General features: G+C 40.6%; 1 protein-coding gene across 1 annotated transcript; it reads left to right on the top strand.

Annotated features, from left to right (window-relative positions):
- Positions 1-37483: 37483 nt before the first annotated feature.
- LOC140478647 (uncharacterized) lies at positions 37484-143788 on the top strand. Its single transcript, XM_072571863.1, has 68 exons — positions 37484-37490; positions 40328-40474; positions 41276-41395; positions 41725-41844; positions 42559-42708; positions 56281-56430; positions 57259-57378; positions 58074-58223; positions 59039-59158; positions 59854-60003; positions 60820-60939; positions 61635-61784; positions 62601-62720; positions 63416-63565; positions 64386-64505; positions 65201-65350; positions 66167-66286; positions 66982-67131; positions 67946-68065; positions 68761-68910; positions 69727-69846; positions 70542-70691; positions 71508-71627; positions 72323-72472; positions 73293-73412; positions 74108-74257; positions 75078-75197; positions 75893-76042; positions 76863-76982; positions 77678-77827; positions 78644-78763; positions 79459-79608; positions 80429-80548; positions 81244-81393; positions 82214-82333; positions 83029-83178; positions 83999-84118; positions 84814-84963; positions 85780-85899; positions 86597-86746; positions 87765-87884; positions 88579-88728; positions 92442-92561; positions 93255-93404; positions 101936-102055; positions 102759-102908; positions 103729-103848; positions 104177-104296; positions 104984-105118; positions 105933-106052; positions 106381-106500; positions 107193-107342; positions 108174-108290; positions 108620-108739; positions 109203-109352; positions 109654-109773; positions 110460-110609; positions 111871-111990; positions 112658-112807; positions 113636-113755; positions 117626-117739; positions 124016-124162; positions 124955-125104; positions 126044-126187; positions 127318-127467; positions 128764-128910; positions 136112-136228; positions 142216-143788. Exons 1-68 carry the CDS (start codon positions 37484-37486, stop codon positions 142239-142241), a joined length of 8901 nt encoding a protein of 2966 aa, XP_072427964.1. The 3' UTR covers positions 142242-143788.
- Positions 143789-144179: the final 391 nt, after the last annotated feature.

Below are 144179 nucleotides of genomic sequence, written 5' to 3'. Positions count from 1 at the left end.
TATGATAGACTGAATAGTGTTTTTGTTTCTAGTAATGTAAGACATAACAAACGCATGTAAGATTCTCACATCAGTTCCTAGTGCAATTCGTATTTATTTGTTTCCATTGTCACCCCAACACGTACCTTACTCTATAATTATCGTCCATCTGAAACAAGATGCAACAAGCTGGCAAAGCCTATTAAGAGTGTACATTTTTCTCTGCCAGTATAGCTTCCACAAGAAGATGCCATACAGTGGCATGATGATCGACATATGCCCAGCGATGGAGAACGGACTAGTGGTGAGATTGACTGTCAGAGACTCTGCAATTGACCAGTCAGTTGTGATCTATGTGTTGTAGACCATGGCCCTAACCTATTATTCTGTCGCTCCTCCCACACTCTGGCGCAAAATTCATGGATCTTACTGCTATATCAGCAATATCCTGATAACAAAGATATTTTTGCCACTGAGTTGTGAATTTCTTGAAGTGGACCTTTAGCTGGATCTTCAGGTGGGCCATACTTCCATTCTGTAGCAGACAGAAATGCACAGTGAGACCAAAATACCTTCTTAAAATCTAAGCTGAATAAGTTCCTCATTAAATTCTAATTAGAGTCCATTCAGCATCGCTCATCTTTCTTACTTAATAAGAACTCTCCAAAACTGTGGCATGAAGAAATATAGTTGTTATTTTATTACTTTACAATCCTTTCAACAAAAGTCTCTTGCTCATTGTACATTGCATCATTTTTGTTTCTTTGATTTCTTTTCTTTTTATCCTTAGTCCACACCCACGTGTGGGAACAGTGGTATGTGTAAAACCTGATAGACAATAATTATCAACAACAAAAGCACAACACTGTGGAGACTGGAACTCTGAACTAGAAAGTAGGAAATACTCAAAGGACCTTATATATGGTAGAGAAAGGAAATAATGTCTCAGAAATCATTGACTTTGTCATTTTTCATTTATATTCTCCTGAAATAGCAATATAATCTTATTAAAAATAAAAAAAAAACTTGAACTATTTGTTTTCTTACATTTAAATTCTTTGGCAAAGAGTGATATAATAAATGAGTCAGAAATAATTTGCTGTCTTTTCTCTTAAATAACAAAGTGTGATTATGTAGTGAGTCAGATATGATTCCAGGCTGTGTTTCACTGCATTAATAACATGGTTGAACAGGTTGATAATTAACACATTCTCCTGTACTGCTGCCGTTCCACTTTGGGATGGAGCCATCTACTCCCCTTCTCATCTCCATCACTCACAGTATTCAAGAGTAATGACAGACATTGCTTTCTGAATCATTTATGTTATTGCCCACTACCATTGAATCCAGCTGTGAGAACTTTTCAAACAATATTACAAAAATATTGTATTACAATAGAAACAACAATTATATTACTTCAGTTGTGAATTATTATCAGTTGAGAGCAAGGAAGGAGCTCAATGTTTGGGTAACTCACAATGATGCTTAAGGCAGTGCACGATTGGCTACCTGTAAAATCATTTGGAAACTTACTGCTGCCTAACATTGAAACAAGGGTATTTTTTGTGTTCATCCTTTTTAACAGTCGCACCGAAAAAATATTCTTGTGTGTGAAAATATGAGGTGAACTGACAATCGTTCTCGCCTAATTTTGCATTTCCTGCATCATGTTAATATAGTACTGTAGCCTGCATACCATAACGTAATTGGTGTTAGCTTTTTTTAATAATTGCTTTCTCAACAGCTTTATGTTTGACCAGTATTTACCCTTTGTTGAATAGTCCTTTAGGTACAAGTAGTTAATCTATAAAGTGATGGTTACGTTCTTGTGCAACTTTATGTTATAGAAAAATCACACTTTAGAGACAGCATTTAAAGTGTTGGTGATGTAATTGTATTATAGCTAACACACATTTTAAAAGTTTGTGCTGTAGAAACAGTGTACTCAATTTGACAATCGCATTAGAGCAAATTCACATGCATTAAAGCAGAACAACCTGCATGAAAAGATTCACAAAGCAGGAGGTAGTGACTTGTTTGATGATTCATTTTCTCAACAGTAGGTGAAGTAAATTAAGTACCCTAAAACATTTATGCTGAGTAAACACAAATTAACCATGTCCATAAATTACATTTGTGGATTTTAAGGCCCTGAGCACATGATGCACAACATAGCCCCTCCCAGTTACTTGATGTGTGCAACAAGATTTAAACAAGCAGCTCATTGAAACAAATCACTCACACTCCAAGAAACATTGCTTGGGTCCCAGACTATTTAGCTTTCAGATCAACCTGCCATGCGGGACAAAGTCGTAGGCCTTGTGAAGATCTATTTGGTTACATCAAATGTGCTATCTTCATTGAAGTGATAAAAAAGGAGCATCAAACAGCTCAATGAAGGTTGTCAGATATAAGATTTTCTTATTGATGTATTGATTGTCCTTGATTAATCCATGTCTTTCTAAATGAGAAACCTTCTTGTCTCTCAAAATTTTTGCAATAACTTGCTTAACCTGGAGATTAGGTTGGCTGGTATGGAAGCACTTGGACCATCCCTCTTCACTTTTTAAACAACAATACATCATGACTAGAAAATGATAGTTAAAGCCTCTGCTATTTCTTACCTTGTTTCAATTACTATTTGGGATACAGTTCATTTGGGTTTGGTTATTTATCCACTTGTGAGATTATTAAACACTTGATGTTTCAACATTCACAGTACATATTCCATCTAATCGCTCATACCTTTTCCTCAATTACTGAGCTCTAATCTTCAGATCTGGGTTAGAATCTCTATTTTTTTAGCCAAACTCACCAAGCGCAGAAATCCTGGGAGAATGTAGCACAGAGGTTCGTTGTGGAAGTTTACAGCACTGGCTGCTGTAATCCAGAAAAAAAAACAGTTTGAATACTCAAAACCACATTGAGATGGTGCAGAGAGAAGCAAAGTGTATGAAGTAAGTGGGTGAGGGGAAGGATGCCAGATTGGTGAGGGGTTAGGGTGGTATGTGGGTGAATAAATAGGGATCTAGTCAAGTGGTTTGTTAGGGTCAGACTGTCAGGTGCGAGTTGGGATTTGTGGCAGTCATCCAGAGTTTGATTTGATTTGATTTATTTCTTGTCACATGTATCTAAGTACAGTGAAAAGCTTTGTTTATGAGCAGGACAGGCAGATCATTGTAAGCAAGGATGTACAGATCACAGGTTGAATAAAATACTAACAGGCATACAGGTTATGTCACACAGGCGTGCGCTAGGCAAGATCAACATTAGCAAGATCAGTATTATTTGAAGTAAGACAGTCCAATCATCAGTCGAATAATGGCTGGGAAGAAGCTATTCCTGAACCTGCTGGTGCATGTATTCTGGCTTCTGTACCATCTGCCTGATGGAAGGGATTGTAAGAGATCATTACTGGGGAGCAATGGGTCTTTGATGATATGGGCAGCCTTTCTGCACAAATGGGCTGTGTAAATGGAGTCCATGGATGGAAGGTTGACTTCTGTGATGGTTTGGGCTATGCACACATCTTCTGTAGCTTCTTACTGTCCTGGGCAGTTGCCATACCAGGCTGTTATGCTGTCAATGGTGCATCTGTAAAAGGTGTTGAGGGTACTTCTGGACGTGCCAAATTTCCTGCACTCCCTGAGAAAGAAGAGGCATTGTTGTCCTTTCTTGACCATCGCGTCCACGTGGAAAGTCCAGGACAGGTTGTCAGTTATTGTTACTCCGAGGAACTCGATGCTCTCTACCCCTTCAACCTCAGCTCCATTGATGTAGATGGAGGCATGTTCTCCTTCTTTCTTTCTGAAGTCAATGATCAGTTCTTTAGTTTTGCCAACGTTGAAAGGGAGTACGTTCTCATCGCACCATGTCCCCAAACCATCTGCCTCCTTTCTGTATTCTGATGTCATTGCTTGATATCCATCTAACCATGGCTGTGTCATCAGCAAACTTGTAGATGATGTTAATTCAGAATTTGGCTACACAGTTGTGGGTATACAGGGAGTACAGAACGGGGCTGAGGACACATCCTTGGGGGGGGCTCCAGAGTTGAGTGTCATCATGGAGGAGGTGCAATTATCTATCTTCACTGATTGCGGTCTGTAGGTCAGAAGTTGAGGATCCAGTTATAGAGGGCAGAGCCGAGACCAAGGTTTTGGAGTTTTGAAATCAGTCTGAAGTGGATAATGGTGTTGAAGGCGGAGTTATAGTTGATGAGCAGGAGTATGACATAAGTGTCCTTGCTGTCAAGCTGTTCAAGGGATTAGTGCAGGGCTAGGGAAATGGTATCCACTGTGGACCTGGTACCTCGGTAGGCAAATTGCAGGAGATCGAGGCAGGCTGGGAGACTAGAGTTGATGTGGGCCATGACCAACTTGTCAAAGCAATTCAAGAATATGGAGGTCAGAACCACTGGGAGGTAATCATTAAGGCAGGTTGCATGTGCATTCTTAGGCACTGGGATAATGATAGTCTTCTTGAAGTAGGAACTTTGGCTTGTAGGAGGGAGAGGTTGAAGATGTTGGTGAATACCTCCTTTAGTTGGTCTGCACAGAAACTAAATGCTCATCTGCGACTCCATCTGGTCCGTTTGCTTTTTTTGGGTTGACTCCCAGGTTGGGAGGAATAAGGTGAAGGGTTGGGCTGTCCAATGGGATGTCATTGTCAGGGGTAGTTGTATAGTTACCTAGGACTAAACTGGATTTTGTCTGACTAACTTTGGCTTTCTAACAATCCAGGTTCATGAATGAGAGCTCTCAAAAGAGTCCAGCTGTACTCAGAGTTGGAACCTTTTGCAAAGAATCAGGATACAAATGAATTGCCCTTGGTAGTTTAAACTTTCTAGGCAATCCCTGCACAGTTATTGTATCAGGACTTCAAAGGTGTTCAGATTCATTTCTTGTGAGACAAATTCAATATTCTACTAGCCAGAGCCAATTTTACTCCTTTCAGTCCCCATTTTGTAAAAAAAAATCAGGACTTTTAAATACCATAATAAAGTGAATAGGGGATTAAAACTGAAAAAGGAAGAGAGGGACATGTCCAGACGGAGGCAGGCCTGGGGAAGTTGTGAGACAATTATCTATCCCCAAACCTTCTATTGTCTGGGGTCTGTCACTCAGGCATCAAGGTCACCTGACTCCTCAAGCCCCCCATCCAGTTCCTTAGGCTCAGTGATGTCAGAAATATTTGATTTGATTGACTTAATTGTCACGGGTACTCGTCAAGTACAAAAGTACAGGAGTACAGTGAAAAGTGCATAATGTGGCCCTACAAGGCACCATCTCAGGTACGAGTACCGAGGTACAGAATCTGAAGAGCAAGGTAAAAAGAAAGAACAAAGCTAAAAGTTAAATGTTGCAGTAATTATAGTACACTGACACCTTCTTAGTTTTAAGTAGAAAATAAAGGAATAAAGCTGAAAGTTCAAACATTACTAGGTGATAGGACAGTCTGTTTTCCAAAATAAACCCTCTCCCCTCCTCAAGAAACTGTTACAGAAACTCAGCAGGTCTGGGTGTGTCTGAAGAGAGAGAAACAAGAGTAAATATTTTAAGTCTGTTACGATAATTCTCCAGAAGAGTTCTTCATAGTGAAGTGCAGTGTTGAGAATATGCATTTGTTGGGCCTGAGGTGCTCAGCTATGCTTCAATTTGTTAAGCTAATCATTCACTTAACTGAAGTGAACTTAATACATAACTTGATTCAGGCCTATTTAAAAACTAGTGAGTTGTAAATTTCAACTTATAAATTCAGACTAACTGAATTCCATAGTTCAATCAAATTTCCAAACTTAGAGGGAGACATAAACAACAAGAACATACTCAGCCAATCAAGATGCTTGCAGTCCTGTGAAAGATTCCTCAATGTTGTTTTTTTTTGTTGAATACATACTACACTGCTCCTGCTGCGACTCAGCTTTGTGATTTTCCCTTTCCTGACTCTTGGGCTGGACTTTTGCTGGGAATAAGATTCAGAGAATTGTTTTCCTGGTCCAAACTGGCCTTTTAATTGTCCTTGGACTAAACAGGGTGAGCAAGCTGTCAAAGTTTGTCAGCGCCAATTCCTGCTGAAGTAGGGAGGAGACTGCCAGGGCATTTAAGAACGATGGGTTCCTCAGAGCCATCAGAATGAACGGAGTGCAGAAAGTGGTGGGGCTCTTGGACTGGAGGTGAACGCCTCCATTTGGATCACTGGAGTTGTGGGGATGGCTTTAGATGTCCATGACCTTTTCCTTTCGGACTGCAGTTCTGGCTCCAATGGATTGGTGCAAACAGTCTGCCTCCATAAAGCTGGCAGCTGTGCGTGGAGTGAGGCATCATTCAGCTACTGACAAGGTGCTGACAAGGAATGAAAATTGCTTCAATATGGGACATAAGAAGGTAAATTATACCATTGATAGAGATTTATTTTAATTTTAGCATTTAAACTTGAAAATATATTATCTTCCCATCTGCATACTGTCTGGAAGAAGTGTTGGAACTGAAGGTTGTGCACCACCTGGAAAGATATTAGTGAGATAAGGAAGGTTATATGTCCTCCTAATGCTCCAGTTATTTTGGTAAAGAATGATTAACACACACAAAGTCTAAGTGCTACGTGGTATTCATTAAGAGCAATCACAAAGGTGATGTTGCTTATGTAACTCCTGGTGATATTTCCAGGGTGATATGTCCGTTGAGAATCTCATGTCCCATCTGACCGGCAGCAGTAATTAATCCAAGCCACGTTTAGATATTCTGAGTGTTAAATAGCTATGATAAAATGAAAACATTGATTAAGGGAGAAAAGAGGGCAGGTCTTCAATATTTTAAAATCAGTTGTTGTCATCTGGTTTCACTCAGACAAATGGGAAAATAGCAAATTGCATATAAACGATGCAAGACCGGTTAATAATGAGGTGTTGATGCGCATAAATATGCTTCTATCCACTTACTGACTTTCCTTTCAGAGTTCAGGTGCAAAATCTGACTATTTTCTTGAAGTCAAGATTCTCACTTTTATAATATCACGGTATTTGCTCAACTGTCTACTGTGCACATTGTTGTGGGGCTGGGAGAGTTCAGTCCTATGTTCAGGGCCATTTCAGCTGATATATGCTGTCTGCCCAACTGTGCTCTCCAGCACTTTTTGTCATCAGTAGGTGAAATGAGAAAGTTGGCACTGTGATGTCGATGGATCACAAGATGTATCTTGCCAATATGTCCCTTCACTTGAGTTAATATTTAATGTTCCCTCTACCAGTGATTATTACAACAGGCCCAACAGTATATATAGTCCAAGAGTTGCAAATTTCTTTTTCCCATCTCTGAATAATAAACACTTAAAAATAAAATAAAGAATTGTAGATGCCAATCATCTGAAACAAAAACAGAAATTACTGCAGAAACTCAGCTGATCTGACAGCATCTGTGCAGAGTAAGTAGAGGTAATGTTTTGAGTCCAGTGATCCTTCTTCAGAACCCTAAATTTAGAGTTATAGAGTTATACAGAATGGAAACCGATCATTTGGTCCAACTCGTCTTTTTGAAGAGGTAGGGACTTTGGCTTGTAAGATAAGAGGTTGAAGATGTTGGTGAATACCTCCTTTAGTTGGTCTGCACAGAAACTAAATGCTCATCTGCGACTCCATTTGGTCCGTTTGCTTTTTTTGGGTTGACTCCCAGGTTGGGAGGAATAAGGTGAAGGGTTGGGCTGTCCAATGGGATGTCATTGTAGTTGTATAGTTACCTAGGATTAAACTGAATTTTGTCTGACTAACCTTGGCTTTCTAACAATCCAGGTTAATGAATGAGAGCTCTTAAAAGAGTCCAGCTATAACTCAGAGTTGGAACCTTTTGCAAACAATCAGGATACAAATGAATTGCCCTTGGTAGTTTAAACTTTCTAGGCAATCCCTATATCAGGACTTCAAAGGTGTTGAGATTCATTTCTTGTGAGACAAATTCAGTATTCTACTAGCCAGAGCCAATTTTACTCCCTTCAGTCCCCATTTTGTAAAAAAAAATTTGGACTTTTAAATACCATAATAAAGTGGATAGGGAATAAAAACTGAAAAAGAAAGAGAGGGACATGTCCAGAGGGAGGCAGGCCTGGGGAAGTTGTGAGACAATTATCTTTCCTGAAATCTTCTATTGTCTGGGGTCTGTCACTCAGGTATCAAGGTCACCTGACTCCTTAAGCCCGCAGCCAGTTCCTTAGGCTGGAAGAAGAAACGTGAGCACGTCTCGTCCTGCTCCACGGAGCAGACTCTGGACCGGAAGTTTATCCTGGAGGCCTCCGATGCAAAGAGCGAGGCTTGCTGGCCCTTCACCTCCTGGAAGTCCTCCGTGACATCAACCCCCAACGTCTGCAGCAGGAGCAGGTTCGGCATACTTTCCTGGAGTTGGGACAGTTTTCCCATCCTCTCTCTCGCCTCCTGAACACCTTTGAGGATGAAGAACCTCTTGATGTTCCCTTTTACCGTTTCCCACCAGTCTGCTGGAGACTCAAAGGGGGGCTTCACGGTTCTCCAACCTACGTAATCCTTCTTGAGCTCCAAGGCCTGCCTCCCAATGGACATGTCCCTCTCTTTCTTTTTCAGTTTTTATTCCCTATCCACTTTATTATGGTATTTAAAAGTCCAAATTTTTTTTTACAAAATGGGGACTGAAGGGAGTAAAATTGGCTCTGGCTAGTAGGTTCTCCAACCTACGTAATCCCTCTTGAGCTCCTTGGGGTCAACAGCTTAGTGTTCAGTTTCCACGTTCCCTTGCCCGCCCACTGCTCGTCCTGTAGGTGACAGTCGGCCAGCAGGAGGCAGTAGTCAGAGAAGAACACCGCTTGATGTTGGTGGTTCTGACCGAGAGCATTCGGGACAAAATGGGAAAATAGCAAATTACACATAAACAATGCAAGACCAGTTAATAATGAGATGTTGATGTTTCTGTCCACTCACTGACTTTCCTTTCAGAGTTCAGGTGCAAAATCTGACTATTTTCTTGAAGTCAAGAATCTAACTTTACTAATATCGCTGTATTTGCTCAACTAACTGTCTACTGTGCACATTGTTGTGGGGCTGGGAGAGTTCAGCCCTATGTTCAGGGCCATTTCAGCTGATATGTGCTGTCTGACCAATTGTGCTCCCCAGCACTTTTTGTTATCAGTAGGTGAAATGAGAAAGTTGGCACTGTGATGTCGATGGATCACAAGATGTATCTTGCCAATATGTCCCTTTACTTGAGTTAATATTTAATGTTCCCTCTACCAGTGATTATTATAACAGGCCCAACAGTATATATTGTCCAAAAGTTACAAATTTCTTTTTCTCACCTCAGAATAATAAACACATGAAGAACTGTAGATGTCAATGATCTGAAACAAAAACAGAAATTGCTGCAGAAACTCAGCTGATTTGGTAACATCTGTGCAGAGAAAGTAGAGGTAATGTTTTGAGTCCAGTGATCCTTCTTCAGAACCTTGAATTTAGAGTTATAGAGTTATACAGCATGGAAATAGATCATTTGGTGCAACTCATCCATTCCAACTATGATTTGGAGGTGCCGGTGTTGGACTGGGGTGTACAAAGTTAAAAATCACACAACACCAGGTTATAGTCCGACAGGTTTAATTGGAAGCACACGAGCTTTCGGAGCGACACTCTTTCATCAGGTGGCAGTCTACCTGATGAAGGAGTGTCGCTCCGAAAGCTAGTGCTTCCAATTAAACCTATCGGACTATAACCTGGTGTTGTGTGATTTTTAATGCCATTCCAATTAGATATCTTAAATAAATCTAATCCCATTTGCCAGCATTTGGCCCATATCCCTCTAAACCCTTTCTATTTGTGTACCCATGCAGATGTCCAGATGAACTTAACATAGGATTGAATAGTGGCTGACAGATCAGTAATGAGATTAATACTATTAAACTGCTAATTGTCTGAAACTTCTCTATCTTTTACCAGTTTTAACAATAAAATAAGGGATGCAAAGGTTCAGTCTTGCCTACCCAAAGAACGTGAGATTTACATGATTATAAGGTAAAATTTGTCTGGGTAGCGTGCAAAATAACCATTTTCACTTTATTTTGGTACATGTGACAATAACAAACCAAATCAAAGTAATGAATCTATGATTGTTCCTGGAGAAAGTGAGGACTGCAGGTGCTGGAGATCAGAGCTGAAAATGTGTTGCTGGAAAAGCGCAGCAGGTCAGGCAGCATCCAAGGAACAGAAGAATCGACGTTTCGGGCATAAGCCCTTCTTCAGGAATGAGGAAAATGTGTCCAGCAGGCTAAGATAAAAGGTAGGGAGGAGGGACTTGGGGGAGGGGCGTTGGAAGTGTGATAGGTGGAAGGAGGTTAAGGTGAGGGTGATAGGCCGGAGTGGGGTGGGCGCGGAGAGGTCAGGAAGAAGATTGCAAGTTAGGAAGTCGGTACTGAGTTTGAGGGATTTGACTGAGACAAGGAGACATAGCAACACGACGGTTGGAGGAAGAGCGCCTCATCTTCCACCTAGGAACCCTCCAACCACAAGGGATGAACTCAGATTTCTCCAGTTTCCTCATTTCCCCTCCCCCCCCACCTTGTCTCAGTCAAATCCCTCGAACTCAGCACCGCCTTCCTAACCTGCAATCTTCTTCCTGACCTCTCCGCCCCCACCCCCACTCCGGCCTATCACCCTCACCGTGACCTCCTTCCACCTATCGCATTTCCAAGGCCCCTCTGCCAAGTCCCTCCTCCCTACCTTTTATCTTAGCCTGCTGGACACACTTTCCTCATTCCTGAAGAAGGGCTTATGCCCGAAATGTCGATTCTCCTGTTCCTTGGATGCTGCCTGACCTGCTGCGCTTTTCCAGCAACACATTTTCAGCTCTGATTGTTCCTGTCATCTCTGACCATGCTCTCCTATGGTTCCTCTCTCTAAGCTCATCCACACTGCTAACCATGTTCTCTATCCTCCCTTGGATTCCTCCTCCAAACCCCTAATGCCATTCAAAAACTCACCAGTAACTCTTCTTTCCCAGTCCTGAGCCTCAATGTCAGCTGCCATTTTCTTGCTCCCCTCCTTTTTGCTGTAAAATTTAAGAAGGCGAACTGCTGAAACTCCAAAAAGCGATAGATGCAAGGCATCTTCAAATGACCCTGAAAAGCTGTCACAAGATGCCTCATACACTGCTGAGTTAATCTTGAAGGTAGGGCACAATCAAAAATTAAAAAGATTCCTGAAGAAGGGCTCATGCCCGAAACGTCGATTCTCCTGCTCCTTGGATGCTGCCTGACCTGCTGCGCTTTTCCAGCAACACATTTTCAGCTCTGATCTACAGCATCTGCAGTCCTCACTTTCTCCACAATTAAAAATAGCTTTGTTCTGATGAGTATTCATGGAACAGAAATCTATTACAAAAATGAATGCGCTATCGGCTGCTTATTGCTTGGTGTGCTGCAAACCTTTCTCTGGCTTCATCTCGACAGCTCAGCCTGTCATCAGGAACTTACAATTTCCCATTCCACCAAGGTAAGTCACCCCACAATCATACATGTCACAGATGCAGATTCCATAAAATCCTCCTACATCCCTACTCCCCCTGCCCCCTGGTGTTACTGTTTTACGAACATACTCCCCTGAACCCAATAACTTATGGTCAAAGTTCATTTATCTTTTTTTCAAATCTTTTTGAAAATGCTATTATTTGTTTCTATTACCACGTGTGTATTATTTTATATTCCCTGTAAGCTTTCAGTATATTTAACATCAGAATTCTACTGCAGTGGTTAGAAAGCCTGGTGTTGAAAGGATTGCCTCTGAAATACAAGAAGTTCACTTAACCCGGAAAAAAGTGTCAGAAAAAGAAATCACAACTGGAAAAATTCCAGAGGAGGGAGGAGGTTTCACAGAGACTGAAGGTTGTTAACAGACTGAAACTGAATCACTTGCTTTAAGAAAATTAATGAAGACTACAGTGGCATTCTGTCCAAAGCTGCAAGGGAGCCAGCGCTATGGGGAGAGCAGCAGTGTGGACATATCCCTTTCTTTTGTTGGTAATCAGTGACTTGATTCATGGACAGAATACAACAGGTAAACAAACCGGGCATCTTTGTTGTCAGTGATTCATGGCATGATAAGTTAATACGAAAAATAATTTCATATGAAACCATAAATATCAAGGGATGACTTTCCATGAGTATTAGATGTTGATAAATGTGTTCTGTATATTTTATTGCACTTTTCTGGCAAGATGCGTGATTTTAGCTGGTTAAACTTCTGTGAACATTTGCGAAGGTCTCGAAGTTTTGCTATTGCTAACCTGTGCCTGAAAGCTCCTAGACTTGGATTAAGTGTGTGTCTATGAGGGAGAACATGCACTCTCTGTAAGGTGAACAGAAACTAAGTGGATTGAAAAATTAAATTGTAAATGTGTACATGTGGCAGTCAGTTTCTCAGCAAAAACATAGCTTTGCTGCAAATATCACTTTGAAAAAAATCCCCTTATTGATGAGATAAAGTTGTTTTATTTTTTAGTTTCAATCTCACCTACACTATTTTTTATTCTTTTATGGGATTGTAATCTTTGTTGGTAAAGTCAGAATTTATTGCCCATCTCCAAGTGTACTGGAGAAGGTGATGGTCAGGTCCATCAGGAGTTGCTTCAGACAGTGGATTGACATGGATTTCTTTTGCCCACAATAGATTAAGATTAGATTCCCTGCAGTATGGAAACAGGCCATTTGGCCCACCAAGTCCACACTGACCCTCTGAAGGGTAACCCATCCAGACCCTTCCCCTACATTTACCCCTGACTCATGCACCTAATACTACAGGCAATTTAGCATGGTCAATTCACCTGACCCGCACATCTTTGGACTGTGCGAGGAAACCAGATTATCCAGAAAAAGCCCACACAGACATGGGGAGAATGTGCAAACACCACATACACAGTTGCCCGAGGCAAGAATTAAACCTGGGTCCCTAGCACTGTGAGGCAGTAGTGCTAACCACTGAGTCACTGTGTCACCCAGGTTTTAGTGGCAGAAAAAAATATGCTATGGCCCAAACAGGTAACATGCCAACAGTGGGATTGCTCAGTACATAGGTTGGTGCATGCAGGAGTGTGAGCTGCGTGAAGTTTGATTTGTATGGAAGCTACGAAAAATGTAGGCAACAATGAGACCTTGCTGGTTTGGGTCTGAAATATACGTCAAAGTTCCAACATCAAACACTTTCAGATTGGGCTTTTAGTGTACAACAAACAATATTTTTCTGGAGGAGCACAACAGAGCCAGTACTTTGACAATGTTTTATAGCTGTTTTCAAGTTTACACCAGTAGTCACATTCATAGCTGAATTTCACAGTGTTCACTGACTCCTGGACCCCAGTTGTGTAAAGCAGTCTTATACCTGCTTCAGGTACAGGGCTACTCAGAAATTTGACTTGTCCTGAATGTGTTCTCTGCGATTCTACAACTCACCACAAGGGGGGCATGAGAGGAGCCTCAGGGTCTTTTGACTGGAAATGAATGTGTGGGTGGATTGTTTGCAAATCAGCCACCTGTTTTCAAAAGGAAGCAAATCAGATGAGTTGCATTGTGTGTGAATCATTCACAAAATTATATGATTCATGAGACTCTATACTATTAGTCATCATGTGGTGAAGTTAGCCCAGCTACATTTTCGAGCTTGTTCCATCGTTCAATATGATATATAGCTGACCCTGTATGTCAATGCCATAGTTTTGTTCTTTCCCCATACCCCTCAACACCTTTAGATTCTAAAACTTTATCCATTTCTTTCTTAAATGTGCTTCGTGACTTGCCTCCCCAGCTTTCTGTAATAGAGATTTGCATGGGTTCACCACCATCTCAGTGAAGAAATGTCACATTCAAAATGGCCTAGAGGATATTCTGAGACTGACCTCTCCCTCTGAACCCCCACAACCAGGGGAATGCACATCACTGCATCCATTCTATCCAGCCCTGTCAGGATTTTGTGCTTCAAAGAAATCCACTCATTCTTCTAATGAATCCAAGCCTTTGTCTTTGTCTGACAACCTGTCATCAGTCTGGTGAACCTATTCTGCATTCATTCTATGACACATATATCTTTTCTTAGGTAAGGAGAGCAAACTGCACACAATACTTCAGGTATGGTCTCTCCTAGGCCCTGTACAGCTGCACCAGAATTTCATAGCTTTTGATTTCAAACCCTCTTACAATGATGGCCAATATGCCATTTCTCTTCTGAACTGCTTGTTTGCTTAAATTGAGCAGTGTACAGGGACACCCAAGTCTCTATACATGAATGGATACTGATTACTATTTTATAACACCAATGCACCCAGACTCTATAACTCTTTAACACTATGGTGGTACAGTGGTTAGATGGGCGGCACGGTGGCACGGTGGTTAGCACTGCTGCCTCACAGCGCCAGAGACCCGGGTTTAATTCCCGACTCAGGCTATTGACTGTGTGGAGATTGCACATTCTCCCCATGTCTGCGTGGGTTTCCTCCGGGTGCTCCGGTTTCCTCCCACAGTCCAAAGATGTGCAGGTCAGGTGAATTGGCCATGTTAAATTGCCCATAGTGTTGGGTGTAGGGGTACGGGGGGTTGTGCTTCGGCGGGTCGGTGTGGACTTGTTGGGCCGGAGGGCCTGTTTCCACACTGTAAGTAATCTAAACTTTAAGTTAGATTTAATTTTTACTGATTGTCTAAAATTGGACCACAATTTAATTAGTTCATTATGCATCCTGCCTGATTTTATCTTCATTTACTTCAAGTAAAAAGAAAAGCAGGCATGCTATAAACTGTGGCTCTCCCTGCAGCTTGTCAATGTGTTGTTTAACTAACAGGCCTGTAAGTGTCCAGTTTATTTTTCTCTCTCTCCTTGAAAACATTCATGTCCAATCCCACCTCTCTATTTACATTTTTTTTAAAGGAAGGATTCAACAATCATTGTCAGTGTTTCAACGTTCTGGTCTTTTCAATAATCTCAGCTATATAGAGAAACATTTTGACAGCTGTCACTTGCATTCAATAGAAATTAAAATGTGTTTGTAATCTCTCACCCTGATACTTCATTTTGATCATGAAGGTATACCAGTCGCTGGAATAGTAATAGAAACAACTCCTACATTAAATCTAAAACAAAGACAGATTAAATTATGTTAATTTTCTCAGACCCAATTCCGTTTCTATAGCTTTTTCTAACAATTGTTCCATATCTTCCTGTAGCACATCTACACTTTTTGTTCACTGATTCAGTCAGCTGTCCAAGCCTTAATGGAAAATATTCATTTTGCTACAAACAGGCGAGAAGGAGTGAATCGGTTCCCCTCTTTTCAACTGAGCTGGTTACTTGAAACAAAGATCTAAATTCTTTTTAGCTCACTGCAATATCATTTTCCAATTCAAAAAAAAGTTCTCTGTTTCATTGTAAACAATGAGCCAACTACAAGATTTTCTCGAGTGAAAGAAAGAAGTTTTATTTCCTGTTAACATAGAGAGAACTAATAAAGATGCAGAGTGAAATATACAGCCCCATGCAGTCACTTAGGCCCTCACATACACACAAGTACAACATCTCCATTAAGGATGGGCACCTCACTCTACTGCAAACCCATGGATAACCTCATGATGCTACACTTTTCCAGCTTCCACCCTAAACATATTAAAACAGCCACCCACTATGGATCAGCCCTACGCATACACAGGATCTGTTCAGATGAGGAGGAATGTGACGGACACCTGAAGGTACTCAAGGATGCCCTCAGAAGAACAGAGTACGATGCTCAACTCATCAATTGCCAATTCTGATGTACCATAATGAGAAACTGTAATGACCTCCTCAGGAGACAGACACGAGCTGCATCCAATAGGATACCCTTCATTGTCCAGTACTTTCCGGGAGCTGAGAAACTATGCCATGTTCTTTGCAGCCTGCAACACATTATCAATGAGGATGAACACCATGCCAAGATCTTCCCTACGCCTCCACCTCTCCCCTTTAAACAACCATCAAACCTTAAACAGACAATTGTTCACAGCAAACTGTCTAGACTTCAGGACAACATCGACCGCGACACTGTGCAACCCTGTCATGGCAACCACTGCATGATGTGTCAGAGTGTCAACCCAGATACCACCATTACCCATGGGGACACCACTCACCATGTAGGCGGCAGGTAGTCATGTGACTCAGACAACATTATCTATCTCATAGGCTGCAGGCAAGGATGCCCTGAGGCTTCGTACATTGGCGAGACCAAACAGAGGCTATAAAAACAAATGAATGGACACCACACAACAATCAACAGACAGGTGTGTTCCCTCCAAGATGGAGAAGACTTCAGCGGTCTGTGACATTTGACCTCGGACCTTTGGGGACCATCCTCCAAAGCAGACTTTGGGACAGGCAACAACGCAGAGTGGGTGAACAGAGGCTGATAGCCACGTTTGGTACCCATGGGCATGGCCTCAATTAGGATCTTGGGTTTATGTCACACTACAAGTGACCTCATTAAACTATACACTCTCTCACACATACACACACAAGCACACATACACACACTCTTACATACTCACACTTTCACGCAGACCCTCTCTCATACGCACGTTCTCTCATATACACACACACATACACCCCCCACGCTCACACCCACGCATGGACCCTCTCACAGGATTACACCCCATCACACTGACACACACACACTTTACCATGCTTGCTCACATGCAAACACACACTCGCTCACACACACTCACACTCACATGCACACACTCACTCTGGCTCTCTCTGTCTTGCATGCGCAAACACAGATAAGTTTATAGGGTGAATTTGTGTTTGCAGAAGCATTCTATTTTGTTTAAAAATGCAGAACCTACAGGCAGTCAATCCATGCAATATTTTGTAAATTTCAGTTTGGAAATAGAACAAGTCTGACTCAAGATTGGGATACAGACAGACTTTAACCTCACACCTTTAATGCATTATCAGAGCTGAGATTTCACCCTTTGCTGTAAAACCTTAAGTTATCTCGAGAATGTGACTTAAAAGAAACTCTGGGATTTACATATTAAAGAACCAAAACTTGCAGATTCTAAAAGATGAAAGACTTAACAATCTCAGTTTATTCAATATATCATTTCAGTTGCATGACACAGTAATCTTTTGCTATAAATTCTGTGTCTTATGGTCCTGCTTCACAACCACCTGATGAAGAAACAGCGTTTTGAAAGCTAGTGTTTCCAAATAAACCTGTTGGACTATAACCTGGGGTTGTGTGATTTTTAACATTTAAAAGGGCATAGTGGAATAACTCCACACAGGCCTGTATCCCATCACTGATTCACCCTTTATTTACATGTGGAAAGTTATTGATGCTGATCCAGCTCCCTCAGAACCAGCTGTCAGAATGTCAGGATGCCTGACTCTCCTGTTTTTATCTGTCAGCCAGGTCTCCCTGATTAGATCAGATTGACAGCTCCAATCAGTTCTGATAAGTGCACATATCCCCATGTGAGTTAGCAATCATTTATATATATTTGCTCCAGAATTATCATGGTTATCCAAGTAACATCAAAGGAAACATAACTAATTCAATAAGCCATTGGCAGTTTCACTGGACTGGCCATGCGTACTTAGACATGCATGGATTAATATTTGAGACAAGCATATTGCTCCTGGCAGGATCAACCAATTAAACAGCCCCAATCAGGGAACTGATATTCTATGAGGTCCACCTGGCTGACCTCATTGCAAACATTACAGATAGTCTCCATTGGAAATGAAGATAAAAGGAATACATTGTTTGCAGTTGTCCAACTGTGCTTAAAGTGTAAACTTTCATTCAAGCCCAAACTTGGTTAATTAGTTTCTTGGGCCATCAATAGTGGTGAAAGTTGTATTTATTCTTCACGCTCTCGACTTCTCTGTTGTTTCTATGGGATCTTGATACTTTCCTTCTTCAGGGACAGAGGAATACTTTCAGCCTGTGTTCAGCTTTGCATTCTTTAGTTTATATCCTCTGTTTTTGAGAGTGTGGTGCTAGAAAAGCACAGCCCAGTTGGGCAGCATCCGAGGAGCAGGAGCATTGATGTTTTGGGCTTATGCCCTTCAATGGCTTATGCCTGAAACATCAATTCGCCTGCCCCTCGGATGTTGCCTGACCTGCTGTGCTTTTCCAGCACCATGCTCTGGACTCTGATCTCCAGCATCTGCAGTCGACTTTCTCTGATATCCTCTGTTCTGCCAAGGACTGTTCTTCTTGAAATAGCTGCTTGTTTATATATTCCACTTTGAGTTCATTCTTGTCCATATCTTCTTTATCATATCAAGAAGCAACTGGATGAATACATGAGGAGGAAGGGAATAGAGGCATATGAATCCTGTAGATGAAAACAGTATTAATATGAAAGAGCACAGGCTTGGAGGGCTGAAGGGCCTGTTCCTGTGCTGTATTGTTCTTTGTCCTTTTTTTATTCTTTGGTCTTTAGAGTTGCAAACTGACAGCCCTGCATGAATTAAAGGATGCCCATGAAATGTAAAACCATACAAGGGATAACATTGGGCACAAAGCCCATATTGAAGCAGCTGGCTTGCATGGTGCCATGTACAGTCATAGCTCAGTACCATGCCATCCCAGGGGCAAGGAGCTGCACAGTTACAGTGCTTCAGAATGGCCAGCACAGATAGCCAACGAGACAGGAGTGAGACTGTGGATATCTGTTCTTAAAGGAGAGGCACACTCAGAATGCAAGGGAATGCTTTGAAGGCAGAGTGCCTTTCATTGACTTGACAACAATGATGGGGGAGGAGAAGGCTGTGGAGTTCAGATAGCTTTTGGCAGGATAGCCTATCAGTGGGGATGAGGCAAGTCTGGAAGTTTTGCAGAATGAGTACACCAATGGTTGTGTCCATTATTTTCTCCACTGTGTGCGACCTGTAACACCTTCATGGGTCTTTACCGTTGACAGTTTCAGATTAAGTGGGAAGTGCCAAGGATTGGTTGAAGGAGTCACTGTTTCATTGAAATCCCATCTCCCTAGCAGTTACAGCAGCAGATGAGTAAAAGGTCAGAGCTCTTGCGACAACTGAAAAGCCACAGGATGCATTGCCATCTCAAGACACTGTGCCTCTTTATTCTCGTCCACCCACTCCTAGCATAGATACAGGTTGTTCTGCTATTACACGTTTTTCATTAATGTGAGTTCACTGTAACATGATTGACAAATTGGGGACACTGTTTATAAGCACAAACTTTAAATGTGTGCTGGCTGTAAATTGATTACATCGCAAACACTATCAGCGCTGTTTCTAAAGGGTGATTTTTATATAATGCAGGATTGCACAAGAATGCAACCATCCCGTTATAGCAGACTAACTGTACACTCCCATTAGTGGCCTTTGTTGCAGATGTAGAACTGGTGGCACAGTCTGGTGAGCCCAGTAGAAAATGTAAATGGAGGTTTTGGAACCAATGACAGCTGTGACCACTTCTCCTTGGAAGAGGAAGTCCAGCAATAGTGCTCTCCATGCAAATGGTAAGCCTCAGGTGTTATTACGAAGCAGCAGATTTTTTTTATATTTCAAAAATATACTTTATTCATAAATACTTTGATGATCTATACAACTGGACATGCCATACATATGTAAACAATCCATTTCTTTGCATACCGAAACAGAGTAATCATTCCTACGATTACATTTTTAGCTGAGGCGCCAGCAGAGCCCAAAAGACTGCGTAGGTCCCCTGTTCTTCTTAGGCAGGCAGATGTTACACGGTGGTCTTTCCCCACCGCGCCTTGGCGGCAGCTGCCCCAAGCTTCAGCACGTCCCTCAACACCTAGTCCTGGACCTTGGAATGTGCCAGTCTGCAACACTCAGTCGGGGTCAACTCCTTCAGCTGGAAGATCAACAGGTTTCGGACCGCCCAGAGAGCGTCCTTCACCAAGTTGATGATCCTCCAGGCGCAGTTGATGTTTGTCTCCGTGTGCGTCCCGGGGAACAGGCCGTAGAGCACGGAGTCCCGCGTCACAGTGCTGCTCGGGATGAACCCCTAAGCAGCAGATGCTTTGAGCAGCAGCATCTGATGTGAATTTTGCCTGCAGCAGGGCCCAAAAGACTGCGTAGGTCCCCTGTTCTTCTTAGGCAAGCAGATGTTACACGGTGGTCTTTCCCCACCGCGCCTTGGCGGCATTGATGTGTCAATGCTAACATTACCTTTTTCACTATAAGAAACTAAGACCTGATAATGTGATATTGAACAAACAGACAGTTATTGCAGGTCACAAACATATACAAATATTACATTTAGAGCTTTATCTGGGCTAACATTAAGTTAATATTGCAATCTAGCTAAACATGTGGAAAACTTCCCTTCTCTGTACTGATCATATAAAATATGACAAAACCATCCCAGCCAATTACTGTCACATCAGTCTGCCCTGCCCTCAGTAATCAGAAAGTGATTGGAGGGATTGTTGACGGTGCTATAAAGCAGCCCTTGTTCAGTAAATAACCTGATCACTGAGTTCTGCCAGTACCACTCAGCTCCTAGTTTTATTATAGCCTTAGCTCAAACACAGACAAAGGGTTAAGCTCTAGATATGAATTAAGATTGGCTGCCCTTGACATTAAGGTAGCATTTCATCGAGTATGGTGCCAAGGACCCCTAGTAAAACTAATCAATTGTAAACAGCTAGAAAACTCACGAGTGGGTTTTGGAACAACATGAAGGAAGATGGTTCTGGTTGTTGGAGTTCAAATGTCTCAGTCTCACGATATTACAACTGGAATTCCTCAGTGTAGATATTTTCTAAACCAACCTGTTGTGAGATGTTACCGCCCAGTTCAGGAGCAGATGGGATTTGAACATGGAGCTTCTGGCTCAGAGGTAGGGACAAGTTCCTCAGTGTGGTGTCCCAGGCCAAATTATTTTCAGCTGCTTCACCAAAAAGCTTCCCTGCATCATAATGTGATAAATGGGGAGATTCACTGTTGAATGCACAATGTTTCGCACCATTTGCAAATCCTCAAATGCTGAAGCAATCCATGTCTCTTGGCCATAAGTCTTGGACAACATCCATGTTTAGATGGATAAATGGCAAGTAACATTTGCACCACACAAGTGCTGAGCCATAATGATAGTCAGGAGAGAATCTAACTCTTTCACTTGATGTTCAATTCCTCCACTATCAACTTCCTGGGGTTTAACATTGATTAAAAACCAAACCCAAATAGCCATATAAATACTGTGGTTACAGAAGCAGGTAGAAAGCTAAGAATTTTTGGGTAAAGGTCATTTTGCTATAATGTGACTGTAACCCCATGCTATAGAAAACTGCACTGTACAAGATCGTTATAGAAAATTGCTATACCCGTTCAGTAGAAAGTTGGCATTTTCCAAATAACGTCCACAATTCATAAATTGCATTCTAGCCAATTCATGTTAATGAAACGCGCATTATACCAGAATGACCTGTATATAACTCAGTTCCCATTTCCTCAGTTCCTGTCCACCATCTACAAGGTATAAGTCAGGAGTATGATGGAATACTCTCTACTTGCCTAAATGCGTTTAGCTGTAACAACACTCAAGAAATTCAACACCATCCAGGACAAAGCAGCCTGCTTGACAATAGACAATAGACAATAGATGCAGGAGTAGGCCATTCTGCCCTTCGAGCCTGCACCGCCATTCAATATGATCATGGCTGATCATTCCTAATCAGTATCCTGTTCCAGCCTTATCTCCATACCCCTTGACTCCACTATCTTTAAGAGCTCTATCCAATTCTTTCTTAAAAGAATCCAGAGACTGGGCCTCCATTGCCCTCTGGGGCAGAGCATTCCACACAGCCACCACTCTCTGGGTGAAGTAGTTTCTCCTCATCTCTGTCCTAAAAGGTCTACCCCGTATTTTTAAGTTGTGTCCTCTGGTTCGGCACTCCCCCATCAACGGAAATATGTTCCCTCCTGCCAGAGTGTCCTGTCCTTTCATAATCCTATACGTTTCAATCAGATCCCCTCTCAGTCTTCTAAACTCAAGGGTATACAAGCCCAGTCACTTCAGTCTTTCCGTGTAAGGCAATCCTGCCATTCCAGGAATTGACCTCGTGAACCTACGCTGCACTCCCTCAATAGCCAGAATGTCTTTCCTCAAATTTGGAGACCAGAACTGTACACAGTACTCCAGGTGTGGTCTCACCAGGGCCCTGTACAGCTGCAGAAGCACCTCTTTGCTTCTATACTCAATCCCTCTTGTTATGAAGGCCAGCATGCTATTAGCCTTCTTCACGACCTGCTGTACCTGCATGCTTGCCTTCATTGACTGGTGTACAAGAACACCCAGATCTCTCTGAACAGCCCCTTTACCTAATTTGATACCATTGAGGTAGTAATCTGCCTTCCTGTTCTTGCCACCAAAGTGGATAACCAGACATTTATCCACATTAAACTGCATCTGCCATGCATCTGCCCACTCACCTAACTTGTCCAGGTCACCCTGTAATCCCCTAACATCCTCATCACATTTCACCCTACCACCTAGCTTTGTGTCATCAGCAAATTTGCTAATGTTATTGCTGATACCATCTTCTATATCATTTACATATATTGTAAAAAGCTGCGGTCCCAGCACGGATCCCTGCGGTACCCCACTGGTCACTGCCTGCCATTTCGAAATGGAGCCGTTAATCACTACCCTTTGTTTCCTATTAGCCAACCAATTTTCTATCCAATCTAGTACTTTGCCCCCAATCCCGTGCGCCCTAATTTTACTCACTAACCTCTTGTGAGGGACTTTATCAAAAGCTTTCTGAAAGTCCAGGTACACTACATCCACTGGATCTCCCTCGTCCATCTTCCGAGTTACATCCTCAAAAAATTCAAGAAGATTAGTCAAGCATGATTTCCCCTTCATAAATCCATGCTGACTCTGTCCTATCCTGTTACTATTATCCAGATATGCCGTAACTTCATCCTTTATAATAGACTCCAGCATCTTTCCCACCACTGAGGTCAGACTAACTGGTCTATAATTTCCTGCTTTCTCCCGCCCACCCTTCTTAAAAAGTGGTACAACATTAGCAACTGAACCATTCATTCCCTCTGCCACCAATATAAAATCACTTGCCACTATAATCGCTCTTCCTTGCTTGTCATTGGGTCAAAATCCCAATCAGCACTATTGGTTTTCTTGTACCACATGGACTGCAGCGTCCCCAGAAGATAGCTCACCATCACCTGCTCAGGTACAATTACAGGTGTGGAATGAATGCTGGTCTGGTCAGTGATATACACATTCCGAGAATGCATTTGTAAAACAATGCCTGACTTAGTACTTAGGCATTCACTGCATCATAATTTATTAACTAAAGGAATTGGAATTATTATCTTATGGAAGATTAGTAAAGGAAAGAGTAAAGAACAGGAGGAGGCCTAAAATCCTGCTCTGCAACTTCATAAGGTCATGGCTTATCTGGTTTTGACCTCAACTCTACATTCCTGCACATTCACAATAATCTTTCATCCCCTTGGTAACCAAGAATCTAATTACCTCTGCGTTAAACATCTTTAAAGATTCTGCATTCAAAGCCTTTTCAGGAAAGGTAAACAAAGACTCTAAACCCTCAGAGAAAAAAAATCTCTCATCTGATTTAAGTGGGCACTCATTCATTTTTAAACTCTGATGCCTACTTATAGTTTCTTCAACAAGAAAACAACACCCTTTCAACTTCCAACCAATCAAGTCTGCTTAGCATTTTAGATATTTCAGTTAAGTCATTTGACTCATTTAAACTCCAGACAATACAAACCTAACCTTTCTTCATAAGGCCAACTGCTCATTCCATATATTATAGACAATAGACAATAGATAATAGGTGCAGGAGTAGGCCATTCTGCCCTTTGAGCCTGCATCACCATTCAGTATGATCATGGCTTAATTTGTAACCTGTTCCTGCCTTATTTCCATAGCTCCTTGATTCCACTATCCTTGAGAGCTCTATCTAACTCTTTCTTAAATGAATCCAGAGACTGCACCTCCACTGCTCTCTGAGGCAGAGCATTCCACACAGCCACCACTCTCTGGGTGAAGAAGTTTCTCCTCATCTCTGTCCTAAATTGTCTACCCGATATTTTTAAGCTGTGTCCTCTGGTTTGGCACTCACCCATCAGCGGAAACATGTTTCCTGCCTCCAGAGTGTCCAATCCTTTAATAATCTTAAATGTCTCAATCAGATTCCCTCTCAGTCTTCTAAACTCAAGGGTATACAAGCCCAGTCGCTCCAGACTTTCAACGTAAGGTAGTCCCGCCATTCCAGGAATTGACCTCGTGAACCTACGCTGCACTCCCTCAATAGCCAGAATGTCTTTCCTCAAATTTGGAGGCCAGAACTGCACACAGTACTTCAGGTGTGGTCTCACCAGGGCCCTGTACAGCTGCAGAAGAACCTCTTTGCTTCTATACTCAATCCCTCTTGTTATGAAGGCCAGCATGCTATTAGCCTTCTTCCCTACCTGCTGTACCTGCATGCTTACCTTCATTGACTGGTATACAAGAACACCCAGATCTCTTTGTACTGCCCCTTTACCTAAATTGATTCCATTTAGGTGGTAATCTGCCTTCTTGTTCTTGCCACCAAAGTGGATAACCATACATTTATCCACATTAAACTGCATCTGCCATGCATCTGACCACTCACCTAACCTGTCCAGGTCACCCTGTAATCTCCAAACATCCTCCTCACATTTCATCCTGCCACCCAGCTTAGTATCATCAGCAAATATGCTAATGTTATTACTAATACCATCTTCTATATCATTAATGTATATTGTAAAAAGCTGTGGTCTGAGCACTGATCCCTGTGGTACCCCCACTGGTCACTGCCTGCCATTCCTAAATGGAGCCGTTTATCACTACTCTTTGTTTCCTATCAGCCAAACAACTTTCAATCCAAGTTAGTACTTTGCCCCCAATACCATGCGTCCTAATTTTGCTCACTAACCTCCTATGTGGGACTTTATCAAAAGCTTTCTGAAAGTCCAGGTACACTACATCTTCTGGATCTCCCTCGTCCATCTTCAGAGTTACATCCTCAAAAAATTCCAGAAGATTAGTCAATCATAATTTCCCCTTCATAAATCCATGCTGACTCTGACCTATCCTGTTACTACTATCCAGATGTGCCGTAATTTCATCCTTTATAACTGACTCCAGCATCTTTCCCACCACTGAGGTCAGACTAACTGGTCTATAATTTCCTGCTTTCTCTCTCCCACCTTTCTTAAAAAGTGGTACAACATCAGCCAACCTCCAATCCGCAGGAACTGATCCTGAATCTATCGAACTCTGGAAAATAATCACTAACGCATCCACGATTTCTCGAGTCACCTTCTTCAGTACCCTGGGATGTAGACCATCAGGCTCCGGGGACTTATCAACCTTCAGACCTAACAGTCTCTCCAACACCAATTTTTGGCAAATATAAATTCCCTTAAGTTCAAGTCCTTCAGCCACTGTTACCTCAGGGAGATTGCTTGTGTCTTCCCCAGTGAACACAGATCTGAAGTACCAATTCAATTCTTCTGCCATTTCTTTGGTCCCCATAATATATTCCCTTGTTTCTGTCTTCAAGGGCCCAATTTTAGTCTTAACCATTTTTTTGCCTTTCAAATACCTAAAAAAGCTTTTACTATCCTCCTTTATATTTTTGGCCTGTTTACCTTCGGACCTCATTTTTTCTCTGCGTATTTCCTTCTTAGTAATATTAGGCTAGTAAACATTTCTGAACTCCTTCTAATATATTGCCACCCTTCCATAAGTACAGTGAATACTGTAAACAATACTCCAGATGCAATCTCAGCAATGTCCTGTATATTGTAAGCACATCCTCCCTACTCTTGCATTCAATCACCCTCTAAACCAAACCATAATATTCTATTAGCTTTCCTGATTACTTGCTGTTCTTGCATACTAACCTTTTTGTGATTCATGCACCAGGATACTCAAATCTTTCTGCATCTTATAGCTCTGCAATCTCTTACTATTAATCTACTTCTTTCCCTTTGTAGGCTTCATACTTTTTTTTTCATAACTGACTTTCCTCTCTACCTTTATGTCTTGAGCAAATTTAGCTGTCAGACCTTTAATCGCTTCATCCAAATTGTTTTTATAAATTGTAAAGAGTGGAGGCCCCAGCACCAACTGCAGTGGTACCCCACTTGTGGCACCCTGCCAGCCTGAAAAAGGTTCACTTATTCCTATTCTCTGCACCCTGCAAGCCTTCTGAGCTGCAAGATTTCTGCGATCTTGTAATTCTATCAATGCAACATGACATTTCAATTTATCTACCTCTAGATAAACTCTAACGGATCCACAGTGTAGCAACCATTTCTTTCTTAAATGATGTTTTACCTTCATAACTATGTCTGGAAATGTATTTCCCACTGGGGCCAGCTCTGGAGTGAAGATTAATTTCTGCATATTGTCTTGAAATGACTTATTTTGAACCAGCTTTCAAAAAACTTCTAATGAAACTTCCTAAACTGGCTTCATCTTTTATCACCGGATTTATCAAAAAGGTCATGGTGGTGAAGTGATGGATGTCACCAAATCACACCTCCTCAGGCATTTCTCCTCCTTTGAACCATTTTCTCATTTTAAAAAAAAAATCATTATCCTCCTAAGATGACATAATGTTCTGATTGAATAATGTTCATAATTTCCTCTGTGCTAACAGCTTCTCTCCTCAGTGATTTGGAGCTCCTGGACAACTCATCATGTTCTTACCCCTCTGAGTTCACTACCTTCTTATATTCTCTACATTCCTCCCTCTAAACTCTTAAACTCTCTTTACCCTCCCAATCTGTGCAGTATTGCTCATCCCATCACTTCAATTCTGGGTAAGGCCATCTTTAATTACTTTCTTGTATTATTCCATACTTACATACCAAGCCACACCCCAGACCATCTTATTCGATACTTGTCCTTGCAAAAAAACTACAATTCAGTTACAATTATACATCCAAGATTATAGCTGATTAGCCTTTGGATATTCATTTGCTTCAATATTGCTGCATTTTTTGATTTGTTCAACTGAACTTTCACCTCCAATGAATGTACAGTCCCCAGTAAAACCATTTTATCTCTCATTTCTCATCATTCCCCTTTGGGACTGGTGTGGTGTAATGGTAATGCCATTGGATTGACAATTCTGAACCCCAAGCTATTGTTCTAAAGAGATGGGTTCCTATCTGTCATGGATGATGGTGAATCTTGAAATCAATTACAAAACCTGGGATAAAAGAAAAACGCCAGTCTAAAGATGACCATGTGACCACTGTTGATTGTCATAAAAACCCATCTGATGTATTTACATCCTTTAGGGAAAGTGACTTCACTTCTTACTTGACCCGATCTACATATCATTCCAGACCAAAGCAATGCAATTGACTCTTATCTGCCCTGCGTGACATTGATTCATAGAATCCCTACACTGCGGAAACAGATCATTCAGCCCAACAAGTTCACACTGACTCACTGAAGATGCACCTATAGCATTCTAGTACGTTGATCCAATGACAATAAATGAATGATGGTATACTTCCCAGCCAGATATTAACTCACTTGTAAAGGAACTCACAGGTGATGATGTTTCCATGTGTCTGTTGCCCTGGTGATAGTGCAGCTTTTGAAATTCTGCTGTTTGCAAATGCAAGAAGTACTGTTGAATATGTGAGGAACCTATGGTTAATAAATATGTGAATTAATACTGTCATGAAAAGAATGTTACAAGTAATCCTTATGAAGATGTATTTCACTCAATGGTTGAAATCAAAATAACATCATTTGATATTCTAAAGATGTGTGGGTCTCTGATACCATGTTTGTCACCAATGTTAAATTCTATGGTTAGGAATGCTCCGCATGTTAGAGCTGGAAATCTGTTCAACATGATCTCTAGTTTTCCCTGATCCCACAAGTGCTTTATACCGTCTTCTGCAACTAAAAGAGGAGACCTATGAGTAACTGTAATGGCATGTGTTTTTTCAACTCCTTCTGCATTTGGTTAGAGTGTTCACCTGGAAGAGGCAGAACACTGCATAACAACAAGGTCATAATGCATCTCAAATAACTGGTGCAGTTTTATTCATATTATCAAGCAATAATACAATTTAAACATTTTTGTCTATTTGTACGTCATCCTCTGCCCCAGTCATAGAGTCATAGAGATGTACAGCATGGAAACAGACCCTTCGGTCCAACCTGTCCACGCTGATTAGATATCCCAACCCAATCCAGTCCCACCTGCCAGCACCCGGCCCATATCCCTCCAAACCCTTCCTATTCATATACCGATCCAAATGCCTCTTAAATGTTGCAATTGTACCAGCCTCCACCACATCCTCTGGCAGCTCATTCCATACATGTACCACCCTGTGCGTGAAAAGGTTGCCCCTTACGTCTCTTTTATATCTTTCCACTCTCACCCTAAACCAATGACCTCTAGTTCTGGACTCCCCGACCCCAGGGAAAAGACTTTGTCTATTGATCCTAGCCATGCCCCTCATAATTTTGTAAACATCTATAAGGTCACCCCTCAGCCTCCGACGCTCCAGGGAAAACAGCCCCATCCTATTCAACATCTCCCTATCGTTCAAATCCTCCAAACCTGGCAACATCCTTGTAAATCTTTTCTGAACCCTTTCAAGTTTCACAACATCTTTCCGATAGGAAGGAGACCAGAATTGCACGCAATATTCCAACAGTAGCCTAACCAATGTCCTGTACAGCCGCAACATGACCTCGCAATGCCTGTACTCAATACTCTGACCAATAAAGGAAAGCATACCAAACGCCTTCTTCACTATCCTATCTACCTGTGACTCCATTTTCAAGGAGCTATGAACCTGCACTCCAAGGTCTCTTTATTCAGCAACACTCCCTAGGACCTTACTATTAAGTGTACAAGTCCTGCTAAGATCTGCTTTCCCAAAATGCAGCACCTCGCATTTATCTGAATTAAACTCCATCTGCCACTTTTCAGCCCATTGGCCCATCTGGTCCAGATCCTGTTGTAATCTGTTGTAACCCTCTTCGCTGTCCACTACACCTCCAAGTTTGGTGTCATCTGCAAACTTACTAACTGTACCTGTTATGCTCGTATCCAAATCATTTATGTGAATGACAAAAAGTAGAGGGCCCAGCACCGATCCTTGTGGTACTCCACAGGTCACATGCTTCTAGTTTGGAAAACAACCCTCCACCACCACCCTCTGTCTTCTACCCTTGAACCAGTTTTGTATCCAAATGGCTGTATTCCATGAGATCTAACCTTGCTAATCAGTCTCCCATGGGGAACCTTGTCGAACGCCTTACTGAAGTCCATATAGATCACATCTACTGCTCTGCCCTCATCAATCTTCTTTGTTACTTCTTCAAAAGACTCAATCAAGTTTGTGAGACATGATTTCCCATGCACAAAGCCATGTTGACTATCCCAAATTAGTCCTTGCCTTTCCAAATACATGTACATCCTGTCCCTCAGGATTCCCTCCAACAACTTGCCCACCACTGAGGTCAGGCTCACCGGTCTATAGCTCCCTGGCTTGTCTTTACCACCCTTCTTATACAGTGGCACCACGTTTGCCAACCTCCAGTCTTCCAGCACCTCACCTGTGACTATCGATGATACAAATATTTCAGCAAGAGGTCCAGCAGTCACTTCTCTAGCTTACCATAGAGTTCTATGGTACACCTGATCAGGTTCTGGGGATTTATCCACCTTTAACCGTTTCAAGACATCCAGCAGTTCCTCCTCTGTAATCTGGACATTTTGCAAGATATCACCATCTATTTCCCTACAGTCTATATCTTCCATATCCTTTTCCACAGGAAATACTGATGGAAAGTATTCATTTAGTATCTCCTCTATTTTCTGTGGCTCCACACAAAGGCCGTCTTGCTGATCTTTGAGGGGCCCTATTCTCTCCCTAGTTACCCTTTTGTCCTTAATATATTTGTAAAAACCCTTTGGAGTCTCCTTAATCCTATTTGCCAAAGCTATCTCATGTCCCCGTTTTTCCCTCCTGATTTCCCTCTTAAGTACACTCCTACTTTCTTTATACTCTTCTAAGGATTCACTTGATCTATCCTGTCTATACCTGACATATGTTTCCTTCTTTTTCTTAACCAAACCCTCAATTTCTTTAGTCATCAGCATTCCCTATAGTTACCAGCCTTCCCCTTCACCCTGACAGGAATATACTTTCTCTGGATTCTTGTTATCTCATTTCTGAAGGCTTCCCACTTTCCAGCCGTCCCTTTACCTGCGAACATCTGCCTCCAATCAGCTTTCGAAAGTTCTTGTGTAATACCATCAAAGTTGGCCTTTCTCCAATTTAGAACTTCCACTTTTAGATCTGGTCTATCCTTTTCCATCACTATTTTAAAACAAATACAATTATGTTCGCTGGCCCCAAAGTGCTCCTCCACTGACACCTCAGTCACCTGCCCTGCCTTATTTCCCAAGAGTAGGTCAAGTTTTGCACCTTCTCTAGTAGGTACATCCACATACTGAATCGGAAAATTGTCTTGTACACACTTAAGAAATTCCTCTCCATCAAAACCTTTAACACTATGGCAGTCCCAGTCAATGTTTGGAAAGTTAAAATCCCCTACCATAAATACCCTATTATTCTTACAGATAGCTGAGATCTTCTTACAAGTTTGTTTCTCAATTTCCCTCTATTAGGGGGTCTATAATACAATCCCAATAAGGTGATCATCCCTTTCTTATTTCTCAGTTACATCCAAATAACTTCCCTGGATGTATTTCCGGGAATATCCTCCCTCAGCACAGCTGTAATACTATCCCTTATCAAAAATACCATTCCCCCTTCTCTCTTGCCTCCCTTTCTATCCTTCCTGTAGCATTTGTATCCTGGAACATTAAGCTGCCAGTCCTGCCCATACCTGAGCCATGTTTCTGTAAATACTATGATATCCCAGTCCCATGTTCCTAACTATACCCTGAGTTCATCTGTCTTCCCTGTTAGGCCCCTTGCATTGAAATAAATGCAGTTTAATTTATTAGTCCTACCTTGTCCCTGCCTGCCCTGACTGTACTCATTTTATAAAATCAACTGTTCCTTGGACTTGCAATCTTATTCTGCCTGAATAAAATAAAGATGAAGCAGAAAGGATTACATATTTCAGTTTAATTATTTTTAATGTTATCCCACAGAAGAATATTGTGATATAGGTTTGACATTTTACTACCTTTCGGAAGTGGTGGCCTAGTGGTCTTACAGTGATACTGTTAATCCAGAGAGCCAGGTTAATGTTCTGGGGACCATGACAGATAGTGGAATTTGGATTCAATAAAAATCTGCAATTAAGAATCGAATGATGACCTTGAATCATTGCTGATATCTGGTGCACTAATGTTATTTAGGGAAGAAAACTACCATCCTTACCTGCTCTGGTTTACATATGACTGCAAACCCACAGAAATCTGGTTGACTCAACTGCCCTTTGGGCAATTAGAGATATGCAATAAATACTATCTGGCAAATGTTACCCACACCCTGTGAATGAGATCATAAAAACTTCTCCCAATCAATTAAGGATTCCTTGACAGATGCCCTGAGAGCAGAATGCTTAACAGTAGTTTTGTAATGGTAATTACAATTACCATCACCCTAATATTACTGGTATGAGTTCACCGCATTTTTAAATGTAGCTCAGCATTGACATTAAACCTCCTGCTGGTGAATATTTCTCCAATTTAAAAAAATGCAATTGGATTGGGAAATGTGAAGGAGTTACATGGTGAATCAAGCAATTGCAGATGGCAAAGGGAAAATATTTGGGGGTTATTGACCATTTACTGAAAAAAACTTGTTTGAGTAAAATTGATTTATTAACTTCTGGATACTTGGAAAAACATCTATATCTTAATTAAACACCCACTTCCTTAGACATTACTTGTGACATCAAATTTTAAAAATTGAGTGCATGGTACCAGATAATAATTGAACAACAGACAAATGAACAATTGTGTAGTACACAGACAGTGTCAGGAAAAGCATATCCTCCTAAAAGTTAAATTATTTATTTTCATGTTTAAATGTTAAATGTTAAAATGTTCCCCCAGTGCCACATCAAACACTGGCACGACTTCCTTCCCCAGAACCAGATACAGCACTGTGCTGTCTCTTGATGGACCTTCTATATATTGATACAAAAAACTCCTCAGATACATTTCAAGAAATACACCCCCTCTAAGCCCTTAACATTAAGCCTATCCCAGTTTATGCTGGTAACGTTGAAATCCCCTAGTATAATTACCCGATTACTACTCTTACATGTGTTTGTGAACTGACTACGTATTTGTCCCTCTGTTTCCCACTGACTCTTTGGGGGCCTATAATACGCTCCCATTAAAGTCGCTACCCCTTAAACATTCTTAAGTTCTTCCCACAAAGTTTTGTTTGAGTACCCTTCCAAGATATCATCTCTCCTTATTGCATAATTGACTCCTTGACTCCAGCACGGTGGCACAGTGGTTAGCACGGCTGCCTCATAGCGCCAGAGACCAGGGTTCAGTTCCTGCCTCGGACAACTGTCTGTGTGGAGTTTGAATATTCTCCCCGTGTCTGGGTGGGTTTCCTCCAGGTGCTCCGCTTTCCTCCCACAGTTCAAAAAAATGTGCAGATTAGGTGAATTGGCCATGCTAAATTGCCCGGAGTGTTAGGTGAAGGGGTAAATGTAGGGGAATGGGTCTGGGTGGGTTGCTCTTCGGAGAGTCGGTGTGGACTTGTTGGGCCGAAGGGCCTGTTTCCACACTGTAAGTAAGTAATCTAATCAAGTTTCAAAGAATAAGAAAGAAGTCACACTGCACACAAATAGGCAATTTGGCCCAAGCTGTCTATCCTAACTGGATATCCTAAACTGAACTCGCTGTGTTTGGCATGTATCACTCTGAACCTTTAAAGGACAGCACGATGGCTCAGTGGTTCGCACTGCAGCCTCACAGCACCAGGGTCCTGGGTTCGATTCCCACCTGTCTGTGTGGAGTTTGCACATTCTCCCCGTGTCTATGTGGGTTTCCCCTGGGTGCTCTGGTTTCCTCCCAATCCAAAAAAGATTTGCAGGTCAGGTGAACTGGATGTGCTAAATTGCCCGGAGTGTTAAGTGCATTGGTCAGGGGTAAATGTTGGGGAATAGGTCTGGGTGGGTTGCTCTTCGGAGGGTTGGTGTGGACTTGTTGGGCCGAAGGGCCTGTTTCAACATTATAGGGAATCTAATCTAATCTCAACAATTGACTAAAAGTTAACTGATTCCAAATGATGTCTAGCACTGAAGGGCTCTTTGAACTGTGCAGCCGTTATCTATTGAGGAAATAACAAGTGTAATGCATTTGTTATACTTAAACAATTTCATTTTAATGTACTTATATTTTAACACAGAACACATAATAGTACAGCACAGCACAGGCCCTTCAGCCATCGATGTTGTGCCGGCTTTTTATCCTACTCTAAGATCAGACTAACCTACAAACCCTTCATTGTACTAACTTCGATGTGACTATCCAAGAGCCACTCAAATGTCCCTAATGTATCTGACTCTATTACCACTGCTGGCAGCATATTCCACACACCCACCACTCTCTGTGTAAAGAATGTATCTCTGTCATCTCCCCTAAACCTTCCTCCAGGCACCATAAAATTATTTACCCTCGTGACAACCATTTTCAACCTAGGAAAAGTCCCTGGTTATCCACTCTATCTATGCCTCTCATCATCTTGTACACCTCTATCAAGCCACCTCTTATCCTTCTTCACTCCAATGAGAAAAGCCCTAGCTCCCTCAACCTTTCTTCATAAGACATGCCCTCCAGTCCAGGCAGCATCCTGGTAAATCTCCTCTGCACCGCTCTAAAGCTTCCACATCTTTCCTATAAAGAGGCAACCAGAACTGAATACAATATTCTAAATGTGGTCAAACTAGCACTCTATAGCACTGCAGCGTAACCTCGTGGTTCTTCAACTGAATCCCCCTGCTAATGAAAGCCAACACTCTATGCACCTTCTTAACAACCCTATCAACGTGGGGAAAGTGAGGACTGCAGATACTGGAGATCAGAGCTCCTTGGATGCTGACTGACCTGCTGCGCTTTTCCAGCAACACATTTTCAGCTATCAATGTGGGGGACAACTTTGAGGGATCTATGGACATGGACCCCAAGATCCCGCTGTTTCTCCATACTGCCAATAATCCTGCCTTTAACCTTGTATTCTACATTCAAATTTGACCTTCCAAAGTGAATGACTTCAAACTTTTTCAGGTTGAACTCCATCTGCCGCTTATCAGCCCAGCTTTGCATCCTGTCAATGTCTCATTGCAACCCACAACAGCCCTCCACACTACCTACCACTCCACCAACCTTAGAGTCATTGGTAAACTTACTAACCCCCTTTCCACTTCATCATCCAAGTCATTTATAAAAATCACAAACAGCGGAGGTCTCAAACAGATTCCTGTGGAATACCACTGGTCACTGAACTCCAGGCTGAATACCTTTCAGGTACCACCACCCTCTGTCTTCTATGGGCCAGTTAATTCTGTATCCAAACCGCCAGATTTCCCTATATCCCCTGCCTCCTTACTTTCTGAATGAGCCTATCATGGGGTACCTTGCTAAAGTCCATGTACACCACACTGACTGCTCTACCTTCATCAATGTGTTTTATCACATCCTCAAATAATTCAATAAGGCTTGTGAGGTATGGCCTGATCCTCACAAACCTTGATAGTCATGTTGACTATCTCTAATCAAACTATGGTTTTCCAAGTAATCATAAATCCTGTCTCTCAGAATCATCTCCAATACTTTGCCCACTACCTAAGACCTAAGACTGACTGGTCTCTAATTCCTAGGATTATCTCTATTCCATTTCTTGAACAAGGGAATAACATTTGCCACCCACCAAACATCTGCCACTACTCCGGTAGACAGTGAGGACACAAAGGTGCAGCAATCTCTTTCCTCACCTCTTGTAATAACCTTGGCCCAGGGGATTTATCTAATGTTTTTCAAGATTTTCAGCACATCATCCTTCCTAACATCAGTCTAAGATAGGCATATCAGTCTGTTTCATGCTATTCTCAAGGTCCCCCTCAGTAATGAATACTGAAGCAAAGTATTCATTAAGGATCTCCCCTACTTCCTCTGACTCCAGGCGCAATCCCTCCACCATCCCTGACCAGCCTTACCCTCACCTTGGCCATCCTCTTGTTCCTCACGTAAGTGTAGAATGTCTTAGGGTTTTTCTTAATCCTACCCACTAAAGCTTTTTCATGTCCCCTTCTAGGTCTCCTGAGTCCATTCTTTAGTTATTTCCTGGCTACTTGTAACCCTCTAGAGCCCTGTCTATTCCTCACCTCCTCAATCTTAAGTAAGCTTCCTTCTTCCTCTTGACTAGATGTTCCACATCACTTGTCACTCAACGTTCTTTCAATCTACCATCCCTTCCCTGCCTTAGTGGGACAAACCTGTTCAGCACTATCCGATGTTTCCGAAACAACCTCCATATTTCTGTTGTGCATTTCCCTGAGAACATCTGTTCCCAATTTAGGCGCCCCAGTTCCTGCCTAAAAGTATTGTAATTTCCCCTCCCCCAGCTAAATACTTTATCATATCATCTACTCCTATCCCTCTCCATAAGTATAGTAAAGGTCATGGAGTTGTGGTCACTATCACCCAAATGCTTGCCCACCGAGTAATCTGACAACTGGTATGGTTTGTTGCCAAGCACCAAATCCAAATATGGCCTCCCCTCTAGTCGGCCTATCGACATATTGCATCAGGAACCCTTTCTGGACACACCTTTCAAAAACTGCTCCATCCAACTAATTTGAATTAAGTAGGCTCCAATCAATATTAGGGAAGTTGAAGTCACCAAATACAGCAAGCCTGTTACTTCTACACATTTCCAAAATCTGCCTCCCAATCTATTCCTCTGTGTCTCTATTGCTGTTGGAGGACCTGTAGAAAACTCCCAATAAAGTGACTGTTCCTTTCCTGTTTCTGACCCTAGCACCAGGAGGCAACACACCATCTGGGAATCTTGCTCGTGATCATAGAATCTCCTGTCTGTTCCTCTCACGAGCCTAACATGAAATGAACCTTGCCCTCCCTTTCCCAAGCTTCCCCACTTTACCTACAGCAGATGTGAGCTGATGGGTGGAAACAGAGCCCAGAGTGAGAGACTTGAAAGGGACAGATAACTAAAGAGAGATAATGAATAACAGGCCAAGTTGATGAGTCACTGGACTCGAAACATTAACTCTGCTTTCTCCCTACAGATCCTACCAGACCTGTTGGGTTTCTGTTTATGTTTCAGGTCTTCAGCATTTGCAGATCTTTGTTTTACTTTAAATCTGTACCCTTTAATTCTTAATTCTTTTACAAGCAAGACCTTTCCACAGCTTTTGTCAGACCTCTCAGTTCTATTGACTGAGGAACTAATTGGAGCCCATGTACTGCAGGTTCTGAAACTAAAATAGCAACTAGGGTCCAGCACATATCCTGGATAGCCATATCTTCTGAACAAAAGAGCCCATCACCTGAAATAGGTCGTGGCTTCAGATCCCCAGTGTAAGGCTCCTATCAATGTTGAGCAAGCTAAATCACCAATGTCACTGGACCAGTTGGGGCACAAAGTCAATTTGTGGCTTTTAATCATCTTTTTAAGGCCAGGCAAAGGCAGTGATTTCTGATAAAGGGTCCCTCAACCCAAAACGTTAACTCTGATTTCTCTCTGCAGACCCTGCCAGACCTGCTGAGCTTTTCCAGTTTTTCTGTTTTTGTTTCTGATTTCCAGCATCTGCAGTTCTTTCAGTTTTTTTCATTAGTAGTCAATCAATTTTTTCCCAAACAATCTACTCCATTTTATTGTGTCACAAATGTAAACCACTTAGACTGTTGCCATTGGTTCATGTTTTAAATTAAAATTTAAAGATTTAAATTTATTTGCCCTTTACAATTTAATTGAGTTTCCCTTTGTGTGCTAGAACTAACAAGCTGTATCAAGTAATTTTATCAATCTCAATTTCAGAAACAATTACATCCATGCTTGGTGGTTTTGAAATTGACAGTGTAGTGCTGGAAAAGCACAGCAGGTCAGGCAGCATCCGAGGAGCAGGAAATCGACGTTTGGGGCATAAGCTCCTCGAATGCTCCCTGACCTGCTGTGCTTTTCCAGCACCACACTCTCAACTCTGATCTCCAGCATTTGGAATCCTTACTTTCTTGTCCTTGGTGGTTTTAAACTTTTGTATTGGAGATTCCAATGATTGTAATCAATTCCAAGTTCTCCTGTTTTCAAAGAATTTGTCTTTGCAAGATTTCCAGCTCCCTCACTGTGTTTCTGAAACCTGTTCAAAAATAGGACAAAATCCACTGTAGTTCTGGAAGAAGCCCAGTGTAGTAATAACATCCAGACAATACATCTCAGCACATGGAAGGTGCGTGAGAAGATCGAAAACTGTCAGGAGAATGAGCTTACTCTGCTGATGTCAGAAAGGGCAGGGCCCAAGTCACCATGTGACCTCAGGTTGTAGTTTCACATAATCAGTTTTAAAAACACTGTCATAAATCTTCTGATAATTTCAAACCTGGAATTTTGAAAGTCTATTGTCTTAAAGAAAACCTTTCAAGTTCTTTATTTTAAGACAACCTTCAAAAAGAAATTTCTCATTCCAAATTTGGATTTCAAATTGGATGTCTTTCAAAAAGGCTTATCTATGTTTTGAGAGCAGGTTAAGCCATTATTTTTCTACAACACCTTTCAATAGCAGTTTAAAACTTGTTAAACTTTTCAAAGAAATAACATTTAAAAGTTTTGAACCTATAATGCTTTCGGCCTACTCCTTGTTTTAACACTGATTTTTTCATTGAACATAAGTAATGCTTTCATTGTAATTGTCATGAGAGCTCTCTGAGAATACAATTTTTCACAGAGAGATTCTTTAACATCACTTGGGGAAAATGACTTGTTAATCTTTCCTTTAAATGTGCCGAAGGGTCTTCAACCTTTATTCGTCATTTCTGGCTCCTGGCTGACATTACACACTTGCTTTGCCTCACTACACAGGATGTAACAGCTCAGCAAACACAGCCAGCTACATTCTTGAGGTTAGCTGCCTTGACTTGCATATTCCCAATCCTACCTGCTCTCTATAACAGACTTCTGTCTGGCACGTTTTGATTTTTTGCCGTTGGCTAATTTTGTTCAAAGAGAATTACTATTCCAAAAGTCCAATTTTTCACCTTTTTTAAATAGCATCAGTTCATATCAACAAACATTTAAGATGTTTCATTATCTAGAATTAAAGATTCACTCAGGCATTATAATGATATTTGCAAACTCATTTTGGCCAGAAAAGAAGACATTTCAAAGACAATAATTCAATTATAAAGATTTTGAAATTTACCATTTACCAAGGACTCCTGCCCTAAACAGAATACAACACAGACAGTTCAACATTCTAAGGAAAGAGGAAGTGAGTTTTGCCATATAATTTTGTTTCATCAATTGGTTCATATAATTACAGCCATTCTCTCTCTCCTACAACGTATGGACATTTTCTTCTATTCACAGTTTTAACTTTATGCTTATCCTTTACTTATAGTGATAATGAAATGTTATTATAGATAACAGATCTAGACTACAGATAGTTTGTAATGATTTACATTCCAGAACCAGCAGATGTAGGACAGAACTGACTGATTACCTTTTATTCAACAACAGTTATACTAGCTCGGCTTTCTCAGTCAAGTTCTGCATTGCACTGTTGAAGGTTCATGAACTCGATCTCACATACTCAGTCTGATGGGGAAATCCAAGTGAGACAAAGTCCCTGATATTAGTGCTATTCTGGTTACGAGCTGTATCGCCATCTTGTAGTACTTTTTCAGACATTATACTATGCATATCGTTGAAAACGATCTCCAGGTGACCATGTGTTAACCATATAAATGAATGGTTGCCACAGCCAATCAAGGTTATGCAACTTTACACCAGGGCTATACTTTGTGCATCTTCCACTTTGCTTCAATTGCTCATTTTCATGTTGAATTAACTCTTAGCTATCGACCATTAATAGTCTGGTTTGGAGGTATCATTTTTAAGCCGAACACTACAACTTCTGGTCTGGAAACTTTATCAAACCCTGTACATTGAGACAGCATATTTTTAAAAATTCTATTATTTTTACCCTTCTCTGGAAAACTGCTTTACACTTCCATTTTCAACTATGATTCTACACAACTTCATAAAAAAATTGCATGTTATTAATTCTCCCATGATCAAATGAACTAAAATATCCCTGACCTTCTAAATTAGACCCTAATATATTACAGTTCACTTTGTCCACTTGTAAAATTTTCATGAAGTCAACAGAAACCCACAGTTACAGGAAGTCTTTCTTTCACACTGCCTTTTATAAGAAACCATCATGGCAACTAAAATAATTACAAGATAATCATTGATCCCCTTTACACAAACAGAAACCCATAATTCAAATTCTAAACCCAAATCCAAAACTAAATGACACTAAAATACATATAAATGCCATATCACTGAATAATCTTTAAGCCCTGCTGAGATCAGGAATAAACTCAGATTAGCTCAAACACATTGACGGCCAGAGTGTCACATTATAAGCGATATACAATACAAAATAACACAGCACCAGGCCCTTTAGCCCAGCAAGCCCATGCTAATTCCTATTCCTTATTTAGCCCTGCTTATTGCTCACATGCAGTTTCGATCCCTCTGTTCGCACCCTGTTCAACTGGTTGCATTTTTTAATGCCTTGAATAGATTCAATGACATCAATCCATGTTCTGGCTAAGGTGGTTTTATAAGTTAGTGATTGAAAGTGGAAAACAATGGCCATGCAAAATGTTTAACCAAATACAGGCTCATCCTAATAAACAGAATCGCAGTCGATGTATTTTAATGTCAAATTGTCGTTTGTGTGTAGATGGGCTAAATTTAAGAGTTAGTGAACATGAATGTTGCAATTGAAGCAAGCAGGAAAAGTCTCTGAGAGAACTGAACCACTGATTAGTACCTCATAGGAACAGAACAAAACAACCTGCTGGATGGATATGATATTTTGTTGTTGGTGAAATCTTGGCTGGTAGTGTATCAGCTAACAATGCATCAACTCATTCATGGACTGATGGTCATAAATAAGAAATTCCACTCAGAATTAAACATAATTCCACTGCATGGGGCAGTTAAGATTCAGTGAATGTTGTAATTAAAAGCAAAATTTTGTTTTGTATTGTACAGGTACATCAAGTGTTTCAACAACTGCTCCTACTGAATCATCTTCAACACCTGTACCATCAACAACTACAACAACAACCTTGACATCCACAACTTCACCAGCAGATACATCAGAAACGAGCACGCGGACCTCCACTCCGCCAATAACAGGTGAGACTACGGCAAACTGAACAACGGGTTTCAGTTTGGTAGCAACAGGAACTAATGTGCATCAGACATTTCTCTGTTGCAGCTATTGTATACTGATGGTTTGGGAAACATTTGAAATCATTCAAACACGATCATTGATACTAAGGGTGACAGGACTTGTTGGCTCAGAATCACATCTGGAAAAGCAACTGTGACCAAACTCATTTCTTTAAAGAGACTTTAAAGAAGTCATGAGACATTCTTGACCTAAGTCAGTATGCAAAATTCTGCAGTCACTTCAACTGGATTCTATTTTTAATGAATTGAATAGATTCAAAGACATCAATCCATGTTCTGATTAATTTGGTTTTGGAAATTAGTGTATGAAAGTAGAGAATGATGGCCAAGCAACATATTTAATAAAACTTATGCTCAGCCCAAAATAAAGAATATAGACTTATCGATGGATTTTATCTCAAATACACGATAGTCATTGTTGTAAAAGTGGGCTGAATTTAAGAGTAAGTGCACATTACCTGTGCACATGAAGCAAGCTAGAAAAAGCTGAGAGAGAACTGAAGGATTAGTCAGCACATCCTGGGAAGAGAACAATCCAACCTGCTAGATGGACATTTTCATTTTAGTGAAAACTTTGCTGTAGTAACTGTCCGAATGTACCAGCTATGAATGCACTAATTCATTCACGATTGGCTGTCAGCCATAACAGGTTTGGCTCAGAATTTAACTTGCTGACATTCTGTGGCTCACTTAAGAGTCAGGTTATGTTGGGAATCAAGTCTAAATTTGATTTTTATTGCACAGTTGCTTCAAGTGTTTCTACATCTATTTCTACTGAATCATCTTCAGTGTCTGTACAATCAACAACTACAACACCAACCTCCACATCTACAAATCCACCAACAAGTACATCAGAACCAACAGGTATGCAGACTTCCAGTCCACCCAATAAGAAGTGAGTCCACTCCAAACTGATCCACTCTTTCCATGTCGATAAAAACAAGAACTAATAAGCATCAGACTTTGGTCTGTAGGAGCAACTGTGTTCTGAAAATTCAAAAATATTTCCAATCTTTCAAACATTAACATCAAAATTGTCTGAATGTGCCAGCTTTAAATGCACTAACTCTTTCACAGAGTGGCTGTCAGGCATAACAAATGTGACTCAGAATTTAAATTGCCAACGTGACATGGCTTAATTAAGAATCAGTGTATGTGTGAATCAAGAATAAATTTTGATTTTTATTGCATAGGTACACCAAGTGTTTCTGCATCTACTCCGACTGAATCATCTTCAACACCTGTACAATCAACAACTACAATACCAACCTCCACATCCACAAATCCCCCACCAAGTACATCAGAACCAACAGGTATGCAGACTTCCAGTAATGTGACTTGTTGCCTCAGAATCACAGCTGGAAAAGCAGTAGTTACCTACCTCTTTTTTAAAGAGAGGTTTTATTATAAGTCATGGCGTATTCTTGAAATACATGTCAAAACCCTGATCTGAATCAGTGGACAAAATTGTGTTGTCACAACAACTGGTCCCATCTTTAATGACTTGAATAGATTTAATGACATCAACTTATGTTCTGTTTTGTAAATTATTGATTGAAAGTAGAGAGCAATGACCATACAACATGTTGATAAAAGTTAACTGCAGTTCCAGTAAAGAGAGGAGCAACATTTTATAATGGATTGCTCGCAAGACAAAGCTTTTCACTGTGCCTTGATACACGTGACAATTCAATTTTATCTCAAATGCATGAGTCAATGCTGGGTCAAATTGAAATTCTGCACATGGAGAAATGTGGGAAAAACCCAGAGGGAACTGAGGGATTGGTTAGTACATCCCAGGAACTGACAAGACTCACCTGCTTCATGGACACAATCATTTATTTTTAAGTGAAAACATTACGTACAAACTCTCCGAATGCACCAGCTACAAATGAACTTCACTTTTCATGGACTGACTGTCATAAATGACAAATTCTGCTGAAAACATAACATGATCACATTGCATGGGCAGTTATGATTCAGTCAATGTTGCAATTAAAAACTAAATTGTGTTTTGTATTGCACAGGTACATCAAGTGTTTCAACAACTGCTCATATTGAATCATCTTCAACATCTGTACCATCAACAACTACAATACCAACCTCCACATCCACAACTCCACCAGCAGATACATCCGAACCAACAAGTACGCAGACCTCCGCTCCAGCAATAACAGGTGAGTCCACGCCACATTGAACAACTGGTTTCAGTTCGGTAGCACCAGGAGCTAATCAGCATCAGACATTTCTCTAATGCAGGTTTATATACTGATGGTTTGGGAAACATCTGAAATCATTCAAATATTATCATTGACAGTAAGGGTCACAGGACATGTCGCTCAGAATTAGATCTGAAAAAGGAATAGCGGCTAACTACATTTACGAAATGAGATTTTGTTATAAGTCATGACACATTTTTGAAATACATGTTGAAACCCTAATCTAAGTCAGGACGCAAAATTCTGTAGTCACTTCAACTGGTCCCATCTTTAATGAATTGAATGGATTCAACGACATCAAACCATGTTCTGGTGGAGTTGATTTTGTAAATTAGTGATTGAAAATGGAGAACAATGGCCGTGCAACATGTGTGACAAAAAGTTAGGCTCAGCCCCAATAAACAGAGTGGTGTATAAACTTATTGATGCATTTTATCTCAAATGCACGATTGTCCTTGTTGTAAAGGTTGGCGAAAGTTAAGAGTTAGTGCACATTAACTGTACATATGAAGGAGGCTGTAAAAAACTGAGAGAGAACTGGAAGACTGGTTTGCACATCCGGGGAGCAGAAGAATCTAATCTGCTAGATGGACAGAATACTTTGTTTTTTCGAAAGCTTTAGTATACTAACTAACCGCATGTACCAGCTACAAATGCAAAAAACTCTTTCACAAATGGCTTCATTTGTAATGAAAAGAGTTAAAGCCTAACAAAACTACCTGACAGCACCAAGTGTTCTGACTATGATACAGTGTAACATGTGGTCCAGCTGCTGGGGTAGCTAGGGTAGCTGGTTGCCTGGAGACAAAAACAGATTCAAATTTGGCCAATCAGTTTCAATTATACCCCCAAAAATCCTAAACTCCAAACAAGTTGAATTTAGTATATTGACAATCTTAAAAACCAATGACACAATCCAATGCTGTACTGGTATAAGACCAGGGATAATTAAAGTTAGGAGGAGAACTGCCATGCTACCAATATGAAGAGACTGCTGGAAAAATAGCTCTCTTAAAGTTACCTTTATCAATTCGTGACCTGTGAAGCATAATCGCACAGAACAAGAAAGGAAGACACAGGAAGATCCAAATAGAAGATTCGACAGCTGGCTGGTTTTGAAAACTTGAATTTTTGGTAAATATTAATCAGGTGGTTTTATCAGACCGTATTATAGAAGGGAAGATAAAAGATAGGTTAAAGGAAGGAGTTGTAAATAGTTGTTAGTTAATTATTCTGTTCTATTTTAAGAAATAAAGTTGTTAATTTTTACTTTAAGTAGTTTATGGCATCTCAAAACATCACAAATTACTGCACAGAATAAATCTTTTCTGTGTTGCCAATGTAAATTAAGTAGGAAGGTTTAACCCATGTTGTAACAGTTTGGTGACTTGTCATCAGGATTTGAACTGGTTTCGACAGATTTGAATAGATTTGCCAGCATAAAAAATTCCAGCAGACTTAAACACTTGCATGTTCATAGCATAGATCTTTAAATAAAACGTAGGTGAGGCAATTTGTTCAATTTCAGTGACTTGTGGTTGATTAAATTAAAAATGAGATATTAGGCTCCTAAAACTCCTAAGGAGGTTCTTGGATTTGAAGATGATCCTCACATTTGCCAACAAAGTTCAGAAGGAAAGAAAAAGTCTATACTGTTAGAATTTGCAAATAGGTTAGACTTGGTTTTAGTCATAGTCATAGAGATGGACAGCATGGAAACAGATCCTTTGGTCCAACCCGTCCATGCCAACCAGATATCCCAAACCAATCTTCTCCCACCTGCTAGCACCCGGCCCATATCCCTCCAAATCCTTCCTATTCATATACCCATCCAAATGCCTCTTAAATGTTGAAATTGTACCAGCCTCCACCACATCCTCTGGCAGCTCATTCCATACACATACCACCCTCTGCGTGAAAATGTTGCCCCTTAGGTCTCTTTTATATCTTTCCACTCTCATCCTAAACCTATGCCCTCTAGTTCTGGACTCCCTGACCCCAGGGAAAAGACTTTGCCTATTTATCCTATCCATGCTCCTCATAATTTTGTAAACCTCTATAAGGTCACCCCTCAGCCTCTGATGCTCCAGGGAAAACAGCCCAGGACTGTTCAGCCTCTCCCTGTAGCTCAGATCCTCCAACCCTGGCAACATCCTTGTAAATCTTTTCTGAACCCTTTCAAGTTTCACAACATCTTTTCGATAGGAAGGAGACCAGAATTGCACGCAATATTCCAACAGTGGTCTAACCAATGTCCTGTACAGCCGCAACATGACCTCCCAACTCCTGCACTCCATACTCTGACCAATAAAGGAAAGCATACCAAACGCCTTCTTCACTATCCTATCTACCTGCGACTCCACTTTCAAGGAGCTATGAACCTGCACTCCAAGGTCTCTTTGTTCAAGCAACACTCCCTAGGACCTTACCATTAAGTGTATAAGTTCTGCTAAGATTTGCTTTCCCAAAATGCAGCACCTCGCATTTATCTGAATTAAACTCCATCTGCCACTTCTTAGCCCATTGGCCCATCTGGTCCAGATCCTGTTGTAATCTGAGGTAACCCTCTTCGCTGTCCATTACACCTCCAAGTTTGGTGTCATCTGCAAACTTACTAACTGTACCTCTTATGCTCGCATCCAAATCATTTATGTAAATGACAAAAAGTAGAGGGCCCAGCACCGATCCTTCTGGCACTCCACTGGTCACAGGCCACCAGTCTGAAAAACAACCCTCCACCACCACCCTCTGTCTTCTACCCTTGAGCCAGTTCTGTATCCAAATGGCTAGTTCTCCCTGTATTCCATGAGATCTAACCTTGCTAATCAGTCTCCCATGGGGAACCTTGTCGAACGCCTTACTGAAGTCCATATAGATCACATCTACTGCTCTGCCCTCATCAATCTTCTTTGTTACTTCTTCAAAAAACTAAATCAAGTTTGTGAGACATGATTTCCCACGCACAAAGCCATGTTGACTATCCCTAATCAGTCCTTTCCCTTCCAAATGCATGTACATCCTGTCCCTCAGGATTTCCTCCAACAACTTGCCCACCACCGAGGTCGGGCTCACTAGTCTATAGTTCCCTGGCTTGTCTTTAACACCCTTCTTAAACAGTGGCACCACGTTTGCCAACCTCCAGTTTTCCGGCACCTCACCTGTGACTATCAATGATACAAATATCTCAGCAAGAGGCCCAGCAAATACTTCTCAAGCTTCCCACAGAGTTCTCGGGTACACCTGCTCAGGTCCTGGGGATTTATCTACTTTTAACTGTTTCAAGACATCCAGCACTTCCTTGTCTGTAATCTGGACATTTTGCTAGATGTCACCACCTATTTCCCTACAGTTTATGTCTTTCATCTCCTTTTCCACAATAAGTACTGATGCAAAATATTCATTTAGCATCTCCCCCATTTTCTGTGGCTCCACACAAAGGCCGCCTTGCTGATCTTTGAGGGGTTGAAAAATGTGGTGCTGGATAAACACAGCAGGCCAGGCAGCGTCCGAGGAGCAGTAGAATCAACATTTCCGGCATAAGCCCTTCTTCAGGAATGAGGCTGGTGTGCCAAGCGGGCTGAGATAAAGTTTAGGGGGGAGGGAATTTGGGGGAGGGGTGCTGGGAATACGATAGGTGGAAGGAGGTGAGGGTGAGGGTGATAGGCCGGAGAGGGGGTGGGGCAGAGAGGTCGGGAAGAAGTTTTCAGGTCAAGAGAGCGGTGCTGAATCCGGGGGTTGGGACTGAGATAAGGTGGGGGGGAGGAGAAATGAGGAAGCTGGAGAAATCTGCATTCATCCCTTGTGGTTGGAGGGTTCCTAGGCGGAAGATGAGGCGCTCTTCCTCCAGGCGTCGTGTGGTCAGGGTCTGGCGATGGAGGAGACCAAGGACCTGCATGTCCTTGGCGGAGTGGGAGGGGGAGTGAAAGTGTTCAACCACAGGGCGGTTGGGTTGGTTGGTGCGGGTGTCCCAGAGGTGTTCCCTGAAACATTCCGCAAGAAGGCGGCCTGTCTCCCCAGTGTAGAGGAGGCCACATCGGGTGCAAAGGATACAGTAAATGATGTGTGTGGAGGTGCAGGTGAATTTGCAACGGATGTGGAAGGATCCATTGGGGCCTTGGAGGGGGGTGAGGGGGGAGGTGTGGGCGCAAGTTTTGCACTTCTTGTGGTTGCAGGGGAAGGTGCAGGGAGTGGAGGTTGGGTTGGTGGGGGGTGTGGACCTGACGAGAGAGTCGCGGAGGGAGTGGTCTCTCCAGAACGCTGATAGGGGAGGGGAGGGAAATATATCCTTGGTGGTGGGGTCTGTTTGGAGGTGGCGGAAATGATGGAGGATGATACGATGTATCCGGAGGTTGGTGGGTTGGAAGGTGAGGACCAGTGAGGTTCTGTCCTGGTGGCGATTGGAGGGGCGGGGTTCAAGGGCAGAGGTGAGGGGAATGGAGGAGATGCTGTGGAGAGCATCATATCATCCTCCGTCATTTCCGCCACCTCCAAACAGACTCCACCACCAGGGATATATTTCCCTCCCCACCCCTATCGGTGTTCCGGAGAGACAACTCCCTCCGTGACTCCCTCGTCAGGTCCACACACCCCACCAACCCAACCTCCACTCCTGGCACCTTCCCCTGCAACCGCAAGAAATGCAAAACTTGTGCCTACACCTCTACCTCACCTCCCTCCAAGGCCCCAAAGGATCCTTCCATATCTGTCACAAATTCACCTGCACCTCCACACACATCATTTACTGTATCCTTTGCACCCGATGTGGTCTCCTCTACATTGGGGAGACAGGCCACCTACTTGTGGAGCATTCAGGGAACACCTCTGGGACACCCTCACCAACCAACTCAACCGCCCCATGGTTGAACACTTTAACTCCCCTCCCACTCCACCAAGGATATGCAGGTCCTTGGCCTCCTCCATTGCCAAACCCTGACCACACGATGCCTGGAGGAAGAGTACCTCATCTTCAGCCTAGGAACCCTCCAATCACATGGGATGAATGTAGATTTCTCCAGCTTCCTCATTTTGCCTCCCTCCACCTTATCTCAGTCCCAACCCCTGGATTCAACACCGCCCTCTTGACCTGCAATCTTCTTCCTGACCTCTCCGCCCCATCCCCCCTCTCCCCTCCCCCCCCAGCCTATCACCCTCACCTCCTTCCACCTATTGTATTCCCAGTGCCCATCCCCCAAATTCCTTCCCCCCTACCCTTTGTCTCAGCCCGCTTGGCACACCAGCCTCATTCCTGAAGAAGGGCTAATGCCCGAAACATCGCTTCTCCTGCTCCTCGGATGCTGCCTGGCCTGCTGTGTTTTTCCAGCACCACATTTTTCAACTCTGGTCTCCAGCATCTGCAGTCCTCACTTTCTTCAGTCGATCTTTGAGGGGCCCTATTCTCTCCCTAGTTACCCTTTTGTCCTTAATATATTTGTAAAAACCCTTTGGAGTCTCCTTAATTCTATTTGCCAAAGCTATCTCTTGTCCCCGTTTTGCCCTCCTGATTTCCCTCTTAAGTATACTCCTACTTTCTTTATACTCTTCTAAGGATTCACTCGATCAATCCTGTCTATACCTGACATATGCTTCCTTCTTTTTCTGAACCAAACCCTCAATTTCTTTTGTCATCCAGCATTCCCTTTACCTACCAGCCTTCCCTTTCACCGTGAGAGGAATATACTTTCTCTGGATTCTTGTTATCTCATTTCTGAAGGCTTCCCACTTTCCAGCCGTCCCTTTACCTGCGAACATCTGCCTCCAATCAGCTTTCGAAAGTTCTTGCCTAATACCATCAAAGTTGGCCTTTCTCCAATTTAGAACTTCCACTTTTAGATCTGGTCTATCCTTTTCCATCACTATTTTAAAACAAATAGAATTATGGTCGCTGGCCCCAAAGTGCTCCCCTACTGATACCTCAGTCACCTGCCCTGCCTTAGTTCCCAAGAGTAGGTCAGGTTTTGCACCTTCTTTAGTAGGTACATCCACATACTGAATCAGAAAATTGTCTTGCACTCACTTAAGAAATTCCTCTCCACCTAAACCTTTAACACTATGGCAGTCCCAGTTGATGTTTGGAAAGTTAAAATCCCCTACCATAACTACCCTATTATTCTTACAGATAGCTGAGATCTCCTTACAAGTTTGTTTCTCAATTTCCCTCTGATTATTCGGGGGTCAATAATACAATCCCAATAAGGTGATCATCCCTTTCTTGTTTCTCAGTTCCACCCAAATAACGTCCCTGGATGTATTTCTGGGAATATCCTCCCTCAGCACAGCTGTAATGCTTTCCCTTATCAAAAATGCCACTCCCCCCTCCTCTCTTGCCTCCCTTTCTATCCTTCCTGTAGCATTTGTATCCTGGAACATTAAGCTGCCAGTTCTGCCCATCCCTGAGCCATGTTTCTGTAATTGCTATGATATCCCAGTCCCATGTTCCTAACCATGCTCTCAGTTCATCTGCCTTCCCTGTTAGGCCCCTTGCATTGAAATAAATGCAGTTTAATTTATTAGTCCTCCCTTGTCCCTGCCTGCCCTGACTGTTTGACTCACTTCTGTTCTCAGCTGTACCCATCTCAGATCGATCTCTTTCCTCACTATCTCCCTGGGTCCCACCCCCCCACCTTACTAGTTTAAATCCTCCCAAGCAGTTCTAGCAAATTTCCCTGCCAGTATATTAGTCCCCTTCCAATTTAGGTGCAATCTGTCCTTCTTGTACAGTCACTTATACCCCAAAAGAGATTCCAATGATCCAAAAAGGTGAATCCTTCTCCCATACACCAGCTCCTCAGCCATGCATTCATCTGCTCTATCCTCCTATTCCTGTCCTCACTAGCTCATAGCACTGGGAATAATCCAGATATTACTGCTCTTGAGGACCTCCTTTTTAAATTTCTGCCTAACTCTCTGTAATCTCCCTTCAGAGTCTCAACCTTTTCCCTTCCAATGTCGTTGGTTCCAATGTGGACAATGACCTCCTGCTGGCCCCTCTCCCCCCCGTGAGAACATTCTGCACTCTCTCTGAGACATCCTTGATCCTGGCACCAGGGAAACAACACACCATTCTGCTTTTTCTCTGCTGGCCACAGAAATGTCTGTCTGTACCTCTGACTACAGAATCTCCTAACACAATTGATCTCTTGGAAGCTGACGTACCCCTCGTTGCATTAGAGCCAGTCTCAATACCAGAAACTTGGCTGTTTGTGCTATGTTCCTATAGAATCCATCACCCCCTACATTTTCCAAAACAGCATACCTGTTTGAAATGGGTATATCCACAAAAGACTCCTGCCCTAGGTGCCGATCTCTCTCACCCTTCCTAGAGTTAACCCATCAATGTGACTGTATCTGAGACTTTCCCCCCTTCCTATAACTGCCATCCATCACATACCGTTGCTGTTGCAAATTCCTCATCGCTTCTATCTGTCTCTCCAACTGATCCACGCGATCTGATAAGATTCGCATCCAACAGCATTTATGGCAGATATAATCCACAGCAACCCTTAAACTCTCTTTAAACTCCCACACCTGACAAGAAGTATATATCACTGCAAAGGCCATTTTTGCTCCTTCACAGACCCAGAAAATAACATTGTCTTATTCCTCTACAAACACTGCCCCAGGTTAAATTAATAGCTATAGCTTATATTTTAAGTTTAATCATGAGACTTATCTCCAAAAACATATAATCAAGAAAGAATCCACTATACTCACTTCTGCAGCCTTTCTCTTGGACAGACTTAAAACAACAGTTAAATTATCTGATTCTGTGCTGTGAACTTCACCCAACAGTTCCTCCAAGAGTAGTTGTGAATTTCATTGTTTGTTACTTTTCCCAGATGCACTCCGATGTCCAGCGATACACGATTTCAAACAGCAAAGGCAGTAACTGTGCAGGCTGTCTCTCTCTCTCTCTCTCACTCTTTCTCTCTCTCTCTCTCCTGCACTGTCCTCACCATGTGCTTCCTTTGACTGCTCCTCTCCCTTTCAAATTGCTGTTGTTTTGACTTTTTTTTTTCCCAAAGTTCCAAAACAATGCAACAGCATATAAAACAGTAATTGATGCTCCTGGAATTTGAGGAAATCACCTTCAACACCTAAAATACCTTAAAAAAAGGAGCAGCTCTTACAGCCAGAAATCTTTCCTGTCCTCCGTCTTGAATTACATTCAAGAAAAAGACAAAAGTAAAGCTGAAATTGTCAGGGAATTACTCAAACCCTTCGGTGTGTCCGAGAAACAGCCAAGTGCAGTAAAGGTAGAAAAACTAAAGTTGCAATTGAAAAAAATGGAGTTAGAAGATAAAAAGAGAGAGAGAGAGAAGAGAGAGCGTGGAAAATGAGAGGGAGAGAGGAAAGAGAGCGAGAGAGGAGGTTCTTAGCTGAGCAAACAGAGAGAGAGAAGAAAGAGAGAGACAAAAAGAGAGAGAATTTGAACTTGAGAAGTTGTGACTTAGTTACCAAAGTCAGGTTAACAGGATGGAGATTAAAAGAGAAGGTAGTGATATATATATAAATGTCAAAGCTCTGCCACATTTTAATGAGAAAAATGTTGAAGCCTTCTTTATTTGATTTGAAAAATTGGATAGGCAGATGGAGCAGTCCAAGGATTTACGGGTATTGCTAGTTCAGACTAAACTGGTAGGCAGAGATGGTGGGGTATTTGCCACACTGTCAGATGAAGGGTCAAACAGGCTATTTTAAGCATTAATGAATTGGTACCAGAAGCATATAGACACCAGTTCAGAAACACAAAGAAGAAACCAGGTCAGACTTATGTTGAGTTTGAAAGAATTAAACAGAGTCATTTTGATTGAAGGGTGCATGCTTTGAAAATAGATAGGACCTAGAGAGATTATTCTGCTGGAGGAGTTTAAATACTCACTTCCAGAGATGGTAAGAATTCACGTGGAGGAACAGAAAGTTAGGGAAGTGAGAAGGGCAGCAGAATTAGGAGATGAGGACATGTTGGTGCATAAGACACGCTTCCGGCCAGAATTTCATCCTGTGAGGGATAGAAGATGGGAGAAGGGAAGAAACCAAGAGTAGGGAGCACTGGTAAGAATTTACCACAGGATAAAAAAGAAGCCCAAGAGAGTGGACAGGAGGTGAAAGGCCTCAGGTGTTTCCACTGTGGTAAGTGAGATATGTAAAGTCACAGTGCTGTTCATTAAAGAAAGATGCTGTGGGAATAGATGTGGTAAAGAAGCATTTGTGAAGGTAGTAAAGGACACCCTGAGAAGAGCCGAGGAGCTGCAGGAGAGTGCACAGCCTAGGCCAGGGCTGGATATGGAGTTAGTACCTGATCTCTACAAAGAATTCACCTCTGTGGATAAAGTTTACTCAGAAAGAACAGGGGGAGAATGACTGGCAGTTATAATTTTGAGGGATACAGGATCTAATCAGTCATTGATAGTAAGAGATGAGCGAATATGCACTCTTTCTGATCTGTTATCTGAGAATGTCATAATTTGTGGGATAGAAGGACAGAAATTTAGCATTCCCTAATGTAAGATCAGGTTGGAGTGCCAACTCAAGACTGGGCAAGTTACAGTGAGAGTGATTGACAGAGTATCAGTTCCAGGAATTCAGTTTGTTCTTGGGAATGATTTGGCAGAATCCAAGGTGGGAGTGAGACTCCTTGTTGTGGAGAAGCCCAAGGAAGACCAAGAAACTGAGGAGTTAAAACAGAAATATCCTGGTATTTTCCCAGACTGTCTGGTAACCAGATCCCACAATCACAAATCATAGCACAAAGCGAAAAGTAAAGAGAGATGAAGGAGTTGAAATTCAGTTAGCGGATACCACGTTTGACGTAATGGTGCAGGAAAAACCTGAACAGACAGAGGGTCAGATAGAAGTGTTTAATTCTGAAAGACTAAGAGATTTGCAACAGCACAAGATGAAAAAAAACTATATGTGAATGTGTGCTCCGAAAAGGAGGCAGAGAATTCGGAGAGTTATTATTTGAAAGATAGAATCCTAAGATGGAAATGGAGACCACGGCAGGTTCATGCAGAGGAGAAATAGGCCAAAGTGCAACAGATTGTGTTGCTGGTAGCTTGCAGACAGGAGGTGTTACAGTTACCACATGAACTACCTGTAGGAGGTCACCTAGGGGTACAAAGCTCACATCCCACATCAAACCCCAGCCCCACTCCAGGTCCGAGCTCCTATCCCACATCAAACCCCAGCCCCACTCCAGGTCCTAACCCCCTTCCCACATCAAACCCCAGCCCCACTCCAGGTCCTATCTCCTATCCCACATCAAACTCCAGCCCCACTCCAGGTCCGAGCTCCTATTCCACATCAAACTCCAGCCCCACTCCAGGTCCTAACCCCCTTCCCACATCAAACTCCAGCCCCACTCCAGGTCCTAACCCCCTTCCCACATCAAACTCCAGCCCCACTCCAGGTCCTAGCCTCCTTCCCACCTAAACTCCAGCCCCACTCCAGGTTCTAGCCTCCTTCCCACCTAAACTCCAGCCCCACTCCAGGTTCTAGCCTCCTTCCCACCTCGAACTCCAGCCCCACTCCAGCTCCTAGCACCTATTCCACCTCAAACCCCAGCTCCCTCCAGGTCCCAGCACCTGTCCCACCTCAAACCCCAGCTCCCTCCAGGTCCCAGCACCTGTCCCACCTCAAACTCCAGCCCAACTCCAGGTCCTAGCTCCTATTCCAAATCAAACTCCAGCTCTGCTCCAGGTCCTAGCTCCATCCCACATCAAACCCCATCCCCACTCCAGGTCCTAGCCCCCTTCCCACCTCGAACTCCAACCTCACTCCAGGTCCTAGCTCTCAAGCCTGCCGTGTCTTCACCATTCCCCCAGACCTCTCCCTCACTGAGGACAAATGGTTAGTCCTCAGTAAAGGCCTCACCTTTATCCCTCTACAGTCCCAGATTAATGAGTTTGACACACACTGCGACTTGAGCATTTCTTCCGCTGCCTCTGCATCTGTGCCCACTTTTACAACCAAGACACCTGCCCTCCCACCGAAGTCCCCTTCTCCTGCCTACAACACATCCCATACACCTAGACACCCCATGCTGGCCTGCTACTTGCCCTTGACCTCTTCATTTCAAACTGATGCCATGACATCAACCACCTTCGCCTGTCCAACGACCTCACCCACTCCAACCTCTCACCCTCACAATGCACAGCCCTCCACTCCCTTTATTCCAACTCCAACTCCAACTTCATTATCAAACCAGCGGAAAAATGGAATGCAGTGGTAGTTTGGCGCACTGACCTCTATATCGCTGAAGCCCGACGCCAACTCAAAGACACCTCCTCCTACCGCCCCCTCGACCATGACCAAATCATCATCTCTCAGACCATACAAAACCTCATTACCTCAGGGGATCTCTCACCCACAGCTTCCTAATTCATAGTCTGGGAACCCCACACCACCCAATTCTACTGCCCACCCAAGATCCACAAGCTTGACTACCCCGGCTGACCCATCATCTCAGCCCTGCTCCTGCCCCACCAAACTCATCTCCACCTACATCGATACTGTCCTATTCCGTGTTCCAGGAACTTCCCACGTACGTTCAGGACACCACCCACATTCTCCACCTCCTCCAAGACTTCCATTTTCTGACCCCCAATGCCTCATCATCACCATGGACATCCAGTCCCTCTACACCTCCATCCTCTTGGCCTGGTCCTGCCTCTGTTTCTTTCTCTCCGACATCCCCACCAGTAGCCTTCCACTGACACTCTTATTCTTTTGGCTGAACTGGTCCTTGCCCTCAACAATTTCTCCATCTAATACTCCCACTTCCTCCAGACCAAAGGGGTTACCATGGGCACCCGTATGGGCACCAGCTATGCTTGTCTCTTTGTTGGCTACGTGGAGCAGTCCATCTTCCGGAGTCACACCAGCACCCCTCCCAACCTCTTCCTCCGCTACATCGATGACTGCATCGGTGCCAACTCGTGCTCCCACGCGGAGGTTGAGCAGTTCATCAACTTCACCAACACATTCCACCCCAACCTTAAATTCACCTGGACCACATCGGACACCTCTCTCCCATTCCTAGACTTCTCCATCTCCATCCATGAGGATCGTCTCAACACTGACATTTTTTACAAACCCACCAACTCCCACAGCTACCTCCTGCAAAATTTTTATCCTGTGTACCCAATTCCTCTGCCTCTGCTGCATCTGCTCCAAGAAGGACCAATTTACCACAGAACACACCAGATGGCCTCTTTCTTTGAAGATTGAAATCTCCCCTCCCACACGGTTGAAGATGCCCTCCAACACATCTCATCCATGTCCCTCACCTCTGCCCTCAAACCACACCACACCAACCTCCGTATACATCACATCATTCGCCAACATTTCTGCCACCTACAAACGGACTCCATCACCAGAGATATATTTCCCTCCTCATTCCATCTGCTTTATGCAAAGACCATTGCCTCCACGACTACCTGGTCAGGACCTCGCCCCCTAACAACCCACCCTCCCCTCCTAGCACCTAGTCCTGCCACCGTAGGATTTGCAAAACATGCGCCACATTCCCTCCACCTCACCTAAATCCAAGGCCCCAAAGGAGCCTTCCACATCCATCAATGTTTTATCTGCATATCCACCAATGTCATTTATTGTATCCGTTGCCCGATGCTGTTTCCTTAACACTGGGGAGACTGGACGCCTTCTCGCAGTGCGCTTGAGAGAACATCTCCAGGCCACCACCCCGTGGCTAAACACTTCAACTCCCCCTCCCACTCTGCCAAGGACATGCAGGTCCTGGGCCTCCTCTACTACCACTCCCTCACCAACCGATGCCTGGAGGAAGAACGCTTTATATTCCGCCTTGGGATCTTTCAATCCCAGGACATCAATGTGGACTTCACCAGTTTCCTCATTTCCCCTTCCCCCACCTTATCCCAGTTCCAACCTTCCAGCTCAGCACCACCCTTATGACCTTCCCACCGATCAATCTTCCTTCCCACCTATCCAGTCCACACTCTTCTCCGACCTATCACCTTTACCCCACCTCCATCCACCTGTTGAACTCTCAATGATCTTCTCCCCAGCCCCACCTCCATCCCACTTACCTCTCCATCCCCAAGGCTCCAGCCTCATTCCTGATGAAGGGCTCCAGGTGGACAAATTGATTTTCCTGCTCCTCGGATGCTGCCTGACCTGCTGAGCTTTTCCAGCAACGCACTCTCAACAGTAGAGAACAAAGGCCATGCAAAATGTTTGACAAAATTTAACCACAGACCAAATAAAGAGAAGACCAATGTGAGATAATGGATGCATTTTAACTCAATTTTATGGGAGTTATTGCTGGCCCAAATTGAAGTGTTAAAGCACATTAATTCTGCACATGGAGGAAGGTGGGAAAGACGTCTGAATTCTCCAAATGCACCAGCTAAAAATGAACTTCACTTTTCACAGACTGACTTTGAGAAACAACAAATTCAGCTGAAAATGTAACAATGTCACATTGTGTGGGGCACTTATGGTTCAATCAATATTGTAATTAAAAGCAAAATTTTGTTTTGTATTGCACAGGTGCATCAAGTGTTGCAACAACTGCTCCTACTGAATCATCTTCAACATTGATACCATCAACGAATACAACAACAACCTCGATATCCACGACTCCACCAGCAGATACATCAGAACCAACAAGTACACAGACCTCCACTCCACCAATAACAGGTGAGTCCACACCGAGCTGAACAACGGGTTTCTGTTTGGACTAAGAAGCATCAGAAATTTCTCTCTTGAAGCTATTGCAAACTGATGGCTTTGAAAACATTTGAAAGCCTTCAAACATTACCATTGATAATACGTTTCACAGCACTGTTCAGCTCAGATTCACAGCTGCAAAAGGAGCAGTGATATCCACATTTGTGAAAAGAGATTTTGTTATACGTACTGATAACATATGTTGAAACCCTGATTTAAGTTAGTACGCAAAATTGTACAGTCATTTCAATTGGATTCCATCTTTAATGAATTGAATACATTCAAAACATTCAAAAAATTCAAAGGCATGAATCCATGTTCTGGTTAAGGTGGTTTTGGAAATTAGTGATTGAAAGTGGAGAACGATGGCCAACCAACATGTTTGTGCTAATTTAGACTCAGACCCAGTAAGCAGAGTAGAGTACGAACTTACAGATGCATTTTATCACAAATGTACGATAGTCATTGTTGTAAATGTGGGCTAAAATAAAGAGTTAGTGCATGTTAACTGTGTACATGAAGCAAGCCAGACAAAACTGTGAGAGAAATGAAAGATTGGTTTGCACGTCCAGGGAACAGATGAATCTAACCTGTAGATTTACAGAATATTTTATTTTACTGAAAGTTTTAATTTAGTGACTTTCCCAATGTACCAGCTACAAATGGATTAACCCATTTACAGATGGTTCGCAGGCATTCCAAATTTGGCTTAGAATTTAACTTTCTGACATTAGATGGCTATGTTAAGAGTCATGTTGTGTTGGAAATCATGTCTAAAGTTTGATTTTTATTGCACAGGTACATCAAGTGTTTCTACATCGACAACCACTGAATCATCTTCAACACCTGTACAATCAACAACTACAATACCGACCTCCACATCCACAAATCCACCACCAAGTACATCAGAACCAACAGGTATGCAGACTTCCAGTAAAATGAATTTTTGCCTCAGAATCACAGCTGGAAACACCGTAATTACCTACCTCTTCTTTTAAAGGAGATTTTATAATATGTCATGACATATTCTTGAAATACATGTCGAAACCCTGATCTGAATCAGTGGACAATGTAGTCTTGTCACAACAACTGGTCCAATCATTAATGAATTGATTAGATTCAATGCCATCAACCCATGTTCTAGTAAAGTTAGTTTTGGAAATTATTGATTGAAAGTGGAGAGCAATGGCCATGCAACATGTTGACAAACGTTAACCGCAGTTCCAATAAAGAGAGGAGCAACATTATACAATGGGTGCATTTTAGTTCAAATGCATGATAATCATTGCTGGGCCAATTTGAAGTGTTAATGCACATTAGTTCTGCCTCTGGACAAATGTGTGTAATATTCAGAGCAAACGGAAGGATTGGTTACTACATTCTAGGATCTGACAAAACTAACCTGCTTCATGGACACAATCATTTGTTTTTAAGTGAAAACGTTACGTCTGAACTCTCCGAATGCAACAGCTCAAATGAACATGCATTTTTCACAGATTAACTGTTTTACAGAACAAATTCAGCTGAAAATGTAACAATGTCACATTGCGTGGGGCAGTTATGGTTCAATCAAGATTGTAATTAAAAGCAAATTTTTGTTTTTTATTGCACAGGTACATCAAGTGTTTCAACAACTGCTCCTACTGAATCATCTTCAACATTTATACCATCAACGACTACAAGACCAACCTCCACATCCACGACTCCTCCAGCAGCTACATCCGAACGCACAAGTACACAGACCTCCACTCCGCCAATAACAGGTAAGTTCACACCGACCTGAACAACGGGTTTCAGTTTGGTATCGACAGGAACTAAGAAGCATCAGAAATTTCTCTCTTGCATCTATTGCAAACTGATGGTTTGGAAAACATTTCAAATCCTTCAAACATTATCATTAATAGTAAGTTTCACAGCACTGCTCGCTCAGATTCACAGCTGCAAAAGGAACAGTGATATCCACATTTCTGAAAAGAGATTTTGTTACACGTTCTGATAATACATGTTGAAACCCTGATCAAAGTCAGTACGCAAAATTGTACAGTCACTTCAATTGGATTCCATCTTTAATGAATTGAATACATTCAAAACATCAATCCATGTTCTGATTAAGGTGGTTTTGGAAATTAGTGATTGAAAGTGGAGAACGATGGCCAACCAACATGTTTGTGCTAATTTAGACTCAGACCCAGTAAGCAGAGTAGAGTACGAACTTACAGATGCATTTTATCACAAATGTACGATAGTCATTGTTGTAAATGTGGGCTAAAATAGTTAGTGCATGTTAACTGTGTACATGAAGCAAGCCAGACAAAACTGTGAGAGAAATGAAAGATTGGTTTGCACGTCCAGGGAACAGATGAATCTAACCTGTAGATTTACAGAATATTTTATTTTACTGAAAGTTTTAATTTAGTGACTTTCCCAATGTACCAGCTACAAATGCATTAACCCATTTACAGATGGTTCGCAGGCATTCCAAATTTGACTTAGAATTTAACTTTCTGACATTAGATGGCTATGTTAAGAGTCATGTTGTGTTGGAAATCATGTCTAAAGTTTGATTTTTATTGCACAGGTACATCAAGTGTTTCTACATCGACAACCACTGAATCATCTTCAACACCTGTACAATCAACAACTACAATACCGACCTCCACATCCACAAATCCACCACCAAGTACATCAGAACCAACAGGTATGCAGACTTCCAGTAAAATGAATTTTTGCCTCAGAATCACAGCTGGAAACACCGTAATTACCTACCTCTTCTTTTAAAGGAGATTTTATAATATGTCATGACATATTCTTGAAATACATGTCGAAACCCTGATCTGAATCAGTGGACAATGTAGTCTTGTCACAACAACTGGTCCAATCATTAATGAATTGATTAGATTCAATGCCATCAACCCATGTTCTAGTAAAGTTAGTTTTGGAAATTATTGATTGAAAGTGGAGAGCAATGGCCATGCAACATGTTGACAAACGTTAACCGCAGTTCCAATAAAGAGAGGAGCAACATTATACAATGGGTGCATTTTAGTTCAAATGCATGATAATCATTGCTGGGCCAATTTGAAGTGTTAATGCACATTAGTTCTGCCTCTGGACAAATGTGTGTAAGATTCAGAGCAAACGGAAGGATTGGTTACTACATTCTAGGATCTGACAAAACTAACCTGCTTCATGGACACAATCATTTGTTTTTAAGTGAAAACGTTACGTCTGAACTCTCCGAATGCAACAGCTCAAATGAACATGCATTTTTCACAGATTAACTGTTTTACAGAACAAATTCAGCTGAAAATGTAACAATGTCACATTGCGTGGGGCAGTTATGGTTCAATCAAGATTGTAATTAAAAGCAAATTTTTGTTTTTTATTGCACAGGTACATCAAGTGTTTCAACAACTGCTCCTACTGAATCATCTTCAACATTTATACCATCAACGACTACAATACCAACCTCCACATCCACGACTCCTCCAGCAGCTACATCCGAACGCACAAGTACACAGACCTCCACTCCGCCAAGAACAGGTAAGTTCACACCGACCTGAACAACGGGTTTCAGTTTGGTATCGACAGGAACTAAGAAGCATCAGAAATTTCTCTCTTGCATCTATTGCAAACTGATGGTTTGGAAAACATTTCAAATCCTTCAAACATTATCATTAATAGTAAGTTTCACAGCACTGCTCGGCTCAGATTCACAGCTGCAAAAGGAACAGTGATATCCACATTTCTGAAAAGAGATTTTGTTACACGTTCTGATAATACATGTTGAAACCCTGATCAAAGTCAGTACGCAAAATTGTACAGTCACTTCAATTGGATTCCATCTTTAATGAATTGAATACATTCAAAACATCAATCCATGTTCTGATTAATGTGGTTTTGGAAATTAGTGATTGAAAGTGGAGAACGATGGCCAACCAACATGTTTGTGCTAATTTAGACTCAGACCCAGTAAGCAGAGTAGAGTACGAACTTACAGATGCATTTTATCACAAATGTACGATAGTCATTGTTGTAAATGTGGGCTAAAATAGTTAGTGCATGTTAACTGTGTACATGAAGCAAGCCAGACAAAACTGTGAGAGAAATGAAAGATTGGTTTGCACGTCCAGGGAACAGATGAATCTAACCTGTAGATTTACAGAATATTTTATTTTACTGAAAGTTTTAATTTAGTGACTTTCCCAATGTACCAGCTACAAATGCATTAACCCATTTACAGATGGTTCGCAGGCATTCCAAATTTGACTTAGAATTTAACTTTCTGACATTAGATGGCTATGTTAAGAGTCATGTTGTGTTGGAAATCATGTCTAAAGTTTGATTTTTATTGCACAGGTACATCAAGTGTTTCTACATCGACAACCACTGAATCATCTTCAACACCTGTACAATCAACAACTACAATACCGACCTCCACATCCACAAATCCACCACCAAGTACATCAGAACCAACAGGTATGCAGACTTCCAGTAAAATGAATTTTTGCCTCAGAATCACAGCTGGAAACACCGTAATTACCTACCTCTTCTTTTAAAGGAGATTTTATAATATGTCATGACATATTCTTGAAATACATGTCGAAACCCTGATCTGAATCAGTGGACAATGTAGTCTTGTCACAACAACTGGTCCAATCATTAATGAATTGATTAGATTCAATGCCATCAACCCATGTTCTAGTAAAGTTAGTTTTGGAAATTATTGATTGAAAGTGGAGAGCAATGGCCATGCAACATGTTGACAAACGTTAACCGCAGTTCCAATAAAGAGAGGAGCAACATTATACAATGGGTGCATTTTAGTTCAAATGCATGATAATCATTGCTGGGCCAATTTGAAGTGTTAATGCACATTAGTTCTGCCTCTGGACAAATGTGTGTAATATTCAGAGCAAACGGAAGGATTGGTTACTACATTCTAGGATCTGACAAAACTAACCTGCTTCATGGACACAATCATTTGTTTTTAAGTGAAAACGTTACGTCTGAACTCTCCGAATGCAACAGCTCAAATGAACATGCATTTTTCACAGATTAACTGTTTTACAGAACAAATTCAGCTGAAAATGTAACAATGTCACAAAGCGTGGGGCAGTTATGGTTCAATCAAGATTGTAATTAAAAGCAAATTTTTGTTTTTTATTGCACAGGTACATCAAGTGTTTCAACAACTGCTCCTACTGAATCATCTTCAACATTTATACCATCAACGACTACAATACCAACCTCCACATCCACGACTCCTCCAGCAGCTACATCCGAACGCACAAGTACACAGACCTCCACTCCGCCAATAACAGGTAAGTTCACACCGACCTGAACAACGGGTTTCACTTTGGTATCGACAGGAACTAACAAGCATCAGAAATTTCTCTCTTGCATCTATTGCAAACTGATGGTTTGGAAAACATTTCAAATCCTTCAAACATTATCATTAATAGTAAGTTTCACAGCACTGCTCGGCTCAGATTCACAGCTGCAAAAGGAACAGTGATATCCACATTTCTGAAAAGAGATTTTGTTACACGTTCTGATAATACATGTTGAAACCCTGATCAAAGTCAGTACGCAAAATTGTACAGTCACTTCAATTGGATTCCATCTTTAATGAATTGAATACATTCAAAACATCAATCCATGTTCTGGTTAAGGTGGTTTTGGAAATTAGTGATTGAAAGTGGAGAACGATGGCCAACCAACATGTTTGTGCTAATTTAGACTCAGACCCAGTAAGCAGAGTAGAGTACGAACTTACAGATGCATTTTATCACAAATGTACGATAGTCATTGTTGTAAATGTGGGCTAAAATAGTTAGTGCATGTTAACTGTGTACATGAAGCAAGCCAGACAAAACTGTGAGAGAAATGAAAGATTGGTTTGCACGTCCAGGGAACAGATGAATCTAACCTGTAGATTTACAGAATATTTTATTTTACTGAAAGTTTTAATTTAGTGACTTTCCCAATGTACCAGCTACAAATGCATTAACCCATTTACAGATGGTTCGCAGGCATTCCAAATTTGACTTAGAATTTAACTTTCTGACATTAGATGGCTATGTTAAGAGTCATGTTGTGTTGGAAATCATGTCTAAAGTTTGATTTTTATTGCACAGGTACATCAAGTGTTTCTACATCGACAACCACTGAATCATCTTCAACACCTGTACAATCAACAACTACAATACCGACCTCCACATCCACAAATCCACCACCAAGTACATCAGAACCAACAGGTATGCAGACTTCCAGTAAAATGAATTTTTGCCTCAGAATCACAGCTGGAAACACCGTAATTACCTACCTCTTCTTTTAAAGGAGATTTTATAATATGTCATGACATATTCTTGAAATACATGTCGAAACCCTGATCTGAATCAGTGGACAATGTAGTCTTGTCACAACAACTGGTCCAATCATTAATGAATTGATTAGATTCAATGCCATCAACCCATGTTCTAGTAAAGTTAGTTTTGGAAATTATTGATTGAAAGTGGAGAGCAATGGCCATGCAACATGTTGACAAACGTTAACCGCAGTTCCAATAAAGAGAGGAGCAACATTATACAATGGGTGCATTTTAGTTCAAATGCATGATAATCATTGCTGGGCCAATTTGAAGTGTTAATGCACATTAGTTCTGCCTCTGGACAAATGTGTGTAATATTCAGAGCAAACGGAAGGATTGGTTACTACATTCTAGGATCTGACAAAACTAACCTGCTTCATGGACACAATCATTTGTTTTTAAGTGAAAACGTTACGTCTGAACTCTCCGAATGCAACAGCTCAAATGAACATGCATTTTTCACAGATTAACTGTTTTACAGAACAAATTCAGCTGAAAATGTAACAATGTCACATTGCGTGGGGCAGTTATGGTTCAATCAAGATTGTAATTAAAAGCAAATTTTTGTTTTTTATTGCACAGGTACATCAAGTGTTCCAACAACTGCTCCTACTGAATCATCTTCAACATTTATACCATCAACGACTACAAGACCAACCTCCACATCCACGACTCCTCCAGCAGCTACATCCGAACGCACAAGTACACAGACCTCCACTCCGCCAATAACAGGTAAGTTCACACCGACCTGAACAACGGGTTTCAGTTTGGTATCGACAGGAACTAAGAAGCATCAGAAATTTCTCTCTTGCATCTATTGCAAACTGATGGTTTGGAAAACATTTCAAATCCTTCAAACATTATCATTAATAGTAAGTTTCACAGCACTGCTCGGCTCAGATTCACAGCTGCAAAAGGAACAGTGATATCCACATTTCTGAAAAGAGATTTTGTTACACGTTCTGATAATACATGTTGAAACCCTGATCAAAGTCAGTACGCAAAATTGTACAGTCACTTCAATTGGATTCCATCTTTAATGAATTGAATACATTCAAAACATCAATCCATGTTCTGGTTAAGGTGGTTTTGGAAATTAGTGATTGAAAGTGGAGAACGATGGCCAACCAACATGTTTGTGCTAATTTAGACTCAGACCCAGTAAGCAGAGTAGAGTACGAACTTACAGATGCATTTTATTACAAATGTACGATAGTCATTGTTGTAAATGTGGGCTAAAATAAAGAGTTAGTGCATGTTAACTGTGTACATGAAGCAAGCCAGACAAAACTGTGAGAGAAATGAAAGATTGGTTTGCACGTCCAGGGAACAGATGAATCTAACCTGTAGATTTACAGAATATTTTATTTTACTGAAAGTTTTAATTTAGTGACTTTCCCAATGTACCAGCTACAAATGCATTAACCCATTTACAGATGGTTCGCAGGCATTCCAAATTTGACTTAGAATTTAACTTTCTGACATTAGATGGCTATGTTAAGAGTCATGTTGTGTTGGAAATCATGTCTAAAGTTTGATTTTTATTGCACAGGTACATCAAGTGTTTCTACATCGACAACCACTGAATCATCTTCAACACCTGTACAATCAACAACTACAATACCGACCTCCACATCCACAAATCCACCACCAAGTACATCAGAACCAACAGGTATGCAGACTTCCAGTAAAATGAATTTTTGCCTCAGAATCACAGCTGGAAACACCGTAATTACCTACCTCTTCTTTTAAAGGAGATTTTATAATATGTCATGACATATTCTTGAAATACATGTCGAAACCCTGATCTGAATCAGTGGACAATGTAGTCTTGTCACAACAACTGGTCCAATCATTAATGAATTGATTAGATTCAATGCCATCAACCCATGTTCTAGTAAAGTTAGTTTTGGAAATTATTGATTGAAAGTGGAGAGCAATGGCCATGCAACATGTTGACAAACGTTAACCGCAGTTCCAATACAGAGAGGAGCAACATTATACAATGGGTGCATTTTAGTTCAAATGCATGATAATCATTGCTGGGCCAATTTGAAGTGTTAATGCACATTAGTTCTGCCTCTGGAGAAATGTGGGTAATATTCAGAGCAAACGGAAGGATTGGTTACTACATTCTAGGATCTGACAAAACTAACCTGCTTCATGGACACAATCATTTGTTTTTAAGTGAAAACGTTACGTCTGAACTCTCCGAATGCAACAGCTCAAATGAACATGCATTTTTCACAGATTAACTGTTTTACAGAACAAATTCAGCTGAAAATGTAACAATGTCACATTGCGTGGGGCAGTTATGGTTCAATCAAGATTGTAATTAAAAGCAAATTTTTGTTTTTTATTGCACAGGTACATCAAGTGTTTCAACAACTGCTCCTACTGAATCATCTTCAACATTTATACCATCAACGACTACAATACCAACCTCCACATCCACGACTCCTCCAGCAGCTACATCCGAACGCACAAGTACACAGACCTCCACTCCGCCAATAACAGGTAGGTTCACACCGACCTGAACAACGGGTTTCAGTTTGGTATCGACAGGAACTAAGAAGCATCAGAAATTTCTCTCTTGCATCTATTGCAAACTGATGGTTTGGAAAACATTTCAAATCCTTCAAACATTATCATTAATAGTAAGTTTCACAGCACTGCTCGGCTCAGATTCACAGCTGCAAAAGGAACAGTGATATCCACATTTCTGAAAAGAGATTTTGTTACACGTTCTGATAATACATGTTGAAACCCTGATCAAAGTCAGTACGCAAAATTGTACAGTCACTTCAATTGGATTCCATCTTTAATGAATTGAATACATTCAAAACATCAATCCATGTTCTGGTTAAGGTGGTTTTGGAAATTAGTGATTGAAAGTGGAGAACGATGGCCAACCAACATGTTTGTGCTAATTTAGACTCAGACCCAGTAAGCAGAGTAGAGTACGAACTTACAGATGCATTTTATCACAAATGTACGATAGTCATTGTTGTAAATGTGGGCTAAAATAGTTAGTGCATGTTAACTGTGTACATGAAGCAAGCCAGACAAAACTGTGAGAGAAATGAAAGATTGGTTTGCACGTCCAGGGAACAGATGAATCTAACCTGTAGATTTACAGAATATTTTATTTTACTGAAAGTTTTAATTTAGTGACTTTCCCAATGTACCAGCTATAAATGCATTAACCCATTTACAGATGGTTCGCAGGCATTCCAAATTTGACTTAGAATTTAACTTTCTGACATTAGATGGCTATGTTAAGAGTCATGTTGTGTTGGAAATCATGTCTAAAGTTTGATTTTTATTGCACAGGTACATCAAGTGTTTCTACATCGACAACCACTGAATCATCTTCAACACCTGTACAATCAACAACTACAATACCGACCTCCACATCCACAAATCCACCACCAAGTACATCAGAACCAACAGGTATGCAGACTTCCAGTAAAATGAATTTTTGCCTCAGAATCACAGCTGGAAACACCGTAATTACCTACCTCTTCTTTTAAAGGAGATTTTATAATATGTCATGACATATTCTTGAAATACATGTCGAAACCCTGATCTGAATCAGTGGACAATGTAGTCTTGTCACAACAACTGGTCCAATCATTAATGAATTGATTAGATTCAATGCCATCAACCCATGTTCCAGTAAAGTTAGTTTTGGAAATTATTGATTGAAAGTGGAGAGCAATGGCCATGCAACATGTTGACAAACGTTAACCGCAGTTCCAATACAGAGAGGAGCAACATTATACAATGGGTGCATTTTAGTTCAAATGCATGATAATCATTGCTGGGCCAATTTGAAGTGTTAATGCACATTAGTTCTGCCTCTGGACAAATGTGGGTAATATTCAGAGCAAACGGAAGGATTGGTTACTACATTCTAGGATCTGACAAAACTAACCTGCTTCATGGACACAATCATTTGTTTTTAAGTGAAAACGTTACGTCTGAACTCTCCGAATGCAACAGCTCAAATGAACATGCATTTTTCACAGATTAACTGTTTTACAGAACAAATTCAGCTGAAAATGTAACAATGTCACATTGCGTGGGGCAGTTATGGTTCAATCAAGATTGTAATTAAAAGCAAATTTTTGTTTTTTATTGCACAGGTACATCAAGTGTTTCAACAACTGCTCCTACTGAATCATCTTCAACATTTATACCATCAACGACTACAATACCAACCTCCACATCCACGACTCCTCCAGCAGCTACATCCGAACGCACAAGTACACAGACCTCCACTCCGCCAATAACAGGTAGGTTCACACCGACCTGAACAACGGGTTTCAGTTTGGTATCGACAGGAACTAAGAAGCATCAGAAATTTCTCTCTTGCATCTATTGCAAACTGATGGTTTGGAAAACATTTCAAATCCTTCAAACATTATCATTAATAGTAAGTTTCACAGCACTGCTCGGCTCAGATTCACAGCTGCAAAAGGAACAGTGATATCCACATTTCTGAAAAGAGATTTTGTTACACGTTCTGATAATACATGTTGAAACCCTGATCAAAGTCAGTACGCAAAATTGTACAGTCACTTCAATTGGATTCCATCTTTAATGAATTGAATACATTCAAAACATCAATCCATGTTCTGGTTAAGGTGGTTTTGGAAATTAGTGATTGAAAGTGGAGAACGATGGCCAACCAACATGTTTGTGCTAATTTAGACTCAGACCCAGTAAGCAGAGTAGAGTACGAACTTACAGATGCATTTTATCACAAATGTACGATAGTCATTGTTGTAAATGTGGGCTAAAATAGTTAGTGCATGTTAACTGTGTACATGAAGCAAGCCAGACAAAACTGAGAGAAATGAAAGATTGGTTTGCACGTCCAGGGAACAGATGAATCTAACCTGTAGATTTACAGAATATTTTATTTTACTGAAAGTTTTAATTTAGTGACTTTCCCAATGTACCAGCTACAAATGCATTAACCCATTAACAGATGGCTCGCAGGCATTCCAAATTTGACTTAGAATTTAACTTTCTGACATTAGATGGCTATGTTAAGAGTCATGTTGTGTTGGAAATCATGTCTAAAGTTTGATTTTTATTGCACAGGTACATCAAGTGTTTCTACATCGACAACCACTGAATCATCTTCAACACCTGTACAATCAACAACTACAATACCGACCTCCACATCCACAAATCCACCACCAAGTACATCAGAACCAACAGGTATGCAGACTTCCAGTAAAATGAATTTTTGCCTCAGAATCACAGCTGGAAACACCGTAATTACCTACCTCTTCTTTTAAAGGAGATTTTATAATATGTCATGACATATTCTTGAAATACATGTCGAAACCCTGATCTGAATCAGTGGACAATGTAGTCTTGTCACAACAACTGGTCCAATCATTAATGAATTGATTAGATTCAATGCCATCAACCCATGTTCTAGTAAAGTTAGTTTTGGAAATTATTGATTGAAAGTGGAGAGCAATGGCCATGCAACATGTTGACAAACGTTAACCGCAGTTCCAATACAGAGAGGAGCAACATTATACAATGGGTGCATTTTAGTTCAAATGCATGATAATCATTGCTGGGCCAATTTGAAGTGTTAATGCACATTAGTTCTGCCTCTGGAGAAATGTGGGTAATATTCAGAGCAAACGGAAGGATTGGTTACTACATTCTAGGATCTGACAAAACTAACCTGCTTCATGGACACAATCATTTGTTTTTAAGTGAAAACGTTACGTCTGAACTCTCCGAATGCAACAGCTCAAATGAACATGCATTTTTCACAGATTAACTGTTTTACAGAACAAATTCAGCTGAAAATGTAACAATGTCACATTGCGTGGGGCAGTTATGGTTCAATCAAGATTGTAATTAAAAGCAAATTTTTGTTTTTTATTGCACAGGTACATCAAGTGTTTCAACAACTGCTCCTACTGAATCATCTTCAACATTTATACCATCAACGACTACAATACCAACCTCCACATCCACGACTCCTCCAGCAGCTACATCCGAACGCACAAGTACACAGACCTCCACTCCGCCAATAACAGGTAGGTTCACACCGACCTGAACAACGGGTTTCAGTTTGGTATCGACAGGAACTAAGAAGCATCAGAAATTTCTCTCTTGCATCTATTGCAAACTGATGGTATGGAAAACATTTCAAATCCTTCAAACATTATCATTAATAGTAAGTTTCACAGCACTGCTCGGCTCAGATTCACAGCTGCAAAAGGAACAGTGATATCCACATTTCTGAAAAGAGATTTTGTTACACGTTCTGATAATACATGTTGAAACCCTGATCAAAGTCAGTACGCAAAATTGTACAGTCACTTCAATTGGATTCCATCTTTAATGAATTGAATACATTCAAAACATCAATCCATGTTCTGGTTAAGGTGGTTTTGGAAATTAGTGATTGAAAGTGGAGAACGATGGCCAACCAACATGTTTGTGCTAATTTAGACTCAGACCCAGTAAGCAGAGTAGAGTACGAACTTACAGATGCATTTTATCACAAATGTACGATAGTCATTGTTGTAAATGTGGGCTAAAATAGTTAGTGCATGTTAACTGTGTACATGAAGCAAGCCAGACAAAACTGTGAGAGAAATGAAAGATTGGTTTGCACGTCCAGGGAACAGATGAATCTAACCTGTAGATTTACAGAATATTTTATTTTACTGAAAGTTTTAATTTAGTGACTTTCCCAATGTACCAGCTACAAATGCATTAACCCATTTACAGATGGTTCGCAGGCATTCCAAATTTGACTTAGAATTTAACTTTCTGACATTAGATGGCTATGTTAAGAGTCATGTTGTGTTGGAAATCATGTCTAAAGTTTGATTTTTATTGCACAGGTACATCAAGTGTTTCTACATCGACAACCACTGAATCATCTTCAACACCTGTACAATCAACAACTACAATACCGACCTCCACATCCACAAATCCACCACCAAGTACATCAGAACCAACAGGTATGCAGACTTCCAGTAAAATGAATTTTTGCCTCAGAATCACAGCTGGAAACACCGTAATTACCTACCTCTTCTTTTAAAGGAGATTTTATAATATGTCATGACATATTCTTGAAATACATGTCGAAACCCTGATCTGAATCAGTGGACAATGTAGTCTTGTCACAACAACTGGTCCAATCATCAATGAATTGATTAGATTCAATGCCATCAACCCATGTTCTAGTAAAGTTAGTTTTGGAAATTATTGATTGAAAGTGGAGAGCAATGGCCATGCAACATGTTGACAAACGTTAACCGCAGTTCCAATACAGAGAGGAGCAACATTATACAATGGGTGCATTTTAGTTCAAATGCATGATAATCATTGCTGGGCCAATTTGAAGTGTTAATGCACATTAGTTCTGCCTCTGGAGAAATGTGGGTAATATTCAGAGCAAACGGAAGGATTGGTTACTACATTCTAGGATCTGACAAAACTAACCTGCTTCATGGACACAATCATTTGTTTTTAAGTGAAAACGTTACGTCTGAACTCTCCGAATGCAACAGCTCAAATGAACATGCATTTTTCACAGATTAACTGTTTTACAGAACAAATTCAGCTGAAAATGTAACAATGTCACATTGCGTGGGGCAGTTATGGTTCAATCAAGATTGTAATTAAAAGCAAATTTTTGTTTTTTATTGCACAGGTACATCAAGTGTTTCAACAACTGCTCCTACTGAATCATCTTCAACATTTATACCATCAACGACTACAATACCAACCTCCACATCCACGACTCCTCCAGCAGCTACATCCGAACGCACAAGTACACAGACCTCCACTCCGCCAATAACAGGTAGGTTCACACCGACCTGAACAACGGGTTTCAGTTTGGTATCGACAGGAACTAAGAAGCATCAGAAATTTCTCTCTTGCATCTATTGCAAACTGATGGTTTGGAAAACATTTCAAATCCTTCAAACATTATCATTAATAGTAAGTTTCACAGCACTGCTCGGCTCAGATTCACAGCTGCAAAAGGAACAGTGATATCCACATTTCTGAAAAGAGATTTTGTTACACGTTCTGATAATACATGTTGAAACCCTGATCAAAGTCAGTACGCAAAATTGTACAGTCACTTCAATTGGATTCCATCTTTAATGAATTGAATACATTCAAAACATCAATCCATGTTCTGGTTAAGGTGGTTTTGGAAATTAGTGATTGAAAGTGGAGAACGATGGCCAACCAACATGTTTGTGCTAATTTAGACTCAGACCCAGTAAGCAGAGTAGAGTACGAACTTACAGATGCATTTTATCACAAATGTACGATAGTCATTGTTGTAAATGTGGGCTAAAATAGTTAGTGCATGTTAACTGTGTACATGAAGCAAGCCAGACAAAACTGTGAGAGAAATGAAAGATTGGTTTGCACGTCCAGGGAACAGATGAATCTAACCTGTAGATTTACAGAATATTTTATTTTACTGAAAGTTTTAATTTAGTGACTTTCCCAATGTACCAGCTACAAATGCATTAACCCATTTACAGATGGTTCGCAGGCATTCCAAATTTGGCTTAGAATTTAACTTTCTGACATTAGATGGCTATGTTAAGAGTCATGTTGTGTTGGAAATCATGTCTAAAGTTTGATTTTTATTGCACAGGTACATCAAGTGTTTCTACATCGACAACCACTGAATCATCTTCAACACCTGTACAATCAACAACTACAATACCGACCTCCACATCCACAAATCCACCACCAAGTACATCAGAACCAACAGGTATGCAGACTTCCAGTAAAATGAATTTTTGCCTCAGAATCACAGCTGGAAACACCGTAATTACCTACCTCTTCTTTTAAAGGACATTTTATAATATGTCATGACATATTCTTGAAATACATGTCGAAACCCTGATCTGAATCAGTGGACAATGTAGTCTTGTCACAACAACTGGTCCAATCATTAATGAATTGATTAGATTCAATGCCATCAACCCATGTTCTAGTAAAGTTAGTTTTGGAAATTATTGATTGAAAGTGGAGAGCAATGGCCATGCAACATGTTGACAAACGTTAACCGCAGTTCCAATACAGAGAGGAGCAACATTATACAATGGGTGCATTTTAGTTCAAATGCATGATAATCATTGCTGGGCCAACTTGAAGTGTTAATGCACATTAGTTCTGCCTCTGGACAAATGTGTGTAATATTCAGAGCAAACGGAAGGATTGGTTACTACATTCTAGGATCTGACAAAACTAACCTGCTTCATGGACACAATCATTTGTTTTTAAGTGAAAACGTTACGTCTGAACTCTCCGAATGCAACAGCTCAAATGAACATGCATTTTTCACAGATTAACTGTTTTACAGAACAAATTCAGCTGAAAATGTAACAATGTCACATTGCGTGGGGCAGTTATGGTTCAATCAAGATTGTAATTAAAAGCAAATTTTTGTTTTTTATTGCACAGGTACATCAAGTGTTTCAACAACTGCTCCTACTGAATCATCTTCAACATTTATACCATCAACGACTACAATACCAACCTCCACATCCACGACTCCTCCAGCAGCTACATCCGAACGCACAAGTACACAGACCTCCACTCCGCCAATAACAGGTAAGTTCACACCGACCTGAACAACGGGTTTCAGTTTGGTATCGACAGGAACTAAGAAGCATCAGAAATTTCTCTCTTGCATCTATTGCAAATTGATGGTTTGGAAAACATTTCAAATCCTTCAAACATTATCATTAATAGTAAGTTTCACAGCACTGCTCGGCTCAGATTCACAGCTGCAAAAGGAACAGTGATATCCACATTTCTGAAAAGAGATTTTGTTACACGTTCTGATAATACATGTTGAAACCCTGATCAAAGTCAGTACGCAAAATTGTACAGTCACTTCAATTGGATTCCATCTTTAATGAATTGAATACATTCAAAACATCAATCCATGTTCTGGTTAAGGTGGTTTTGGAAATTAGTGATTGAAAGTGGAGAACGATGGCCAACCAACATGTTTGTGCTAATTTAGACTCAGACCCAGTAAGCAGAGTAGAGTACGAACTTACAGATGCATTTTATCACAAATGTACGTTAGTCATTGTTGTAAATGTGGGCTAAAATAAAGAGTTAGTGCATTTTAACTGTGTACATGAAGCAAGCCAGACAAAACTGTGAGAGAAATGAAAGATTGGTTTGCACGTCCAGGGAACAGATGAATCTAACCTGTAGATTTACAGAATATTTTATTTTACTGAAAGTTTTAATTTAGTGACTTTCCCAATGTACCAGCTACAAATGCATTAACCCATTTACAGATGGTTCGCAGGCATTCCAAATTTGACTTAGAATTTAACTTTCTGACATTAGATGGCTATGTTAAGAGTCATGTTGTGTTGGAAATCATGTCTAAAGTTTGATTTTTATTGCACAGGTACATCAAGTGTTTCTACATCGACAACCACTGAATCATCTTCAACACCTGTACAATCAACAACTACAATACCGACCTCCACATCCACAAATCCACCACCAAGTACATCAGAACCAACAGGTATGCAGACTTCCAGTAAAATGAATTTTTGCCTCAGAATCACAGCTGGAAACACCGTAATTACCTACCTCTTCTTTTAAAGGACATTTTATAATATGTCATGACATATTCTTGAAATACATGTCGAAACCCTGATCTGAATCAGTGGACAATGTAGTCTTGTCACAACAACTGGTCCAATCATCAATGAATTGATTAGATTCAATGCCATCAACCCATGTTCTAGTAAAGTTAGTTTTGGAAATTATTGATTGAAAGTGGAGAGCAATGGCCATGCAACATGTTGACAAACGTTAACCGCAGTTCCAATACAGAGAGGAGCAACATTATACAATGGGTGCATTTTAGTTCAAATGCATGATAATCATTGCTGGGCCAATTTGAAGTGTTAATGCACATTAGTTCTGCCTCTGGAGAAATGTGGGTAATATTCAGAGCAAACGGAAGGATTGGTTACTACATTCTAGGATCTGACAAAACTAACCTGCTTCATGGACACAATCATTTGTTTTTAAGTGAAAACGTTACGTCTGAACTCTCCGAATGCAACAGCTCAAATGAACATGCATTTTTCACAGATTAACTGTTTTACAGAACAAATTCAGCTGAAAATGTAACAATGTCACATTGCGTGGGGCAGTTATGGTTCAATCAAGATTGTAATTAAAAGCAAATTTTTGTTTTTTATTGCACAGGTACATCAAGTGTTTCAACAACTGCTCCTACTGAATCATCTTCAACATTTATACCATCAACGACTACAATACCAACCTCCACATCCACGACTCCTCCAGCAGCTACATCCGAACGCACAAGTACACAGACCTCCACTCCGCCAATAACAGGTAAGTTCACACCGACCTGAACAACGGGTTTCAGTTTGGTATCGACAGGAACTAAGAAGCATCAGAAATTTCTCTCTTGCATCTATTGCAAACTGATGGTTTGGAAAACATTTCAAATCCTTCAAACATTATCATTAATAGTAAGTTTCACAGCACTGCTCGGCTCAGATTCACAGCTGCAAAAGGAACAGTGATATCCACATTTCTGAAAAGAGATTTTGTTACACGTTCTGATAATACATGTTGAAACCCTGATCAAAGTCAGTACGCAAAATTGTACAGTCACTTCAATTGGATTCCATCTTTAATGAATTGAATACATTCAAAACATCAATCCATGTTCTGGTTAAGGTGGTTTTGGAAATTAGTGATTGAAAGTGGAGAACGATGGCCAACCAACATGTTTGTGCTAATTTAGACTCAGACCCAGTAAGCAGAGTAGAGTACGAACTTACAGATGCATTTTATCACAAATGTACGATAGTCATTGTTGTAAATGTGGGCTAAAATAAAGAGTTAGTGCATGTTAACTGTGTACATGAAGCAAGCCAGACAAAACTGTGAGAGAAATGAAAGATTGGTTTGCACGTCCAGGGAACAGATGAATCTAACCTGTAGATTTACAGAATATTTTTTTTTACTGAAAGTTTTAATTTAGTGGCTTTCCCAATGTACCAGCTACAAATGCATTAACCCATTTACAGATGGTTCGCAGGCATTCCAAATTTGGCTTAGAATTTAACTTTCTGACATTAGATGGCTATGTTAAGAGTCATGTTGTGTTGGAAATCATGTCTAAAGTTTGATTTTTATTGCACAGGTACATCAAGTGTTTCTACATCGACAATCACTGAATCATCTTCAACACCTGTACAATCAACAACTACAATACCGACCTCCACATCCACAAATCCACCACCAAGTACATCAGAACCAACAGGTATGCGGACTTCCAGTAAAATGAATTTTTGCCTCAGAATCACAGCTGGAAACACCGTAATTACCTACCTCTTCTTTTAAAGGAGATTTTATAATATGTCATGACATATTCTTGAAATACATGTTGAAACCCTGATCTGAATCAGTGGACAATGTAGTCTTGTCACAACAACTGGTCCAATCATTAATGAATTGATTAGATTCAATGCCATCAACCCATGTTCTAGTAAAGTTAGTTTTGGAAATTATTGATTGAAAGTGGAGAGCAATGGCCATGCAACATGTTGACAAACGTTAACCGCAGTTCCAATACAGAGAGGAGCAACATTATACAATGGGTGCATTTTAGTTCAAATGCATGATAATCATTGCTGGGCCAATTTGAAGTGTTAATGCACATTAGTTCTGCCTCTGGACAAATGTGTGTAATATTCAGAGCAAACGGAAGGATTGGTTACTACATTCTAGGATCTGACAAAACTAACCTGCTTCATGGACACAATCATTTGTTTTTAAGTGAAAACGTTACGTCTGAACTCTCCGAATGCAACAGCTCAAATGAACATGCATTTTTCACAGATTAACTGTTTTACAGAACAAATTCAGCTGAAAATGTAACAATGTCACATTGCGTGGGGCAGTTATGGTTCAATCAAGATTGTAATTAAAAGCAAATTTTTGTTTTTTATTGCACAGGTACATCAAGTGTTTCAACAACTGCTCCTACTGAATCATCTTCAACATTTATACCATCAACGACTACAATACCAACCTCCACATCCACGACTCCTCCAGCAGCTACATCCGAACGCACAAGTACACAGACCTCCACTCCGCCAATAACAGGTAAGTTCACACCGACCTGAACAACGGGTTTCAGTTTGGTATCGACAGGAACTAAGAAGCATCAGAAATTTCTCTCTTGCATCTATTGCAAATTGATGGTTTGGAAAACATTTCAAATCCTTCAAACATTATCATTAATAGTAAGTTTCACAGCACTGCTCGGCTCAGATTCACAGCTGCAAAAGGAACAGTGATATCCACATTTCTGAAAAGAGATTTTGTTACACGTTCTGATAATACATGTTGAAACCCTGATCAAAGTCAGTACGCAAAATTGTACAGTCACTTCAATTGGATTCCATCTTTAATGAATTGAATACATTCAAAACATCAATCCATGTTCTGGTTAAGGTGGTTTTGGAAATTAGTGATTGAAAGTGGAGAACGATGGCCAACCAACATGTTTGTGCTAATTTAGACTCAGACCCAGTAAGCAGAGTAGAGTACGAACTTACAGATGCATTTTATCACAAATGTACGATAGTCATTGTTGTAAATGTGGGCTAAAATAAAGAGTTAGTGCATGTTAACTGTGTACATGAAGCAAGCCAGACAAAACTGTGAGAGAAATGAAAGATTGGTTTGCACGTCCAGGGAACAGATGAATCTAACCTGTAGATTTACAGAATATTTTATTTTACTGAAAGTTTTAATTTAGTGACTTTCCCAATGTACCAGCTACAAATGCATTAACCCATTTACAGATGGTTCGCAGGCATTCCAAATTTGACTTAGAATTTAACTTTCTGACATTAGATGGCTATGTTAAGAGTCATGTTGTGTTGGAAATCATGTCTAAAGTTTGATTTTTATTGCACAGGTACATCAAGTGTTTCTACATCGACAACCACTGAATCATCTTCAACACCTGTACAATCAACAACTACAATACCGACCTCCACATCCACAAATCCACCACCAAGTACATCAGAACCAACAGGTATGCAGACTTCCAGTAAAATGAATTTTTGCCTCAGAATCACAGCTGGAAACACCGTAATTACCTACCTCTTCTTTTAAAGGAGATTTTATAATATGTCATGACATATTCTTGAAATACATGTCGAAACCCTGATCTGAATCAGTGGACAATGTAGTCTTGTCACAACAACTGGTCCAATCATCAATGAATTGATTAGATTCAATGCCATCAACCCATGTTCTAGTAAAGTTAGTTTTGGAAATTATTGATTGAAAGTGGAGAGCAATGGCCATGCAACATGTTGACAAACGTTAACCGCAGTTCCAATACAGAGAGGAGCAACATTATACAATGGGTGCATTTTAGTTCAAATGCATGATAATCATTGCTGGGCCAATTTGAAGTGTTAATGCACATTAGTTCTGCCTCTGGAGAAATGTGGGTAATATTCAGAGCAAACGGAAGGATTGGTTACTACATTCTAGGATCTGACAAAACTAACCTGCTTCATGGACACAATCATTTGTTTTTAAGTGAAAACGTTACGTCTGAACTCTCCGAATGCAACAGCTCAAATGAACATGCATTTTTCACAGATTAACTGTTTTACAGAACAAATTCAGCTGAAAATGTAACAATGTCACATTGCGTGGGGCAGTTATGGTTCAATCAAGATTGTAATTAAAAGCAAATTTTTGTTTTTTATTGCACAGGTACATCAAGTGTTTCAACAACTGCTCCTACTGAATCATCTTCAACATTTATACCATCAACGACTACAATACCAACCTCCACATCCACGACTCCTCCAGCAGCTACATCCGAACGCACAAGTACACAGACCTCCACTCCGCCAATAACAGGTAGGTTCACACCGACCTGAACAACGGGTTTCAGTTTGGTATCGACAGGAACTAAGAAGCATCAGAAATTTCTCTCTTGCATCTATTGCAAACTGATGGTTTGGAAAACATTTCAAATCCTTCAAACATTATCATTAATAGTAAGTTTCACAGCACTGCTCGGCTCAGATTCACAGCTGCAAAAGGAACAGTGATATCCACATTTCTGAAAAGAGATTTTGTTACACGTTCTGATAATACATGTTGAAACCCTGATCAAAGTCAGTACGCAAAATTGTACAGTCACTTCAATTGGATTCCATCTTTAATGAATTGAATACATTCAAAACATCAATCCATGTTCTGGTTAAGGTGGTTTTGGAAATTAGTGATTGAAAGTGGAGAACGATGGCCAACCAACATGTTTGTGCTAATTTAGACTCAGACCCAGTAAGCAGAGTAGAGTACGAACTTACAGATGCATTTTATCACAAATGTACGATAGTCATTGTTGTAAATGTGGGCTAAAATAGTTAGTGCATGTTAACTGTGTACATGAAGCAAGCCAGACAAAACTGTGAGAGAAATGAAAGATTGGTTTGCACGTCCAGGGAACAGATGAATCTAACCTGTAGATTTACAGAATATTTTATTTTACTGAAAGTTTTAATTTAGTGACTTTCCCAATGTACCAGCTATAAATGCATTAACCCATTTACAGATGGTTCGCAGGCATTCCAAATTTGGCTTAGAATTTAACTTTCTGACATTAGATGGCTATGTTAAGAGTCATGTTGTGTTGGAAATCATGTCTAAAGTTTGATTTTTATTGCACAGGTACATCAAGTGTTTCTACATCGACAACCACTGAATCATCTTCAACACCTGTACAATCAACAACTACAATACCGACCTCCACATCCACAAATCCACCACCAAGTACATCAGACCCAACAGGTATGCAGACTTCCAGTAAAATGAATTTTTGCCTCAGAATCACAGCTGGAAACACCGTAATTACCTACCTCTTCTTTTAAAGGACATTTTATAATATGTCATGACATATTCTTGAAATACATGTCGAAACCCTGATCTGAATCAGTGGACAATGTAGTCTTGTCACAACAACTGGTCCAATCATTAATGAATTGATTAGATTCAATGCCATCAACCCATGTTCTAGTAAAGTTAGTTTTGGAAATTATTGATTGAAAGTGGAGAGCAATGGCCATGCAACATGTTGACAAACGTTAACCGCAGTTCCAATAAAGAGAGGAGCAACATTATACAATGGGTGCATTTTAGTTCAAATGCATGATAATCATTGCTGGGCCAATTTGAAGTGTTAATGCACATTAGTTCTGCCTCTGGACAAATGTGTGTAATATTCAGAGCAAACGGAAGGATTGGTTACTACATTCTAGGATCTGACAAAACTAACCTGCTTCATGGACACAATCATTTGTTTTTAAGTGAAAACATTACGTCTGAACTCTCCGAATGCAACAGCTCAAATGAACATGCATTTTTCACAGATTAACTGTTTTACAGAACAAATTCAGCTGAAAATGTAACAATGTCACATTGCGTGGGGCAGTTATGGTTCAATCAAGATTGTAATTAAAAGCAAATTTTTGTTTTTTATTGCACAGGTACATCAAGTGTTTCAACAACTGCTCCTACTGAATCATCTTCAACATTTATACTATCAACGACTACAATACCAACCTCCACATCCACGACTCCTCCAGCAGCTACATCCGAACGCACAAGTACACAGACCTCCACTCCGCCAATAACAGGTAAGTTCACACCGACCTGAACAACGGGTTTCAGTTTGGTATCGACAGGAACTAAGAAGCATCAGAAATTTCTCTCTTGCATCTATTGCAAACTGATGGTTTGGAAAACATTTCAAATCCTTCAAACATTATCATTAATAGTAAGTTTCACAGCACTGCTTGGCTCAGATTCACAGCTGCAAAAGGAACAGTGATATCCACATTTCTGAAAAGAGATTTTGTTACACGTTCTGATAATACATGTTGAAACCCTGATCAAAGTCAGTACGCAAAATTGTACAGTCACTTCAATTGGATTCCATCTTTAATGAATTGAATACATTCAAAACATCAATCCATGTTCTGGTTAAGGTGGTTTTGGAAATTAGTGATTGAAAGTGGAGAACGATGGCCAACCAACATGTTTGTGCTAATTTAGACTCAGACCCAGTAAGCAGAGTAGAGTACGAACTTACAGATGCATTTTATCACAAATGTACGATAGTCATTGTTGTAAATGTGGGCTAAAATAAAGAGTTAGTGCATGTTAACTGTGTACATGAAGCAAGCCAGACAAAACTGTGAGAGAAATGAAAGATTGGTTTGCACGTCCAGGGAACAGATGAATCTAACCTGTAGATTTACAGAATATTTTATTTTACTGAAAGTTTTAATTTAGTGACTTTCCCAATGTACCAGCTACAAATGCATTAACCCATTTACAGATGGTTCGCAGGCATTCCAAATTTGACTTAGAATTTAACTTTCTGACATTAGATGGCTATGTTAAGAGTCATGTTGTGTTGGAAATCATGTCTAAAGTTTGATTTTTATTGCACAGGTACATCAAGTGTTTCTACATCGACAACCACTGAATCATCTTCAACACCTGTACAATCAACAACTACAATACCGACCTCCACATCCACAAATCCACCACCAAGTACATCAGAACCAACAGGTATGCAGACTTCCAGTAAAATGAATTTTTGCCTCAGAATCACAGCTGGAAACACCGTAATTACCTACCTCTTCTTTTAAAGGAGATTTTATAATATGTCATGACATATTCTTGAAATACATGTCGAAACCCTGATCTGAATCAGTGGACAATGTAGTCTTGTCACAACAACTGGTCCAATCATCAATGAATTGATTAGATTCAATGCCATCAACCCATGTTCTAGTAAAGTTAGTTTTGGAAATTATTGATTGAAAGTGGAGAGCAATGGCCATGCAACATGTTGACAAACGTTAACCGCAGTTCCAATACAGAGAGGAGCAACATTATACAATGGGTGCATTTTAGTTCAAATGCATGATAATCATTGCTGGGCCAATTTGAAGTGTTAATGCACATTAGTTCTGCCTCTGGAGAAATGTGGGTAATATTCAGAGCAAACGGAAGGATTGGTTACTACATTCTAGGATCTGACAAAACTAACCTGCTTCATGGACACAATCATTTGTTTTTAAGTGAAAACGTTACGTCTGAACTCTCCGAATGCAACAGCTCAAATGAACATGCATTTTTCACAGATTAACTGTTTTACAGAACAAATTCAGCTGAAAATGTAACAATGTCACATTGCGTGGGGCAGTTATGGTTCAATCAAGATTGTAATTAAAAGCAAATTTTTGTTTTTTATTGCACAGGTACATCAAGTGTTTCAACATCTGCTCCTACTGAATCATCTTCAACATTTATACCATCAACGACTACAATACCAACCTCCACATCCACGACTTCTCCAGCAGCTACATCCGAACCCACAAGTACACAGACCTCCACTCCGCCAATAACAGGTAAGTTCACACCGACCTGAACAACGGGTTTCAGTTTGGTATCGACAGGAACTAAGAAGCATCAGAAATTTCTCTCTTGCATCTATTGCAAACTGATGGTTTGGAAAACATTTCAAATCCTTCAAACATTATCATTAATAGTAAGTTTCACAGCACTGCTCGGCTCAGATTCACAGCTGCAAAAGGAACAGTGATATCCACATTTCTGAAAAGAGATTTTGTTACACGTTCTGATAATACATGTTGAAACCCTGATCAAAGTCAGTACGCAAAATTGTACAGTCACTTCAATTGGATTCCATCTTTAATGAATTGAATACATTCAAAACATCAATCCATGCTCTGCTTAAGGTGGTTTTGGAAATTAGTGATTGAAAGTGGAGAACGATGGCCAACCAACATGTTTGTGCTAATTTAGACTCAGACCCAGTAAGCAGAGTAGAGTACGAACTTACAGATGCATTTTATCACAAATGTACGATAGTCATTGTTGTAAATGTGGGCTAAAATAAAGAGTTAGTGCATGTTAACTGTGTACATGAAGCAAGCCAGACAAAACTGTGAGAGAAATGAAAGATTGGTTTGCACGTCCAGGGAACAGATGAATCTAACCTGTAGATTTACAGAATATTTTATTTTACTGAAAGTTTTAATTTAGTGACTTTCCCAATGTACCAGCTACAAATGCATTAACCCATTTACAGATGGTTCGCAGGCATTCCAAATTTGACTTAGAATTTAACTTTCTGACGTTAGATGGCTATGTTAAGAGTCATGTTGTGTTGGAAATCATGTCTAAAGTTTGATTTTTATTGCACAGGTACATCAAGTGTTTCTACATCGACAACCACTGAATCATCTTCAACACCTGTACAATCAACAACTACAATACCGACCTCCACATCCACAAATCCACCACCAAGTACATCAGAACCAACAGGTATGCAGACTTCCAGTAAAATGAATTTTTGCCTCAGAATCACAGCTGGAAACACCGTAATTACCTACCTCTTCTTTTAAAGGAGATTTTATAATATGTCATGACATATTCTTGAAATACATGTCGAAACCCTGATCTGAATCAGTGGACAATGTAGTCTTGTCACAACAACTGGTCCAATCATTAATGAATTGATTAGATTCAATGCCATCAACCCATGTTCTAGTAAAGTTAGTTTTGGAAATTATTGATTGAAAGTGGAGAGCAATGGCCATGCAACATGTTGACAAACGTTAACCGCAGTTCCAATACAGAGAGGAGCAACATTATACAATGGGTGCATTTTAGTTCAAATGCATGATAATCATTGCTGGGCCAATTTGAAGTGTTAATGCACATTAGTTCTGCCTCTGGACAAATGTGTGTAATATTCAGAGCAAACGGAAGGATTGGTTACTACATTCTAGGATCTGACAAAACTAACCTGCTTCATGGACACAATCATTTGTTTTTAAGTGAAAACGTTACGTCTGAACTCTCCGAATGCAACAGCTCAAATGAACATGCATTTTTCACAGATTAACTGTTTTACAGAACAAATTCAGCTGAAAATGTAACAATGTCACATTGCGTGGGGCAGTTATGGTTCAATCAAGATTGTAATTAAAAGCAAATTTTTGTTTTTTATTGCACAGGTACATCAAGTGTTTCAACAACTGCTCCTACTGAATCATCTTCAACATTTATACCATCAACGACTACAATACCAACCTCCACATCCACGACTCCTCCAGCAGCTACATCCGAACGCACAAGTACACAGACCTCCACTCCGCCAATAACAGGTAAGTTCACACCGACCTGAACAACGGGTTTCAGTTTGGTATCGACAGGAACTAAGAAGCATCAGAAATTTCTCTCTTGCATCTATTGCAAATTGATGGTTTGGAAAACATTTCAAATCCTTCAAACATTATCATTAATAGTAAGTTTCACAGCACTGCTCGGCTCAGATTCACAGCTGCAAAAGGAACAGTGATATCCACATTTCTGAAAAGAGATTTTGTTACACGTTCTGATAATACATGTTGAAACCCTGATCAAAGTCAGTACGCAAAATTGTACAGTCACTTCAATTGGATTCCATCTTTAATGAATTGAATACATTCAAAACATCAATCCATGTTCTGGTTAAGGTGGTTTTGGAAATTAGTGATTGAAAGTGGAGAACGATGGCCAACCAACATGTTTGTGCTAATTTAGACTCAGACCCAGTAAGCAGAGTAGAGTACGAACTTACAGATGCATTTTATCACAAATGTACGATAGTCATTGTTGTAAATGTGGGCTAAAATAAAGAGTTAGTGCATGTTAACTGTGTACATGAAGCAAGCCAGACAAAACTGTGAGAGAAATGAAAGATTGGTTTGCACGTCCAGGGAACAGATGAATCTAACCTGTAGATTTACAGAATATTTTATTTTACTGAAAGTTTTAATTTAGTGACTTTCCCAATGTACCAGCTACAAATGCATTAACCCATTTACAGATGGTTCGCAGGCATTCCAAATTTGACTTAGAATTTAACTTTCTGACATTAGATGGCTATGTTAAGAGTCATGTTGTGTTGGAAATCATGTCTAAAGTTTGATTTTTATTGCACAGGTACATCAAGTGTTTCTACATCGACAACCACTGAATCATCTTCAACACCTGTACAATCAACAACTACAATACCGACCTCCACATCCACAAATCCACCACCAAGTACATCAGAACCAACAGGTATGCAGACTTCCAGTAAAATGAATTTTTGCCTCAGAATCACAGCTGGAAACACCGTAATTACCTACCTCTTCTTTTAAAGGAGATTTTATAATATGTCATGACATATTCTTGAAATACATGTCGAAACCCTGATCTGAATCAGTGGACAATGTAGTCTTGTCACAACAACTGGTCCAATCATCAATGAATTGATTAGATTCAATGCCATCAACCCATGTTCTAGTAAAGTTAGTTTTGGAAATTATTGATTGAAAGTGGAGAGCAATGGCCATGCAACATGTTGACAAACGTTAACCGCAGTTCCAATACAGAGAGGAGCAACATTATACAATGGGTGCATTTTAGTTCAAATGCATGATAATCATTGCTGGGCCAATTTGAAGTGTTAATGCACATTAGTTCTGCCTCTGGAGAAATGTGGGTAATATTCAGAGCAAACGGAAGGATTGGTTACTACATTCTAGGATCTGACAAAACTAACCTGCTTCATGGACACAATCATTTGTTTTTAAGTGAAAACGTTACGTCTGAACTCTCCGAATGCAACAGCTCAAATGAACATGCATTTTTCACAGATTAACTGTTTTACAGAACAAATTCAGCTGAAAATGTAACAATGTCACATTGCGTGGGGCAGTTATGGTTCAATCAAGATTGTAATTAAAAGCAAATTTTTGTTTTTTATTGCACAGGTACATCAAGTGTTTCAACAACTGCTCCTACTGAATCATCTTCAACATTTATACCATCAACGACTACAATACCAACCTCCACATCCACGACTTCTCCAGCAGCTACATCCGAACCCACAAGTACACAGACCTCCACTCCGCCAATAACAGGTAAGTTCACACCGACCTGAACAACGGGTTTCAGTTTGGTATCGACAGGAACTAACAAGCATCAGAAATTTCTCTCTTGCATCTATTGCAAACTGATGGTTTGGAAAACATTTCAAATCCTTCAAACATTATCATTAATAGTAAGTTTCACAGCACTGCTCGGCTCAGATTCACAGCTGCAAAAGGAGCAGTGATATCCACATTTCTGAAAAGAGATTTTGTTACACGTTCTGATAATACATGTTGAAACCCTGATCAAAGTCAGTACGCAAAATTGTACAGTCACTTCAATTGGATTCCATCTTTAATGAATTGAATACATTCAAAACATCAATCCATGTTCTGGTTAAGGTGGTTTTGGAAATTAGTGATTGAAAGTGGAGAACGATGGCCAACCAACATGTTTGTGCTAATTTAGACTCAGACCCAGTAAGCAGAGTAGAGTACGAACTTACAGATGCATTTTATCACAAATGTACGATAGTCATTGTTGTAAATGTGGGCTAAAATAGTTAGTGCATGTTAACTGTGTACATGAAGCAAGCCAGACAAAACTGTGAGAGAAATGAAAGATTGGTTTGCACGTCCAGGGAACAGATGAATCTAACCTGTAGATTTACAGAATATTTTTTTTTACTGAAAGTTTTAATTTAGTGGCTTTCCCAATGTACCAGCTACAAATGCATTAACCCATTTACAGATGGTTCGCAGGCATTCCAAATTTGACTTAGAATTTAACTTTCTGACATTAGATGGCTATGTTAAGAGTCATGTTGTGTTGGAAATCATGTCTAAAGTTTGATTTTTATTGCACAGGTACATCAAGTGTTTCTACATCGACAACCACTGAATCATCTTCAACACCTGTACAATCAACAACTACAATACCGACCTCCACATCCACAAATCCACCACCAAGTACATCAGAACCAACAGGTATGCAGACTTCCAGTAAAATGAATTTTTGCCTCAGAATCACAGCTGGAAACACCGTAATTACCTACCTCTTCTTTTAAAGGAGATTTTATAATATGTCATGACATATTCTTGAAATACATGTCGAAACCCTGATCTGAATCAGTGGACAATGTAGTCTTGTCACAACAACTGGTCCAATCATTAATGAATTGATTAGATTCAATGCCATCAACCCATGTTCTAGTTAAGATAGTTTTGGAAATTATTGATTGAAAGTGGAGAGCAATGGCCATGCAACATGTTGACAAACGTTAACCGCAGTTCCAATAAAGAGAGGAGCAACATTATACAATGGATGCATTTTATTTCAAATGCATGATAATCATTGCTGGGCCAATTTGAAGTGTTAATGCACGTTAGTTCTGCAAATGGAGAAATGTGGGAAATATTCAGAGCAAACAGAAGGATTGGTTACTACATTCTAGGATCTGACAAAACTAACCTGCTTCATGGACACAATAATTTGTTTTTAAGTGAAAACGTTACTTCTGAAACTCTCCGAATGCAACAGCTCAAATGAACATGCATTTTTCACAGATTAACTGTTTTACAGAACAAATTCAGCTGAAAATGTAACAATGTCACATTGTGTGGGGCAGTTATGGTTCAATCAAGATTGTAATTAAAAGCAAATTTTTTGTTTTTTATTGCACAGGTACATCAAGTGTTTCAACAACTGCTCCTACTGAATCATCTTCAACATTTACACCATCAACGACTACAATACCAACCTCCACATCCATGACTCCTCCAGCAGCTACATCCGAACCCACAAGTACACAGACATCCACTCTGCCAAAAACAGGTGAGTTCACACCGAGCTGAACAACGGTTTTCAGTTTAGTATCGACCGAAACTAAGAAGCATCGGACATTTCTCTCTTGAAACTATTGCAAACTGATGGTTTGGAAAACATTTCAAATCCTTCAAACATTATCATTAATAGTAAGTTTCACAGCACTGCTCGGCTCAGATTCACAGCTGCAAAAGGAACAGTGATATCCACATTTCTGAAAAGAGATTTTGTTATACGTTCTGATAATACATGTTGAAGCCCTGATCAAAGTCAGTACGTAAAATTGTACAGTCACTTCAATTGGATTCCATCTTTAATGAATTGAATACATTCAAAACATCAATCCATATTCTGGTTAAGTTGTTTTTGGAAATTAGTGATTGAAAGTGGAGAACGATGGCCAACCAACACTTTTGAGATAAGTAAGACTCAGATGCTGTAAGCAGAGTAGAGTATGATGCATTTTATCTCAAATGTACGATAGTCATTGTTGTAAATGTGGGCTAATATAAAGAGTTAGTGCATGTTAACTGCGCACACGAAGCAAGCCAGACAAAATTGTGATAGAACTGAAAGATTGGTATGCATGTTGTGGGAACAGATGAATCTAACCTGTAGATTTGCAGGATATTTTATTTTCTTGAAAGTTTTAATGTCGCGTCTGTCCAAATGTACCAGCTACAAAGGCATTAACTCTTTTACAGATGGCTCGCAGACATTCCAAATTCGCAGTAGAATTTAACTGTCTGAAATTGGATGGCTATGTTAAGAGCTGAAAATGTGTTGCTGGAAAAGCGCAGCAGGTCAGGCAGCATCCAAGGAACAGGAGAATCGATGTTTCAGTCATAAGCCCTTCTTCAGGAAAGCCCTTCTCCTGTTCCTTGGATGCTGCCTGACCTGCTGCGCTTTTCCAGCAACACATTTTCAGCTCTGATCTCCAGCATCTGCAGTCCTCACTTTCTCCTGGCTATGTTAAGAGTCATGTAATGTTGGAAATCAAGTCTAAATTTTGATTTTTATTGCACAGGTACATCAAGTGTTTCTACATTTACTCCGACTGAATCATCTTCAACACCTGTACAATCAACAACTACAATACCGACCTCCACATCCACAAATCCACCATCAATTACATCAGAACCAACAGGTATGCAGACTTCCAGTAATATGACTTTTTGCCTCAGAATCACAGCTGGAAAAGCAATAGTTACCTACCTCTTTTTTTTAAAAGTGATTTTATAATAAGTCATGACATATTCTTGAAATACATGTTGAATCCTGATCTGAATCAGTGACAACATAGCATTGTCAAAACAACTGGTACAATCTTTAATGAATTGATTAGATTTAATGCCATCAACCCATGTTCTAGTTAAGTTTGGTTTGGAAATTATTGATTGAAAGTGGACAGCAATGGCCATGCAACGTGTTGACAAATGTTAACCGCAGTTCCAATAAAGAGAGGAGCAACATTATGCAATGGATGCATTTCATTTCAAATGCATGATAATCATTGCTGGGCCAATTTGAAGCGTTAATGCATGTTAGTTGTGCAAATGGAGAAATGAGGGAAATATTCAGAGCAAACGGAAGGATTGGTTACTACATTCTAGGATCTGACAAAACTAACCTGCTTCATGGACACAATCATTTGTTTTTAAGTGAAAACATTATGTCTCTTCTCTCCAAATGCAACAGCTCAAAATAACTTACACTTTCCACGGACTAACTGTTTTACAGAACAAATTCAGCTGAAAATGTAGCAATGTCACATTGCGTGAGGCAATTATGGTTCAATCAAGACTGTAATTAAAAGCAAAATTTTGTTTTGTATTGCACAGATGCATCAAGTATTTCAACAACTGCTCCTACTGAATCATCTTCAACATTTATACCATCAACGAGTACAACAACAACCTCGATATCCACGACTCCACCAGCAGATAGATCAGAACCAACAAGTACACAGACCTCCACTCCACCAATAACAGGTGAGTCCACCCCGAACTGAACAATGAGTTTCAGTTTGGAATCAACAGGAACTAAGAAGCATCAGAAATTTCTCTCTTGCAGCTATTGCAAACTGATGTTTTGGAAAACATTTAAAATCCATTAAACATTATCATTGATAATAAGTTTCATAGCACTGCTCGGCTCAGATTCACAGCTGCAAAAGGAACAGTGATATCCACATTTCTGAAAAGAGATTTTGTTATACGTTCTGATAATACACGTTGAAACACTGTTGTAAGTCAGTACGCAAAATTCTGCATTCACTTCAACTGGATTCCATCTTTAATTAATTGAATAGATTCAAAGACATCAATCCATATTCTGGTTAAGGTGATTTTTGAAATTAGAACATAGAACATAGAACATAGAAGAATACAGCGCAGTACAGGCCCTTCGGCCCTCGATGTTGCGCCGATCAAAGCCCACCTAACCTACACTAACCCACTATCCTCCATATACCTATCCAATGCCCGCTTAAATACCCATAAAGAGGGAGAGTCCACTACTGCTACTGGCAGGGCATTCCATGAACTTACGACTCGCTGAGTGAAGAACCTACCCCTAACATCAGTCCTATATCTACCACCCCTTAATTTAAAGCTATGCCCCCTTGTCATAGCTGACTCCATACGTGGAAAAAGGTTCTCACTGTCAACCCTATCTAACCTCCTAATCATCTTGTACACCTCTATCAAATCACCCCTAAACCTTCTTTTCTCCAATGAAAACAACCCCAAGTGCCTCAGCCTTTCCTCATAGGATCTTCCTACCATACCAGGCAACATCCTGGTAAACTTCCTCTGCACCCGTTCCAGTGCCTCCACATCCTTCCTATAGTATGGCGACCAAAACTGCACACAATATTCCAGATGCGGCCGCACCAGAGTCTTATACAACTGCAGCATGACCTCAGGACTCCGGAACTCAATTCCTCTACCAATAAAAGCCAGTACGCCATATGCCTTCTTCACTGCACTATTTACCTGGGTGGCAACTTTCAGAGATCTGTGTACATGGACACCAAGATCCCTCTGCTCTTCCACACTACCAAGTAGTCTACCATTAGCCCAGTAATCCATCTTTTTATTACTCTTACCAAAGTGAATCACTTCACACTTAGCTACATTGAACTCCATTTGCCACCTTTCTGCCCAGCTCTGCAGCTTCTCTATATCCCGCTGTAACCTGCCATATCCTTCCTCACTGTCTACAACTCCTCCGACTTTCATATCATCCACAAACTTGCTCACCCAACCTTCTAACCCTTCCTCCAGGTCATTTATAAAAATGACGAACAGCAATGGTCCCAAAACAGATCCTTGCGGAACACCGCTAGTGACGGCACTCCAAGATGAACCTTTGCCATCAACTACTACCCTCTGTCTTCTTCCAGAGAGCCAATTCCTAATCCAAACCTCCAACTCACCCTCAATGCCATATCTCTGTATTTTCTGCAGTAGCCTACCATGGGGGACCTTATCAAACGCCTTACTAAAATCCATATATACCACATCTACCGCTTTCCCCTCATCTACCTCCTTAGTCACCTTCTCAAAGAATTCAATAAGGTTTGTGAGGCACGACCTGCCCTTCACAAAACCATGCTGACTATCCTTGATCACATTATTCCTATCCAAATGTTCATAAATCCTATCCCTTACAATTCTCTCTAAGACTTTGCCCACAACAGAAGTGAGACTCACTGGCCTATAGTTACTAGGATTATCCCTACTCCCCTTCTTGAACAAGGGAACCACGTTTGCTAGCCTCCAGTCCTCTGGCACTACTCCTGTCGACAAAGAGGACACAATTAGTGATTGAAAGTGGAGAACGATGGCCAACCAATACGTTTGAGATAAGTTAGAGTCAGACCCAGTAAGCAGAGTACAGTACAAACTTACAGATGCATTTTATCTCAAACGCATGATAGTCATCCTTGTAAATGTGGGCGCTAAACTTAAGAGCTAGTGCATGTTAACTGTGCACATGAAGCAAGCCAGATAAAACTGTGAGAGAACTGAAAGATTGGTATGCATGTTGTGAGAACAGATGAATCTAAGCTGTAGATTTACAGACTATTTTACTTAACTGAACATTTTAATGTAGTAACTGTCCGAACGTACTGGCTACAAATGCATGAACTCTTTTACAGCTGGCTCGCAGGCATTCCTAATTTGGCTTAGAATTTAACTTTCTCAGATTGGATGGCAATATTAAGAGGTAAAAACAATGACTGCAGATGCTGGAAACCAGACTCTGGATTAGTGGTGCTGGAAGAGCACAGCAGTTCAGGCAGCATCCAAGTAGCTTCGAAATCAACGTTTCGGGCAAAAGCCCTTCATCAGGAATAAAGGCACTGAGCCTGAAGCGTGGAGAGATAAGCTAGAGGAGGGTGGGGGTGGGGAGATAGTAGCATAGAGTACAATGGGTGAGTGGGAGAGGGGATGAAGGTGATAGGTCAAGGAGGAGAGGGTGGAGTGGATAGGTGGAAAAGAAGATAGGCAGGTAGGACAAGTCCGGACAAGTTATGGGGACAGTTACTGAGCTGGAAGTTTAGAACTAGGGTGAGGTGGGGGAAGGGGAAATGAGGAAACTGTTGAAGTCCACATTGATGCCCTGAGGTTGAAGTGTTCCGAGGCGGAAGATGAGGTGTTCTTCCTCCAGGCGTCTGGTGGTGAGGGAGCAGCGGTGAAGGAGGCCCAGGACGTCCATGTCCTCGGCAGAGTGGGAGGGGGAGTTGAAATGTTGGGCCACGGGGCGGTGTGGTTGATTGGTGCGGGTGTCCCGGAGATGTTCCCTAAAGCGCTCTGCTAGGAGGCGCCCAGTCTCCCCAATGTAGAGGAGACCGCATCGGGAGCAACGGATGCAATAAATGATATTAGTGGATGTGCAAGTAAAACTTTGATGGATGTGGAAGGCTCCTTTAGGGCCTTGGATAGAGGTGAGGGAGGAGGTGTGAGCGCAGGTTTTATAGTTCCTGCGGTGGCAGGGGAAAGTGCCAGGATTGGAGGGTGGGTTGTTTGGGGGCGTGGACCTGACCAGATAGTCGTGGAGGGAACGGTCTTTGCGGAAGGCGGAAAGGGGTGGGGAGGGAAATATATCCCTGGTAGTGGGGTCTTTTTGGAGGTGGCGGAAATGTTGGTGGATGATTTGGTTTATGTGAAGGTTGGTAGGGTGGAAGGTGAGCACCAGGGGAATTCTGTCCTTGTTACGGTTGTTGGGGTGGGGTCTGAGGGCGGAGGTGCGGGATGTAGGCGAGATGCGTTGGAGGGCATCTTTAACCACATGGGAAGGGAAATTGCGGTTTCTAAAGAAGGAGGCCATTTGGTGTGTTCTGTGGTGGAACTGGTCCTCCTGGGAGCAGATCCGGCGGAGGAGGAGGAATTGGGAATATGGGATGGCATTTTTGCAAGAGATAGGGTGGGAAGAGGTGTATCCCCTCCCCCACTCACCCATTGTACTCTATGCTACTTTCTCCCTACCCCCACCTTCCTCTAGCTTATCTCTCCACGCTTCAGGCTAACTGCCTTTATTCCTGTTGAAGGGCTTTTGCCCGAAACGTTGATTTCGAAGCTACTTGGATGCTGCCTGAACTGCTGTGCTCTTCCAGCACCACTAATCTAGAATCTGGGAATATTAAGAGTCATGTTATGTTGGAAAACAAGTCTAAATTTTGATTTTTATTGCACAGGTACATCAAGTGTTTCTACATCGACATCCACTGAATCATCTTCAACACCTGTACAATCAACAACTACAATACCAACCTCCACATCCACAAATCCACCACCAAGTACATCAGAACCAACAGGTATGCAGACTTCCAGTTATATGACTTGTTGCCTCAGAATCACAGCTGGAAAAGCAGTAGTTACCTACCTCTTTTTTAAAAAGAGATTTTATAATAAGTCATGACGTTTTCTTGAAATACATGTCGAATCTTGATCTGAATCAGTGACAACATAGCATTGTCAAAACAACTGGTACAACCTTTAATGAATTGATTAGATTTAATGCCATCAACCCATGTTCTAGATAGGTTCGTTTTGTAAATTATTGATTGAAAGTGGAGAGCAATGGCCATGCAACATGTTGACAAACGTTAACCGCAGTTCCAATAAAGAGAGGAGCAACATTATACAATGGGTGCATTTTAGTTCAAATGCATGATAATCATTGCTAGGCCAATTTGAAGTGTTAATGCACATTAGTTCTGCAAATGGAGAAATGTGGGAAATATTCAGAGCAAACGGAAGGATTGGTTACTACTTTCTAGGATCTGACAAAACTAATCTGCTTCATGGACACAATAATTTGCTTTTAAGTGAACATGTTACGTCTGAACTCTCCGAATGCAACAGCTCAAATGGACTTACACTTTCCACGGACTAACTGTTTTACACAACAAATTCAGCTGAAAATGTAGCAATGTCACATTGCGTGAGGCAATTATGGTTCAAACAAGATTGCAATTAAAAGCAAAACTTTGTTTTGTATTGCACAGATGCATCAAGTATTTCAACAACTGCTCCTACTGAATCATCTTCAACATTTATACAATCAACGACTACAATACCAACCTCCATATCCACGACTTCACCAGCAGATACATCCGAACCAACAAGTACACAGACCTCCACTCCGCCAATAACAGGTGAGTCCACACCAAGCTGAACAACGGGTTTCCGTTTGGAATCAACAGGAACTAAGAAGCATCAGAAATTTCTCTCTTGCAGCTATTGCAAACTGATGGCTTTGAAAACATTTGAAAGCCTTCAAACATTATAATTGATAATAAGTTTCACAGCACTGTTCGGCTCAGATTCACAGCTGCAAAAGCAGCAGTGATATCCACATTTCTGAAAAGAGATTTTGTTATACATTCTGATAATATATGTTGAAACCCTGATCTAAGTTAGTACGCAAAATTGTACAGTCACTTCAATTGGATTCCATCTTTAATGAATTGAATACATTCAAAACATCAATCCATATTCTGGTTAAGTTGTTTTTGGAAATTAGTGATTGAAAGTTGAGAACGATGGCCAACCAACATGTTTGAGATAAGTTAGACTCAGACCCAGTAAGCAGAGTAGAGTATGAACTTACAGAGGCATTTTATCTGAAATGCACAATAGTCATTGTTGTAAATGGAGGCTAACTTGAAGAGTTAGTGCACGTTTTCTGTGCACATGAAGCAAGCCAGATAAAACTGTGAGAGAACTGAAAGATTGGTATGCATGTTGTGGGAACAGATGAATCTAAGCTGTAGATTTACAGAACATTTTATTTTATTGAAAGTTTTAATATAGCGACTGTCCAAATGTACCAGCCTCTAATGCATTAACACTTTTACAGATGGCTCGCAGGTATTCCCAATTTGGCTTAGAGTTTACATAGATAGATAGAACATGCATAGAAAAGTACAGCACAGATCAGGCCCTTTGGCCCACGATGTTGTGCTGAGATTTAATCCCTAATGTAAAACATAGTAACAACCTACGCACCCCTCAACTCACTGCTATCCATGTGCATGCCCAGCAGTCGTTTAAATGTCCCAAAGACTCTGCTTCCACCACCACCGCTGGTAATGCATTCCATGCATTCACAACTCTCTGTGTGAAAAAAACTACCTCTGAAGCCTCCTTTGTACTTTCTTCCTAATATCTTTAAACTGTGACTTCTCGTACCCGTCAATCCTGCCCTGGGGAAAAGTCTCTGGCTATTGATTCTATCTATTCCTCTCATTATTTTGTACACCTCGATCAGGTCACCTCTCTTCCTCCTTCTCTCCAGAGAGAAAAGTCTGAGCCTATTCAACCTTTCTTCATAAGGCAAGCCCTCCAGTCCAGGTAGCATCCTGGTAAACCTTCTTTACACCTTCTCCAAAGCCTCTGTATCTTTCTTATAGTAGGCCGACCAGAACTGGACACAATATTCCAAGTGTGATCTCACCAGGGACTTGTAGAGCTGTAGCAAAACCTCATGGCTCTTAAACTCTATCCCCCTGTTGATGAAAGACAAAACCCCATATGCTTTCTTAAAAACCCGATCCACTTGGGTGGCAACTTTGAGGGATCTATGTACTTGCATACCCAGATCACTCTGTTCCTCCACACTGTCAACAATCCTGTCTTTAATCCTATATTCAGCATTTGAGTTCGACCTTCCAAAATGCATCACTTCGTATTTATTCAGGTTGAACTCCATCTGCCATTTCTCAGCCCAGTTCTGCATCCTGTTTATGTCACGCTGCAGCCTGCAGTAGCCCTCTATACTATCGACGACACCTCCAACCTTTGTGCCATCTGCAACTTTACTAACCCACCCCTCAACCTCCTCATCCAAATCATTTATAAAAACTACAAAGAGCAGAGGTCCAAGAACAGAGCCCTGCGGGACTCCACTCAACACTGTCCTTGAGGCAGAATACTTTCCATCACAATCACTCTCTGCCTTCTGTCAGCCAGCTAATCCTGAATCCAGATAGCTAAATCTCCCTGTATCCCATACTTCCTGACTTTATGAATGAGCCTACCATGGGGAACCTTGCTGAAGTCCATATACACCACATCCACTGCTCGACCGTCATCGACCTGTCTTATCACCTCCTCAAATAACTCAATAAGATTTGTGAGGCATGATCTGCCCCTCACAAAGCCAAGCTGACTGCCTTTAATCACACTATGCTTTGCCAAATAGCATAAATCCTATCCCTCAGAATTCCTTCCACAACTTTGCTGACCACTGACATAAGACTGACTGATCTGTAACTGCCAGGGATTTCCCTATTACCCTTCTTGAAAAGAGGAACAACATTCGCCTCCTTCCAATCTTCCGGTACGATTCCCGTGGAAAGTGAGGAGGGAAATATCCTCACCAGCGGCTTAGCAACCTCCTTTCTCGCTTCCTGGAGCAGTCAAGGATAAATCTGGTCTGGCCCTGGGGACTTATCAATCTTAATGTTTTCCAAAATTTCTAGCACATCAACTTCATCAATCTTGATCTGGTCAAGCCTGTATCCCAGCTCCTCCAAGTTTTCATTCACAACAAGTGGCACAGTGGTTAGCACTGTTGCCTCACAGCGCCAGAGATCTGGGTTCAATTCCCGCCTCAGGTGATTCTCTGTGTGGAGTTTGCACATTCTCCCCATGTCTGTGTGGCTTTCCTCCGGGTGCTCCGATTTCCTCCCACAATCCAAAAATGGGCAGGTTAGGTGAATTGGCCATGCTAAATTGCCCATAGTGTTAGGTGAAGGGGTAAATGTAGGGGAATGGGTCTGGGTGGCTTACACTTCGACGGGTCGGTGTGGACTTGTTGGGCTGAAGGGTCTGTTTCCACGCTGTAAGTAATCTAATCTAAAAAAGTTCCCTTTAATTGGTGAAAAACGAAGCAAAAACTCATTTAGGGCTCCCCCTATCTGCTCAGACTCCACACACAAGTTCCCTCTGCTATTCCTGATCAGCCCTACCTTCTCCCTGATCATTCTCTTATTCCTCACATATGAATAAAATGCCTTTGGGTTCTCCCTAATCCTTCTTGCCAAACCTTTTTCGTGCCTCCTCTTGGCTCTCCTCAGTCCATTTCTGAGCTCCTTTCTAGCAAGCCTGTAATCCTCTAAAGCTGTGCTAGATCCTTGCTTCCTCCACCTTACATAAGGTGCCTTCTTCCTTTTGATGAGAAGTTCCTCTGTTCTCATCATCCAAGGTTCCTTAATCTTACCCCTTCTTACCTGTCTCAGAGGAACAAATTGCAACATCACTTGCAACAACTACTCCTTAAATAGTCTTCACATGTCTGCTGTGCCCTTTCTGTGGACCAATTGCTCCCAGTCTATACTTAGGTAAAAACAATGACTGCAGATGCTGGAAGCCAGATTCTGGATTAGTGGTACTGAAAGAGCACAGCAGTTCAGCCAGCATCCAAGTAGCTTCGAAATCGACGTTTCGGGCAAAAGCCCTTTATCATTCCTGATGAAGGGCTTTTGCCCGAAACGTCGATTTCGAAGCTACTTGGATGCTGCCTGAACTGCTGTGCTCTTCCAGCACCACTAATTCAGAACCCAGTCTATACTTCCCAACTCCTGTCTGGTAGCATCATAATTTCCTTTTCCCCAATTGATTATCTTCCCTCAAGCAACCATTCCTGCCCCAGTGAAATACACGTCTCTGTTTTGGCCACAACATCGTAGTCCCAAGTACTGATCCATGCTCTAAGTTTGTCACTCTTATTTCAGACTCTCTTGCATTAAAGCATACACACTTTAACCGATCCCTTTGTTTCATCACGTGAGAAACCTTCCTTTTGGATTCACTACATCCTGTCACTGTCACATTTGCAACTGACCCCCTCTCAGACATGTGGCTCTGATTCCCACATACCCCTGCCAAATTAGTTTAAACCTTCCCGAAACACATGAGCAAATCTCCCACCCAGGACATTTGTGCCCCTCCAGTTCAGGTGCAACCCATCCTTCATGTGCAGATCCCACCTTCCCCAGAAGGTATCCCAATGGTCTAGGTATCTGAAGCCCTCCCTCCTGCACCAGTCTCGCAGCCATGTGTTAAGCTGCATTCGCTGACTGTTCCTCACCTCACTGGTGGCACTGGTAGCAAACCTGAGATCACTACTCTACTCGTCCTGCTCTTCAGCTTCCAACCTAGCTCTCTGTCGTCACTTTTCAGATCCTCAATCCCTTTCCTGGCTGTATCATTGGTGCCAATATGTACCGCAATTTCTGGCTGCTCCCTCTCCCCCTTCAGAATCTTGTAAACCCGATCGGCAACATCCTGGATGCTGGCACCAGGGAGGCAACATAACTTCCGGGGGTTCCATTCCTGTCCACAAAATCTCCTGTCAATCCTTCTGACTATTGAGTCCCCAAACATTAGTGCTTTTCTATTCTACCCCTTTTCCTTCTGAGCCACAATGCCAGGCTCAGTTCCAGATACCTGATAACTGTGGCTTTCCCCCGGTAGGCCTTCCCCACTAGCAGTGTCCAAAACGGTATACTTATTGCTGAGGGGAACGGCCACAGGGGATCCCTGCTCTGAACATGGGTTCTCTTTCTTCCCCCTGACAGTAACCCAGCTGTCCTTATCCTGTGTCTGGGGAGCGACCACCTCTCTGTACATCCTTTCAACTTCCCCCTCAGCCTCCCGAATGGTCCGTAGTTCATCCAGCTCCAACTCCAGTTCCCTAACTCGGTTTCCGAGGAGCTGGAGTTGGGTGCACTTCCAGCAGATGTAGTCGGCAGATTCATGTGAAGTGTCTCTCACCTGCCACATTCTGCAGGAGGAACATGCAACTGCCCTAACATCCATAACCTGTTACTCTGATAGCCCACACAGAACTAAACAAAGGAAGAGAAGGAAAAACAAAGAAACCTGAAAACGTACCTAGTTTAGAGACTCTTAGTAAGGTTAGAGGAGGTGGGAGGGAGGGAGGCCCTATGGTGTAGGGTTACGTGTTTAGATCTCACCCACTTAAAAACATTCCCAGAAGTCCTTCACTCCTCCCTCGCACCTCTTGGCAAATTAACTTGCTGAGATTGGATGGCTATGTTAAGAGTCATGTTGTGTTGGAAATCAAGTCTAAATTTTGATTTTTATTGCACAGGTACATCAAGTGTTTCTACATCTACATCCACTGAATCATCTTCAACACCTGTACAATCAACAACTACAATACCAACCTCCACATCCACAAATCCCCCACCAAGTACATCAGAACCAACAGGTATGCAGACTTCCAGTAAAATGACTTGTGGCCTCAGAATCACAGCTGGAAAAGCAGTAGTTACCTACCTCTTTTTTAAAGAGAGATTTTATTGTAAGTCATGACATATTCTTGAAATACATGTCAAAACCCTGATCTGAATCAGTGGACAATATAATGTTGTCACAACAACTGGTTCCATCTTTAATTAATTGGTTAGAGTTAATGCCATCAACCCATGTTCTGGTTAAGTTAGTTTTGGAAATTATTGATTGAAAGTGGAGAGCAATGGCCATGCAACATGTTGACAAACGTTAACCGCAGTTCCAATAAAGAGAGGAGCAACATTATACAATGGGTGCATTTTATTTCAAATGCATGATAATCATTGCTGGGCCAGATTGAAGTGTTAATGCACATTAGTTCTGCAAATGGAGAAATGAGGGAAATATTCAGAGCAAACGGAAGGATTGGTTACTACATTCTAGGATCTGACAAAACTAACCTGCTTCATGGACACAATAAATTGTTTTTAAGTGAAAACGATACGTCTGAACTCTCCGAATGCAACAGCTCAAATGAACTTAGACTTTTCACGGATTAACTGTTTTACAGAACAAATTCAGCTGAAAATGTAACAATGTCACATTGTGTGGGGCAGTTATGGTTCAATCAATATTGCAATTAAAAGGAAAATTTTGTTTTGCATTGCACAGGTGCATCTAGTGTTTCAACAACTGCTCCTACTGAATCATCTTCAACATCTGTCCTATCAACAGCAACAATAACATCCTCCACATCCACGACTTCACCAGCAGATACATCCGAACCAACAAGTACACAGACCTCCACTCTGCCAAAAACAGGTGAGTCCACACCGAACTGAACAATGGGTTTCAGTTTGGTATCAAAAGGAACTAAGAAGCATCAGACATTTCTCTCTTACAGCCATCACAAACTGATAGTTTGGAAAACACTTCAAATCCTTTAAACATTATTATTGATCGTAAGGTTGACAGCACTGCTCGGCTCAGATTCGCAGCTCCAAAAGGAACAATCCACATTTCTGAAAAGGGATTTTCTTATATGCTCTGATAGTACATGTTGAAAACCTGATCTAAGTCAGTACACAAAGTTGTGCAGTCATTTCAACTGGATTCCATCTTTAATGAATTGAATGGATTCAAAGACATCAATCCATTTTCTGGTTGTTGTTTTTGGAAATTAGTGATTGAAAGTGGAGAACGATGGCCAACCAACATGTTTGAGATAAGTTAAAGTCAGACCCAGTAAACAGAGTAGAGTACGAACTTACAGATGCACTTTATCTCAAATGCACGATAGTCATTGTTGTAAAAGTGGGCTAAATATCGGAGTTAGTGCACGTTAACTGTGCACATGAAGCAAGCCAGACAAAACTGAGGGAGAACTGAAAGATTGGTATGTAAGTCCTGGTAACAGATGAATCTAACCTTTAGACTTACAACATATTTTATTTTATTGAAAGCTTTAATGTCATAACTGTCTGAATGTACCAGCTACAAATGCATTAACCCTTCAACAGATGGCTTGCAGGCATTTCAAATTTGGCTGAGAGTTGAACTTTCTGAGATTGGATGGCTATGGTAAGAGTCATGTTATGTTGGAAATCAAGTCTAACTTTTGATTTTTATTGCACAGGTACATTAAGTGTTTCTACATCTACGTCCACTGAATCATCTTCAACACCTTTACAATCAACAACTACAATACCAACCTCCACATCCACAAATCCCCCATCAAGTACATCAGAACCAACAGGTATGCAGACTTCCAGTAATATGACTTGTTGCCTCAGAATCACAGCTGGAAAAGCAGTAGTTACCTACCTCTTTTTTTTAAAAAGAGATTTTATAATAAGTCATGACGTACTCTTGAAATACATGTCAAAACCCTGATCTGAATCATGTGGACAATGTGGTCTTGTCACAGCAACTTGTGCAATTTTTAATGAATTGATTAGATTCAATGTCATCAATCCATGTTCTAGTTAAGTTAGTTTTGTAAATTATTGATTGAAAGTGGAGAGCAATGGCCATGCAACATGTTGACAAACGTTAACCACAGTTCCAATAAAGAGAGGTGCAACATTATACAATGGGTGCATTTTATTATAAATGCATGATAATCATTGCTGGGCCAGATTGAAGTGTTAATGCACATTAGTTCTGCAAATGGAGAAATGAGGGAAATATTCAGAGCAAACAGAAGGATTGGTTACTACTTTCTAGGATCTGACAAAACTAACCTGCTTCATGGACACAATAATTTGTTTTTAAGTGAAAACGTTACATCTGAACTCTCCGAATGCAACAGCTCAAATGAATTTACATTTTTCACAGATTAACTGTTTTACAGAACAAATTCAGCTGAAAATGTAACAATGTCACATTGTGTGGGGCAATTATGGTTCAATCAAGATTGTAATTAAAAGCAAAATTTTTTTTGTATTGTACAGGTACATCAAGTGTTTCAACAACTGCTCCTACTGAATCATCTTCAACATTTATACCATCAACAACTACAACAACAACCTCCATATCCACGACTCCACTAGCAGATACATCAGAACCAGCAAGTACACAGACCTCCACTCCGCCAATCACAGGTGAGTCCACACCGAACTGAACAAGGGGTTTCCGTTTGGTATCAACAGGAACTAAGGAGCATCAGTAATTTCTCTCTTGCAGCTATTGCAAACTGATGGTTTGGAAAACATTTAAAATCCTTTAAACATTATCATTGATAATAAGTTTCACAGCACTGCTTGGCTGAGATTCACAGCTGCAAAAGGAACAGTGATATCCACATTTCTGAAAAGAGATTTTGTTATATGTTCTGATAATACATGTTGAAACACTGATCTAAATCAATACGCAAAATTGTGCAGTCACTTCAACTGGATTCCATCTTTAATGAATTGAATAGATTCAAAGACATCAATCCATATTCTGGTTAAGTTGGTATTGGAAATTAGTGATTGAAAGTGGAGAACGATGGCCAACCAACATGTTTGAGATAAGTCAGACTCAGACCCAGTAAGCAGAGTAGAGTACGAACTTACAGGTGCATTTTATCTCAAATGTATGATAGTCATTGTTGTAAATGTGGGCTAAAGTTAAGAGTTAGTGCATGTTAACTGTGCACATGAAGCAAGCCAGACAAAACTGTGAAAGAACTGAAAGATTGGTATGCATGTCCTGGGAACAGATGAATCTAACCTGTAGACTTACAGAATATTTTATTTTATTGAAAGTGTTAATGTAGTAACTGTCCGAATGTAACAGTTACAAATGCATGAAACCTTTTACAGCTGGCTCGCAGTCATTCCAAATTTGCATTAGAATTTAACTTTCTGACATTGGATGGCTATGTTAAGAGTCATGTTATGTTGGAAATTAAGTCTAAATTTTGATATTTATTGCACAGGTACATCAAGTGTTTCTACATCTACTCCGACTGAATCATCTTCAACACCTGTCCAATCAACAACTACAATACGAACCTCCACATCCACAAACCCACCATCAAGTACATCAGAACCAACAGGTATGCAGACTTCCAGTAATATGACTTGTTGCCTCAGAATCACAGCTGGAAACACAGTAGTTACCTACCTCTTTTTTAAAGAGAGATTTTATTATAAGTCATGGCATATTCTTGAAATACATGTCAAAACCCTGATCTGAATCAGTGGACAATGTAGTCTTGTCACAACAACTGGTCCCATCTTTAATGAATTCATTAGATTTAATGTCATCAATCCATGTTCTAGTTACGTTAGTTTTGGAAATTATTGATTGAAAGTGGAGAGCAATGGCCATGCAACATGTTGACAAACGTTAACCGCAGTTCCAATACAGAGAGGAGCAACATTATACAATGGATGCATTTTATTTCAAATGCATGATAATCATTGCTGGGCCAGATTGAAGTGTTAATGCAATTAATGTAATTAGTTCTGAAAATGGAGAAATGTGGGAAATATTCAGAGCAAACAGAAGAATTGGTTACTGCATTCTAGGATCTGACAAAACTAACCTGCTTCATGGACACAATAATTTGCTTTTAAGTGAACATGTTACGTCTGAACTCTCCGAATGCAACAGCTCAAATGGACTTACACTTTCCACTGACTAACTGTTTTACAGAACAAATTCAGCTGAAAATGTAGCAATGTCACATTGCGTGAGGCAGTTATGGTTCAATCAAGATTGTAATTAAAAGTAAAATTTTGTTTTGTATTGCACAGGTACATCAAGTGTTTCAACAACTACTCCTACTGAATCATCTTCAACATTTATACCATCAACAACTACAACAACAACCTCCACATCCACGACTTCACCAGCAGATACATCCAAACCAACAAGTACACTGACCTCCACTCTGCCAATAACAGGTGAGTCCACACCTAACTGAACAAGGGGTTTCCGTTTGGTATCAAAAGGAACTAAGAAACATCAGAAATTTCTCTCTTGCAGCTATTGCAAACTGATGGTTTGGAAAACATTTCAAATCCTTAAACAATTTCATTCACAGTAAGTTTCACAGCACTGCTCGGCTCAGATTCACAGCTGCAAAAGGAACAGTGATGTCCACATTTCCGAAAAGAGATTTTGTTAGACCTTCTGATAATACATATTGAAACCCTGATCTAAATCAATACGCAAAATTGTGCAGTCACTTCAACTGGATTCCATCTTGAATGAAATGAATAGATTCAAAGACATTAATCCATGTTCTGGTTCAGTTGGTTTTGAAAATTAGTGATTCAAAGTGGAGAACGATGGCCAACCAACATGTTTGAGATAAGTCAGACTCAGACCCAGTAAGCAGAGTAGAGTACGAACTTACAGATGCATTTTATCTCAAATGTACGATAGTCATTGTTGTAAATGTGGGCAAAAATTAAGAGTTGGTCTACGTTAACTGTGCACATGAAGCAAGCCAGACAAAACTGAGAGAGAACTGAAAGATTGGTTTGCACGTTCTGGGCACAGATGAATCTAACCTGTAGATTTTCAGAATATTTTGTTTTATTGAAAGTTTTAATGTAGTAACTGTCTGAATGTACCAGCTACAAATGCATGAACTCTTTTGCAGATAGCTCGCAGGCATTCCAAATTTGGCTTAGAATTTAACTTTCTGACATTGGATGTCTATGTTTAGAGTCAGGTTATGTTGGAAATCTAGTCTACATTTTGATTTTTATTGCACAGGTACATCAAGTGTTTCCACATCTGCATCCACTGAATCATCTTCAACACCTGTACAATCAACAACCGCAATACCAACCTCCACATCCACAAATCCATCACCAAGTACATCAGAACTAACAGGTATGCAGATCCCAGTCCATCAATCAAAAGTGAGTCCACACTAAACTGAACCACTGTTTCAATAGTGATTAAAACGAGAACTAATAAGCATCAGACTTTGGTTTGTAGCAGCAACTGTATTCTGAAAATACAAAAGCATTTCAAATCCTTCAAACATTAACATTCAAACTTTCTGAATGTGCCAGGTATGAATGCACTAACTCTTTCACAGAGTGGCAATCAGGCATAACCAAATTGGTTCAGAATTTAAATTGCCAACATGACTTTGCACAATTAAGAATCCGCTTATGTTGGGAATCAAGACGAATTAGTATTTTTTATTGAACAGGTACATCTAGTGTTTCGACATCGTCTCCTACTGAATCATCTTCAGAATCTTTACAATCAACAACTACTACACCAACCTCCACATCCACAACTCCACCAACAAGTACATCAGAACCAACAGGTATGCAGACTTCCAGTAATATGACTTGTTGTCTCAGAGTCACAGCCGGAAACGCAGTAGTTACCTGCCTTATTGTGTAAGAGAGATTTTATTATAAGTCATGACGTATTCTTGAAATAGATTTTGAAACCCTGATCTCAGTCAGGACAGAAAATCGTATTGTCACAATAACTGGTCCCTTCTTCAAAGACTTGAATTGATTCAATGACATCAGCACATGTTCTGGTTAAGCTGGTTTTCTAAATGAGTGACTCCAAGTGGAGAATGTCACATGTCACATTTTTCACCAAAGTTAACCGCATTTCGAATAAATAGAATAGCAACATTATATAATGGATGCATTTTATCTTAAATGCATGATTGTCATTGCTGGGCCACATTGGAGTGTTAATGTACATTAATTCTGGAGTAATGTGGAAAAACCTTAGAGAGAACCGAACGATTGGTTAGTACATCCCATGAATGGACAAAACTAATCTGCTTCATGGACAGATTCATTTGTTTTCTCATTACAACTTTACATATGAACTCTCCGAAAGCACCACCTCCAAACAAACGTCACTTTTTATGGACTGACTGTCATATGTCACAAATGCCACTGAAGACGTAACGTGACCACATTGCGTGTGGCAGTTATGATTCAGTCAATGTTGTAATTAAAAGCTAATTTTGGTTTGAATTGCACAGGTACATCAAGTGTTTCAACAACTGTTCCGAATGAATCATCTTCTACATCATCAACAGCTACAATAACAACCTCCACATCCACAACTCCACCAGCAGAACCAACAAGTACACAAACCTCCACTTTGCCAATAACAGGTCAGTCCACACCACACTGAACAACTGGTTTCAGTTCGGTCGCAACAGTAATTTCTCTATTGCAGGTTTGTATACTGATGGTTTGGGAAGAAATTGAAATCATTCAAACATTATCATTAATAGTAACGTTCACAGGACATTTCTGCTCAGAATCACAACTGGAAAAGGAACAATGACTAACCACATTTCTGAAAAGAGGTTTTGCTGAAAGTCATGACACATTTTTGAAATATATGTTGAAACCCTGGTCTAAGTCAGTACACAAAATTGTGCAGTCACTTCAACTGGATTCCATCCTTCATGAATTGAAAAGATTCAAAGACATCAATCCTAGTTCTGGTTCTGTTGGTTTTGTAAATTCAGGATTGAAATTGGAGAAAGATGGCCCACCAACATGTTTCATGAAAGCTAGTCTCAGCCCCAATAAACAGAATAGAGTACAAACTTATGGATGCATTTTATCTTAAATGCAAAATAGTCATTGTTGTAAAGGTGGGCTAAATTTAAGAGTTACTGCACATTACTGTGCATATGAAACAAACTGAAAAATCCTGTGAGAGAACTGAACAATTGTTTTGCATGCTATGAGAACAGAAGAATCTAATCTGCTAGATGGACAGAATATTTTATTTTATTGAAAGACTTAATGTCACAACTGTCCGAATGTACCGGCAACCAATGCATTAACGTCCTCACAGATGGCTGTCAGATGTTACAAATTTGGCTCAGAAATTCACTTGCTGACATTCCATGACTCAGTTAAGAGTCAGGTTATGTTGGAAACAAAGGCTCATTTTTTATTTTTATTGTACAGGTACAGCAAGTGTTTCGACATCTATTCCTACTGAATCATTGTCAGTATCTGTACAATCAACAACTACCATACCAACCTCCACATCCACAACTCCACCAAGAAGTACGTTAGAGCCAACAGGTATGCAGACTTCCAGTCTACCAATACGAAGTGAGTCCACCCCAAACCTACTCACTCTTTCCATGTCGCTAACAACAAGAACTAAGAAGCATCAGATTTTGGTTTGACGGAGCAGCTGTATTCTGAAAATTCAAAAATATTTCAAATCATTCAAACATTAACATTGAAACTGTCTGAATGTGCCAGCGATGAATGCACTAACTCTTTCACAGAGTGGCTATCAGGCATAACAACCTTGGCTCAGAATTTAAATTGTTGACATGACTTCGCATAATTAAGAATCCGTTTATGTTGGAAATCAAGACTAAATTCTGTTTTTATTGTACAGTTACATCAAGTGTTTCTACATCTACTCTGACTGAATCATCTTCAACACCTGTACAATCAACAACTACTACACCAACCTCCTCATCCACAAATCCACCAACAAGTACATCAGAACCAACAAGTATGCAGACTTCCAGTAATATGACTTGTTGCCTCAGAGTCACAGCTGAACCCAACAGTTACCTCCATCAGTTTTAAAAGAGATTTTATTATAAGTCATGATGCATTTTGAAATGCATCTCAAAACCTTGATCTGAGTCAGTGCACTCACCGTGCTGTCACAATAACTGGTCCCATCTGTAATGACTTGAATAGATTCAATGACATCAGTCCATGTTCTGGCTAAGTTGGCTTTCTAAAGTAGTGATTCAAAGTGGAGAATGATGGCCATGGAACATTCTTAACCAAAGTTATGCACAGTCCCAAAAAAAGAAGACAGCAACATTATATAATGGATGCATTTTATCTCAAATGCATGATTGTCATTGCTGGGCCACATTGGAGTATTAATGCATATTAATTCTGCACATGGAGTAATGTGGAAAAAAACTTAGAGAGAACTGAAAGATTGGTTAGTCTATCCCAGGAACGGACAAAATTAAACTGCTGGATGGACACAATCATTTGGTTTTAAGTGAAATCTTTACATACAAACTCTCCGAATGCACCAGCTACAAATGAACTTCACTTTTCATGGACTGACTGACATAAATAACTAACTCCACTGCAAAAGTAGCATGATCACATTGCATTGGCCAGTTATGATTCAATCAATTTGTAATTAAAGGCAAAATTTTGTTTTGTATTGCACAGATACATCAAGTGTTTCAACAACTGCTCCGACTGAACCATCTTCAACTTCTGTACCATCAACAACTACAATACCAACCTCCACATCCACGACTCCACCAGCAGATACATCAGAACCCATAAGTACGCAGACCTCGACTCCACCATTCACAGGTGAGTCCACACCACTCTGAACAACTAGTTTCAATTTGGTCACAACAGGATCTAATGAGCATCAGACATTTCTTGGTTGCAGCTATTGTATACTGATTGTTTGGGAACCATTTGAAATCCTTCAAGCATTATCATTAATAGTAACGTTCACAGGACATTTTGGCTCAGAATCACAGCTGGAAAAGGAACAGTGACTAACCACATTTCTGAAAAGAGGTTTTGCTGAAATCAAGACATATTTTTGAAACATATGTTGAAACCCTGATCTAAGTCAATAGTCAAAATTGTGCAGTCACTTCAACTGGATTCCATCTTTCATGAATTGAAAAGATTCAAAGACATCAATTCATGTTCTGGTTTAGTTGGTTTTGTAAATTCATGATTGAAATTGGAGAAAGATGGTCCACCAACATGTTTCATGAAAGCTAGTCTCAGCCCCAATAAACAGAATAGAGTACAAACTTATAGATGCATTTTATCTTAAATGCAAAATAGTCATTGTTGTAAAGGTGGGCTAAATTTAAGAGTTACTGCACATTAACTGTGCTTATGAAACAAACTGAAAAGTCCTGTGAGAGAACTGAATGATTGTTTTGCATGCTGTGAGAACAGAAGAATCTAATCTGCTAGATGGACAGAGTATTTTATTTTATTGAAAGACTTAATGTCACAACTGTCCGAATGTACTGGCAACAAATGCATTAACGTCCTCACAGATGGCTGTCAGACATTACAAATTTGGTTCAGAAATTCACTTGTTGACGTGACATAGCTCAGTTAAGAGTCAGGTTATGTTGGAAATAAAGTCTAAATTTGTTTTTTATTGCACAGATACATCAAGTGTTTCCACATCTATTCCTACTGAATCATCCTCAGTATCTTTACAATCAACAACTACCATACCAACCTCCACATCTTCAAATCCACCAAGTATATCAGTACCAACAGGTATGCAGACTTTCAGTCCACCAATAAGAAGTGAGTCAACCTCAAACTAGACCACTCTTTCCATGTCAAAACCAACAAGAACTAATAAACATCAGACTTTGATCTGCAGGAGCAACTGCATTCTGAAAATTCAAAAATATTTCAAATCATTCAAGCATTAAAATTGAAACTGTCTGAATGTGCCAGCTATGATTGCACTAACTCTTTCACAGAGTGGCTATCAGGCATAACAAATTTGGCTCAGAATTTAAATTGCTGAGACTACATAGCATAATTAAGAATCAGTGTATGTTGGGAATGAAGACTACATTTTGATTTTTATTACACAGGTACATCAAGTGTTTCTACATTGACTTCTACAGAATCATCTTCAGTGTCTGTACAATCAACAACTACAATACCAACCTCCACATCCACAAATCCACCATCAAGTACATCAGAACCAACAGGTATGCACACTTTCGTTAATTTGACTAGTTGCTTCAGAATCACAGCTGGAAAAGTAGCAGTTACCTCCTTCATTTTTTAAAAGAGATTTTGCTTTAAGTCATGACGTATTCTTAAAATACATGTCAAAATCCTGATCTGAGTCAATGGACAACATCGTGTTGTCATAACAACTGGTCCCACCTTTAACGACTTGAACAGATTCAATGACATCAGTCCATGCTCTGGCTAAGTTGGTTTTCTAAATGAGTGATTCAAAGTGGAGAATGATGGCCGTGGAACATTTTTCACCAAAATCATTTGTTTTCCTGTTAAAACTTTACACACAAATTCTCTGAATGCAACAATTACAAATGAACTTCACTTTTCATGGACTGAATGTCATACATAACAAATTCCACTGCAAAATTAGCATGATCACATTGCATGGGGCAGTTAGGATTCAGTCAACTTTGTATTGCACAGGTACATCAAGAGTTTCAACAACTGCTCCGACTGAATCATCTTCAACATCTGTACTATCAACAACTACAATACCAACCTCCACATCCACCACTCCACCAACTGATACATCAGAACCAACAAGTACACAGACCCCTACTATGCCAATAACAGGTGAGTCCACACCAAACTGAACCACTCTTTCCTTGTCGATTTAAAAACAAGAACTAATAAACATCAGACTTTGTTCTGGAGCAGTAACTGTATCCTGAAAACTCAAAATTATTTCAAATCCTTCAAACATTAACATCAAAATTGTCAGAACGTGACAGCTGTGAATGCACGAACTGTTTCACAGAGTGTCTATCAGGCATAACAAGTTCGGCTGAGAATTTAAATTGCTGACATTTCTTGACATAATTAAGAATTAGTTTATGTTGGGAATCAAGATTAATTTTTAAATTTTATTGCTCAGGTACATCAAGTGTTTCTACATCTACTCCTACTGAATCATCGACAGTATCTGTACAATCAACAACTACAATACCAACCTCTACATCCACATTTCCACCAACAATTACATCAGAACCAACAGGTATGCAAACTTATGGTAATATGATTTGTTACCTCAGAGTGACAGCTGAAATCCTACACTTAGTTATGTAACTTTTTAAAAGACATTTTATTATAATGCACTCTTGAAATACATCTCAAAACTTTGACCTGAGTCAGTGGACTAACCGTGTTGTCACAACAACTGGTCCCATCTGTAATGACTTGAATAGATTCAATGACATCAGTCCATGTTCTGGCTAAGTTGGCTTTCTAAAGTAGTGATTCAAAGTGGAGAATGATGGCCATGGAACATTCTTGACCATAGTCAGCCGTAGTCCCAATAAAGAGGACAGCAACATTATACAATGGATGCATTTTATCTCAAATGCGTGATAGTCATTGATGGGCCAAATTGAAGTGTTAATGCACATTAATTCTGCATATGGAAGAATGTGGGACAAACCCAGAGGGAACTGAAAGATTGGTGAGTACATCCCAGGAACTGACAAAACTAACCTGCTGGATGGACACAATAATTTGTTTTAAGTGAAAACTACACATACAATCTCTCCGAATACACGAGCTACAAATGAACTTCACTTTTCACGGAGTAACTTTCATACATAACAAATTCCGCTGCAAATGTGGCATGATCACATTGCATGGGGCACTTATGGTTAAGTCAATGTTGTAATAAAAATCTAAATTGTGCTTTGTATTGTACAGGTACATCAAGTGTTTCAACAACAGCTCCTACTGAATCATCTTCAACATCTGTACCATCAACAACTACAACAACAACCTCCACATCCACAACTCCATCAGCAGATACATCAGAACCAACAAGTACACAGACCTCGACTCCAGCAATAACAGGTAGGTCATGCCACACTGAACAACTGGTTTCAGTTCGGTCGCAACAGGAACTAATGAGCATCAGACATTTCTCTATTGCACGTTTGGATACTGATGGTTTGGAAAGAAATTGAAATCATTCAAACATTATCATGAATAGTAACGTTCACAGGGCATTTCTGCTCAGAATCACAGCTGGAAAAGGAACAGTGACTAACCACATTTCTGACAAGAGATTTGGCTGAAAGTCATGAAATACATATGTTCAAACCCTGATCTAAGTCAGTATGCAAGGTTGTGCAGTCACTTCAACTGGATTCCATCTTTAATGAATTGAATAGATTCAAAACCATCAACCCATGTTCTGGTTCAGTTGGTTTTGTAAATTCATGATTAAAAGTGGAGAAAGATGGCCATGCAACATGTTTAGCATTAGTTAGTCTCAGCCCCAATAAACAGAATAGAGTATAAACTTATAGATGTATTTTATATCAAATGCACAATAGTCATCGATGTAAATGTGGGCTAAGTTCAAGAGTTAATGCACATTAACTGTGTACATGAAGCAAGCTGGAAAAAGCTGAGAGAGAACTGAAAGATTGTTTTACACGTCCTGGGAACAGAAGAATCTAATCTGCTAGATGGACAGAATATGTTATTTTATTGCAAGACTTAATGTCACAACTGTCCGAATGTACTGGCAACAAATGCATTAATCCCCTCACAGCTGGCTGTCTGAGGTTGCAAATTTGGTTCAGAAATTCACTTGCTGACATTGTATGACTCAGTTAAGAGTCAGGTTATGTTGGAAATAAAATCTAAATTTGATTTTTACTGCACAGTACACCAAGTGTTTCTACCTCTATTCCTACTGAATCATCTTCAATATCTGTGCAATCAACAACTACAATACCAACCTCCACATTTACAAATCCACAAACAAGTACATCAGAACCAACAGAAATGCAGACTTCCAGTCAACCGATAAAAAGTGAGTCCGCCCCAAACTGAACCACACTTTCCATGTTGACAACAACAAGAACTAATAAACATGAGACTTTGGTCTGTAGGAGCAACTGTATTCTGAAAATTCAAAAATATTTCAAATCATTCAAGCATTAACATTGAAACTGTCTGAATGTGCCAGAAATGAATGCACTAACTCTTTCACAGAGAGGCTGTCAGGCACAATAAACTTGGCTCAGAATTTAATTTGCTGATACTACATTCAGAATCAGTTTATGTTGGGAATCAAGACTACATTTTGATTTTTATTGTACAGGTACCTCAAGTGTTTTCACATCGACTTCTACAGAATCATCTTCAGTGTCTGTACAATCAACAACGACAATACCACCCAGCACATCCACAACTCCACCAACAAGGACATCAGAACCAACAGGTATGTAAGCTTGCTTTAATTTGACTAGTTGCCTCAGAATCACACCTAAAAAAGCAGCAGTGACCTACTTTAACTTTTAAATGAGATTTTATTATAAGTCATGATGTATTCAAGAAATACGTGGTGAAACCCTGATCTGAGTCAGTGGACAATATCTCTAATGACTTGAATAGATTCAATGACATCAGTCCGTGTTCTGGCTGAGTTGGTTTTCTAAATTAGTGATTCCAAGTAGAGAATGATGGTCATGGAACATTTTTGGCCAATGTTAACTGCAGTCTCAATAAAGAGAACAGCAACATGATATAATGATGCGTTAATCTCAAATGCATGATAGTCATTGCTGGGCCAAATTGAAGTGTTAATGCACAGTAATTCTACACATGGAGAAATGTGTTACAAACTCAAAGAGAAACACAAGATTTGTTAGTACATCACAGGAACTGACAAAACTAACCTGCTGGATGGACACAATAATTTGTTTTTTAGTTAAAACCTTACGTATGAACTCTCCAAGTGCACCAGCTACAAATGAACTTCACTTTTCACGAACTGGCTGACATACATAGCATGTTGTGCTGAAAATGTAACATGATCACCTTGCATGGGACAGTTATGGTACAATCAATGCTGTAATTAAAAGCTCAATTGTGTTTGTATTGCACAGGTACATCAAGTGTTTCAACAACTACTCCGACTGAATCATCTTCAACATCTGTACCATCATCAACTACAATACCAACCTCCACATCCACGACTCCACCAGCAGATACATCAGAACCAACAAGTACACAGACCTCCACTCCAGCAATAACAGGTGAGTCCACGCCACATTGAACAACTGGTTTCAGTTCGGTAGCACCAGGAGCTAATCAGCATCAGACATTTCTCTGTTGCAGCTATTGCATACTGATAGTTTGGGAAACATTTCAAATCCTTCAAATATTATTATTGATAGTAAGGGTCACAGGACTTGTCGGCTCAGAATCACAGCTGGAAAAGGAACAGTGACTAACCACACTTCTGATCAGAGATTTTGCTTAAAGTCATTATACACTTTTGAAATACATGTTGAAACCCTGATCTAAGTCAGGATGCAAAATTGTGCAGTCACTTCAACTGGTCCCATCTTTAATGAAATTAATAGATTCAAAGAAATCAATCCATGCTTTGGTGAAGTTGGTTTTGTAAATTAGTGATTGAAAATGGAGAACGATGGCCATGAAACATGTTTGAGAAAGGTTAGGCTCAGTCCCAATGAACAGAGGAGAGTATAAACTTTTAGATGCATTTTATCTCAAATGCACGATAGCCATTGTTGCAAATGTGGGCTAAATTTAAGAGCTTGTGCACATTAACTGTGCACTTGAAGCAAGCCAGAAAAAACTGAGAGAGAACTGAAAGATTGCTCATCCAGGGAACAGAAGAATCTAACCTGCTAGATGGACAGAATATTTTGTTTTATTGAAAGCTTTAATGTCGTAAGTGTCCAATTGTACCACCAACAAATATATTAACTCTTTTATCGAGTGGCTGTCAGGCATCACAAATTTGGTTCTCAATTTAACTCACTGACTTTGCATGCCTCAGTTAATAGTCAGACTATGTTTGGAATCAAGACTAAAAATTGATTTTTATTGCACAGGTACATCAAGTGTTTCTACATCTACTCCTACTGAATCATCCTCTACACCTGTACAATCAACAACTACAATACCAACCTCCACATCTACAAATCCACCAACAAGTACATCAGAACCATCAGGTATGCAGACTTCCATTAATATGACTTGTTCCTCAGAATCACAGCAGGAAGAGCAGCAGTTACTGACCACTTTTTTAAAAAGAGATTGAATTATAAGTCATGATGTATTCTTGAAATATGTGTCAAAACACTGATCTGAATCAGTGCACAAAATCGTGTTGTCACAACAATGGGTCCCATCTTTAATGACTTCAATCGATTCAATGACATCAATCTATGTTCTGGCCAAGTTGGTTTTCTAAATTAGGGATTCAAAGTGGAGAATGATGGCCGTAGAACGATTTTGAACAAAGTTAAGCACAATCCCAATAACGAGAATAGCAACATTATACAATGAATGCACTTTATCTCAAATGCAAGATAGTCATTGCTGCGCCAAACTGCATTGTAAATGCACATTAATTCTGCACATGATCAAGGAAATCCCTGAAGCTTTCTATACGTACATCAGGAATAAAAGAAAGACTAGAGTAAGATATTGTCCAATTAAGGACAGTTGTGACAAGTTGTGCGTGGAGTCCGAGGTAATAGAAAAGTGCAAAATTAAAATGTTTCATCAGTACTCACACTGTAAAAAGACAATGTTATCAAGGAGAATACTGAGATACAGGCTACTAAACTAGATGGGATTGAGATTCACAAGAAGGAGTTATTAGCAATTCTGCAAAGTGTGAAAATAGATAAGTCTCCTGTGCCAGATGGGATTTATCCTAAGATTCTCTGGAAAGCTAAGGAAGAGATTGTAGAGCCTTTGAACTTAATGTCATCATTGTCTACTGGAATAGTGCCAGAAGACTGGAGGATAGCAAATGTTGTCCCCTTGTTCAAGGAGGGGAGGGGAGACAACCCTGGTAATTATAGACCAGTAAGCCTTACTTTCGTTGAGTGTAAAGTGTTGGAAAGCATTATAAATATAGGATTTATAATCATCTAAAGAGGAATAAGTTGATTAGGGATAGTCAACATGGTTTTGTGAAGGTAGGTCATGCCTCACAAACCTTACTGAGTTCTTTAAGAAGGTGACCAAACAGGTGGATGAGGGTAAAGTGGTTGATGTGGTACATATGGATTTCAGTAAGATGTTTGTTAAGCTTCCCCACAGTCGGCTATTGCACAAAATACTTAGGCATGGGATTGAGGGTGATTTAGTGGTTTGGACCAGAAATTGGCTAGCTGAAAGAAGGCAGAGGGTAGTGGCTGATGGGAAATGTTCATCCTGGATATCAGTTACTAATGGTGTACCACAGGAACTGTTATGGGGCCACTGCTCTTTGTCATTTTCTTCAATGACCCAGATGAAGGTGGAAAAGGATGTGTTAGTAACTTTGTGGATGACACTAAGATCAGTAGAGTTAAGGATGTTGTAGTTTACAGAGGGACATAGATAAGCTGCAGAGCAGAGCCGAGAGGTGGCAAATGGACTTTAAAGCGGAAAAGTGTGAGGTGATTCACTTTGGAAGGAGCAAAAGGAATAAAGGGTACTGGGCTAATGGTAAGATTCTTGGTAATGAAGATGAGCAGAGAGATTTCGGCATCCATGTGCATAGATCTTTGAAAGTTGATAGGGTTGTTAAGAAGACATATGGTGTATTAGCTTTTATTGGTAGTGGGATTGAGTGTCGCAGTCATGAGGTCTTGCTGCAGCTGTACAAAACTCTGGGGTGGCAACACTTGGAGTATTGTGTACCATTTTGGTCACCATGTTATAGGAAGGATGTGGAAGCTTTGGAAAGGGCTCAGAGACGATTTACTAGGATGTTGCCTGGTATGGAGGGAAGGTCTTATGAGGAAAGGCTGAGGGACTTGAGGCCATTTTTGTTAGAGAGAAGAAGGTTGAGAGGTGACTTAGTTGAGACATGTAAGATAATCAGAGGGTTAGATAAGATGGACAGTAAGAGCATCTTTCCTCAGATGGTGATGGCTAGCACAAGGGGACTTCGCTTTAAATTGAGGGGTGATAGATATAGGGCAGATCTCAGAGGTAGTTTTTTCATTCAGAGAGTGGTAGGGGTGTGGAACATACTGTCTGCAACAGCAGTAGACTCACCAAATTTAAGGGCATTTAAATGATCATTGGATAAACATATGGATGAAAATAGAATAGCGTAATTAGATGGGCTTCAGATTGATTCCACAGGTCGGCACGACATCAAGGGCCAAGGGGCCTGCACTGCACTGTCACGTTCTTTGTTCCATGTTCTACATGGAGAAAGGTGGAAAAAACTCTGAGAGAACTGAAAGATTGGTTATCACATCCCAGGAGAAAGTGAGGACTGCAGATGCTGGAGATCAGAGTCGAGAGTGTGGTGCTGGAAAAACACAGCAGGTCAGGCAGCATCTGAGGAGCAGGAGAATCGATGTTGCAGGCATAAGCCCTTCATTAGGAATGAAGCTCGTGGACTGGGGGACTGAGATGTAAATGGGAGTGGGCTGGGACTGGGGGGAAGGTAGCTGTGAATGTGATAGGTAGGTGTAGGCAGGCGTGAACATGATAGGTCTTTTGAGGCCTTGGACGGAGGTGGGGGGAGGGGGTGGGGTTGCGGGTGTGAGCACAGGTTTTGAACTTCTTGTGGTAACAAGGGAAAGTGCAAGGGAGCATGTGAGGGCTGGTGGGGGGTGCATGGATCTGATAAGGGAGTCATGGAGTGAATGGTCTCTACTGAATGCTGATGGGGTGAGGAGGGAAATATATCCCTAGTGGCAGGGTCTGTTCGCAGGTAGCGGATGTGGCGTAGGATGATGCGATGTATCCAGAGGTTGGTGGGATGGAAGGTGAGGACCAGGGGGGTTCTGTCCCTGTTGCGATTGGAGGGGTGGGCTCGATAACAGTGGTGCGGGAAGTGGAGGAGATACGTTGGAGGGTATCGTCGACCACGTGTGAGGGGGAAATTCCAGTCTTTGAAAAAGGGGCCATTTGGGATGTTCCCTGTTGGAATTGGTTCTCCTGGGAGCAGATGTGGCAGAGGCAGAGGAATTGGGAATAAGAAATGGCATTTTTACTGGAGGCATGAAGGGAGGAGTTGTAGTCCAGATAGCTATGGGAGTCGGTGGGTTTGTAGTAGATGTCTATACTCAGTTGGTCACTGGAGATTGAGATGGATAGTTCCAGGAAGGGGAGAGAAGTGTTAGAGATGGTCCAGGTGAATTTGAGATTGGGGTGGAAGGTGTTTGTGAAATTGATGAACTGTTCAACATCCTCATGGGAGCCTGAGGTAGTGCCGATACAGTCAATGATGTAGCAGAGGAAAAGGTGGGGACTGGTGCGAGTGTAATACTGGAAGATGGACTGTTCCAAGTACCCAATGAGAGGCAGGCATAGCTGGGGCTCATGCAGGTGCCCATGGCTTCCCCTTTGGTTTGGAGGAAGTGGGAGGATTGGCAGGACCAGTTCAGCCAGGAGAATAAGAGTGTCAGTGGAAGGGTACTGGTTGGATTGGGGTGAGAGAAAAAACTCATTGGGGTTGGTGCGAGAGGAACTCCCATGAACTGACAAAACTAACATGTTAGATGGACACAATCATTTTTTTTTCATGAAACCTTTATATATGAATTCTCTGAATGCACCAACTACAAATAAGCTTCACTTTTCATGGACTGACTGTCATATATACATTCTGCTGAAAATGGAACATGATTATGTTGCGTGAGCCAGTTATGATTCAGAGTCGAGAGTGTAATGCTGGAAAACACAGCAGGTCAGGCAGCATCTGAGGAGCAGGAAAATCGATGCTTCAGGTTGCCTGGCCTGCTGTGCTTTTCCAGCGCCACACTCTCAACTCTGATCTCCAGCATCTGCAGTCCTCACTCTCTCACAGTTATGAATCAATCACTATTGTAATTAAAAGCTAAATTTTGTTTTGTATTGGACAGGTACATCAAGTGTTTCAACAACTTCTCCTACTGAATCATCTTCAACATCTGTACCATCAACAATACCAACCTCCACATCCACAACTCCACCAACAACTACATCAGAACCAACAGGTATGCAGAGTTGCTGTCCCCCAATAAGAAACGAGTCTACACCAAATTGAACCACTCTTTCCATGTCGATAACAACAAGAAGTAATAAGCATTATACTTTAGTCTGCAGCTGCAACTGTATTCGAAGATTCAAAAATATTTCAAATCCTTCAAATATTAACATTGAAATTGTCTGAATGTGCTAACTATGAATGCACTAACTGTTTCACAAGAGTGGCTATCAGGCATAACAAACTTGGTTCAGAACTTAAATTTCCGATACTACATGGCACAATTAGGAATCAGTTTGTGTTGGGAATCAAGACTAAATTTTTATTTTTAGTGCGCATGTGCATCAATTACTTCCATATCTACTCCTACTGAATCATCTTCAGTATCTGTACAATCTACAACGACAGTACCACCCTCCACATCCACAACTCCACCAACAAGGACATCAGAACCAACAGGTGTGCAGAATTCTAGTAATATGACTTATTGCCTCATAATCACAGCTGGAAAAGCAGCAATTACCTACCCCATTTTTTAAAAGAGATTTTATTATAAGTCATTCCATATTTTTGACATATATGTCGAATCTCTGATCTGAGATAGTGCACAATATCATATTGTCACATCAACTGATCCCATCTTTAATGACTTGAATATATTCACTGTTACCTTCTCATGTTCAGGGCAATTCCATTTCGTAAATGATTGAGTCAAAGTGAAGAAGGATACCCACCTGAGTGGTTTGGTTGATGTCAGACTCACTGCTGGGAAACATAATAGTATAATATAGGTCCTATATATGTTGAATCAATGAGTCCTTTCTGTGTTCTGCAAATACAGTTGGTTGTCCAATATCTTTTTTTAGATTAGATCACTTACAGTGTGGAAACAGGCTCTTCGGCCCAACAAGTCCACACCGCCCCGCCGAAGCGTAACCCACCCATACCCCTACATGTACATCTACCCCTTACCTAACACTACGGGCAATTTAGCATGGCCAATTCACCTGAATTGCACATCTTTGGACTGTGGGAGGAAACCGGAGCACCCGGAGGAAACCCACGCAGACAACGTGCAAACTCCACACAGTCAGTCGCCTGAGGCGGGAATTGAACCCGGGTCTCCAGCGCTGTGAGGCAGCAGTGCTAACCACTGTGCCACCGTGCCCTGATCTTGGTAGCTGCATTCCTGTGTGGCATCATGTTTTAGAAAATTGCACAATATAAATAATGGCGCTTATGGGAGTAGTAGGGTTATGGTGAACCCCCAAGAATATCAGAAGAAATTGAAACAAGAACACAAGCCATAGCACAGTCTAGGTAAATGTTTGAATCATTTATTTTAATGAAATAACATTGTAAATTTAACACGTTAACACTATAATCACCGACTACAGCATAATACCTTTCTCGAAGTTCTTCACCAAAAAGCGCGTAATCTAACTGACCACGTGAGGCCTCCAATTCCCAGCTTCAAGCTCAGTTTCAAGGCTTGCAGAGTTGATTGCATTCCTGTTTCAGCTGAACACACTGTGCATTTTGCAGGCAGAGGATCCTCAGTCTGGGTTTTGCTGTTCAGCTCATGCTGGGGATGGAATCGCATTACAGAGGACGTAGTTCACTTTCTAAAAAAAGGGTCCGCAATTCACAAATCACAACCAGATCATGTTCAATCAACGTGCATTACAGAAGAACTACCTGTATATTTAAAATTAACTGCACATTACTGTTGCTGAAACATTCTGGTAAAAATCCCAACAGTGATACTGCACAGACTAAACAATAGGTTCCACCTTTTCGGATCTGTACAAAATAACCTGCAAGATAGACTTTCCTTGCTCGTGTTGAAAAAGTCGATATATTATTTGTCTACGTAATGAATATATCTCAGATTTGAACATCATTTCATTACATGGGATATTTAATAAAGTGCGTAGGGGTATGCCAGGAGCAGCATCAGAAATACCTGAAAATTAGGTGTCTACCTGTTGAGGCTACCAAACAGGATTACCTGCAGGCTAAGCAACATCAGCAGCAAGGAATAGACAGAGCCACGTAATCCCACAACCAATGCATCAGATTCAAGCTCTGTCATCCTGCCACAGGCAGGTTTGAATGGTTGTGTTCAATTTAAAGAACCACTGGAGGAAGAGGCTCTCCAAGTATCCCCATCCTCAATGATGGAAGAGCCCAGTGCTTCAGGCTGAAGCATTTGCAAAAATCTTCAGTTAGGAGTGCTATGTGCATGATCCATTTCGAAGTCCTCCAGTAGTCCCAAGCATCACAGATACATGTAATGTATACATGGGGGCGGCACGGTGTCTCAGTGGTTAGCACTGCTGCCTCACAGAATCAGGGACCCAGGTTCAATTATCACCTCGGGTGACTGACTGTGTGGAGTTTACACATTCTTCCCGTGTCTGCGTGGGTTTCCTCCGGGTGCTCCAGTTTCCTCCCACAATCCAAAGATGTGCAGATTAGGTGAAGTGGTCATGTTAAATTGCCCATAGTCAGGGGTAAATATGCGGAATGGGTCTGGGTGGGTTACTCTTTGGAGGCTCGCTGTGGACTTGTTGGGCTGAAGGGCCTGCTTCCATACTGTAGGGAATCTAATCTAATGTCCTAAGTTAATTTGATTCACTCCATGTGATATCAATAAATAGTTGGAGACACTAGATACTGCAAAGGCCATGGGCCCTGACAACATTCTGGCAATAGTGCTGAAGACTTTTGCTCTAGAGTTTGTTGCTCCCAGATCCAAGCTCTTCCAGTTCATTTACAACACTGGCATCTGGTCGACAATGTGGAAAATTACCTAGCTACGTCTTGTACATAAAAAGCACCACAAATCCAACCCAGCCAATTACCATTCCATTGGTCTACTCTTGATGCATCAGTAAAGTGGTGGGAGATGTTATCAATAGTGCTACCAAGCAGCATCTGCTTATCAATAACCTGCTCAGAGATGCTCAGTTTAGGTTCCGCCAGAGCCACTCAGCTCCTGACCTCGTTACAGTCTTAGTTCAAACATGGACAAACAAATTGAATTCCAAAAGTGAGGTGAGAGTGACAGCCCTAAACATCAAGGTTGTGTTGTGGGTGGCACAGTGGTTAGCACTGTTGCCTCACAGCGCTAGAGACCTGGGTTCAATTCCTGTCTCAGGCAACTCTCTGTGTGGAGTTTGCACATTCTCTCTGTGTCTGCGTGGGTTTCCTCCGGGTGCTCCAGTTTCCTCCCACAATCCAAAAATGTGCAGGTTAGGTGAATTGGCCATGCTAAATTGCCCATAGTGTTAGATGAGGGGGTAAATGTAGGGGAATGGGTCTGGGTGGGTTGCGCTCTGGCGGGTCGGTATGGACTTGTTGGGCTGAACGACCTGTTACCACACGAAGTAATCTAATCCAATCTAGGAACCCTCACAACACTGAAATTAATTAGTATCATGGGGCAAACTCTCTGCTGGCTGGAATCAGACTTGACACATAGGAAAATTATTGTCATTGTTGGAGGTCAGCTCTAGGCCATCTTAGTAGGTGTTCCTCAGGCCAGTGTCCTGGGCCCAACCATCTTTAGCTTTCACATCAATCACTTTCCCTTCATTGATACTGAAATAGTCCATGTTCAAATGCAGCAAGATCTGGACAATATCCAGGTTTGGACTGATAAGTGGCAAATAACATTTGCGCCGCACATTTGCCAGTCTTTGACCAATAAGAAACAATATAACCACCACCTCTTGACATTCAACGGTATCACCATCACTGAATTCCCTATTATCAACATGCCTGGGGCTACCATTGACCAGAAACTCAACTGGACTTGGGCTACATGAACAGGTCAGAGGCTAGGAATCTTTCTGCAAGTAACTCACCTCCTGTTTCCCAAAGCCTGTCCATCATTTACAAGGCACAAGTCAGGAGTGTGATGGATTACTCCCCTGTTGCCTGAATGGGTGCAGTTCCAACAATACCCAAGAAGCTTGACACATCCAGTAAAAAACAACTAGCTTGATGGGCATCACTTGCACAAACATCCCTCCACCACCAATGCTCAGAAGCAGCAATATGTGTTATCTACATTGAACAACTTCCTAAATTGAACAGCGATCCTCAGACAGCACCTTCCAAACTCATGACCATTTCCATCTAGAAGGTCAAAAGCAGCCGATACATGGGAACACCAGCACTGCAAGTTCCCCTCCAAGCCACTCAACATCCTGACTTGGACGTAAATCGCCGTTTCTTCAGTGTCGCTGGGTCAAAATCCTGGAATTGTCTCTCTAACCCACAGAATGTGGACTGCATTGATTCAAGGAGGCAGCTGATCACCATCTTCTCAAAGTCAACTAGGGACAGGCATTAAACTCTGGCCAGCCAGGAAACACTCATATCTCACAAATGAATAAAACAAAATTCAGCTCAGCATCTCATACAACCCTGAAGTTTGCTTTTCTTTATACATTAAGTGTTTCCACAATTTTCCTGCTGATACATCTTCCACAACTGCACCAAGTACAGAGATTTCCATGCCTAGTGAGAACACAGCAACAATCTCAAGAAAAGCAAACAGTTTGATAACAACAAGAATTAGCAGGCATCTGATCTGTTTGTTAGTAACTATTTCCTACTGATGGTATCAAAAATAACTCAATTCATGTCACATTTTATGATTGAATTAAAAGCAGTTTAGGCATTATTGGCTCCAAATTGAAGCAACATTAGATTAGATTAGATTAGATTACTTACAGTGTGGAAACAGGCCCTTCGGCCCAACAAGTCCACACCGACCCACCGAAGCGCACCCACCCAGACCCATTCCCCTACATTTACCCCTTCACCTAACACTACGGGAAATTTAGCATGGCCAATTCACCTAACCTGCACATTTTTTGGACTGTGGGAGGAAACCGGAGCACCCGGAGGAAACCCACGCAGACATGGGGAGAATGTGCAAACTCCACACAGTCAGTCGCCTGAGGCGGGAATTGAACCCAGGTCTCTGGCGCTGTGAGGCAGCAGTGCTGTAAAATAAAGACCCAGCAAGTAAAATAAAATTTCACAATCTCTAAACACTGAAGGCAGGCCAAATCAAAACCTTTTATCCAAAGAAACTGAAAGATAGCGCTTTATGAAGGAGTTTCATGGTGGAGCTGCTGTTATTTTTTTAAAAGCTTACAATAATAATGATTTTACAGCTAACTTAAGTGTTTTGACTCTTCCTGCTGAAACATCTTCAACACCTCTACCATCAACAATTACAATAACAACTTCCACATCCATAACTCCACCAGCAAGTACATCAGAACCAACAAGTGCGCAGACTTCCACTCCAGCAACAGCAACTAAGTACACACTAACCTGAATAACTGCTTTCCGTTCTCTAACAACAAGAACGGTTAAAGTTTGACACCTTTTCTGCAGCAACTATTTTATTTTAAAGGTGTGGAAAATAATACAACTCCTGCCAAAGTTGGGAAAACAACATAATTCCTCAAAATTTTACTGATTGTAAATCATAGTATGATGTTGCTATAAATCTCAAAATGCCCATCTTTGTCGGTACACTATCCCATGAAATCATGTCCAGTGGCTCTTTCTTTGGTGCCATTTTTAGATTCACAGTCATGGACTGGAGTAGAGGTTAATTTAGCTCGGTAAACTACTCATTCAAAGTGGAACAGGTTATATACACAAAGTATTGCACAGTTGTTAGACTCTCTCATAAAAACAAAATAGTTTTATTGTATAATAGGTTAATTATATCTCAAATGCAACAGGGCTGATTGTGTGACCGAAGGCTACATTAAGAGTAAGTGCTGCTGAAACATTCTGGTGAAAACTCAGAGACAACTCAACTATTGGTTAGCACAACCTACGCACAATTCAAAATAACCTGCTACATTTTGTTGTTAGTGAATCCTTTCATATTCTAACTGTCATAAAACAAACACCTCTCACATTTTAACATCTCACATCTGAACAGTATGACAAACAAGAATTGGAAAGCATCAGATCTCTTCTTTAGCAGCAATTTCCTGCTGATGGGGTCACAAATAATTCAATTAATTCCTGATTTTATGATTGAATCAAAAGCAGATTAGACAATGTTGACTCATAGTCACAGTAAGTAAAATAACATTTCACCACTTATGAATAGAAAAGGCACCCTGAATGAAACTGACAACCTTCAATCTAAAGGAAATAAAATCTTGTTTTAATGAAGGATGAGCATAGTTGAGCTCCCGCTTTTTAAAAAAAAACTTTACATTGCTCTTGTTTCTGACAGCTACCTCAAGTGCTTTGTCTCTTCCAGCTGAAACGTCTTCATCTGTACAATCAACAACTACAATACCAACCTCTACGTCCACCACTCCACCAACAAGTACATCAGAACCAACAAGTACACGGACTTCCACTCAGCCAATAACAGCAAGTGAGTCCACATCCAGCTGAACAACTGTATTCAGTGCTATAACAACAGGAACTAATAAGCATCAGGCCTTTCCTGCAACAGCTATTTTATTCTAATTGTATGGAATATAGTTCAACTCTGACAAACATTGTCATTGACATTAAATGCAACATAACTTGTTGCCTCAGATTAACAGCTTGATAAACACCAGTGACCAGTTTCTTAAAGGGGACAACAGTTTCTTAAATGGAATTATATTATAAGTCATGATATATTCTTGAAATGTGTCAAACCCTCATCTAAGTCTGTACACAAAATCATGAAGTCACATGATCTACTTCCTTTATAACGTATTGAACACATTCACTGACATTTATTCATCTTCTGGGTAATTTATTTTGGTAAATTAGCAATTCAAAACAGCTGAGTGATACATACAAAATGTTTAACAGAAGTTATGCTCCCTTATAAAAAACAAAATAGCTTTATTGAATAAAAGATTAATCATATTTTAAATGCCTGACACCTGTTGGTGTCATTGTTGGTGCAATTACAGTTAAGAGTAATTGCACATTAATGCTGCTGAACATTCTGGTTAAAAACATAGAGAAACTTAAACATCTGTTTTGCATCTCCTAAGAAGTTCAAAATAATCTGTTAGCTGGTCGTTGTTTTATTGGAGTTAGTCAATCCTTTCATGGCTAAAGTGTCACGTGCAAAATGACCTCTCAGATTTGAACATATTGCAAATGGGACAGTTAGGATTCAGCTTATGTTGTAGTTCAAGACTAAAGTGTGATTTTTATTGCACAGGTACATCGAGAATTTCAGTACCTGCTACTACTAAATCACCTTCAACACCTCTACCATCAACAACTACAATAACAACCTTCACATCCATAACTCCACCAGCAAGTACATCAGAACCAACAAGTGTGCAGACTTCCACTCCAGCAATAGCAAGTGAGTCCACACGAACAACAGTAACTGCCTGAACGACAGCAACTGTTAAAGTTTGACACCTTTTCTGCAGCAACTGTTTTATTTTAAAGGTGTAGAAAATAATACAACTCCTGCCAAAGTTGGGAAAGCAACAGCAAACAACATAATTCCTCAAAATTTTACTGATTGTAAATCATAGTATGATGTTGCTATAAATCTCAAAATGCCCATCTTTGTCGGTACACTATCCCATGAAATCATGTCCAGTGGCTCTTTCTTTGGTGCCATTTTTAGATTCACAGTCATGGACTGGAGTAGAGGTTAATTTAGCTCGGTAAACTACTCATTCAAAGTGGAACAGGTTATATACACAAAGTATTGCACAGTTGTTAGACTCTCTCATAAAAACAAAATAGTTTTATTGTATAATAGATTAATTATATCTCAAATGCAACAGGGCTGTTTGTGTCACTGAAGGTTACATTAAGAGTAAGTGCTGCTGAAACATTCAGGTGAAAATTCAGAGACAACTGAGCTATTGGTTAGCACAACCTACGCACAATTCAAAATAACCTGCTAGATCGACTCTACATTTTGTTGTTAGTGAATCCTTTGATTTCTCAACTGTCATAAAACAAACACCTCTCACATTTAAACAGTATGACAACCAAGAATGAGAAAGCATCAGATCTTTTCTACAGTAGCAAATTCCTGCTGGTGGAATCACAAATAATCCAACTAATTCCTGATTTTATGATTGAATCAAAAGCAGATTAGACAATGTTGACTCAGTCACAGTAAGTAAAATAACATTTCACCACTTATGAATAGAAAAGGTATCCTGAATCAAACTGGCAACCTTCAATCTAAAGGAAATAAGATCTTGTTTTAATGAAAGATGAGCATAGTTGAGCTCCTGCTTTTTAAAAAAAAACTTTACATTGCTCTTGTTTCTGACAGCTACCTCAAGTGCTTTGACTCTTCCAGCTGAAACATCTTCATCTATACAATCAACAACTACAATACCAACCTCTACGTCCACCACTCCACCAACAAGTACATCAGAACCAACAAGTACACGGACTTCCACTCAGTCAATAACAAGTGAGTCCATACCAAACTCAACAACTGTTTTCAGTTTTATATCAACAGGAACTAATAAGGATCAGACATTTGCCTGTAGCAGCTGTTTTATTCTGATGGTTTGGAAAATATTTCAAATTGTACAAACGTTATCATTGAAATTAATGTGCTTGTTGTTTCAGAATCACAGCTCAAAAAATATCAGTGACCAACCTTATGTCTTGAAGAGATTTTGTTATAAGTAATGACTCATTCTAGAAATAGGTGTCAAAACCTTTATCTTTTTTTAGTATACAAAATCGTGTAGTCCCATCTTTAATGCCTAGAATAGATTCACTGTTGTCAGTCTATATTCTGGCTAAGTTCATTTTGTAAGTTGGTGATTTAAAGCAAAGAATGAAGGCCATAAAACATGTGTAACCAAAGTTAAGCTCACTTCCTTGAAACAGAATAGTACTATTACATAATAGATGCATTTTATGTCACATGCGTAATTGTAATTTGTGTGAAATTGGGCTGCATTTAAGAGTTAGTGTATATTAATACTGCACATGAAACAAGCAGGAAAAATCTCATAGAGAATTTAAATGGTGATTAGCACCTCCTCAGAACTGAACAAAAAGTTCTGGATGGACGTAATATTTTGTTTTTAGTGAAAACTTTGATGTACTAACAGTCCGAAAGTACCAACTATGATTGCAGTAACTCTTTCACAGATTGACTGTTGTACATAACAAATTCTGCTCAGAATTTAAGATTGTGGGTGGCCCAGTGGCTTAATGGTTAGCACTGCTACCTCACAGTGCCAGGGACTGAGGATCGATTCCACCCTTAGGCAACTGTTTGTGTGGAGTTTGCACATTCTCTCCGTGTCTGTGTGGGTTTCCTCCCACAGTCGAAAAATGTGCAGGTTAAGTTGATTGGCCATGGTAAATTGCCCATAGTGTCCAGCTGTAGTCATGGGAAATGCAGGGATAAAGGGATAGTACGGGGTGAGTGGTCTGGGTGGGATGCTCTTCGGAGGGTTGGTGTGGACTCGAGAGGCCGAATGGCCTGCTTCCACACTGTAGTGATTCGATGTCATTTCATGGGGCGGTTAAGATTCAGTTCATGTTGTAATTCAAGACCAAATATTAATTTTTATTGTACAGGTACATCAAATGTTTTCACATCTACTCCTACTGAATCATCTTCAGTATCTGTACATTCAACAACTACAATACCAATCTCCTCATCCACAAATCCACCAACAAGTACATCAGAACCAACAAGTACGCAGACTTCCACTCCACCAATAACAAGTGAGTCCTTACTGAACTGAATGACTAGCTTCATTTCTATAATGACAGGAAATAATAAGCATCAGAATTTTTACTATAGCAGCTATTTTAACCTGATGATATGGAGTATTACTCAACTCCTGTTAAAATTATCATTGAAGGTAAAACAGATTATGTTTCATTGCCTCAAAATCGGAGCTGGAAAACATCTTTGAAGAATGTCATACTTCAAACTAGTCCTGACTGTAAATTGTGATAGAATATTGTTAGTTATGTCATATTCTCTTTAATTTTGTTTGGTAAACTACTGACTCAAACTTGAGAAGGATGCCCACACAGAGTATTTCACAGATGTCAGACTCACTGTCAATAAAGAAAACATTTTAGTGCATGATGCATACAGTACATTTCAAATGGATGAGATCCTTTAGAATCATAGAGATGTACAGCACAGAAACAGACCCTTCCGTCCAACTTGTCCATGTTGACCAGATATAGGCTAAATTTAAGAGTAAATGCACATTGCTGCTCATGAAATGATCGGGTAAAAGCTCAGAAACAACTGAGCAACTGTTTTGCACCTTCCAGGAATAGTGCCTGTGAGATGAACACTATCCTTTGGCATTAATTAACCCTTTCATGTCCTAAATGGCATACGTAACAAATGTTTTTTCACATTTTAATATCGGGGAATTGCATGGAATAATTAAAGTTAGCAGATATTGTAATTCAAGACTAAATTTTGATTTGGTTTACACAACTTAAATCAAGTGTTTCTACAAGTACTCCTGCTGAAACATTGTCAATATCTGGACAATCAGCAAGTACAATACCAGTCTCGACATCCATAACTGCACCAACAAGTACATCAGAACCATCAAGTATAGAGATTTCAACACCAATATTAACAAGTGAGACCACAGCAACAAACACATTCACAGTAAACAGTTTGACAGCAACAAGAATTAGACAGCGTCCTTTCGCAGGGAGAAAGTGAGGACTGCAGATGCTGGAGATCAGAGTCGAGTGTGTGGTGCTGGAAAAGCACAGCCAGTCAGGCAGCATCTGAGAAGCAGGAGAATCTGCTGTAGTAACCAATTCCTACTGATTGTCTCAAAAATAATTGATTTCATGGCAGATTAAGTCTTCTTGACTCATAATCGTTGCCAGTAAAGTAATTCATCATTCCCAAAGGGATTTTGATTGAACATACCAACTTTTTTATCCACAGAAAGTGCTCTTGCTCTTAATGAAGTAAGAATATGGCTCAGCTTTTGATCTTTTAAAAAAAACTTTACATTAATTTTTTTTACACAGATACCTCAAGTACTTTGACTACACATGTTGAAGCAACTTCTTCACCTGTCCAATCATTAAGTACAAAATCTAACTTCACATTCACAACAGCACCAACAAGTACACCAGAACAAAGAAGGACACAGAGTTCCACTCAGCCAAAAACAAGTGAGTCCACATTAATGATTGCATTCAGTTCTGCATCAGTTGGTATTAATATGCATTGGACCTTTTCTGTAACAGCTATATTAACCTGATGGTTTTTACATTCATTCAATTCATGCCAATCCTATACTGAATTGAAAATGGATTATGCTTAATTGCCTCAGAACCAAAGCTGGAAAATCAACACTGAACAACATTATTCTTCATAATTGTCCTTATTGTAAATCATGATATAAATGTGCTAAAGGCAATTACATTACATCTCAAATGCATGAGAATCTTTTCTAAGACTGGAAGTTATACTTAAGGACACGTGCTGCTGAAACATTGTGTTAATTACTCAAACAACTGAACAACTGACCATCACCTCCTTGGAGTGGTTCAATATATCTATATGAGCATTATTTTTAATGGTGGAAGTTAAGCCTTTCATGTTCTAACTATCTTTTACAGCAAACACCTGTCAGATTTAACTGATGAGTGTCTCCTAGGAACATTTCATTATAACCTGCTCTATTTATACATTTTTGTGTTAGTTAATCTTTTCATGTACTAATTGTCATTTATAACAACCTCCTCATAAACATCATGCCATAGCTATTAAGATTCATCTCATTTATAATTTAAGAATACATTTTGAGTTAGTCATATTTGGGAATTGTTGGCACATAGACATTCTTCAGAGAATTATGGAATCCCGACAGTATGGAGCAGGCTATCAAGCCCACACCAATCCCTCCAAAGAGCATCCTACACAGTCCCACCCTCTACCTATCCCTGTAACCCTGCATTTTAATCCACCTGGTCTGCACATACCTGAACACCATGAGCAATTTAGTGTGGCCAATCTACAAAACCTGCACACCTTTGGACTGTGGGAAGAAACTGGAGCACCTGGAGGAAGCTTGCGCAAACACGGGGAGAATGTGCAAACTCCACACAGTCACCCAAGGTTGGAATTGTATCCAGGTCTCTGATGCTATGAGGCAGCAGTGCTAACCACTAAGCCATCGTGCCTCTTCTCTGTGGCCAGAAATAAAAGACAAAACCGATAACACAGGGGCATAGATAAAGAACTTTTCAGACCGAACCATATCAGACACAGAAGAAGCGGTACTAATAAAAAGGACTAAATTTCAATTACTGAGATGCTGACAAGAAGGATTTCCTAGTGGCATTAGGAACTACATTGAAGGACAACAAACTCACGGAAGAAACACAACGAACGATCAGACAGACAGTTGCACCTACTCTGAGCCGAAAGAGGGAAGGAAACAAACTGAACACACAAGAAAAGAAAGCCGTAGAAAATCTCATAAAAGACAAAAACATCGTTATATATACCTGCAGACAAAGGTCGGCTCACAGTCATCCTGAACAGAAGGGACTACATAGAGAAAGCCAATGCACTACTCGCAGACACCAACACCTACCAACAGGTGGCGCGAGACCCGACCCCTCAACTCGGAAACAAAATTATATATCTCCTAAGAAAATTACACAGTTCCGGACAATTAAACAAGACGGAATTCCAGAAAATGCAACCAGACGGGACCAACACCCCACAATTCTACGGACTACCAAAAATCCATAAACCCAGGAGTCCCCCCTCAGAACCAGAGTCTCACTACCCGGAACACCAACTTACAGACTGGCCGAAGAACTACACGTGAGACTGAAATATCTAGTAGAAGAGTCACAGCACTCCATCCACTCCACCCAGGAATTCCTAAAAATCATCAAAAACACCAAAATAGAGGAAGATGAAACAATGATCTCATTTGACGTAACAGCACTGTTCACCTCCATCAACATCGGCCTGGCAAAGGAAACACTTACCATACTTTTAGAAGAGACCATCTCACACACCCCAACCACCATCAATCACATTACCAACGAAAACGTCATGAAGCTAGTGGACCTGTGCCTCACTACCCAGTTCACCTTCAACAACATAATCTACAAACAAACCAACGGCACACCCATGGGATCTCCACTATCAGGATTCATAGCAGAAGCGGTAATGCAAAGGCTAGAACAAACAGCCCTACCAACCATCAAACCAAAAGTCTGGGTCCACTGCGTAGATGACACCTTTGTCATCACAAAACAAAACAAGATAGAAGAGACATTTAACATCAACAACACCCTCACAGGCATAAAGTTCACCAAGGAGGAAGAAACCGACAACAAACTCGCATTCCTGGACGTCACAGTCGAAAGAAAGGACAACGGAGAACTACAAACCTACGTATACGGAAAATCGACAAACATTGACCAAATACTTAACTGCACCAGCAACTAACCCAACACACACAAACGAAGCTGTATCCGAACACTATTCCAATGAGCCACCACACACTGCAGCACAGACGAACTTTGGAAAACAGAGGAGAACCACCTATACAATGTATTCAAGAAGAACGGATACTCAAAAAATACAGTGCGCAGATTCCTCAAGAACAAACCACGACAAGCCGACCAGACACAGCCAGAAACCCTAACCACCTTACCATACATCAAAGAAGTTTCAGAAATGACAGCCAGACTACGAAGACCCCTCGGAATCCTAGTAGCACACAAACCCACGAACACTCTCAAATAAAAACTAACAAACTTAAAACACCCAGTATAACCTATGGACAAAACCAACATCATCTACAAAATTCCATGCAAGGACTGCCACAAACACTATGTAGGACAAACAGGAAGAAAGGATACACGAACACTAGCTAGCCACAAAATGACATGAACCCCTCTCCCACATAGCCCTGCACACGGATGAAAAAACCCACCATTTCGACTGGGACAACACATCTATCCTGGGACAGGCGAAGCAAAGACATGCCAAAGAATTCCTAGAGGCCTGGCACTCCAACCACAACGCCATAAACAAGCACATAGATCTAGGTACCATCCATCAACCCCTCAGAAAATGAACAGGAAATGACATCACCACAAACCCCAGGAACCCCATCCAGGAGAAAGATATAAATAGAAAGCAGGAGACAACAGCTTCGCTCCACTTGGAGATCGCCACTGATGATGTTACCTAGCCAGGTAATGAAACGTCTGGATATCAAGCCGACAGCTCAGTGAGCAAACCTACACCTTAGGGGCTATTCAGCCCATCAAGTCTGTGCCAACCTTCCAAAGTGCATCCTGTCCTATCCCCGTCACTTGCATTTGCCATAATCAACCCACCTAGCCTGCACATCCCTGGACACTGTAGACAATTGAACATAACTAATCCACCCTAGACATATGGGAGGAAACCAGAGCACTGGCAGAAGCCTATGCAGACATGGGGAGAAGGTGCAAATTCCACACAGTCACCCAAGCCTGGAAATAAACCCAGATCTCTGGCGCTGGGCAGCAGCGGTGCTAACCACTGAGCCACTGTGCTGCCCATTAAAGGTACACTGTAATTGATGATTTTGGAATTGTACTCCAGCAACAGTTTTCAGTGACCTGCACAGCTAAATCGCTTTGAATGGTATCGAGTCTGCATGATAAATAAATGATCAGCTAATTACGACAATATTTATAAAGCAGAGTCATAAGGTTATTTTGATTTCCAATTACAGTGTCTATTGTGGGAAATAAATATTCATAGAGATTACTAAAACCCATACTTTCTGATCAATGGTTTTGCTTTGTACTTCCGACTCACCATTGATTAATGTTTCTATTACTTAGCATAACTGACAGCACTTCCCACATGATAAAACATTCTCTCTCTATCTAGCCTACCCAATCCTTAAACAACTTTAAATTCTCTATTAGATCCTGTGTGAACATACTTTTGAGAGAAATGGAGACACAACTTATCAATCTTTTCCTGTTATATATACCCACGCATTTGTGCACCTGTAAACTTTTCATAACATGGCAACCAGTCTGTCATGTAAGGCTCTCACCCAATTGTAGACAAGTGTCAATGTGAGTTTTACATTTCCATTCAATTCAACTTATTTCAAAGAAAGCTTCCTGCTTTTTATTATAGCATTACTAACCTTAACCCACCCTTTTGATGTATTTGCAGTCAGGGATCCAATGTTTCTTTATCCCACCTAGCCTGACATTCTGAACTTCCCATTCTTTATGCCAAAACATACTACCTCACACTTATTGCTGTTGAGTTCATTTGGCAATTAGATTGGTGGAGAGGTGTCCTGGACGAGTGGATAGGCAACTTAAGGTTTATACAGATTCAGTGGTCTGGATGGTTGGAGAGAAATGACGGCCAGTGTGCACTCATTATCCAAAGGTGTTCAGCCTCAGCCTGACAATGTCAGTGAGCCCCCAGATAGCCACATCCCTTTCCTGGTCGCCCATCCTTTCAAATCTACAGCCTTCGATCTTCAGCAATCTGCACCCATCCCATCTACATTTACCTGTGTCTGTCGACCCTTCCCAACCAGATCCTGACATGTAAGGTGACCATGAATAGTATGGCCACATACTGCATTTCACCCTCGCCATTAAAGCCAGGGTCCTCCTGGCAATGGATGACACTTCTTCCCACATTACACTCTTTCCAGCAATGCTTTAGAGTATCCACCACCTTGCAAATCCTGCTGATCCCCTACATACTTGCCTACAGCTTTCAGCCCCTAGACCAGATGACAGAAGTGGAAATGCTTTGTGCTGTAGCTATGGCCAGTGCCGTTGGCTGCTTCGGGACACTGCCCAAGACAACCTGACTGATGGGTATCTGCATGGCCTTCAGTGAGGATTACTTCCCTAAGAGTCGGATCCTTGGCTGCCTGCTTACTGCACATGTAGTGTGTCTGCTGCATACACTGTTGGTGCATGGTGCAAGTGTGAGATTGACAGTGCACAGTGTTATACAACAAGATATGTACCCCCTATGCTGAGGGCTGCTTCACAGCAATGAAAGCTGCCTAGCTGTGTGACTGCATTAACTGGCACAACAAGAGAAAGGAGAGATTCTGTGATCAGCCAGGTGCACACAAAGTGAGTGAGTGCTATGAGAGTTAGTGAGCATCCCTGAGATACAGTCTGATCCAATCCATGAGCTGAGTTCCTGTCACTGTACTTGTGATGCTTGTGATAGGGTGGCTCATTCTGTATGCACTCAGAGGACCAATGTACTTGACTGAAGTCCATGGTTCAAACCCTAAAATGTTGATTCCTAGTATTCAACATGGAAGTTGTTTGGAGCAAGCAACAAGCTGAATTTACTAGATACACACCCTGGTTTCCTTGTTGCCCTTTCTCAATGTCTAGATAGTGTCATAAGCTTGTTCAGGTGGGAGTTGGAATATTCATCAGGCAAGTTGTGACATTACCAAGAATTGGCATTCTGCCACTGTCTGGCTACAATCGCACCATACCACTTGGGAAAAGTCCAAAACATGGAGTGAGACAATATCCACATTGAAATAGACCTTGCTCTTTTTTTTACCGGATACTGCCACACACCATAGTTCACGATGGTCAGACATTATAGGACTTTGCCCATTGTTTAATTCAATTCCAATGAAGTATCACTTTTATCTTCCTGTTTAGTTTCCTGTTGAACTAATGAGATAGCAAGCATTTCTTTTTTGGCTTTTTTCCAACTTCATCAGATGTGATTCCTTCCATTGCTAAATCTCAGCGAAACAAGAAATACGGATTAATTGATTATTTTCTTGGAATATTAATAGGAATTCAAATTCTTTTCTAACTCTTTTCCATGAGTTGTTATAAAAATAACTAAAGACTTCACAAACTAAACTGCCCATCTGTTGATATGGAAATGTACTTCTGAACAGACATCCGAACCTGCCCTCTGACCTTTTGTCTTTCTGTAATTGTAGAAGTTCCACTTTGTGAACATTCAGCAACTGATGGAGTCACCTTATTTAAGTTGCATGCTTTGTTGGCAATAACGTTTGAATCACTGCTATTAAAATTGACTTCCTGATCTTTAAAAAAAAAAGCACTTCCATAGAACTGACACCATGGCCTGAACTTTATATTTTTGGCAAAGTTCCAGTTAAGATGAGTTTTTTTGAAGGCTATTTTTATGAGGCCTAGTGGATTTTATTGCCACATCTTACAAACTTGTAAATTGTGGGTAGGTTTTGGCGTTTTAGGAGGTGAGTTTTCACCACAGATTCTTCAGCCTCTGATATGCTCTTGTCATAACAGTTTGAAACTTCTGGACATTTGTGAACAGGACTTGATAACTTGGACATTTGCAAGGTGTTTATTATGCATTTTTTACTCAATCTTCAACAGAGTTAACTGTCCCACAAGGCACCTGCCCCTTCCGTCACCCTTGCCTATGACCTGTGACACTCAGCTCCAAAGTATATTGAATCCAAAAGGATCCTTCTCTTCAAGGTCCAATGTGCTCAAGCTCCAAGCTTCAAATCCACAGGGGAACCTCAGCTGCCAAAGGATAGCCTGGCTATCCAAAAGCAATGCACTGAGAATGGACCTGCCCTTACCTGGTCAAATCAGTCCACTCTGGGTTCCAGACTCCAGGGACTCCAATGGCACATTTCTGTGAAGGTGCTTAGTAATTTAAAGGACCAGCTGCATGTGGAAGCTGTGCACACACGAACCATGGACCAGCCCCTGTGAAAATGAGAGAGGGCATGCTCATGGAGGGGACTTGTGAGTCCCTGACAAATTCCAACATTGTTGCCAATGATAAGAATGCTCTCACAACCACAAAAGAAACTCATTCAAAGAGATGTACAGGGCAACTTTTTCACACAGAGGGTGGTACGGGTATGGAATGAGCTGCCAGAGGAAGTGGTGGAGGCTGATACAATTGCAACATTTAAAAGGCATCTGGATGGGTATATGAATAGGAAGGGTTTGGAGGCATATGGGCTGGGTGCCGGCAGGTGGGACTAGATTGGGTTGGGATATCTGGTTAGCATGGACGGGTTGGACCGAAAGGTCTGTTTCCATGCTGTACATCTCCATGATCTATAATTCTATGTCCATTTTCTGTTTTTATTACAGGATTTTAATTTTTTTTTTTGCTTTTTGCTGTTATTTATACAAAGATAACCAGACATACGTTTACCATTTAAGGAACCTGATGACCATTATGTTTTGTACAGCGTTGTAATACCTTGCCTTATATCTACCTCTTAGTCAGAGAACTGAAATACTTGAGAAACATCCTGTCAAAGGTTTTCATCAATCATTAATCACTTTTCCACTTTATTTGCAGCACAACGCAAAGTAATCCTAAGGTTTACTGTCACAAGCGAGGATGTGAATTTAGCTGACCAACAAATAAGAGAGAAAGTTCTTCAAAATCTTCAATTCCTTGCCCAGAAAATAACAGGTACGTTGTAGAAAGTACCCATGAAATCTGTATTTCTGTACTGTTAACAAATTCCTCTATAACTGAATGATTGAGTGCCTTATGAATATATATTTTACTTCCTTGTTTTGGGAATGGCTTTCTGCCTAAATTTCTGGGGAGAGCTGAGATTAATCAGAACATTCAAGGACAATACAGAGAAGAGTAAGTTATAAGGTGTGCCTTTTTTACTTTATATACAATCAAAGCAAGTATTGCAGAAACATAGGAACAGCACAGAAGGATTTCCTGAAACATACCGTATATCTGACAGGGGAATGGGTAACACTGGGTGAGCTTGCAGCCATGAATGCCGATGCCTACCTCTTCTCCACCATTGATGGGGGTGGGGGAGGGGGTGTTGGGGAAATGGGGATGGGGATGGGCATCCTGCTTATCATTGCACCAATTGACGTTCTCAAGTTAGTTAATTCATGGTCAGTTAAGGGCTTTCTCCTTCAAAGGCTGGTATTTTACCACTGGCAGCATGTGCCCAGGCCTCAGAGTACCCAGTGGCCTTTTATTGACCCAGAAAGTTGAGCTGCCAACTGTTCGTGCACCCTAAACAGAGGCCCACTCCCCCCAAGTTGCTATCTCAATGCATACTTGCCATTCCCGACATGAAGGGAACTGGCTCCCCACTCTATTTGCTGGAACCCACTGGACTGATTCTGGCAAGTCTCCCAGTGTACACCACCAAGGTTCCTTAGCCTTGGGGACTGCATGTAGTACCTGTCGTGATCACTGTGCCCAATCGCACTATGAGGACAGAGAACTGCAGCTGCTTGTAATGCATCCTAAGAGTCAAACCTCCTCCAGATGAGGGCAGGGGTTTTGCTGCAAGCCTACTGACAGAATGATGGCTATTAAATCAGGTCAGGGCAATCTAGCCAAGCAAAGCAGGGGGCACTGCCCAGACTTTTCAGCTGGAGGTGCATTGTCACTGATTGCATCCAGCCCTATGTCTGAACCTGAAGAACATTGGCATCTTCATTATAAAGGAATGTTTCGGTTTTGGATAATTTAATATACTATTTTGATACTAACAGAAGTCTGCAAAACACCGGTGGTGAAACGAATATGATTAACAAATTTTATCAGGGCCCCACCCCTTCCAAACTACATATGATTTCGCTCTCCCCCTCCTGTGTCATTTTCATCACAACTCATTCCAACTCTCCTCCTTATCATGCCATTCTCACCCATGCAATTCCATCCCTGTCATCACCCATACCATACTATACAATTCCATCCCTGTCATCACCCATACCATACTATACAATTCCATCCCTGTCATCACCCATACCATACTATACAATTCCATCCCTGTCATCACCCATACCATACTATACAATTCCATCCCTGTCATCACCCATACCATACCATACCATGCTATACCATTCCTGCTCATGTCAATTCCACCTTACCATATTTTCATATTGGCCCTCAGCCTGTGGTCAAATTAGTGTACCTAACCAATTCCATCATTCCAACTTTCTGTCTCATGCTGACCAGCAGCACTTACTGACAGGCATTTCAAAGTTATCTAATTTAAATTCAATATGATTTATTATGCCTAAACTAAATACAAGGCATTGCTGATCTAGAAAATACAACAGGACCTCACCTTCATGCCTTCACTGAGATGAGGATGTGGGATACCTTTCCAGTTCAGTCCTGCTGCAATCCTAACTGTTGGTTGTAACCAGCGCACAGCCAGATTTCTCTATTACCCTCCACAAACTCTCATGGCTGCCTTTTTCAAAGATGTTTTTGTGATCTGCACACAGAGTCATAGAGTCATAGAGATGTACAGCACGGAAACAGATCCTTTGGTCCAAATTGTCCATGCCAACCAGATATCCCAACCCAATCTAGTCCCACCTGTCAGCACCTGACCCATACCCCTCCAAACCCTTCCTATCCATATACTCATCCAGATGCCTTTTAAATGTTACAATTTACTAACCTCCACCACTTCCTCTGGCAGCTCATTTCACACACGCACCACCCTCTGTGTGAAAAAGTTGCCCCTTAGGTCTCTTTTATATCTTTCCCCTGTCACCCTAAATCTATGCCCTTGAATTCTGGACTCCCCGACCCCAGGGAAAAGACTTTGTCCATTTACCCTATCTATTCCCCTCTTGATTTTGTGAACCTCTATAAGGTCACCCCTCATCCTCCGACGCTCCAGGGAAAACAGTCCTATCCTATTCAACCTCTCCCGATAACTCAAATCCTCCAACCTTGGCAACATCCTTGTAAATCTTTTTTGAACCCTTTCAAGTTTCACAACATCCTTCTGATTGGAAGGAGACCAGAATTGCATGCAATATTCCAAAAGTGGCCAAACCAATGTTTGTAAAGCCGCAACATGAACTCCCAACTCCTGTACTCAATACTCTGACCAATAAAGGAAAGCATACCAAATGCCTTCTACATTGTCCTATTGAACTGTGATGCTACTTTTAAGGAGCTATGAACCTGTACTCAGTATATAAGTCCTGCTAAGATTTGCTTTCCCAAAATGCAGCACTGCACATTTATTGAAATTAAACTCCATCTGCCTCTTCTCAGCCCATTGGCCCATCTGATCAAGATCCTATTGTAATCTGAGGTAAACTTCGTCGTTGTCCACTACACCTCCAATTTTGGTGTCATCTTCCAGTTTACTAACTGTACTTCTTATGCTCACCTCCAAATCATTTATATAAATGATGAAAATTAGTGGACCCAGCACCGATCCTTGTGGGACTCCACAACCCTCCACCACCACCCTCTGTCTTCTACCTTTGAGCCAGTTCTGTATCCATGTGAGTTCTCTCTGTATTCCATGAGATCCCCCTAACCTTGCTAACCAATCTCCCATGGAGAACCTTGTTGAACATCTTACTGAAGCCCATACAGATCATGTCTGCTCTTTGTTACTTTTTCAAAAAACTCAATCAACTCAACATGATTTCCCATGCACGAAGCCATATTGACTATCCCAAATCAGTCCTTGCCTTTCAAAAAACAAAAACATCCTGTCCTTCAGGATTCCCTTCAACAACTTGTCCACCACTGAAGTCAGGCTCACCAACATGGTCTATAGTTCCCTGGGTGGTCCTGACCATCTATCTTAAATAGTGGCACCACATTAGTCAATCTCAAGTCTTTTGGCACCTCACCTGTGACCATCAATGATAAAAATATCTCAGCAAGAGACCCAGCAATCACTTCTCTAGTTTCCTACAGACTTCAAGGTACACCTGATCAGGTCTTGGGGACTTATCCACTTTTATGAGATGCCAGACATCCAGCACTTCCTCTTCTGTAATATGGACATTATTAAAGATGCCACCATTTGTTTCCTACATTTTATATCTTCCATGTCGTTTTCCACAATAAATACTGATACAAAATATTCATTTAGTATCTCCCCCATTTTCTGTGGCTCCACACAAAGGCCACCTTGCTGATCTTTGAGGGACCCTATTCTCTCCCCAGTTACCCTTTTTTCCTTAATGTATTTGTAAAAACCCTTTGGATTCTCCCAACTCTATTTTCCAAAGCTATCTCATATCCCTTTTCTCCCTGCTGGTTTTCCCTCTTCAATATACTCCTACTGCCTTTATACTCTTCGAAGGATGCACTCCATCCATCCTGTCTATACCTGACATACACTTGCTTCTCTTTCTTAACCAAACCCTCAATTTCTTTAGTCATCCAGCATTCCCTATACTTACCAGCCTTTCCTTTCACCCTGACAGGAATATACTTTCTCTGGGCTCTCATTACCTCATTTCTGAAGGCTTCCCATTTTCCAGCCATCCCTTTGCCTGCAAGCATCTGTCCCCAATCAATTTTTGAAAGTTCTTGCTTCATACCATCGAAACGGGCCTTTCTCCAATTTGGAACTTCAACCTTCAGATCTATCCTTTTCCATCACTATTTTAAAACTAATAGAATTATTGACACTTTTTCTTCAAAGTTCCAAAACAATGCAACAGCATATAACACAGTAATTGCTGCTCCTGGAATTCGAGGAAATCACCTCCGAAACCTAAAATATCTCAAAAAAGAAGCAGCCTGCTGCAGCCAGAAATTTCTCCTGTTCTCCATCTTGGAAATATGACTCATGTTGGCCTGTTTTCTGAATTAACCAAGTGTCTTGCACATGTCTGAGTTTGTACTAAACAGTTCTGCGGATGTTGCAACATCCTTTTTGGTTAGAAGGTTATTGAGATTAACCATATAGTGGTGATATTTTTCTATGAGTTTTTTTTCTAGTCTACCTCATTGTTTTCTTCAAGTCAAGGTTGGTGCTAACAAGAGGTGGGGTCAGGGGCCTCTGAAACAATGAAGTAAGCTCCTCCCCTGAAGTCACCAGTGCAGTGAGTGTTCACTTTTGCTGCCCTCAGGCAATTCTCGAGTTTCTCTGAGGTGGATTCCATCATGACTGTCAGTTCAGGCCTTGAGACGTAGCAATGCTTCTGGACCTTCACACTCAGGGCAACCAGGGATGGATTATGTTGTTATCTGTGAACCAATAAAATGGTGATTATTCCAGCAGTCAGCACAACATTCTGCCTATCCCTGTGCCTCATGGAGACATAGTCAATTAGATGCCAATGCGCCAAACAGGTGGACATATTGCTATGACTAGAGAGGTGAAAAACTGTCTTGGTCATTAAGAACTCATGCACAGAACACACCTTCAATGTTTAGAGTTGCTTACCTTATTTTTTTCTTTTTGTTGACCCCTTCCCATACCCAATGATCTGCATCACCTTTTGTCTTGAAGTCACCAACATGACATAAATATTGTCTGGGTGTTTGACAGTGAGGAGGAAGGTGTTAGGTTCAAGGAGGATATCATTGGATTGGCCAGATGGGCAGATCATTGGTGGATGGAATTTAACTGTGATAATTGAGAAATTTGAAGAAGGAACAAGGGAGTACTCAAAGAATAACAAGACACTAAGAAGCTGACTGGAACAGAGAAATTATGGGGTGCTTGTCGACAGATCCTTGAAGGTGACGGGGCAGGTTAATAGGGCAGTTAAGAAGGTGTACAGATGCTTCCCTTTGTCAGTCATCACATAAATTTAAAAAGCAGTGAGGTCATATTGGTTCTGTACAGACTTTGCTTAGGCCCCAGCTGGAATACTGTGGGTAGTTCTGGTCACCACACAACAGGAAGGATATCATTCCATTGGGAGGGCTGCAGAGGAGATTGACCAGGATGTTGCTGAGGTGGAACATTTCAATTATGAACAAAGGCCGGTTAAGCTCAGGTTGGAGAAAATTATGAGGGACATAGAACAATACAGCGCAGAACAGGCCCTTCAGCCATCGATGGACAAGGTGAGTAGAAAGCAGCTGTTCCCACTTGTCAAAGGGGCATAATTTAAAAGTGAAAGAGAGGAGGTTTAAAGATGACTTGAGGGAAATCTTTTTCACCAGAGGATGGTGCGGGTCTGGAATTCACTGGAACGGCAGGAAACCTCACTAATTTTAAATGTGTACTCTGATGAGCACTTGAAGTGTGGTAACATTTAAGGCTTATTGCAGGAAAATGGGACTCATGTAGGTGGGTCAAAACCCTCTTTTGTACTGTATGATTCTATAATTAACCTGTCTGACTAGAAAAAAACTTAGTATGATGCTTAAAGTATGTAATTAACCAATTATCAGCCCATTACTGCAGGGGACACTGCCTAACAAATGATCACTCCAATCAATCAGAAAAGTGTGGATAGGCCAAATCAATTAATTATTATTATTGATGGGATTCCTTCTCTGTAAATCTTCACCACCTGAACTATTCATATTATTATTGCATATACAATTAATATGCAATTATACAGCTTGTTTTTTTGTGTTGATCAATATCAATTGAAATTTTAATGTACCTTGTATAAAATGACATTTCTATTTGTTAGGTTTATGTGGTACTAATGGTATTATATTGAATTTATTTTCAGTTGAAGGAATGACAAGAGGTCAGTGAATTCTGCAATTTATGCGGTACTACATTTCACGTTGCAACCTGAGTAGCAGTATGTGATCTCAAGTGGGACAAGAATGTTTCATTATTGTACCATTTAATTTAAGTTTTACATTTGACTCCTCTATGATCTCCACTATCTTTGCTCTAATTAAATTATTGTTGATTATTAATATAATTAACATTAATTAATATTTCCGTGGTTAGAAACATGAAACAGTTTGAAGCAGACATATCGTTAACTAAACGTAATGCTGGAATATTGAAAAAGGTATTCCAATTTTCTATAGTTAGTCAGAAAGACCTGGAGAAATTTTTCAAATTATTCCCTGATGTAAAACTGCTATTATAGATTGGTCACATATTTATTTTCAATGTCCTGGAAACCAATCTGATTGAATGACAGAAATTTAAATTTAGTGGAATTTAAATTCCCTTTTCTAGAATCTTCTGTAGTGGATACTTTGTTTTGTATACTACATGCATTTCTGTACAATACACTCAGTCCTGTTTTGATTGCCCCTTTCTTTGCTTTAAGATTTCTGATCATTTCCATGTACTCTGTCTACTATTTAATCACAGAATCCCTTACAGTGCAGATTGACGCCATTTGGCCCATCGAATCTGCACCAATTCTCCATCCAGACCCTCCTCCCTACTCTATACCTACAATCCCACACTTAATCCAGAGACTCAGGTCATAGATTCTGGGGAGCTGCATTCAAATTGGCCATGGTAGATGATGGAATTTGAATTCAATAATAAAAAAAACTGGAATTAAACGTGATGATCATGAATCTGTGGTCAATCATCAGAAAAACCATCAGATTCACTCATGCCCTTTATGGAAGGAAACTGCCATCTTGCAAACCAAAGACAATGTCTTCAGTGCTTCCAACAATTAATTGAGGAAAGGTTCTACCCCTTATGTCTGAATGTTGGGCAACTGGTCTGACCCAGGTGGAGGTAGTGGAGTGGTCAAAAGAGGTGTTAATGAGTTAAAGCTGAGTGTCTTTTAGCAATTATGTGGAAACTGGCATTGTGTTTTGGATGGTTTTATTGAAATGATAACAAGAAATTAAGAACGAGGAGAAAGCCCAAGCAGAGAACATCTGTTAACACGGGAGCCAATTGGAAAGTTGAATCGTTACCAGTTTTGGAATGGGATCAAGAGCAGGATGTATGTTTTTTGAAGAATTTAGCAAGGGCACCTGGAAGATAGGGCAGAAATAAGTGGAGAATTTTCAAGGAAGTTTGACTTGGTGAGCTGAGGTGGTGAAAGTAATGGCAGAGGCAGCTGACCCCAACATCAGTAACAGAAAATTCTGTGATCAATTCACACTCGCTCTTTGCAATTATTAGCAAGTGAATGTTATCTCCATGTTTAAACTCAAGGTCAAAGCATATATTTCCGATTGTGCAGGTCACACAAATATCTTTTTTTTATAGATTGTGACATCCATTCATAAAACAATTAATATTAATGATTGTGGTCTATTTGTTGACCTGAATTTTCTGAATTCACACTTGCATAGTCGATGTATATTGGCAATTTCCTTGTCTATTCCTTAAATTTCATTATGTATTTCAATATACACATCTGTGAACACTATCATAAAATTACAACTGTATGATTAATTATTCTGAAATCTGAAAATAAAGAAACAATTGTTGGGCAACCAGCATGTTGTTATGTAAGTGACCTTGGATTCACCATGCTCATGAACTCTTGGAGATGATTGCAGCAGACCTATTTGAAACAGGACCTCCAGGAGCAGATGGTGACCATGATGGAGGGTACTGAGCAAGGGAGCTGAGCAGTTCTCCAGGATCTCCATCAGCAGGTGGCGACAGTGGGGGAGGGCAGCTGCAGCAATCGAACAAACTCTCGCTGGAAGAAAAGAATGTCTTTGGTGTGGAAAGGGTTAAGGAGAAGCAGGA

The sequence above is a fragment of the Chiloscyllium punctatum genome, chromosome 6, assembly GCF_047496795.1.
Source record: "Chiloscyllium punctatum isolate Juve2018m chromosome 6, sChiPun1.3, whole genome shotgun sequence".
Classification (NCBI taxonomy): domain Eukaryota; kingdom Metazoa; phylum Chordata; class Chondrichthyes; order Orectolobiformes; family Hemiscylliidae; genus Chiloscyllium; species Chiloscyllium punctatum.
This window is presented reverse-complemented; position numbering and strand designations above follow the sequence as displayed.

Coding starts and splice junctions, on each gene's coding strand:
- LOC140478647 (XM_072571863.1), top strand. Junction 102,909..103,728: donor CTCCACTCTGCCAATAACAG/GTGAGTCCACAC, acceptor TTTATTGCACAG/GTACATCAAGTGTTTCCACA. Junction 108,740..109,202: donor AAGTACATCAGAACCAACAG/GTATGCACACTT, acceptor TGTATTGCACAG/GTACATCAAGAGTTTCAACA.